The 139,553-nt window shown below is 42.0% G+C and overlaps 18 protein-coding genes and 1 long non-coding RNA gene across 30 annotated transcripts in view; 8 read left to right on the top strand and 11 right to left on the bottom strand.

Annotated features, from left to right (window-relative positions):
• The window catches only part of Cda4 (chitin deacetylase Cda4), a 48,559-nt gene extending 10,839 nt beyond the window's left edge, over positions 1-37,720 (top strand). Inside the window, exons 4-8 of the mRNA XM_064699682.1 lie at positions 7,264-7,391; positions 15,894-16,036; positions 31,363-31,582; positions 33,129-33,514; positions 37,276-37,720. Coding sequence (XP_064555752.1) covers positions 7,264-7,391; positions 15,894-16,036; positions 31,363-31,582; positions 33,129-33,514; positions 37,276-37,615 — 1,217 coding nt within the window. The 3' untranslated portion in view covers positions 37,616-37,720. The remainder of the gene's footprint in view (positions 1-7,263; positions 7,392-15,893; positions 16,037-31,362; positions 31,583-33,128; positions 33,515-37,275) is intronic.
• Positions 37,721-48,707: 10,987 nt separating this feature from the next.
• On the bottom strand, positions 48,708-49,510 carry LOC135440536 (uncharacterized). Its single transcript, XM_064699764.1, has 2 exons — positions 49,379-49,510; positions 48,708-49,314 (listed from the first exon to the last, which is right to left on the bottom strand). Exon 2 carries the CDS (start codon positions 49,306-49,308, stop codon positions 48,808-48,810), a length of 501 nt encoding a protein of 166 aa, XP_064555834.1. The 5' UTR covers positions 49,309-49,314; positions 49,379-49,510; the 3' UTR covers positions 48,708-48,807.
• Positions 49,511-52,449: 2,939 nt separating this feature from the next.
• LOC135440475 (probable isoaspartyl peptidase/L-asparaginase GA20639) lies at positions 52,450-53,657 on the top strand. Its single transcript, XM_064699665.1, has one exon. The coding sequence runs from the start codon at positions 52,556-52,558 to the stop codon at positions 53,540-53,542; it is 987 nt and encodes a 328-aa protein (XP_064555735.1). The 5' UTR covers positions 52,450-52,555; the 3' UTR covers positions 53,543-53,657.
• A 120-nt stretch (positions 53,658-53,777) lies between these two features.
• LOC135440477 (SREBP regulating gene protein) lies at positions 53,778-55,080 on the bottom strand. 2 transcript variants are annotated; one of them, XM_064699667.1, is made up of 2 exons: positions 54,710-55,080; positions 53,778-54,647 (listed from the first exon to the last, which is right to left on the bottom strand). In XM_064699667.1, the coding sequence occupies exons 1-2, from the start codon at positions 54,809-54,811 to the stop codon at positions 54,096-54,098; spliced, it is 654 nt and encodes a 217-aa protein (XP_064555737.1). In that variant the 5' UTR covers positions 54,812-55,080; the 3' UTR covers positions 53,778-54,095. The 2 variants fall into 2 exon arrangements, with proteins under 2 accessions (XP_064555737.1, XP_064555738.1); XM_064699668.1 differs by having other exon boundaries at positions 53,778-54,644.
• Positions 55,081-55,220: 140 nt separating this feature from the next.
• Positions 55,221-56,126, bottom strand: cerv (cervantes). Its single transcript, XM_064699666.1, has 2 exons — positions 55,969-56,126; positions 55,221-55,910 (listed from the first exon to the last, which is right to left on the bottom strand). Exons 1-2 carry the CDS (start codon positions 56,045-56,047, stop codon positions 55,312-55,314), a joined length of 678 nt encoding a protein of 225 aa, XP_064555736.1. The 5' UTR covers positions 56,048-56,126; the 3' UTR covers positions 55,221-55,311.
• A 421-nt stretch (positions 56,127-56,547) lies between these two features.
• On the top strand, positions 56,548-58,288 carry LOC135440721 (dnaJ homolog subfamily C member 25 homolog). The gene has a single exon (XM_064700052.1). The coding sequence runs from the start codon at positions 56,839-56,841 to the stop codon at positions 57,862-57,864; it is 1,026 nt and encodes a 341-aa protein (XP_064556122.1). The 5' UTR covers positions 56,548-56,838; the 3' UTR covers positions 57,865-58,288.
• Positions 58,289-58,990: 702 nt separating this feature from the next.
• Positions 58,991-61,380, bottom strand: LOC135440719 (zinc finger and BTB domain-containing protein 14). The gene has a single exon (XM_064700050.1). It carries the CDS (start codon positions 60,879-60,881, stop codon positions 59,118-59,120), a length of 1,764 nt encoding a protein of 587 aa, XP_064556120.1. The 5' UTR covers positions 60,882-61,380; the 3' UTR covers positions 58,991-59,117.
• A 341-nt stretch (positions 61,381-61,721) lies between these two features.
• LOC135440720 (DALR anticodon-binding domain-containing protein 3) lies at positions 61,722-63,454 on the top strand. Its single transcript, XM_064700051.1, has 3 exons — positions 61,722-62,509; positions 62,590-62,908; positions 62,969-63,454. Exons 1-3 carry the CDS (start codon positions 61,764-61,766, stop codon positions 63,254-63,256), a joined length of 1,353 nt encoding a protein of 450 aa, XP_064556121.1. The 5' UTR covers positions 61,722-61,763; the 3' UTR covers positions 63,257-63,454.
• A 527-nt stretch (positions 63,455-63,981) lies between these two features.
• On the bottom strand, positions 63,982-73,760 carry Chsy (Chondroitin sulfate synthase). Of its 5 annotated transcripts, XM_064700045.1 has the most exons (6): positions 73,644-73,658; positions 72,687-73,043; positions 68,591-69,426; positions 68,200-68,518; positions 65,785-66,198; positions 63,982-65,146 (listed from the first exon to the last, which is right to left on the bottom strand). In XM_064700045.1, the coding sequence occupies exons 3-6, from the start codon at positions 69,353-69,355 to the stop codon at positions 64,152-64,154; spliced, it is 2,493 nt and encodes an 830-aa protein (XP_064556115.1). In that variant the 5' UTR covers positions 69,356-69,426; positions 72,687-73,043; positions 73,644-73,658; the 3' UTR covers positions 63,982-64,151. The 5 variants fall into 5 exon arrangements, with proteins under 5 accessions (XP_064556115.1, XP_064556114.1, XP_064556118.1 ...); XM_064700044.1 differs by having other exon boundaries at positions 72,687-73,739; XM_064700048.1 differs by having other exon boundaries at positions 63,982-65,131; positions 72,687-73,737.
• On the top strand, positions 66,408-68,073 carry Alp11 (Alkaline phosphatase 11). The gene is made up of 2 exons (XM_064699901.1): positions 66,408-67,702; positions 67,758-68,073. Exons 1-2 carry the CDS (start codon positions 66,469-66,471, stop codon positions 67,940-67,942), a joined length of 1,419 nt encoding a protein of 472 aa, XP_064555971.1. The 5' UTR covers positions 66,408-66,468; the 3' UTR covers positions 67,943-68,073.
• Positions 73,761-74,970: 1,210 nt separating the features above from the next.
• Positions 74,971-82,419, top strand: fs(1)N (female sterile (1) Nasrat). The gene is made up of 7 exons (XM_064699035.1): positions 74,971-75,233; positions 75,287-77,392; positions 77,450-77,579; positions 77,641-77,771; positions 77,834-79,592; positions 79,665-79,882; positions 80,261-82,419. The coding sequence occupies exons 1-7, from the start codon at positions 75,075-75,077 to the stop codon at positions 82,295-82,297; spliced, it is 6,540 nt and encodes a 2,179-aa protein (XP_064555105.1). The 5' UTR covers positions 74,971-75,074; the 3' UTR covers positions 82,298-82,419.
• A 143-nt stretch (positions 82,420-82,562) lies between these two features.
• On the bottom strand, positions 82,563-83,440 carry LOC135440065 (uncharacterized). The gene is made up of 3 exons (XR_010438229.1): positions 83,170-83,440; positions 82,744-83,109; positions 82,563-82,690 (listed from the first exon to the last, which is right to left on the bottom strand). It is a non-coding gene; the product is annotated as an uncharacterized LOC135440065 (long non-coding RNA).
• Positions 83,441-86,428: 2,988 nt separating this feature from the next.
• LOC135440670 (mucin-2) lies at positions 86,429-100,347 on the bottom strand. Its single transcript, XM_064699961.1, has 3 exons — positions 99,951-100,347; positions 90,685-90,953; positions 86,429-90,608 (listed from the first exon to the last, which is right to left on the bottom strand). Exons 2-3 carry the CDS (start codon positions 90,942-90,944, stop codon positions 86,783-86,785), a joined length of 4,086 nt encoding a protein of 1,361 aa, XP_064556031.1. The 5' UTR covers positions 90,945-90,953; positions 99,951-100,347; the 3' UTR covers positions 86,429-86,782.
• Positions 91,579-115,201, bottom strand: MTPAP (mitochondrial poly(A) polymerase). 2 transcript variants are annotated; one of them, XM_064699967.1, is made up of 3 exons: positions 114,961-115,201; positions 114,013-114,904; positions 91,579-91,705 (listed from the first exon to the last, which is right to left on the bottom strand). In XM_064699967.1, the coding sequence occupies exons 1-3, from the start codon at positions 115,055-115,057 to the stop codon at positions 91,594-91,596; spliced, it is 1,101 nt and encodes a 366-aa protein (XP_064556037.1). In that variant the 5' UTR covers positions 115,058-115,201; the 3' UTR covers positions 91,579-91,593. The 2 variants fall into 2 exon arrangements, with proteins under 2 accessions (XP_064556037.1, XP_064556036.1); XM_064699966.1 differs by lacking the exon at positions 91,579-91,705 and adding an exon at positions 109,199-110,368 and having other exon boundaries at positions 114,961-115,182.
• On the top strand, positions 105,860-108,504 carry Naa30A (N(alpha)-acetyltransferase 30 A). 3 transcript variants are annotated; one of them, XM_064699971.1, is made up of 4 exons: positions 105,860-106,122; positions 106,214-106,989; positions 107,045-107,290; positions 107,348-108,504. In XM_064699971.1, exons 2-4 carry the CDS (start codon positions 106,234-106,236, stop codon positions 107,510-107,512), a joined length of 1,167 nt encoding a protein of 388 aa, XP_064556041.1. In that variant the 5' UTR covers positions 105,860-106,122; positions 106,214-106,233; the 3' UTR covers positions 107,513-108,504. The 3 variants fall into 3 exon arrangements, with proteins under 3 accessions (XP_064556041.1, XP_064556039.1, XP_064556038.1); XM_064699969.1 differs by having other exon boundaries at positions 105,861-106,122; positions 106,217-106,989; XM_064699968.1 differs by having other exon boundaries at positions 105,861-106,122; positions 106,190-106,989.
• Positions 111,330-113,305, top strand: Tsp2A (tetraspanin 2A). The gene is made up of 2 exons (XM_064699972.1): positions 111,330-111,490; positions 112,396-113,305. The coding sequence occupies exon 2, from the start codon at positions 112,405-112,407 to the stop codon at positions 113,137-113,139; it is 735 nt and encodes a 244-aa protein (XP_064556042.1). The 5' UTR covers positions 111,330-111,490; positions 112,396-112,404; the 3' UTR covers positions 113,140-113,305.
• Positions 115,202-116,054: 853 nt separating the features above from the next.
• LOC135440671 (solute carrier family 12 member 8) lies at positions 116,055-119,491 on the bottom strand. Of its 3 annotated transcripts, none has more exons than XM_064699964.1 (8): positions 119,358-119,491; positions 118,839-119,188; positions 118,231-118,778; positions 117,972-118,173; positions 117,669-117,903; positions 117,002-117,592; positions 116,765-116,943; positions 116,055-116,695 (listed from the first exon to the last, which is right to left on the bottom strand). In XM_064699964.1, the coding sequence occupies exons 2-8, from the start codon at positions 119,066-119,068 to the stop codon at positions 116,536-116,538; spliced, it is 2,145 nt and encodes a 714-aa protein (XP_064556034.1). In that variant the 5' UTR covers positions 119,069-119,188; positions 119,358-119,491; the 3' UTR covers positions 116,055-116,535. The 3 variants fall into 3 exon arrangements, with proteins under 3 accessions (XP_064556034.1, XP_064556033.1, XP_064556032.1); XM_064699963.1 differs by having other exon boundaries at positions 119,240-119,466; XM_064699962.1 differs by having other exon boundaries at positions 118,839-119,466.
• An 815-nt stretch (positions 119,492-120,306) lies between these two features.
• LOC135440573 (trigger factor-like) lies at positions 120,307-121,810 on the bottom strand (the record flags this gene model as incomplete). The annotated part of the gene is made up of 1 exon (XM_064699820.1): positions 120,307-121,810. A coding segment is annotated over one exon (531 nt), but the record flags the coding sequence as incomplete, so codon positions are not given.
• Positions 121,731-131,396, bottom strand: LOC135440729 (M-phase inducer phosphatase-like). Of its 2 annotated transcripts, XM_064700060.1 has the most exons (4): positions 131,267-131,396; positions 130,261-130,940; positions 123,850-124,276; positions 121,731-123,202 (listed from the first exon to the last, which is right to left on the bottom strand). In XM_064700060.1, exons 3-4 carry the CDS (start codon positions 124,246-124,248, stop codon positions 121,820-121,822), a joined length of 1,782 nt encoding a protein of 593 aa, XP_064556130.1. In that variant the 5' UTR covers positions 124,249-124,276; positions 130,261-130,940; positions 131,267-131,396; the 3' UTR covers positions 121,731-121,819. The 2 variants fall into 2 exon arrangements, with proteins under 2 accessions (XP_064556130.1, XP_064556131.1); XM_064700061.1 differs by lacking the exons at positions 130,261-130,940; positions 131,267-131,396 and adding an exon at positions 125,814-126,076.
• Positions 131,397-139,553: the final 8,157 nt, after the last annotated feature.

Raw genomic sequence — 139,553 nt, 5'->3', positions numbered from 1 at the left:
GTTTGCACAACCAAAGTGGTTAACTAAAATAAAAGGCGAATTTCGACTCACTGGCCGCCAGACACATAAGTCCGCCCAAGCAGGCAGCAACAACAGCCAAAAAAATTACATGGCTGAAACTGGGAAATTTATTAGAAGCTCAAAATAGAATCGGGCATTCTATTAGAGAGACGCAAGCCACACACGAAGCCAATGGGCTAAGCTACTGAATGTGACAGAGTTACGACGAGAATTGAATGGAGACACAAGGAGAGAGGGAGACAGAGAGATAGAGAGAGAGAGAGATAAAGGGAGAGGGTGTGTTGCAGTGGCAGTAGAATGCAAGACATTTGCCCACCGGATGTTGTGCATTAGGAAGCAATTTTGAGTAAATGTCGCATAATTCATTTATGGCCCAAAAGTAGAAAGCGGCGCACAATAACCGAATTGTTACCAAAAGATCGAAGCCCACTCGATGACAATGCATTGCAAGGCACGATGAGCACGAACCAATATCTTGGCCAAGTGCAAAGGTGGCCGCAGCAGTTGGCCAACAGACTGTCTGGCTCGCCGGCTTACTGCTTGCATGATAAATGCCAAGTGCCTGGGATGCGTCTCCAGCCATCGAGGGCACTTTAAATGGAGCACAAACGCGACCGCTTAAGAGTAACCAAGTGCCACAGCACTGTGTGTGTGTGTGTGTGTGTGAGCCAGAGGAGCTTACAATTCAGCTTTAGCTTACAGTTTTGCGGCACGAACACACTCACATATACACATATATACACGCGTAAGGATGTGAATGTGTGGCTTCTGCCTTTTGTCCACCTAGCCTACACACAAAAGACAATGCAAGTACATTTCGGCGTACACTGTAAAAAAAAACTGTAATCCATTTACATACTCAACAAAATTTAAGAATTTCGACCAAGCAACAGCGCTATGAAGTAACCAGATTTGGAAATTCTTGTATGAAAAAATGTAAATAGAATTATTTTCTCAATTATTTCCAAGTTGTTAGAAAGTTTTTAAGTGCTTTTAGCAACTTTTTAAAGCTTTTAAATATAAATTTTACTTTAATATATTTTCATATTGCTCGGAGAACAAGTTAAGTTTAAAAATACAAACATTTTAAACCTAATATATTTTGATTTAATCAGTGCCAAGTACAAAGCATAAAGGCTTTGCATTTACACCCAAAGTAAACTCTATGAATTTTTGTTGTGTCTCTAACAGCAAAAGAAGTTGAGATATTTCAAAAATATTCAATAATTTTGATATAGCTGCTTGTTTTGCAAAAAGCATTATCAATGTTATTAACGAGTATCTAATAGTCAAGCATTAAAATCTTTGAAAAGAAAGTTGTATAGGTTTTTGTGTAGTGTAAGAATAAAAATAACATTAAGTTCAAAATTCAGCCGAAAGTAGAAAAGAATTTAATGCAGAGACGCACACACACACACACACACTCAAGATGCGACTAGCACGAGCTCACACACACACACACACGCATACGCACATATACACACACACAATGACATATCGCTCAAATGCAAGCACGCACTTTTGCAATAGTCAGCAATGCAGTTGCCGTCAACGTCGCCGTTGCCGTTTCCATCGCCGTCGCAGTCAACGTTGGCGTCGTCGTCGCAGTTAGCCGTCGTTGTCGGAAGGAAACCGCTTGGAAGAAAGCTACGACAGCTAAAGCATTTGGGATTTGCGTAATACCAACTGGAATGTTGTCTCATATAAATAGCTCTTTGCTCCGACTGTGACGGCGACAGCGAGTCAGCGACAGTGTGTGTGTGTGTGTGTTGGAGTAGAAAAGTAATAACATAAATGACACACACGCACACACACACAGGCGCGCGAGCACAGAGTCACCTCCTGCCTCAAAAGCCGCAATGCTTAAGCCAAAGGCACGAGGAAAAATATTGCAGCAGAGATTAGGTCAAAGCTCTGTGCGTTTTTTGCTGACGCCACACACACGCACACACACGCACACAAACGCACACAAACGCACACAATCGCACACGCACGCATACTTATAGAAAGTGCGCAACAGAGCGTGGCATATACTAATATAACGTGTGTAGTTGGGGTTTTTTATTTTTTTTTATAGAATTTACCATACTAAACTATTATAAATGGCTACTCACAGTTTCTTTTTTGTATACCCTGTATAAGCGGAAGCAGGCTTGTCCGAGTATAAGGTCAACATATTCTTCATCAACAGCATTAACCGAGCCGAGTCGATCTCCTTTTTTTTTCAATTAGAGCTCAGATCTTCGATCGAGATCCCCGCCAGGTCTAAGAGCTGGTAACACAAAATTCGACATTTAGTTTTTCGGTTAATGTGAAAGAATCAAGAAGATTTTCTATTTCGAATAACTACACCCAAAATTAAATAAAACTTATATGTTCAAAGTTAGAGCTATGATATTAACAGACTGAGTCGCAGGGTATTTCTTAGCCGGACACTCCCGATCCGAGCACTTTTACTTGTACGCCTCACAGCTTACCCAATAACACAATAAAAAATTAGTTCGTTTGACATTAAGAGAATTTTCAATTGAGAAATTACAAATATTTAAACAAAAAATAAAAAATAATCTTTTAAAGAGGAACGCACAAGTATTTATTTGCATGCTAAGCAAATAGAGCTAGGCTGAGTTCACTTTCTGAACTGGTTTAGCTGTTTTAAGGTTGCCGAATGCCAAATACCCTTGCAAACAGATAGTATTTCAATATTAAATATATGATATATACTCTTTTTCAAGCCGAAATCTTATGATGGAAAGTTGCGATAGCTGCTATATGAAAAATGATCCGATTCTGGTTTATAAACAGCATAGAGAACTTATTGCGTCAAAGTTGTTGTATAGCAGTACATAACCCTATGATTAGCTAGCTCAAAAGTAAAAAATATATATACACTGCTTTAAGTAACTGTGGTGCGAATCAGCTGCGGAACGCGAGTATTTGAAGTCAGTCTTATAGAAGAACCCACTGATTGCCTCTAATCGTCCAGCACTTTAATTTGCCAACCAACTGGCAGCTACATAAGCCATGCCAGGGATTATGCGCTCAGTGCTGAGCTGCAGCAGCTCCATAACCCTAAAACCACCCACCCACCCAACCTACAGCACGCACCCACAGCCTATCCCACAGACAACACCGCACAGCCCGCTCTACCGCCTTGCCAAAAGTCTCAGCTGACGAATTGCTTACGACGCATTCAAGACCCAAAATGAATTTGAAATTGTGACAGCAAATGTCCCAAATAAATAAGCAAAAAGTGGCTGCTTTTCATTAAACGCATGTGTGTGCGTGCGTGTCCTTGTCCGTGTCCGTGAGTGTGTGTGTGTGTGTGTGTGTGTGTGCATAGATGGAGCCAGGCTGGGGCTGAAGTACTACACAATGTATGCAATACAATGTGCATATAAATGCGATTTTATTTCATTTTATTTGGATTTAATACACTGTTTTGTTATTGCCAGACAGAAATTAAAATAGCTAAGCCACTTTTCTGGGCTTAAATTCAATAAAATTTGCGTACCAAATTCCATTTTAGCCAAAGCAATTTCTGGCCAAAAAGTGTTTGACTAGAGTTGACTGCTTGACTCTCTGACTGGCTTGTTTAGCCGCCAACTTGGCCCAAAACTATTGACAGAGCGCGTCCAAGCAACTGACAGACTGCTGCTCGCACAAAATAAAAATAAAAAGACATGCAGCACACTGAGAATATTTATATATATATATACACATTTATTTATACACAAAAGTCTTGCATGTAGAAAACTCACACGAGCTGGTAAAATTCGAAGCAATTTTGCACTGAATAGTTTTCAATTTCATAATTCAGTGAGCACGCTCAATGACAGCATTTCAATATTGCTTACACAACAGCAGCAACAACGACAACGACAACGGCAATGACAACGACAACCAAGCAGCTACACAAATATGCCCCAAACTGTCCCGCATTACGTATACGCAGCGTATGCAGCTTGTGCCCAGCTCAGCTCAGCTCCGCTCGGCTCGGTTTTGCTTTGCTTTGCTTTGCTGCTGTGGAGACTGTTGCTGGCAGTGCGAAATGCATAAGACAAAGTTACCAAAAGTGTTTATTACATTTTATTCAATAACTGTGCACACACACACACACACGCACACATGCAAATTCACTTGCTCGAGTGCGCAAATTTGCCAAGTTACTTTCTGAAATAATAAAATTGTATGCTTTTATTTTTTGGAGAGGTGTTGGGCACAGGCTGTCTAGCCGTAAGCGTGTGTCTGTGTGTGTGTGTGTGTGTGTGAATTAATGTTGATTGCACAGTGTGCAATTGACTGCCCAGTTGCCGGTTCTGTCCCATTGTCCCACTGTGGCTGACTGGCTGGGCCGTGTCCTGGCCAATTAATTGCCAAGCATTTCATTTGGCAATGCTGTTATTTATGATATGGCCGCAAATACATATATTTTTTGCCAGCATTGATAGCTATGCATTTATATTAGTTTCCCATAGATTTTCCACTTTGTGGCTGTTCTGATTGGATCTGTTGTGGGCGTGGCAGTAGCAGCAGCAGCCAGGGCGACAATTTGTGCGCAAAAGGCACATTGCATACTTCAAGGCGCAGCCGGAAACGGATCCTCCAGCTGTGCGAGTACACTAAAATTAAACATATGCAGCTCGTTTCATACACACACACACGCACACACAGGCACGCACACATCAATATTTGAAGCCCTAAATTAAACTCATTCATATTTATGGCATATGCTAGTATTACAGTGTTTATCATTTTGTTGCATTGCTCGTTGCTGGTAGAGTTGTTGTTGTTGTTGTTCTTGTTGTTGTTGTTGCCGTTGTTGTTTGTTTTGTTTTGCAATAGTTATATCAATGGTTGTTATTGTTTTTCAATTGTTTTTGTTGTTGTTTACGCTGTTATCCCGTGCTTTGCATAAGCCATTAAAAAAAGAAACTAAGCCAAATCAAAAACATGTGTGCTGCAGCTCGATGTCCATTTCTCTGATTGGATATTCAACAATTTGTTGTTCTTGCTATTTTAGTTAGTTGTAGACTGAACTATTATGCAGCTAGTGATTATTCTGTGAGCTGTCGAGTTGAGCAAGGGGCGTGCGGGGGGTGCACGGATAAAGGATAAAGGGTAGTCAATTGTTTGCTACTCTCGTTCGCTCAGCAACTGAAGCTTGAATACTTAACGAATGCTCGTCGCTGAATCTAAATTGGCTAACAGAAACTCTTCACACACACACACACACACAGAGAGACACACAGCATTGAATTTATTTTAAGCTGCTGCTGCGCAACAATTTGGCCAAAAAGGTTGAGCAGCAAGAAACTTTTTGACATCATTAGTTTGTATCGCATTTGGCACTGTCAAGTGGCATAAGTCCACTTTAAATTGATTGATGATGCTGTCAATAGACCTACCGTGCGCGGCCAGCTCAACGGAAACGGAAGTTGACGACCAACTTAAATGACACCGACAACGTGCAGCTAAGTCCTGAAGCGTCCAAATTCACACGAACACATCACTAATTATTTTTAATATGCCAAACTTATGGCGAAATATTTAAGTTTAATGCAGGGCTTAAATCAGAATAAGAATCGTATACTATCTTAAATTTCGATTTGTTTTCAAAACGAACCGGTTCGAGCTCGGAATTCCAATTAACTTTTTACCATGGGCTAAAACCGAAACAAAAGCACAAAAAAAACCAATTTTAATTTGAAAAATGGTTGGCAGTAAAAGCTTTAGCAGAAGACTCAGCGGCAAAGCATAAATAGTCCAGGCTCCAACAATTGCATTTATTTGTATATTAGACAGATGCCAAGAGATGGAAAGAGGTGAAAATATGCGAAATAAAGTTGCTTGATAAAAATTATAAAATATATTATGACAAACCAAGGTTCGAAAGTGCAAAAGCAGTTTCACGAACGAAGGGCAGGAAGTTGATTCAAGCCAGCGACAATTTGCTTGTGCTTTGCTGAGCTCCTTTTCATATAGCCGTAATCGATACCGTGCCACAACTCTTGACTCTTCATTATATGCATTATGCCGCAGCCGCCCGGCAACCCGTCAGCCCGTCAGCCCGTCAGCCCGCCTGCGCTTATTGCAGCGATCTATCTTCCAGGTTAATCGAATCAATGGCTCAAGTGTTGGGTGGGCTGGATATGCAGCGTGGTCTGGCCACGGGGGCGTTTCGATGACTGGCGTTAATTTAGTTGTGGCCTCGATTGGCGCACAACAAAATTTCCGCTGGCTGGCGCTGGCTGCTGGCTGCTGGCTGATGGCCGTAAGGGTGTGGGGTGGCAGGTGGGTGGATGTGCATGGTGTGTGAATCAAACATATCCATTGATTGAACGCAGCGGGGCGCAGGAAATGCATTTAAAATTTGCTGCTAGCCCCCTGGTAACATGGATTCTGCCCCTGAGGCTGGGCCCGCATGACCCAGTGCATGACTAATGCCGGTTTTACCTGTTGGCTTCGTACCTGGCTTTGTTCTATAAACACATCTACATGGCCAACCTTTTGTTTTGTGGACTTTAAGCGAATTTGTTTACTCGTTCACAAACAACAACAGCAAAGAAAAAAAAGAAATGCCAATTGAATTCCATTGAGTTCGAGCCAAACACACACGCGCACACACGCGCGCACACACACACACACAAAGCTGGCACGCCCAACGCCCACATATGCAAATAAGTGTGCCAAAAGCTGCATCCAACGTTTCTTTCGTTCTTTTTTTGGTGTGGGGTCGGGTTCAGGTTCGGGTTTGGGTTTAGTTTTGTGTGAGATGAACCGGGTCTGCTGGGTGTGGTTGGGATTGGGGTAGCTAGGATTTGGCCTTTGGCTATTTGAACTTCTCTCTCTCTCTCTCTCTCTCTCTGTCTCTGTCTCTGTCTCTGTCTTATTCTCTTCATGTTAACTTTCTTTTAACTTGTTTCTTACACATTTTGTACGTTGTGTGGCTGGCAGCCTGCTGCCTTATTGATATTTGTATTGCATTGTGTTATTTTGTTGACTTTTAACTTTGGACATGCTGCTCTCGGTGATTGTCTTGCCAGGTAGCTGGCAGCAGGCAGCTGGGCATGGTCCTTCGATTGTCGGGCATAGAATTGTGCTCGCATAACCAAATAGATTTTAAATAATTTCTGAACTAATTTGTGCAACAGGCTTGACTCTAGCCTCAATTGCCCGAGTTAGTTTATAAGCTCGTTTTGTAATCAGTTTTTACCATTTTGTACATTTGCGTCCTTGCAGCACCTGCGCCGGCAACGGATGCGCCCGCCGACACCGCCCAGCGCTGCAATACGGACGAATGCCAGCTGCCCTACTGCTTCTGCTCCAAGGATGGCACCCAGATACCTGGGGAACTGGAGGCCGAAAAGGTAAGTGCTCCTTGCGCGACAACCGATTCATAAAGCTATGGACAGCACTTAACCCACTCTTCCATAATATATACTTTTTATCTTTTTTTTTTTGTTTTTTTTTTTGTGCTTTTAAGTGTTAATTTGCAAGGTGATAAATTTCGAGTGCATTGACAGCTTTTATTTTTACAACACAGCAGCACAGGACTATGGCAGCTGGGCCTTCGCAAAGGTATAGGGTAGGGGCGGGGTATATCTGTTTGGTGTTATGTTTGGGTTTGGGTTGGGGCTGGGGCTGGCTTCGGTCTGGCCATAAATCTGTGTATTTGCATTCGGCTGCTGTTATCGCTGCTTTGCATAAGGAAATTGTACTGCTGTCTTTGCCATTTGTTGTGCCATTCGTTGCTCATTGTTGTCACAGTCTCAGTTGTTGTTGTTGTTATTTGTCTTGTTGCTGTTGTTGTTGTTGTTGTTGTTGCCATTGCTATTGGGGTTGCAGTCATAGCTGCTGTTCCTGTTGATTCGAATATCCTGTTTAATAACTTTGGTTTGTTTACTTGGCCAAGAGTTATGTGCTTTTCAATGCATGCACATAAAAAAACACACATACACACAAGCCAAGCAGCTCATAAAACTATATGAAATTTAAGCTTCATGCAACGTGGCAACGCTGCAAGAAGCGCAAACAGGGCGTATGCGTAATGCGTGTATTTTCATAATAAGATAAATCCCTGAATATATTCACAGTGAATAGTGCATAGAAAGAGGGAGAGAGAGTGGGGAAGGAGGGGCTAGAGCCAGATTATTAATTAGAATTGCATATAATTATATTATATGCATATATATATATATATATATATATATATATATGCATATATATGTTAATATATATATATAATATATCAAAACCTTCGATAAGCTTGTCTGTAGCCGAATTCGTTTACATCAAATCAGAATTCGAAGCAATCATGTGTATATTGCCTAATGGTAAGATACACACAAGTGTATCAATAAACTGATTGATATGAGGATAAATAAAAAGATTGTTATGAGCATAAATAAAAGGATTATAAGAGACTGCCAAGCACATACGTACATATATACAAATACAAAGGAAAAGGAAATAAATAAAAATCAAAGAAAATTAGAGACAATAAAGGATTATTTGAATACCAAATGGAAATCGGTGATACTGGGATTATATCTAGACATGCATTTCAAGTATGCATAAGACACAAGATTAATGCAGTCATTTCACATTTTATTTCAATTCCGCACTTTAAAGCTCAACGCTCGGTAAGCCTTTCGCATAGTTTAACTCATATGCATAATCAGTTTTAGACAGGATGAATAAAAATACTGTCGGCTCTTTTGTGTGTGTGTGTGCGTTTGAGTGTATGTCTGTGTATTTGATTTAGTGTCCCCATGCGTGTGTGTAAATGTTTGTGTGCGGGCTACCAATTGACAGACAGTTTGAAGTGCACATTAGTTGTGGTTTCGCATGCACGATAATAGCAATGCCAGGCAACAACAAAACCACGCACAACAACTTTTTAATTTACCAAACATGTCAAATATTTGAATACTCTATCATTAATTTGCACTGTTAACAGTAAATTTTCAATAAACTTTTTATAATATTGAACACGCGAAGTTCACTCGAAATGTGCATCGAACCAGCGGCTTTTCATTTTGTGGTTCTACAGCCCCCCTTAAAATGATATTGTGATAAAGCTAGGCTTTTATGATATACAGAAAATAAATAAGTATATGACTTAATTGAAATAAAATAGTTAATTTAATTATTATCCAAACTAAGTATTACATTCCATTACAACTATAATAATATTATATGGTAATATATAACCAAAAAATATACCACCTAAATTGTAAGGTCTATTTGGACCTTGAATATTGCTTTGGGTTTCTCCTCTGTTTAACTTAGCGAATTTCCAGCTAGTAAAGTTGATTAACATAGGTAATGGCACTGCAAGCTGCATAGTGTATAATAAGTCAAATACGAGCCGAAAGCAACGGAAGTTTATGTGGCGACAGCGACGGCAACGTTGGCAGCGACGTCGACATAGTCGGCCGATTTTCAACATAAATGCAAAACGCAAAACGCAGAACGCACAACGCAAATACCCAACACAAACGCAAACACAAACGCAAACACAAACAAATCGCAAGTGAGCCACTTAATTTCTAAATTGAAACGTGTGTGTGCGTGTGTGTGTGCGTATGTGTGTGTGTGTGTGCGTGTGTCTGTTGCAGTGCCTTCTGTTGTACCACCCAGCCACCTGCCCCAATCCAATCCAGTTTTGTCCTTTGTTTAAGGGGTTGTGCGAGTGATCCGGATGCCTATTTAAGTGTTATTAGCGCTTACATGTGTTTCCACAGCCGCCCAACAAAACGATTTCAATTTCTGACAGCCTATTTGTACTACTCGTGTCTGTATCTGTGTGTGTGCGCGTGTGGGTGTGAGTGTATGCGTGTGCGTGTGCGTGTGTGTACATAATTATAATTAATGCCATCTCAATTAACCGCAAACAGGCGGTTAATTTGTGCGCACATTTAGGCAATATCTTTTGCACATCGTGTGAGCTATGCTCGACATTACGCATACGCCGCGTAGTCAACACTGTCAGCGGCATTTTCGATTATCGTCGAACGCCTTGCGCTCCATTTCATAGTGCGGCCAATTTCCGCCAGAAGAGCGCAAAAGACTGCACACAGTATAGAAAATGTAAATGCTTTTTTTGATGGCCGAGCATGCTTGACTATCAAAAAACTGTACAAGTGCCTATACACTATGTTAAGTTTATAATTTATTCAATTAACCATTTAGTTTCCGTATCAGTAGGATTCGTTAAATTTTAAAAAGATCTTCGAAATTTGTTTAAACGTGAGATAAATAATAATCAATGACCAAAATGGCTCTCCACATGTTTACAAGGAAGAAAAGCAAAGTAAAAAAAAAGTATTAGACAACAGCAAAATACATTTTGGAATAATCTTTTATACTGGGAAGGCAAACCATATTGAAAAGTTCTTCAGCTTTCAGAAATAATTGCGAGTGAGATCTCCTCCGTCGCTTGCATAGATACAATTTGACACATAGATACCCCTTATCAGTCCTTTGCTCTGTACAGGGCATACAAATGCCAAGAAGCTGCCAAGCCTATACCAGAAAATTTGAGGGGAGGGGCTGGGTAGGGCGTTAAATAAAGCGCTTTGCTCAATTTGAATGCGAATCCAATTTGATTTGAGCTCGCAAAAGTAAATGAAAAAGAAAACTGAAAAGATGGCACACAGTGTCAACAAAAACTTTGCAGAGAGCTGCTCTTGAGGGTGAGGTGCCGTCAGTATCGGGGGCTGCGCGGGCTGACGGTTGATGTTTAAGGGTGCTGCATTTATGCGCAGCTGCAATCACTCAATCAATGAGCCGCTCAATTGTCGCCGCGATTGAGCAACTAAGCTATGCAAATTTGCATCTCACACGCCCCCCTCCCAAAAGTATCTCATCCCCCCACTGTCCCTCTCTCAGTCACTCTGGTCGGCAGGCTCTCGAACAGCATGAAAAACCCATCTATCATCCATTTGCTCTAGTGCTCAACGAGCTTGGCTGGCAAACTTCTGTCTCTCAGGCAAAGGTGCTTGTCAACTGCTGTCTGTCTGCCATATTTGCTCAAAGACTGAAGTGCAAACTTGAGTCGCATTAAGCAGAAATTATCAACGCACACAAAGAGAGCAAGAGAAAGTGGACGGGGAAGGGGACGGGGACGGGACTGGGGAGCGGCAAGTGGGGGCGGTTCGACAGGAGGAGCATGCAAAAATAGACTCTTATGCAGTCATATACAATTTTGCAACTACTTTTAGTCCAGAATTCCACTTGCGCAAAATGCAACTTTTGTCAAAACTTACAAATGCACAAAAAAAAATCTCAAAGAGGCAAAAAAACCAAAAATGCGTCCCAATGCCGTAAGCCAAAACCTAAGAGCTGGAGGCTAACACAGATTAGATGCTGTTAAGACCACTCTGACATATTGCCAGCTAGTTGAGGGATTGTGCTTAAATGCGCTTTCAAAGCTTTTGCTGGCATGTGCTAGTCAGCGTGTGTGTTATTAAGAGTTATTAAAAGCTTAGTGAGTACAGGTAATAGGCAGATTGGGCTTAAGCCTTGATTCGATAATTCGGTTTAGGGCTGGAACCAATGCCTCGCCCTAATTCGCACACGGAATATCACACTTTTATAATCCTCAATAGATCAATTCAATTTGCTTTTCATAAAACAGGGTTTGGTTCAGGCTAAGAATCATTTGTTCTTTAATAAGCTTATCCGGCTTAGGGTAAGGTTCATGGTTAATAATAACTAAATCGGAATTCCTGACTAAAACCTTTTAGTCTCAGTCGTGGAATTATCAAGCATCTTTTCGGGAAATTTTATAAAATAATTGTATTATTTTATAGACAAATTTATAGTTTCCAATGGCTCGTCTGTAGTTTTATTTGATGTTCATCTTAACATACAATAACAAGTAAGAGGTTCTAGTCGGGAGCTCCCGACTAGGGGATACCCTGAACCCTCTTCTTCCAACCGGCGATAGGTATAAAATGAAAGATACTTGATATATATATACTATTCTAGAAGCTACATGTCAAGTTTGGTGACTCTAGCTCATATTATTTACCGAAATTGCCCAAAAAACAGGATTTCGATATCGATTTTTATCGATAACTTGGAAACGGGGCAAATCGGAATCGAATATCGGAAACAAACTCGATCTGCGCGGGGACTAGGAGGACCTACAGCTAGCTCTATTTCTTATAGGTTCTATGATCCTTGCGTTCATACATACGGGCAAACGGACAGACGGACAGACGGACGGACGGACGGACGGACGGACAGACAGACGGACATGGCTAAATTGACTCGGCTATTGATGCTGATTAAGAATATATATACTTTATTGGGTCGGAGATGCTTCCATCTGCCTGTTACATACATTTGCACAAGTACAAAATTCCCTTTTTACCCATTTTCATGGGTTCAGGGTATAAAAATAAATTTAAGCACTATGTAAATAAATTGCCGTACTACATTCAAAGCTTATAAAGAAGCCGCAACCCTTTTCATATATTTAGTATTTGCGAAGTGGATAAAAGCAAGTTTTTATTTGAGCTATTTTTATTAAAGGTTCAGCATGTGCCTGAGTATTAAATTCCAGATACAATTCTACTTTTCACAATCAACCACAAGCTATCGATGACAATGTTTTTTAGCCTTAGCTTAGACTATTTAGAGCAAACTTTAAATTTGTTTTATTTTTTATTTGTCTATGCACTATCGCCAGCATTCTTTTTTTCTTTGCCTTTCCGCACATTCATTATATTTGCAATAATATTTTTACTTTATAATTTAGTGAGAAGTTGGAAAAGAAGCAAAAAAAAAAAAAACTAAAAAAAACTGCAACTTCTGTTGATTTGCACTCATTTTGGCGGAAGCGGCTTTTGAAATATGCCTTTCAATAGCAGGGCAAAGGAAAAAGCTAGTGCAAAGGCAATAAAAGAACGCTCGAATACGCTGTCAAATCAAAGCGCAAATTTCAATTCCAACAGCTGCAGCAGCAGCGGCAGCAGCAGCAGGCGCCAACGTCATCATCGTTATCCTAATAATCATCTGTTATCCTTGCCACACTTAAGCTGACCGCCGTTCGATGCTTTCGAGTGTTTCACGCCTCTGCATAATTTTGCCAGCTCAGCTGCATGGGGCAAGGCAAATGCCAAGGGCAGAGTAACAAAGAGTGACAAAGAGGCAGAAAGAGAGACACAATCAAATAGAGGTAGCTAGCAGAGTTTCAAGGAGGCAGGGTCAATTGCCGACTCTTGCCCCAGGACTGAGGTTAAGGCTTGGTTAGGCGGCCCCCACATTAATATTGAATTTGTACAATAATCCTTTTTATGTGTTCCAACAATGAGCGTTAAGTGCCGCCGCCCGTGCCACACCTCGTTATGGGCAGCTCTGGCCAAGTGCATTTTGGCTGCCACCTCGTCAGCCAGTGCCATTCACATGCTGCTTTATGCTGATCGCATTCGATTTTTATTTTACTGCTTACTCGGGTACTTCGACTATTGCGTGCTGCTCAAGACAGCTAAATAAGAGGAACAATTCAAATATGGACATACCTCTTCAAGCTTTCAGACCAGTTTTGTCCATCTTAAGCCTTGTTTTTCACAAACTGGAAAATCACGCCCCCTTGTGAGCACTTGAACTTCTACAGGGCGGTGAAGTACCTAGAACTAATATAAGACTCTTATATGGCACGCTATAGAAATAACCTAAAGCTAATAAAGTAATCATTGTGAATTAATTCTGAAAATGTGCGTTAGACGAAATGAATTTGCTCTAGAGAAATCCTCCTTATGAGCACACGAATTCGCTAATTGGATTAAATAGGAATCTAACTAGAAATGTTCAAACTAAATTCCCATCAACTTAAGAAATTTTCTCACAAAATCTATAACGTATAGAACGAGCTCACAAAAAATGAATGCTTTGTGCTTGTGATAGCTGATGTCAAATAAATAAGTGTTATCGATAAAGTTATCGAAGCAACAGTGTGACCAAGTTCCCATTTAAAATTCCATCAACTTCAGCAATTTTTAAACCCACGGAGGGAATATTATAATTTTCTCACCAAATAAATAACGTATAGAACGAACCCATTAGGTACGGTGAGAACTCTCCCAACGACGGACACTCCTATTAGGCGGACACACCTCTTGACATTTTCTCCAAAACTATTATAAATCAGACCTTACTAATTTTCCATCTATTAAGCGCACACTCCTCTTGAGCGAACAACAAAAAGCTTTAGCTCAAAAGTACATCAACACTATACATCTAAAAGTATTTTAAAAACTTCTTATATACTTCTCTCTGGTGCTTTACTGATCTAGTTTACATAGAATAGTTAGAAAATATGCTAGCTGGCATTTATTGGAGTTCTTCGAAAGTGTATTCAAGATGCGTTGTTTTACTAACATTTATTTGTCAGCTGCTTGTTTTTATGGCGCATCATTTCTTTTGGGTGAGCACTTGCATTGGTCTTTGATTATGGAATTGCACTTAAAGTGTTGCAAGCTTCTTTCGGGCGACGACAAACCGAACGTCGCCCCATGCGATTTCAATGTGTCAACGGGGTGGCAATTTTTGTAATGGAATTGCTTTGCCTTAGTACTCGATAAACTTATTGCTGTAGCTTTTGTAGCTGTTGTTGTTGTTGTTGTTGTTGCTGTTGAGGTTGCTTTATTGATGGTAGTTGAGAATGATTTGAATTTAATTTAGGTTGGCTGTATCAATGCAGATCGTGCAGCTCGCAGCTTGGTTAACCGAATGCCCACTAATTATGTTAAATGCTCAAGTTTCAATTCGTAAACGTTGCGCATACGCCGAGTTGCCAACAAGCAGCAGACGCCCAAGTCTAAAACCCAGCCAGGCGCAACGCAGACAGGAAAAACAAATGCAAAATGCAAAAACCTTCAATTAGTGTTTGCTGCTGCTGCCGCTGCCTTTGCCGCTGCTATGGCTTCCAATGCCAATGCATGCCCGGCTGATTTTGAGGTCAGCGCTCCTCTAATTGGGTCGCACACCCACACCCACACCACACGCAACACGCACACACAACCACACACGCACAGACACACATATATAAAGTGATAGATTACAGGAGAGAGCAAATGTGCTTATCATACATATAATTGGCAACTTTTTGCTGTTACTTCTGCCGGTTAACATTTGGCTTGAACATATAAATATAGTAGCGAATGCAACTCGGCTTTGCCCGGCTTCAAGAAATTATTGCTTCTTAGCTTAAAACCCATTTTCACTAAGCAAAGTTCATGAATAACGTTTAAAAGCGGTCAAAAGTTGCTCGCATGAAAAAAAAATAAAAAATTAACAAATATCTGTCACATTTTATCAAAAAATCAAATAAGTTTAGATCCGATGGGAGCAAATTTTTAACAATATCTAGAAACTAATTAAACAAATAAATTGACTTTGAATCTGAACGGATAAAATATACTTAAGCAACAACTTTCCGCGCATTTTTCTCCCCTGAAACTGGATTATCTTAAAATCGCAGAAACTAGTTTTCAACATTTTTTATATATGTAATCTGAAGTTTCGCCGTAAAGTGCGAAACACTCCTCCAACAAAAATACTTTGAATATGAGTGTGAAGCCGATCGGTTGGTAAACAAAGAAGATTCATGCATCACTCGATTCTTCACACTCGCAGGTGGCACTTTCCATAACTTCGTCTAGGTCACTCAAATAAAAATGTCAGCTACCCAGCTTGTGTGTTGATTACCAATCAGTGAGTCAGTCAATCAATCAATCAGTCAGTCAGCTAGAACAAAACGTTTTATATATATACATACTAAATAAAATATATGAAACTCAGAGTTGTATCTCCCGCAATTGAACACAACCGTTTTTTCTTTCTAACCTATTTTCCAGATACCGCAAATTATAATGTTGACATTCGATGGTGCCGTCAACTTGAATAATTATGATCATTATCAGAAAATATTCAATGGCAAGCGCAAGAATCCCAATGGCTGCAACATCCGTGGCACATTCTTCCTATCCCACGAGTACAGGTAACTATTTATAAGTATATACATATAAATATATTTGCAAATATACTTAACAAGTGCCGCAGCTGGCAATATAATAAGCCAGTTGACGGTGTGCGAGCTTTGGTGACACTTGGCCCCAAAACTGCTGGCAAACAAAATTTGACAAAATCATATAAATTATTTTTGGCAATATTACGCATACGCCGTGGTGTTGTTGTTATGCCACGCTGATGTTGCAGCTACTGCTGCTGCTGCTGCTGCTGCTTATGTTGCAATGTCTTCATCAGCTTGGCAGGGCAACACATTGCAAGTCAAGTCGTCTATTTGCCACATACACGGGCAAAGTTTTGTGCATGGCTGTGGAAAATACTTGTCACATACTTGCCACGCCCCAAAAAGCGAGCACTTGCCATACGTCAGTCAGTTAGTCAGTCAGTCAGTCAGTCAGTCAGTCAGCCTGCCAGGCAGCCAGCCAGTCTTTGCTCTACTAATTGTTGTTGATAAATTGGAGCTGACAAAGTTATGTCAACTGCAAAACGAATTTTCGCCAAAATATATGAACTACATTTTGGCAGACTTATAAAAACGGCACATCGGCACACACACACACACGAACGCACAACAAAGTAAAGTCCCAACAAGAAGCAGATGCAGATGCAGTTGCCATAGAATATGAAGCGGCAGTTGAAGATAAAGACACAACAGTGCACATTGGCCAAAAATGACATACAACAGTGGGCGAATTAGCTCAATTATATGATAAATCATTTGACAAAACTACAAGATTGAAATTAAAACTGAATCCAAAAAATTAAAAAGCAAATGCTAACATAACATAACATTTTGAATAATGTCAGAAAAAACAACAGAGGCAAATTAGGCATAATGCACTTTGCTGTTAAAAGATAAACGATTTGCCATTAAGTATACGCCATGATTACAGACTGAGAGAATCTGAATCTAGAACCTGAAGAAAATTGGTATGTTTGAATTAAATTAAATAACAATAAAATGTTTGTTTTTAATAGTTAATAGATAATGAATAGTTAACGTAAATACGATTCATTGTTCCAAACTATCCCTTCCTAGTTGGCAACATTCATGAGCCAAGGTTCGTAGCTTATTCGTCACATTTCGCCTACATCTTTAAAAAAACAACGCTTTAAAACTTGCTTAAATTGAGAACTAAAACTTTTACCAATACTTATTAACTCAACAGTCTTTCCTGAGCCAGCTGCCCAGGTTCAAGGATCGGCTCATAGTAAAAATAAAAATTAATGAGGGTACCGAGCTCGAAACGATTGGGTACAAGCACGAATTGCAACCTTGAGCATAAGTGTTAACCAGGTTTAAAAAAACTCTTAGAACTAGGTTAAGATAAATAGAAATTTTCAATAATATTTATAATATATGCAAGAACTATGCAAGGGCTAGCAACAAAATTAACATAGTGTAAGGCATGCACAAATTTTAATCTAGTATATAGAAACTCTAAGAAATAAAGACAAATTTGCTTAAATATTTATAATATATTCAAAAACTTGAAGAGCTTTGGTATTTTTAGGATTTTAGGCTGGCAAAAAGCTCATAAATTGACCATTGTGCCAGGCACGATAGAGAGCTAAGTAAGCGGCAACAGTCAAAAAATTTGCGAACCGAGCGTGAAAGGCAAAAATCTTGAGTGAAGTTTAAAAGCTTTTTTCTACTTTGCCACAGCAAAAGTAGAATATATGAAGTTGAAGAAGCAGGGCCATATATACTATATTTATATATATATATACATATATATATATGTATATATATATATATATATATATATGGGTTGGCGGCAGTTTCGAAGTTGAATTGAAATGTGCTGAATGGCAGTAATTGCCTGAATATGTTACACATGCACACACATGAATGCGCTAATGTGTGTGTGCGTATGTGTGTATATGCGTGTGTGTGTGATAGCTTGTATATGTTTATGCATACATACACACAGTCACATGTACATTTTGGGCAAATCATTTTTATGCTTCTGCCTGAAAAATAAAAAGAGACACACTTATCATTCATTCCACTTTTAGCATTCGTTTCTTTTTGTCGACTTGCAACAAAAAGCAGCAGCAGCAACGGCACATAAATAGTGGTAAACTGCAACAGTCGCACTCACAACTTGCCACAAGAAGCAACCACCAACACCACCGTCGTTGCCGTCTCTGCTGCCGCTGCTGCTGCCGAGCTCTTTAGTGCGGAAATGATTTAATGCGCTTCGCAACTCTTCAGCTTATTTTGTTAAGATTTTTTGCCAGTGGCTGCGGGCATGATGATGATGATTTTGATTTGGCATGCAGAGTTTCCAGTTTCCAGTCAGTTGCCATTCGCAGCGCCGCAAAGTATGCAGCGTCTTTTTTGTTTACGGCTATTGAGGCAATTAGTTTCGTCTGAAACCGTCTCCCACTTTCTATCTATCTCTTAATATGTGTGTGTGTGTGTGCGAAATCCATAAAAAAAGTTGCACAAAAAGCGACAAGAATTTATGTTTAACTATTTATGAATGACAGCAACGATTTTCAACTATTTCCTGCTTTAATAAAATTATATACTTTGCGAAGAAGTACAAGGCCTGCAGAGACAAAAATAATTAAGATGAAATACAATTATTTGAGAATGCCTATAGCAGGTCTATTTATACATATGTCATCTAAAACTCTTATAGGCCAAATGTTTTGATATCATTTTAATACCCTTGTCTCTACATGGGTATTATAATTTTGTCACGCAATGTATAATGCATAGAAAGAGACTTCTTCGACTTAAAACAATCATCAAAGGACTTTCATGAGTTTTTCCTTTTTGCTGCAGTCCGAATTGGTACGGATCGGAGCACTATATCAAGTAGATAACATGGGATTGAGCGCGCGAAAATTAAGTTTTTAGGAGTTGGTGGTTTTTAATAATATCTCGACCAAATCTAGCATTTAGTAGTTTTACTATTATTCTTGCACATGGGCAAAATCTTAACAACACCGGACCAGTATTTCATATAGCTCCAAAGAAGGAATCGGTACAAAATTGAATTCTTCTATGTAATACATTTCTGTTTCTCAACTCTTCAATATTAACATATGTGCAAAACCATCTCCAATCGGACTACTATATCATGAGTCCTACGAGAACAATCAGTCGGAAATCGAATCAGCTTTTGCACAAATTACATATATCTAAAAGGGTATTGTTTTTGTTGTTTGTTTGAAAAATTATATAAGCTGTACTTTGTACAAATATGATTGATTATAACCAAAAAATGTATATTAAATTAAATAAAGCTGTTGATTTTAATATTACTTTTATTTTTATTATTGATAATACAAATTCTACAATTCAAATCTATACTTATCCGTTTTCAACCATAACCTCAACTATGACTTGCGCTTAGTTAGAATCTGTTTGGGCTTAAACGCTGGCCAACTGTTTAGAATATGCATTTGCAGTTGTCATGGCCGGCACGTTCGCAAAGAGAGACATGAGAACTGAGAACTGAGAACTGTGAACTGGGAGCTGAGAATTGAAAGCAGAAAACTGCGAGCTGTTTGCTATTTGTTCGCCAAAATGTCACTGATAACGAACTTTCTTGCCATTCGGCGCTGCGGCGGCTAAGGAAACAATCAGGCAATTGCCAGAGGACTTGTACACTTTTCGACTGCGACTCTGACTAACAGACAGTTAGAGCATACACACACACACTCACCCACAAACACACAACCACACACACACACACACCCTCGAACACGCACACGCACATATAAATGCAGCGCAGATGGAGACAATTCTGTTCATTTGTATTTAGCTTTAGCAAACTGCAAATAAAAAAAAAAATAAAAAAAAAACGAAAACCCCAAGAAAAAATTAAGAACAATGTTGAGGCAAACTTTTTGCGCAGCATTTTAATTGCACGCAAAAACTTTTAACTAACTAACAAGCCACAAACTAGGCAACACCTCAGTGCACACACAGCCACTAGCACACACACACACACGTATATATGTATATATATATATATATATATTGCTGGCCAGGCACCAAGGCACAAGTCTAAACAAAAGCGACTCGGGCAAAATCTAATTTTCAAACATTTACGTTTTCATTTTACTTGTTAACAATATACTAAAAACTCGCTCCAGCCGCAAATCTTGAAGCCTCTTTCATTCAACTGTCCTCCAGCGGGAGCTGTGACGGGGTGTGTGCATGTGTGTGCGGCTGTATGTGTGTGTGTGTGTGTGTGTACGGTAGGTGTGATGTACCCAAAGAGCGGATGCCAAGTGCTGGCAGACAGTTGCTGCATTTGCTGAATAAACATGAGCGACTTCTGTGGGCGCTTACACATAACCGCTTCCGTTTCCGTTTGAAATTGAGTCGCGTCCTTCAGCCTGGCGGCTAAGCGAATTTCCAGCATGCAAAACTTTTGTGGGCTGGGCCCCAGCCTGCTGCCTTGCGCGGCCGTTTTTCCGTGCAGTTTATTGCCTGCGAACAATGCAACTGATTGCAAAATGAGCAACAACAAAAAAACGTGAAAGTAAGGATATCTTTGGCGCGCCGAAAATTTAATACCCTTGTAGACATTTGCCTTACGGAGTTGCAGATATGTGTGAGAATATTAAAGCTCGTTCATGTTGGGTGAATGAAAATATCTTGCAAGACAGAATATTTTGCCATACAAAAACTCGTTTTTCGATCGATTGTTCCTATAGAGCTTTATAATAAAGTGTTGTTATATTGATCCGATTTTGCCGACTTAAATCAAGATAACTTGATCAACGATAATGGTTTTCCATACAGGAACCTACCTCTAACCGATCGTTCCTATGGCAGCTATATGTTATCCGTTGTTAATAAGATTTTGCATATATGTAAGCATAGTGAAACTTATAAATACCGATTTGGGTAAGATATCTTGAGTTTTCCATACAAGAATCTATTGCGCAACCAATCGTTCCTATGGCAGCTATATGATAAACTGGTCCGATCCTGCTGGTACCTACATATATGCAAATTTACAGACGGACATGACTATATCAACTCGGAGATGTATCCTTCTATGCGTTACACGTTATACACACTTGACAAAAGAATAATACCCCTCACAATAGTATAACAGAAAGTATCAATTAACTGAGCCCTAGTCAGGATTGATCGACTAAAATATACTTTACCTCCTTATTTTCGATTTTAATCGATATTGTGTAGTATACTACATGTTACAAGCAATTGCACAAAACGATTATACACTTTTATGCTTCAAAGGGTATAAAAAAATAAAACCGTTCCGTCAGGTAAGAAATTGCATTTCGTTTGGCCCGAATTAAATCAAGTTAATTGATTGAGCTTCAGCAAAGGGGCGGGCGATTAACCGCACATCCATTAGCATGGCGGAACGAGAGGCTTCAAATCATTTGTTTATTGCATATTTTATGCCTTAACGAACTCCATAAGACACGCTCAGCCCACAGCTTAACCTCATAGGCGTGGCCGTTTTGGCCACAGCTTGGGCCACTTTGTATGCAGTGTTAACCACAGGCCACAGGTCAGTCTGAGTGGCATTTGCTGTGTGTGTGTGTGTATGTGCGTGAGAGTGTGTCTCTGTTTGTGTCGCCTTTAAGATTACATTTCATTATCTGCCTAACACCGCTTGACCTCATAATCCACAAAATACGCAACCAGAGCCGCAAGCAATTACATAACGACCTAGATGAACCAAACTTCACGGAACTGAGAACTGAACTGAGCTGCAGTGAACTGAACTGAACTGAACTGAACTGAACTGAACTGAGCTGTGGCACGCGTATTCAACACGTTGACATTTAAAATTTCTATAACGCTTGCATCTGGCCGCAACCTACACAACATCTGAAAGCCGTAACCAAAATCTGTTTAATATCCAAGTCATTCTCAACATGGGCTTAGCAACTCTGCTGTGAGGCTCTGAGGCTGAGGCTGTGCGCCTCCGCCCAAGCGTCCGACTGGCCCCCGTCCTATTTTGCCCCGCCCACCTGTCTGCCCTCTCGCCTGGCCTGTCATAAGTAGCTGCGGGCACAACACACGCGCCTGCTGCCTGTTCAGAACTTTTTGTAGCTTTTGCCAACACACACATAAACACACACATACACATTTAGCTACTGGCTTCACGGCATCTTAACAAAAGTTAATTTTTATTTTCATCTACGCCCCTGACGCTTGATGTTAATATCGCTCAACAGCGGCTGGCCAGCATCAGCCTAACCAGCGCAGTGGCCGCACAGCCCGCGTTCTGGCTTCAAATCCGCAAGCCTACGGGAAAACTAGATGCTCCACTCAGTTATCATCAGCGCACAGTGTAGAAAATAGCTGTTGTATGATGCAAAAAACCAGCAAAGCGTTATCGCCTATTAATCGAAATGTCGATTATTATCGATATTAAAGATCTGTATATTATGTCTATAATTGTATATCTGTATATATATTTATACCTATATATGTTTCACCTAAATCTTATCAAGTCTACAAAAAGGGGTTCAAACTGAGCTCGTTTGAACCCGGCATTCAGATTTATTTCTTACCATGAACCGAACCTTAAACCAAACCAAAAATGTTTTCATATTAAAATAAAATCCTTTGACTTATGTAGACTGAACCCCAAAGCATAAATAGCTTAGGATTTATCTAACCAGGCTAGTTCTTAGCCTAATTAAATAAAATATTTATTAAAAATCTGTCGATAACCAACAACGATAACACTTTTTACCGATAAGCACTTAAGCAGCAATTCGCTGCCAACTGGCTTCGTATCCATTGAATATTTTGCAATTACACGTATCACTCATTCTTGCCCCACTGTGCTTAGCACAGCTCTGGTTTCGGTGGCCCGGCTCTACCTTGACTGCGTCGCGCTGGTAGGCAGATTTCCACTTCTAACAGCCGCCACGCAAAACGTCAGCGACAGACACGTTGCCGTTTTTAATGCTAATACTGCCCGCCAGTTTTAGCTTTAAACTTTTTAAATGACCCGAACAACTTTTGAGCAGCTGTCTGGCCAAAAACCCAAGCCGAGACCTCTCCAACGCCAGCCCCATGCCCACAAATGCTTTAGCGAAATTTTCATGCCGCCAACAACAAGAAGCAGTAAAAGAATAAGAAGAAGAACAACAAAAACAACAACTGAGACAGCGGCGAGCCACGCGCCACGCGTTGCAAGTTTTAAGTTTCCATCAAGAGGCAGCTGTAAAGAAGTTGCTCGTAACGCAGCCAAGCTGCATCTACAAGTAAATGCCGCTGCATAACTTTTCATTGTCATTTATGCATATTTTTGCTTTAATTTGCCTAAACTGTTTTCTTTTACAGTGCCTATCTTCCCTCGCTCTCTCTCTCTCTCTCTCTCTCTCTGCTCTCGCAAACAAAGTCTTTTTCCATTTCTCGAGTGGCGCACATTGCGTATACGCAATATAGCTAATTGCCACACGATAGTCGCTCTAGGGATAGACCCCGCAAGTTACTTGCAACTTGCCACAAATTGAAGCAACTCCCTTCACTCCAGATCTAAATTGGAATCATAAAACATATTCCTTGCCAAAATTGATCGTATTTGAAATGTAAGATTACATTTGGTCATTTTTATTTTTGTCACAAAGCACTTGGGGTCATTCTGACTTTGAAGAGTCTGGCGTGATATGCTTTAAGCTAACGACTAACTTGAAGCCCCCTTTTGCAACTCAATATCTCTTTATCAATCCAATTAAACGTACCATTTTAGTGTAATTGCTGAGTTTTCTACACAATTTGGTTTGGTATACAAAACGTACTAAAATTTTGTAGCAAAGTAGCCGTAACATTAATTTCCGAATTCTCAAATTTCAAGCACTATGTGTGTGCGAGTGTGTGTGTGTGTTTGTGTGTGTGTGTGTTTGTGTGTGTGTATCTGTGTGTATACAGCTCTGCGCGTGTGTCTGTTAAAGTGTTTTTGTGTGTTGCGTTTTCAACTCCTGCCTGTTTTGGCCGTTTTCCTTTTTTTTATACATTTTTTTGCTGCAAATTGTTGATGAAGGCATTGATGTTGCTGTTTCTGCCACAGCAATTGTTGTTGTTGTTGTTGTTGTCGTTGTTGCTGTTACTGCAATAGCTTTTGTCGACAATGATGATGAGGCTTGGGCCTGGCCTGATCTGGCTTTGGCCTGCAGCCGACGCCCTGATGAGGATGATGATGATGATGACAATGTCGTTGATGCGAAATAAAGATAACGACAACGTTGACAATGACTATGACAACAACCCAACGACACTTTAACAGCCCTTGCAGGTGCCCCATTTCTGCAATTTGTGCGCCTGTATGTATGTATTCGTTTGTGAGTGTCGTTGTGTATGTGTGTGTGTGTGTGGGCGTCTAGTATATTGCGCATGGCACAAAGTGTAAATTAGATTTATGCATATATTTGTAATTTGACATTTTTTACAACAGTAGACATTAAACTCGAGTTCCGAGGAATGCGGCAAACCGATTTGTTTTTTCTGTTTTTTCTGGAATCTTAAGCAATCGAATTCATCTATTGAACCAAGCCTCGATAAATACCCTGAGCTCATAGCTGTGAAAAGCCAGGTTTCAGTCACAAGCCGAACCACCAGACAATTTCATTGTATTGAAGATCAGTTTTTAAAGCTGAGCAAAGCGAAAATAACAACTATACATATATATTTTATATATATTCCTCATATAAAGTGCAAAGCCCAATCTTTGCCTAAAATTTGTAGACCATTTGTGAGTCGCAGCAACATTTTCATTCCTTTTATATGCTTGTATGTATATATATTTTGAGTTGCTGGCCAGGAGAGAAACTCTCGACAAACCTAACCACTCTGCACTAGACCTTGTTTTTTACCAAGTGTGTGGGTGTGCTTTTGTGTGTGTGTGCGCTGTGTGGCCGTGTGTACTTTCTGTTTTTAGTTGTCGACTTTTATTAGTCGTTCTTGTAATAACTACTGCACCCAGCTAAGCACGCAAAACAACAACAACAAGCCGACTCCTGTCCGCCCATCAGCTCACTCTCAACACTGTTGAGTTGTTGTTGTTGTTGTTGTTTTTATTGCCTCACTGGTGTTGATAACAACGATGATCAGGGCCAAGCAGTCGAGCGGAGCCAAGTCAAGCCCAGGCAAGGCAAGCCGAGGCCAGCAAGCTAGCCATAACTTTGCCATGTGAACACTTTTTCTTCTCATTTTCCTTTGTAATTTCACTTTTGACTTTGTTTTTTTTCGCTCTTCATTTTTTTCTTCTTTGCTTTCTTTCGCTTATTTCTCTAGCAATCTTCCTTATGCGTGTGCGGCTCTCTTGAAAAGCTTTATTGAAAACGAGACCTGAGCTGCAGCTGCCCGTTGTTTGGGGGCGTTTGTATTTTTTTTATATATATACATTTATATATATATATGCGATTTTATGCCTGCTGCAGGCTGAAGCAAGCTCGTTAGGCACACGGGCAGAGCAAGCATACACACATACACACAGACACAAGCATACCAACGCACTCACACACACACACACACACACACACACACACACTTCTGTACGCACAATATGCTGCATGCAAATTAAGTTAGTTTTTGGTGCAAGGCATAATAAAAACAAAAGCCCATTGCTACGAAAAATGTGTCCAGCGCGTTGAGTGGTCAGGGCTTGGGAAAGGGGGATGGAAAGGGTATTGGATAAACTGCAGCAGCAACAGTAACAGAAAAGACAACAACAAGCTGCGTTAGGGGCGGGACAGGAACCTGTAGATTTGGCTTTTAAAAGCACATTAAAAGAAATTGCTGCATGCGGTCATTGCACACATTTTGGGCCCAGGGCTGAGCCGCAGTAAGCTGGCAACTGCTAGGAACAAATTGAAGAAAAATATGCATATGTGTATGTGTGCACCAGAGTATGCGTGTGTGTGTGTGTGTGCGTTTGTATGTGTATGAAATAGAAACAAGCAAATAGAAAGCAGCGAGGGGCTGCAAAGTGGAAAGTGAAGTATGCGTGGGTCGTTAATAAAGTTGGCAAAAAAAGCGCAATAAAGTGATAATAATACATAATAATAATAAGAAAAAGTTATAATAGCTAAATTGTTGAGTTTTTAAGTTTTAATTAGATGCATTTATTTTGCTTTGCAATCGATTCACGTGATAAAAATGCGCACGAGTTAAAATATATTTGTCATGCTAATATTTTAAACAATTTTATATGTTTTTTCCATAAATAAACTTCAATTGCGTGCTTTAAACAACAAAAGCTTTGAAACGTAGTCGGAAACTTGAAATATTTTAAGCTTAACCATGGATTTTTTAGATTAATATTAAAAATATCGTAAAAAACGTAAAATATCTCTTAAGCTATTTCCATTATTTATTTGATTAATATTTTTGTTTGTTAAGCAGTAATTTTGTGCAATATTTTCAATATAATATTTGATTGCTAGTAAATTCCAAAAGACTTTTCGCTTGGCCCTCAAGCAGCTGGCGGCGCAGCATTTTGGGGCACAAACGTTATTCATTTATTCACTATATCTACGTGCATATTTGCTCAGACATGTGTGTGTGTGAAAGCCCCTACTACTGCTGTATGTGGGGTGTGTAAGTGTGGGTGTGTGCGTGCGTGTGCTGCTCAATGCTAACAATTTCTAATCGTTGAGATTACATGTGTTTCTCCCTTTTTAAATGCAAATTGAACTTGTTAGCAGCCGCACCAGAGCAGAGGCCAAACCACTCAACACACACACACACACACACACACACGCAACCACATAAGAAGAAGACAGCATGTAAATGTATGAGTGTGGGTATGCTGTTGTATGGGCTATTAAAGAAAAACGAGTTGAGTGCGGCTCCAAATTTAAGAAGAAAAAAAATGGTAAAAAAAACCAAAAAAAAAATTGAAAACTAAAAGCCGCTGTAAATGGGCATACATAGCCGAGTGGGCGTGGCTCGTTTGGCATTTTGTCCGGTGCAACGTTGCGTATGAGCATTGTCATAAAAAATGGGCACAGGAACGAGGGCCAGTGCCGAGGCCAGGCCTTGGCTGCCTGACGCAAACTGCATTTGTCTCTTGACACTCGCGACAAGGCCAAAAGGAAATTCATCAAATGTCACTGTGTATGTGTGTGTGTGTCTAGCATATCCATGTAGCCATGTTTTGTCAGTTATTTTGAGCACTTGCTTTGCATCTTCTGCTGTGTGCTTGCTGCGTTCACAGTGTTAATTGCTGCCAACATTTTGTGCCCCAGCTCAGGCGCTCACCTACGCTCCACGCCCACGGATAACTAAGAAAAAGGTTAGCATTGCCCCGCACCGCCCAGCCCAGCCCCGCCCCAACCACACCACAGTGTTGACTGCTGCACGTTCCTTTTGTTTTCTCAGCGTCTTTCGGCCTTGACTACAAGTACAGCTTTTGGTTGTAGTTATAGCCCAGCTCAGTTCTCGTCCAGCTGTTTGTCTAACAATTGAAATGTCATGCAATAAATCTACCTCACACACACACACACACACACGCACGCACACATGAGCAGCGCTTATTGTCGACACCAAGCTGCCCCTCTCAAGTGCGTGTGCGTGTGTGTGTGTGTGTATGTTTGTGTGTGTGTGTGCGCTCTCTGTCTCTGCCTCTGCCTGTGCATTTCAACAACTTTTCACATTTCCACATTTTTGCATGAACTTTTTGACGATGTCAGATAGTAGTTTGTGCCCGCCATTGTCGAGGCCTCCACTGCATGCAAGTGGATGCATGTGTGTGTGTGTGTGGGCGTGTCACCGCCTTGGGTACGTCATTCTATGGGCTAAAGTGCGTCAGCATAGCATTCATTATTTTTACTTTGCGTTTTTCCTGCTGTTGTTTTATTTTTTATTTTTTCGTGTTCGTTTTCGTTTTCGTTTTGAGCCACTGCAGAGCCCAAAACTTTGACTTAAGGGCGTAATTTCATTGCGAAATATTTGCGCAGTTTGTTTGCTCAGAACTGAAGCACGCACACACACGCACAGACCCACACACAAACACACACACACACTTACACAAACGCGCAGGGCGATGTTGGCAGTCAGATTCCAGCAGCCAGACCCCGTCCCCGCTCCCGTCTGAGTGAAATGTTTAATAAATATACATGCAATTTTGTTGTTATTTTACACATACATTCATAGTTAAATGCATATTCGTTATTCTCTTTTTGTTTTATTGCTGCATGCGAAACAAGCTAACAAAGAGCGACACACAAAAAACATTCATAATTTTATTTACATTTTTTCGTTGTTAAATTTTGTTTTAGTTTTATTTTATGTTTTGCCCAAAAACTATTTGTGCACAGTAAATTTCTTGCCTACCTACTGCCCCGCCCTGCCAAGAAATGTATTTCACAAACACACACACACACACACACATATGAGCAATTATGTTTGTTGCTTATACTTCGCATAACTGACGCATTTTAAACTGCTGCATACTTTCGGGCGCAACTTTTACCTCTCCATTTTGTTGTTTTTGCCGGAATGCCCTTTGAAAGCGGAGTGCATAGCACATTCTTGTATCGTAGGAAGTAAAGGTAGAAGTAGAAGTAGAAGTAGAAGTAGAAGTAGAAGTAGAAGTAGAAGTAGAAGTAGAAGTAGAAGTAGAAGTAGAAGTAGAAGTAGAAGTAGAAGTAGAAGTAGAAGTAGAAGTAGAAGTAGAAGTAGAAGTAGAAGTAGAAGTAGAAGTAGAAGTAGAAGTAGGAGTAGAAGTAGAAGTAGAAGTAGAAGTAGAAGTAGAAGTAGAAGTAGAAGTAGAAGTAGAAGTAGAAGTAGAAGTAGAAGTAGAAGTAGAAGTAGAAGTAGAAGTAGAAGTAGAAGTAGAAGTATAAGTAGAAGTAGAAGTAGAAGTAGAAGTAGAAGTAGAAGTAGAAGTAGAAGTAGAAGTAGAAGTAGAAGTAGAAGTAGAAGTAGAAGTAGAAGTAGAAGTAGAAGTAGAAGTAGAAGTAGAAGTAGAAGTAGAAGTAGATGTAGATGTAGAAGTAGATGTAGAAGTAGAAGTAGAAGTAGAAGTAGAAGTAGAAGTAGAAGTAGAAGTAGAAGTAGAAGTAGAAGTAGAAGTAGAAGTAGAAGTAGAAGTAGAAGTAGAAGTAGAAGTAGAAGTAGAAGTAGAAGTAGAAGTAGAAGTAGAAGTAGAAGTAGAAGTAGAAGTAGAAGTAGAAGTAGAAGTAGAAGTAGAAGTAGAAGTAGAAGTAGAAGTAGAAGTAGAAGTAGAAGTAGAAGTAGAAGTAGAAGTAGAAGTAGAAGTAGAAGTAGAAGTAGAAGTAGAAGTAGAAGTAGAAGTAGAAGTAGAAGTAGAAGTAGAAGTAGAAGTAGAAGTAGAAGTAGAAGTAGAAGTAGAAGTAGAAGTAGAAGTAGAAGTAGAAGTAGAAGTAGAAGTAGAAGTAGAAGTAGAAGTAGAAGTAGAAGTAGAAGTAGAAGTAGAAGTAGAAGTAGAAGTAGAAGTAGAAGTAGAAGTAGAAGTAGAAGTAGAAGTAGAAGTAGAAGTAGAAGTAGAAGTAGAAGTAGAAGTAGAAGTAGAAGTAGAAGTAGAAGTAGAAGTAGAAGTAGAAGTAGAAGTAGAAGTAGAAGTAGAAGTAGAAGTAGAAGTAGAAGTAGAAGTAGAAGTAGAAGTAGAAGTAGAAGTAGAAGTAGAAGTAGAAGTAGAAGTAGAAGTAGAAGTAGAAGTAAAAGTAAAAGTAAAAGTAAAAGTAAAAGTAAAAGTAAAAGTAAAAGTAAAAGTAAAAGTAAAAGTAAAAGTAAAAGTAAAAGTAAAAGTAAAAGTAAAAGTAAAAGTAAAAGTAAAAGTAAAAGTAAAAGTAAAAGTAAAAGTAAAAGTAAAAGTAAAAGTAAAAGTAAAAGTAAAAGTAAAAGTAAAAGTAAAAGTAAAAGTAAAAGTAAAAGTAAAAGTAAAAGTAAAAGTAAAAGTAAAAGTAAAAGTAAAAGTAAAAGTAAAAGTAAAAGTAAAAGTAAAAGTAAAAGTAAAAGTAAAAGTAAAAGTAAAAGTAAAAGTAGAAGTAGAAGTAGAAGTAGAAGTAGAAGTAGAAGTAGAAGTAGAAGTAAAAGTAAAAGTAGAAGTAGAAGTAGAAGTAGAAGTAAAAGTAGAAGTAGAAGTAGAAGTAAAAGTAGAAGTAGAAGTAGAAGTAGAAGTAAAAGTAAAAGTAGAAGTAGAAGTAGAAGTAGAAGTAGAAGTAGGAGTAGAAGTAGAAGTAGAAGTAGAACCGAATACAAAGTGTCCACTTGCACTGAGGGTATCAGCGTATTCGGTGTTGTTCTCCAAGTGAGTTCTAGAGAACACATTTTTCTAATTATTTTAATATTTTTTTTCCGTTGAAGTGTACTGCTTTCAACGCGTTGTGTTTTGTTTTGACGCTACAATTGTAAAATTTGTTCTAATTGGCAAAAGCTGAAGTGTGTGCCAGCCACATCCGTCAGTCGGCTTTGATATTAAAAAAAAAAAATTGCTTGCAGCAACTGCAGCTGGGCAACTTTCTCTTTCTATCTGTCTTGCCTTTAGGGGTCTTTGTGTTTGTTCATCAAGTGTGCGCATTTTTATTAACATTGTGGGCAAAATAAACAATAAGCTCGTTTAAATGCTCTACACATGCAGATACCCAGTACTCAGATCTAAGATAAATATAAAATATATTTTTGCTGGGTGTACAAAAAACCACATGCCAAATATACTGCGGGCAGATCCTATACCTTTTGAGATTAAACAAATTTAACAGCTTTTGAATGTTGAAAATGTCTTTTTGCTATGCACATACCCACCCACCTTTTTTGCATAGGGTATAAAAAGCCAAAAACTTCAATTAACTAAAAAAAAATCTACATACATATATGGAATAGTTTCGTTTTTCCCCAACTTACGCATAGCTTTATGACTGAGCTTTATAAATGCATTTGGCATTGTTAGAACTTCTGTTTTCAGGCTGCTTAGCTTTGTGTAGTTAAGCCACATTCAGGTGATTCCAGTTCCGACTTCTGCTGAATTTGAATAAACTGTCAGTTCCATAAAAAAAAGACAAGAAACTGGCATTGCAAATGTGTAGCAGCAAAAAAAAGTCCCCCTGCATTTTGACGAAATGGGAATGAGCAAAATCTTTTTGTATTTTACTGGAGAGAAAGGTGTGTGTGTGTGAGTGTTCAGTGTGTGTACAAAAGTTTATGATGACATGCTGATATACTGTTGACTCATTTATCCATTGACCCTTCATTAAGTGCTGCTTTTGATGGTCTCGTATTTGATTTAATTGTTTGCCCTCTTTTGCTATCAGCTCGTCACCTCATCACTTAATTGCCATTCACATTTCTCCCGTCTATTTGTTTTGCAGCAACTATCAACAGATCCAGCATCTGGGCTATGCCGGTCACGAAATCGCAACCGAGAGCATCTCACAGCAGCTGGGACTCCAGGACAAGGGCTACGAGGAGTGGGTCGGCGAAATGATTGGCATGCGTGAAATTCTGCGTCACTTTGCGAATGTGTCCGCGAACGATGTGGTTGGCATGCGTGCGCCATTCCTCAAGCCTGGCCGCAATACTCAATACAAGGTGAGTGCATCTGTGTGCAAGTGTCCATCACACATACACATACACATACAAATACAACAAATACAACCACCAACCACAACACAAATGCACATAATTGATTGGCAATTATCAGCTGTACCATTAGAAACTCACCGAAGTGAATCTGAAAAGTACTTTTCGATGAGAACTCTAATGGTTATAGACAGCGCACATTTCACTTAGTTTAGCTCGGAAATGCTCTGTTAATAGTAAGCTTTTGAATCTTTTCTAGTTGGGGCTTAAATCAAACAAAAAGAGTAAGAGGCTGTAGTCGGGAGTTCCTGACTAGGGGATACCCTGAACTCTCTTCTACCAACACCAAATGAATCTCGCACTAAGAGCTCGTTTGCTTTAGCAGCAATAAAAATAAAGAAAATAGATAACTATAATGTGAAAAATACTTAATCTGTATATACTATTTTAGAATCTCGAATTAGGGTACTGTAGCTCTTAAAATCTAAATGATTTGATCGAAAGGGATTTCGATATCGATTTTTGTCGATCGGGCGGGCACCGGGAGGGCCTACGTCCAAAATTGCTCTTATATGTCCTGCGAATTTCCGTGCGAATAGCTATTATTTATAAGAAAATAGCGTTTCGATAAAAAACGAACGATAGTCGAGTTGATAGTAACAGCAGCGCATCCTTAATATCGATTATAGATAGTTTTACAGCTTAACACATCTTACGCAACTCTATCGATTATCGATAGTTTTACATCCTTACACATCTCTAATGATTATCGCTTGTTTCCCACTCGCAGTCTGCTTGAGGCAAAACCCTTAGATATGCATGAACATTTAAACTTCCATAATTATTAGAAAGCCCAACAAACTTAGCAGGACAGGTTCACAGCAGCAGCTGCTCATACCAACACAGGCACAGAATGTCTGCTTGACACGACAAGACGACACATCAATGTCACACCACATACGACAATGATAATCATATAACGGTTCGCGTCCACCACCCACACCACCCACAGCATCCACCAACAGTGAAAGCAGCCAGCGTCATCATTATCATCTCGTTAGTGCTCGCAGGCCGCAAATCTAGTCGTATTTAAAATCATATCAATATCAGATCACTTTGCAAACATAATGGGCTAAAATTTCTGTAACAAGCGTCTCCTGATGGTCGCGCGATGGGCCATGGGCCATGGGCGATGGGCGATGGGAGGTGGGCGTGACCGTGTCAAAGCGAATTAAATTACATGTGATAATATGCGCGTGTACAAAGTTTATTATCCGTTGCATTGAGCTTGACAATAATGATGCTGATGAATGGGTAATGATATTGTCGCCGGAATGTGGGTTGGAATGTGGCCTGTTGACGCCCTCAATGTCTGAAATAATCAAGATAAGCGAACATAAAGAGCGCTTTATTACAATATCAACCAGGCATTTAAGATAAAAATCAGTTATTTTGCAATGCATTCTGTTGATACTGCGAATTGTGTGTGCATTGGTGTCAAATTTCAGCTTCTTTTTTAATATAATATATTCTTTTTTCATATATAATTTTGCAGGTTTTGGAAGACTTTGGCTACATTTACGACAGCTCCATAACTGTGCCACCAATTCCAGTGCCCGTCTGGCCGTACACGCTGGACTTTAAGATCTCGCACGAGTGCAAGAGCGGCACCTGCCCGTCGCGCACTTTTCCGGGTGTATGGGAGGTGCCATTGAATACCCATTATGTTGAGGGCTTCGAGGGCGGTCACTGCCCCTATATGGATCAGTGTGTGCTCCATAATTTGGATGTAAACGAGGTGTTCGAATGGCTGCAGGAGGACTTTTCTCGCTACTATGAACAGAATAAGGCACCCTACATGATGCCCTTCCATACCAACTGGTTCCAGACAAAGCCATTGGAAAATGGCCTGCACAAATTCTTAGACTGGGCGCTTGAATTGTAAGTTTAGCTTCAAATTTATATTTAAGGAGATTAACTAGGTTTGTATTTGTTGTTATTGGTACTAACTTTCACTTCACATACAATCTTTGAGTAGCTTGAAAATCAAACATAATCTCATCTTTGGCTGTGCATGTTCGCGAAAGATTCCAAATTATTTCCGACCAGTTTGAAAGTTTGTAAATTCTATTTGTATATTATTGACTTTATTAGCTTTAAAGTTCTGAAAAGAACAACAACACAAATGTTGACCTTTTATTGCTAGACACTTTCTTGAGAAATTTTTGTGTAGCGATGTGCCTAGGCAGTGATTATCTCCTTGGCAAAAATATGAGCTAAATTTCATTTTAAATGAAATCCAAAATCTTCTGTTATCCTGTGACAAGGAAACTTCCAAGAAAACAAAGAAAATCAAGTTACTTTCGACGGTGTTTGGCTGATCTGTGCCGTACCTTGGTAAACTCTTACCGTGCGTGTCTGGAAAATTTAGTTTCGTGCCCGTGTTGGGCCGTGTCGGCCCGCTTCCATCTCTACTCGTGTGCAATTTTGTTATCTACGCACGAGGCTTTCAATTTTTCATAAATGTATATCTCGACTCTGGCTTTTTGTTGTTGGTGTTTTCTTAATTGAAAGCCAACTTCGGCAGGCACATGCACATGCACACGCACACACAAACACAAACACATGGGCAGCTGGCGTTTCCTGCAGTGCGCTTCCGATTGCCGCTGGCAAGTTTTATATTCAATTAAAAGAAAGCAGCAAAAAAAAAATGAGAAAATCGAGAGATGTGAAACAAAACGAGTAGATGAAAAACGCAAAGGCAACAGCAGCAGCATCGCCACCAACAACAACAACAACAAGAGTAACAGCAACAACAATATTGGCAATTGCTATAAAAATTGCTTGAACAAGCGGCATATGCTGCTAGTCCATGGCGCCCAATGGAGGAGGGGACATGTTGGCGTCCACCGTGATGGGCCCCGACACGGACAGCGGTCGCGTGTATCTGGAACAGGTTGATGCGACGTCCGCGCACCGGCCAGAACACCAATAGCACTGGCAGTCACTCAACCATATGCACAACTCTCGACGGTATCCCGAATCTCAGCCAATGCCCAACAATGGCGACGCTGTGGTCAACAGAAAAAAAAAAAAAAATAAGGAAAAAAAAGAGCAGCCAGAGACCAGGAGAGCAAAAAAAAATCGCACGTTTTAATGAGAAAAGTTTAATTTTGTTAAACTTTCATTTTGAAAAATATCTGCGCAGGCACAGCAACGGCGACAGCGGCAGATCGAGCTCAGAGCTCTCAGGGCTCTGGGCACAGCGAGGAGCTGGCAAAGAAAACAATCAGCAGGACAGTGCAAAGCGAGGCAAGGCGAGGGAAAGCGGGCTAAGGCGGGCTAAAGCGCTGGGCCGTAGCTAACTAAAAACCATGTTAAAACGCACAAAAACAACATGAGAGCCAGCCAAGAGAGAGAGAGAGAGAGAGAGACACTGTAACACAGCGTGGCTGGGCGGGATGAGGATGAGATTCAGGTTCAGGGGGATTGTGGCATCAAAGTGCCAACATCGTGTACTATGGCGGGAGGAAGCACAAAACTTCCATAATGAAGTTATGTGCTGATAGCATCGCACTTTGTCAGCATTGCCCCACGCATATTCAGTCGGGTCTCCTCGCATCGGGTTGCCTTAAAATGAAAATGAAAATGGCGCATGAGCCACTCACTGAACCACTGGCCGGCCATCAAGCGTGGAACATCATAATTCTCATTTTATATCCGCATTATTTTTTATGTAATTTTTAATGAAATCAAAATACATGCTCCCATAATTTCAAACCTAATTGAGCTACGCAAGTACTTTCCACATACCGCAGGGAATATTCGAAATATTTACTTCACATACGCACTTAAACCGTCTGTCAGAGGATAGATATATATTGGAGCAGGGCAACGAAAAGGAAAACAACATTTCGCATTATACAACAATGTACTTCGAACTACGCGACACTTATTTAGTGTCAGCCACTAGAACTAATCAATCGATTGGGAGCCACGGTTTTCTAATGACCCATTTTAAATGAAAGCATATGCAAATCCATATTTTATATAAAGCAGATGTGTTTCGGTTCGATCCAAGAACTTTGAATGAACAGATTGCAAATCAATATGTTATATAAAGCAGATGACAAATTGTACAAATTGTACCAATCTGACACTCGAGCCGAACCATTAATTTTTCAAAAATGGTCCGATTCACAATAAAAAGAAAGAAAGAGAGGTTCGGACCAGTATTTGATATATGCCCATATTGGATAGAGTTCAAATATATAATTTATATATTTTTTTATATTATAATTTAATTGAAAAATGTTTGACATGTTAAGGTTTGAAGCAAAGCCTAGATTCAAGGATGTGGAAAACAAGCTTCGCGAATTGAACCCCAGGGCAGGAGGTTGGTTTGAACCTTGAATCGAACCATCAACAAACAGCTGCTTAATCTTAGCTTCAGGGCAACAATCAACCCAATTTACAAGAAATGATTAGCTATTGTACGCTAAAAAGACTTACTAGAATTTATATCTCGTTCCAGTTAAATCCCTTAACGGATGCAAGAATCAAGAAGAAACACGCATCTACTTATGATGCCTAGTTTAATATACAGCAGTTGCACTAACATTCTAGACTTTAACGGCTAGAAGAGTTATAAGGAACATATGAACAAGAACTCGCGAGTTTCTGAACTCAATCAGATAAATGTAGAAAAACATAAGGTTAAAGCAACTTGACTAATCGGTTTTTCCAGGTGCCAAAGAAAACAAAGCAACATACTATTTGAAGTGAATTAAAGTTGCAACTCGAATCATTTGGCTGTGGCATGCAGGGAACGAGACGATGAACCGACATTGCGCATTCAGTTCTGGCACATGAGTCGAACTCTTTCACACTCGCGTTCGCCAACTCTCTCAATATCTTATCTGCATGTTGTTCAACTAAGACAGAAGTTGGTCGTATGCAGTTGGCTGCCATTATGATCGGACTCGGACCATATGTAGGTGTGGTCCAGGTGTGTGTGCGCGCCAATTGCGCTAAAAGAGATTGAATGCTTAATCGGGTCCGGGGCGAAGCTGAGCGGGTTGAGCTGAAGCTAAACTGAATAGCAGCTGCTGCAAAACTATTTCTCGCACAATTGTACGAAGTTTTTAATTAGTGTGAATGACTTTCAACATTGAGCTGGTGTCGACGCTCACAGCTGTAGATGTGGCAGAAAGCCGGAGCAGGAATAGCCAGAGCAGCAGGAAGCCGGCAGCCAGTGGCAGGCGTTTTCTGTTTGCATGAGATGCTTGAAAATGCGTGCCAGAATGATGAAACGCCTCCTGGACTGCAAACAGCAAAAGAGAGGGACATAGACAGAGAGAGAGAGAGAGAGAGAGAGCGAAAGAATGCCGTAAAGTTTTCTTTTGCATTGACTCGCTTGTTGATGTTGGTACATCCGTTTGTCAGACACCTGTGAGCGACCATTTTGTGCTGAATGGAAGCTGTGTTTATGCAGCATGGCCGATTCCAAGCTGGATCAGCCTTAAGTTGGGTTTGTTTTAATTTCTAGAAATTGTTTAAGTAATATTCTGTTTTTACTTTCCCAATTAGTTAATAACTAAAATTACGATGAAATCTTATAAAAGTTCTCGATTATTTTATCAATATAGAAAAAGAGACTGTGATTAATTTATCGTTTGTTTTGCATTTACTCTCATTCACAGACCCGACGTCTACATACTGACCGTCACCCAGATGCTGCAGTATATGACTGATCCCAAGGAGTTGCGCGATGTTAGCCAGATCGAGTCCTGGAAGTGTGACAAAAATATTGCCGTCGCGCCCAAGCCCTGCAACATTTGGCAAACGTGTGCGCTGCCATTCAAGATACCCGAGCAAAATCTGACAGATACTCGCTACATGGAGACGTGCCGCGAGTGCCCCAATGTTTATCCATGGCTGGGCGATGCCGCCGGTACGGGCATCTCCGGGCGTGACAATTACATTTTCTCGGGTCCCAACAGCGAGGCGCCCGAGGGGGATGATGCTGCCAAGAGAAAGTAGAGCGTTTTGTGAACGCCTTTGTCTACATGTACCCTCCTCACCTCTTTCCCTTCTACTCTTTATTTGCACTTTTTCCATGTTTTCGTTTCTTTCCTTTTTTTTTTGTTCTTGTCATTTGTTCTATACTCTCTTTAATTTCTTGCACAAATGCACGTCATGATGATGCAATAATGAGCAATCCCTTTATTTGATTTTTTATTATTACATTTTTTTTTTTTTTTTGTGTGCTATACTTCTTTTCATTTCTTCTACTTTTGTAGCCGATAAGCAAAATTGTATCAAATTGTTCTTAGTTCTAATATATATATATATATATATTCTTTGTATTAATAAATACACACAAATTTTTTTAACCAGCAGTCTTTCTATATGGTAAAAATAGCTGATCGGGTGGAATATCAATAGATATATAATATTGTAGCTTTAAGCTTATAACTTTGATAAAAAAAAAGTCGTCTATTTTGAATATCGATATTCAAATTATGATTTTGAGGTTAAATTCAAAATTGTGCAATCGAAACTCTCGATAATGTCATCGATAGTTTAACAGCACCAACATTGTTCTACATAGCAAGTCGAATACAGCTGCAAAACAGCATTCATCATTTAACACAGCAAACCAGCTAAAAATTTCGCAATCTCCAACTTTTGCCGGTGAAATCAACTATGACCATGTATTTAAAACCGAAATTAGACGCGACGGCACCGAGAGCAGCGCCCAAAGGTCGGCGGGTAACAAACAAAAAATGAGAGAAAAAAGCAAATAAAAAATTTCCGGCAAAACTTTTACAATTCCAGCCAGGGGAAAAACACGTGCAAAGCCTCAAAGAGAAGATGCGATGAGGATGATGAGGGCGACATCGCAGGTGAGCATGTCACACCGCATTGGCACCACAATGCACCACCCACACACACACACACACACACAAAGACACAGGCGAAAAGCTTAAAGAGCGACAAACAACATTAACGCGCTGTATGTGTGGGTATGTACGAAATAGTGTTTGTTATACCCTGTACGCAAGGTACACGTGCACACCACTATTTTCTTCATTGTTGACAGGATAGGACTCTGGATGTAAGCAAACTTAAACATATTTCATAGCATAGGAGTACTTGTAAGGAACACAATTTAAAACAAGTAGTAAAAATTGCCTGCAATGCATTGGCTCCTTATACTCTATAAGTAAATCAGACTATGTAAAAAGCAGAAGTAAAAAATACTGTTGGCATATTAATAACATTCTTCAGGGACAATTTCTCTTCAACTGTCTTCCTTATTTTGCTGTCAAACATCTTTGTTGCTTGTATCACTATTAAAAGAATATATACATATATATTAAGTACCAATACACAGATTTGGTTCTTGGCCTTAGTAATATACCCTAGGACTACAGGGTAACATTGCGTTAGTAATAAAACGTCTACGCTGTGCGTTCACTTCGTTTTGCAAAAGTTTTTTTTTTGAAACGAAACTACAAACACAAGCAAACACGCGCATTCCACATACTCAAACACACCCCACGCATACACACATATAAAAATGGGACATGAAAGCTCATTCATTGCTGCTGTTAGCTTAGAGCAAGTGCATGTAAGTGTGCGTGTGTGTATCTGTGTATTTGTGTGTGTGTGTGTGTGTGTTAGTGCGTGTTTTTTCGCCAACTTCAGCTCAAAATGAATGAATAAAGTTAGTCGGACAAATTGCATTTTCCGAAAATATTATCCCAAACAAGTAATTGAAAATTTGTTGGTCGTATTTATGCCCGCTTCGGACCTTCAAGCTCTCTTATTCCAAAACAGCTCAAATAGCCAGTTTAAAAAGGAAGCAAGTCGATAATAAGCGAAGAAAGATAGATATATAGATATATAGATATATAGATATATAGATATATAGATATATAGATATATAGATATATAGATATATAGATATATAGATATATAGATATATAGATATATAGATATATAGATATATAGATATATAGATATATAGATATACAGATATATAGATATATAGATATATAGATATATAGATATATAGATATATAGATATATAGATATATAGATATATAGATGTATAGATATATAGATATATAGATATATAGATATATAGATATATAGATATATAGATATATAGATATATAGATATATAGATATATAGATATATAGATATATAGATATTTAGATATATAGATATATAGATATATAGATATATAGATATATAGATATTTAGATATATAGATATATAGATATAGATATAGATATAGATATAGATATAGATATAGATATAGATATAGATATAGATATAGATATAGATATAGATATAGATATAGATATACATATATATATGCATTAATCTCAAGGTTGACCGAAAGTGTTAATTTGCTGACCTGTTCATATCTCCTTTATTTTTGCAGCAGATTTTTTTTCGCTAAACGGATGAAAAGGGAAATTTAATTGCGTTCAAATGTGACTGGCTAAAGGATAGACCATAAACGCGTCTTCTTCTACGCCGCAATGTCACGTGCGAATGGGTGTGGCAAAGTGGGTTAATTGTTAAGCGGCGTGTGACTTTTTAAGCCACAACTCTCAAACCACTCGTCAAGACACACACACACACGCACGCATCTACCCGCACACACATACACACACTCACACACACGCATATTCGCACATGCGACAACAAAAGTAATACGAATATGATGTCAAGAGCGTAATTATTGAATTACTTTGTGTGTGCACGCACACACACACATCCACTCAGCTCTGACTCGTAAAAAAGTAAAGGTGGCGCATGTACGTGGTAATATTATGCAATATAAAGTGGCAACTTGTAAATGTGTAAAATGTCAGTTACAACTGAATGGGGGCGGAGCAGCGCGGTGTGGCGGCGGTTGGCCCGTGTCAGTTGGCAACAAAAACCAAAACAAAACTACAACAACAACAGCAACACAGCAGCAGCAACAACAGTTGCAATAAGAAGATACACAAAAAAAGGCACCTATGTGTGTCCAACATGCTGCGAGTGGCAGCCACCAACAAGGGGCAGCCACCTACAAGGGGCAGCAGCATCCGCAGCAGCGCCAACTGTAACGCTAACTGGCAACGCACGGCACGTTTACGGGCAGCAGAGACACACACACTTACACACACACCTGCACACACACACACATTCACATAGATACACTCCTCGCCTTCGCTTATGCGGTTAAAATAGTGGCAAAAGTAGTAGCCAACACGCATACAAAGCCCGACTATAAGTACCCTGTTAAACGGGTCTTAAGTGTGTGAATAGGCTAGAGAATACCCTTTTTATTCGCAATTTGTTTATTGGGGAAAAAAATTAAGTAAATATAGGAATACTGCGTTGTGAAATTAAATAGAGACACATTTATGATATTCAATTACTATTATTATAGTTATTATCATATTATTATTACTTTTATTGTTCTAAATTCTAGCCGAACTCTTATTTTGCTGGAAGCCAAATCATATAGTTTTAAAATGGTCTGCTTCAAAATAAAATAAGGTTCTCCTCAGACTCAAAGTTTTAATAACCTTGTATCTATCAAATTTAGCCCGCATTTTGTATGAGAAAAAATATATAAAGCTTAAAATATTTTTAGTACAACGGTCCATTGTCAATCAAAAATCGAATTATTTCTTTTTCATTTTGAAAATAAATGACATACCTGGGCTTAAACCAGAACCAAGGTTCATTAATGTGGAAAACCATGTTCAAGAAATGAGCCACAAGGCAGTCTTTAAAAAAAAACTCTATTTCTAGCCCATTTACAAAATTTGATAATTGAAGCTCAAGTCTTGTGGCAGATATAGATTTTCGCAGTTTACCCCTCGCCTTGTTGACGTGGTCAACAAATTTTAACACTATCTGAGTTGCTTATACGAGGTCATATTGAAAGATTTTAGGCTCTAGCTTTAATAGCTGCATTGCCCAAAACTAATACACTCTTTCCGCTTTGTGAGCAGCGTATTGAAAAATTAGAAAACTAATGCAGTATGAAAAAGTTTGGACATTTCAAATGATGCTATGCTTAAATCACAGAAACTATCTATATATTTATAATTTATGCTGATTCACAAAATACCCTGCCAAAGCTTGTCTTTTACAGGGTACAAAAACGCAGCAGTCGGGCATATGTGTTTTTTTTCTTTTACCATGAGTGTGTGTATCAGCGAGTATGTGAATTTGCAGCGCGTGCCTTTTGGTGTCCATGTGGTAACACACACTTACAAAAAGCAACCAGCACACACACGCACGCACGCACACACACACTCACACACACACAGCACGCTCACCTCTGCATAGAAAGAAATGTTTACCTTAAATTACCGCCATGCACACTTACCTCTCACTCCCTCTAGTCTCCATTGCGCTCGCACTCCTTGCATACATATATATATGTGTGTGTGCAGCCGTGAGTCGCAAAACTTTGTCATTTAGTTAGGTGTAAGTTCGTTTTTGGCTTAGCAACGCCAACACTAATACTAAAACACTTTAAACAGTTGCCATGGGGACGACGGATGGCGGCTGAAAGAGAAGTAGACTGAGTTACCGTTATTTAGTGCATTTGCAAAATGTGCGTACGTGTAACATAAGACCAGACACACTCTCACATACGTACACACACACTCAGATCATCGAGTTACTACTTTGGGGTTAGAGTTAACTTTCCATTAAATCAAACCAACAACTTGAAGACATCCCTAATATATAAGAAAATATAAAAAAAATGTGTTAAGGGGTACGATTGTATAAGGCAATGTGAACTTCCAGCAATTATAAACCGGCGTTTTCAATTTTACTTTAAACTTTTAAATTATTATCTGTTTTCAAATATTCCTTAAAATTGGTCTATAGAAATCATGAAAGTTAAAACAGTGTATTATATTCAGACATTTAATTATTTTATTATCTTTTGTTTTAATACATTATATATGATTTATATAAATATTTATACATATATACATAACCCGTACGTCTAAATTGATTCAACAAATATTCTTATTTATTTATCAATATATGAAAATAGAAGCGCATGCTAAAACACTCTTGATAATATACATTCATATATCACACATACATACAGACATAGATGCATACATGCATACATACATACATACATACATACATACATACATACATACATACATACATATATTAATACATACATACATACATACATAAATACATACATACATACATACATGCATACATAGATACATAAAACACTACAAATCAAAGCATTAAACCCTGAGGACTTACTTGAATTCTTGAGAATCGCAGAGTAGGGCAATTTAGGTTTTATTTAAATTGCAGCATAGCATGTAGTATCATCAATATGCAAAGTAATCTTGGTATTCGTTGTGTATAAGAGAACATACTTGTTTGCATATAAACATACATACATACACATACGCACGCATACATACATACGCACCTGCTAACAAAACTATGAATTCACGGAACGTTTTTGATATTAATAACACACTTTTTGGACACCACACTTTTAATCAAGTATGATAACCTTTTGGACTTACTTGAACTCTTGAGAATCGCAGGGTAGGGCACTTTACGTTTGCTTCAGTTGATCGAATCCTTCCTGTTTTGGATCGCTTATACAACTCGTCGTCACCGGTCCCCTACATAAACAAAGCAGTACAAGAATAGAAACTTAGAAATATTTTACTATATACTTGTATATACAAGTAAACAGTATATATGTATGTATTTTTGTACATAAGTATTTTATGTATATACTGGTATATAAGAAAAGCACAAGTTGAACTCCGGCATATTCCGCATCGATACGTCTTAATAGCTGCCAACACTCATTAATGAGTTTTAATCGAATGATTAATTTCTTAAGAGCTCTTTTCTCTATTACGGCCTCAGCCACAGCCGTTTGAATAGCTGTCCACGGATTTGCAATCGCCCCATGAGTAGTTACCTTATGTTTAATGCCCCACGCTCGCAGCTCGCAGCTCGCACCACACCAAATGCCATGGGAGGGCACAAGCGGCTGGGCTGCCGCCCACCTGAAAAACTCCCCGGGCCATGCTGATTATTTTCTACTTTGCGACGGCTTTGCCCCTGGCTTGTGCCCGTGCCAGCAACAGCTCAGCGAGGCTGCCAATGGTGGGTTGCAAGGCAGGGCTGGGCATGGCCTGGCTTGATTTGGTTTGGTTTGCTTTGGCGCATGTAAAGCAACAGAAAATCGATTAACATGGCTTTAATGGTTGCTCCAACGCTCCAGCGTGCGCCCTGCCCTGCCGTGTCCTGCCCTTCCACTTGGCAATTGCAACAGCATGCTGACAATAAGAGCGCGACAAACTTCTCACGCCTGTGAAAGGCCCCGCGTGCGTGTCTTCGCCCATCCAGACGCCTGTCCCAACTGCCAACGGTGTAAATGAGTGAGCAACTGGGGGGTTTCCGGTCGCCCACTTACACAATTACACTGCCTCAGCTCAAACCACCCCTCCCCCCCTCGGCGCCGTCAACCCCATCAGCAACTTCCTTTTGACTTTGCGCGTGCCGCGTGAGCACGATTAAAGGTATTAATTGTGACAGATTTACGCATTCATTGTTTAGGACGTGACCCCACCTACGCGCCTTTTAAAACATTCCAGTCCCGATGCTGTTAATGATGAGCCCATGTTTTCTCAGCTTAAGCAGCTTTAAATTGTTGCTGTAATCGATTTTGTTTCATATGGAAATTGCGTTAAGTCGGCTTACTACAAATCGCTGAAACTCACATGCGACTACGGGGTTAGATAGAGACATGGCCAGACGGCTGAGGAGTTCGATAGATAGAGAGAAAGATGCTGTTTCGCTTAAGATGCGGTTCGCTTAAGATTCCGGTATACCACAACTACTTAGCCAGATTTTCATTCGAGCTTTGGGCTAAAAGTTTCCTATATATATTTACAAAAACTAAAAATGTTCCCATAGTAAAAATAAATCAATTAAGAGTGCTTTAGTCGGGTGTGCCTGATTACGAAATCCCCTGAACCCCGCGCAAGCTATACATACATACACAAAAACACACCCAAATGCGTGTAAATACTAAATCGCTTAAAATGTTCTAATTTTGGGCCAAATGAGGAAGGTTTACAAAAACTGAAACATTAAAAATCTGATTATACTATAAGAGTATCTACATGCCAAATGTATCTTGCTTTTATAACTTTCGAGCTATGCCTAAAAACACAAGTTTCAAAATCGATTTTTATCGATATTTTCGTAATGAAAAGAGATAACGATAGAAAAAAATTATTAGCTCGTTTTGCGTACATGGTTTTACCCGCTTCAATGGTTTGAGGGTAAAAAAAATAGCTGTTGCTTTGGAATCATTCTTCCGGAATCAACACGTCCTGGTCATATGAAGCACACCTAACATAACATACAATAACATCTGAAAGGTGTCCCCTATCATATTCTGTTGCTGTTGCGATTTCAAAAGCGGGCTGCAACCGCAGATTGAGCCCGGCGCAGGGACTATCTAACCAAAAACTATTTGGATTCTTACGTAAGATCCCTGGGACTGTCTTGTTATGAACTGTGGTCATCTTTTATTAGATATTATCAGATGATGCGAGTTTGATGACTTATAAGCTAAAAAATCTCCACACTCGCAAATTATCTGCTGTATATTACGCATACGCAATGTGGCCACAAATTTGCTGTCAGTTTGCATTTAAGTGAATTTCAATTGGGATAAAAGCCACAGATAAATTTGCTATAACCGAATAATTTGGAAAATTATTTGATTATTGCGGGACGCAAACATGATTGATACCGGCTAGCAGCATAAATATTTCAATACTTATAATGAGGCACTCATGAAAATGCGTGTGCATACAAGTAGGTACTTATTTGGCTGACATAAGGACCTGGCTCATGCTTTCCCATGTACATAATAATCTCTGAAAAAATCGATTAGCACAAAAAATTTGTAAATCAAATGTGCGTCCCCAATAACAAACTATAATTGCACATGAATTTGTGTCTTTCACATTTCCACCCATTTCCCGCCCGTGGAAATGAATGGCATACCAGGTGCTGAAACTTAATCCACTTATGTCATTTGATTTCTCATTACACAAATATGCTTGTGGAATTAGAAAATATATGATATAGTGGTTCGACTGGTTCAAGTCATATTCAGGACTCAACGAACTGGCATTGTGTGTGGATAAAAAAGCACTGGGCTGTATTCGTTCACATTATTCATTACATGGGCACCACAATTGGCGTTGATCTGTGACACACGCTAAAACATTTGTTAGGCGCAGGACATTTTACAAAATCAAACTGAAAAATTCACATAAATTGTGAATCCTCTCAATACATACCCTTACAAAATAGAATTGAATGAAAATGTTATAAAGCGATATCGCACCGATTTCTAATTTAATACAAATTCTCAAAGTTCTCTAAAGTGTTATTCAAATGCAGTTAAGTAATTTAAATAAACTAAATGTCTTCAAACTAAAGAATGATATTTTTTATTGATCAACTGAAACTTAAATAAATTCTGTGGCCTTCAAACTGCAGTACTTGAAGAGCATTAGAAATTAGAAGCCAGAGTCTCGTCGACAAAAAACACTTTGCCAAATGTCAACGCGCTATATTTATGCAGAATTGATTTCGCAACAACAACAACAACAACAAGAGCAGCAACTGGCATGACAATGAATTACACATACATACAAACGTGTGTATAGAACATATAGAACATATATAAACGCATATGGGGGCAAGTGGCAGCCAGCTCGCTTGGTAATGACAGAAATTTGGAGAATAACCATTAGGGAGGCCCACAAAATGCCATTGAAATTGAATTACGCGCAACAATAAAATTTATGTTGTACAGTGAAATTGAGAAATAAGCACAAAAACAAACTGCAAGCAAGAGTTTAAGCAACAGAACAACTTTTTCACATTCCTATTCAACTTATTTTATAAAAGATTCACATACCTTTGGAAGATTATATGCTAAGTTGTTTCATTGAATGCATTTTTTATAATGGTTTTTAATCTTTTTTTACCATCAAACAAACTTCCTGTACTATAAATTAATACAGTCTTTTCAGTTACTACCGGGTATTACAAATTTCCGTTATATTTCAAACAACAAGAACCTAATTTTCTTCTAATAATTCGTGGAGAAAGCTTGCAGAGAAGCCGACATACTTGGCTATTCGACACGGCTGTACGCATGCTACCACAAGAATATATGTATGTACATATATACTTTATGTGTTTGGAGACATCTCCTTCTATGCATTACATACTTTGTGAGGTAGCTCAATGCCCAACACGCTAACTATTTGGAAATGTCACCCGAATTAATACGTCTCCGACTCAAAATACCTTTCCCTGATGTCACAAATAGGTTTGCAGCCTTTAATCATGAAATACAAATGTCCGAGTCGCCGTTGTTCATGTACTCAATACTATATACTGACTAGTGTCTACCGTGTCCCGGCTCCATTGCCGTCAAGTTGCGTGATTCTTGGCTTGTTTGTAGTTTGATGTAGATCGGCCTGGTCTTTGGCTCCGGCTACGGAAGTTTAGCGCATTGCAAGTGAAGCATCGCATCGCTGTTGGCGTTGAATGTGCCACATGTAGGTGCATATATGTGGGCGGATGAGTGTGTGTGTGTGTGTCGCTTGGTTGTGTTTATGCGGTTCATTGTTGTTGAAAAGCGCAGTCCGTGCCGACACCCCGGGCAATGCAAATATATGCACATGTGGACATAAGTACATGCCAACCAGCGTCGGCCGCCGTTGACGAGGCCATTGGAGTTGATATAACCGTATTGATATAACAGTATTGTGCACGGGGGCAGAGGTTGTGTAGGTGTTGAATGCAATTGGCTTGAGTCTGTGTGATGCTCTGAATAAACAGCAAGGCTGCGTCAAAAGGAAGCCAGGACGCAATGCAACGACCAAAAGTCTAGTCGGGCACAAACAACCAACTTGCCCACACGCACAATCACAGTCACAAGTACACGTACACGTACACGTACACGTACACACACACACACACGCAGCCACTAAAGAGCTGGAGACCATGGCAGGAAGCTTTGAGCCTTGAGGTCACTCCAATTGCGACGCGGGAAAATTCGTCAAATACAGGCAAGTGACAGCGTCCAGCCTTAAACCAACATCACGCCGCCACGCCCCCTTTAAATATGCAGAAACACATCCGAATCTGTGTATGCGTGGAAGTGCGTGTGTGCGCGTGTGTGTGTGGGTGTGTGTGCATGCATGTGCGCGCCTGGTTGCGTTTACCATGTCAGCTGGTTGAGCACAAACAAGCCCGCACCCAGGCAAAGACCAGGCTTTGAACCAGGTCATTTGTTCGTCATATCCCATGCAAAAAGGGTCATCCATATGGTAAAAAGTCAAGGCACTTGAATTTCAATTAAACCCTGAGGACACACACACAGACACTCGAAACTGAACTAATTTATTTGGTTGGACCTCCGACTTATAGTACATCTATCCGATATTTAGTTGATGGTATTATTCTTGTTATTATTAATATTTTTATTAGTTTTTATTATTTTTCCCCTTGCAGAGCGTGCAGAGATGCAGGGCATTCACAAAGAACGTTTTCTTATGTCTGCTGATCCCCTCCACAGAATCGTCCTGGATTTCGGTTGTGTATGTTCTACTTTCTCAGGTTCTGCACCTCGCATGGAGCATCTATTATTGAGATTGGAAAGCCTTTTCGCTTGAATTTACACTGTGTTCTGTGTTCCTTGGAGAGGCCAGAAATTGGCCATATTGGCTATATTCCTCAATAGGAACGTACTGCTATCATATTCAGCTGCTGATCAATCAGTAACCGACCAGCTTTGGCGTAATTGCAAAGGGTCTTAGCTCTTGGAGTGCCGCCTGGCTAGTAAAGAATAATTAAGAGATCCATTTCGCTCGGAGCCTCTGCTTGGAGACTTACTCGTGCTTAATGACTATTTGAATCTAGGTCCAATGAATGCGGCCTCCGTATCTCCCTTTTTCTTTTTGGATCCATATTCTATATCTGTAAGCTGTTAGGTGGTACATACTATTTATATATATTTAACTATTAAAGCTGTAAATTATTTATACAATCACAATATAGCTATGGACGGATTATGGTTCTTTCTTCGTGTTACTTGTTACGGAGCCTTGCCTTTGTCGAACTCCTCAATGCGATTCTCCAACTTGTCGACCTCCAGCCAGAGGAGTGAGGCCTCATGCCAGGGGGGCGGTGGATCGGCATTAATTGTCTCCATTATTTTCTCTAAATGGGCCCGATCCATGTCTATGGCCATTTTACGTCTCTGATACATAACGGCCCGTAGATTATCCATTTGGGAATCGGACGATAATCGCTTGACACCAGTTTTAATAGTCTGACACGCCTTGTTGCGAGTTGTGCACTTGTCTGTCTCATTGGTTACTTCCAAGTTCATATCTGGCCACTTCTGCTGCTGCTGATACGTTGTCTTGGGCCTAGCGAATTTTCGAGGTTGCGGTATGGTCTCCAAGCTACGAATTTTCAAATCTTCAGTTTGTGTGGCCACCGTAATGGTGCCCGGGTCTGGCCCATTCCATTGGTCAATGGCGTCAGTCTTCTTTAGGTCTTTAATCTCAGTATTTGATTTCATTGGATCCATGGCGATCTGTCGTTTTTAAGGTGTGTTAATTGCACTTCATTTTAAATTCGCGTTCAAATTTGATTTTTACCAGATTTGTCTGTCAAATTTTCTATTTGTTTTTCACTTCTTGCTCTGCAATCCAGACACAATTATATTTGCTTTTTGATTCGGCCCCTTTCAGCAAACAATCAACATTAAAAGCATGGCTACCCAAATTCTATAAAATTTTAAATTAAATCAAATGCCTACTTTATTCCATAATTCCTATTCGATTTCTACATATATCTAACAGTGTTTTAACTACTATATTTATTCCTTAGCCAGGTTCATGTAGGAAGTCGTTAGCCAAAAGCCATAGAAGCTACTTAAAAACAAAAACTAACATAAAATAAGGTGGATAATTTTTATTTTCTATCTAACTATGTTAAAATTAATAAGTATCATTTTAATGCAAATAATCTCTATATATAAAACTGTTTGTCCTGACTGACTGACTGACTGACTGATTGGTGATCAACGCACAGCCCAAACCGTAAGAGCTAGGAAGCTGAAATTTTCACTGTAGTTACCTTATGTGATGTGGGTGCACTTTAAGGCGGGGTTTCAGGAAATTCCACCCGCAAGTGTGGAAAAATCGCGAAAAACGTTTGTATGTAACTTTTATGTTTACCATCCGATCGGCCTCAAACTTATTTTCAAAGATCTTTGTTCAAATTCATTTGAGGGGTGTTTCACACTTTTAGGAAAATCCATTCCTCCTTGGTGGAAATGGAGGTCAAAGATTTGGTGGGTGACTTTTCGCGCTCAAATTCATTTCCAGAGATCTATAAGAAAAATCATTTGAGACGTGTTTCACACTTTTCGCAGAATTCAAACTTCTTCGGAGGGAATGCGATTTAAAGATTTTTTGGGCGAAGCTTTAAGTTGTGTCCGATTTGCTTCAAACTTATTTTCAAAGCTCTACATAAGAACTTAATAGATACGTATTTCAGCGATTTGGGAAATTCCACCCGCAACAGTGGTAAATTGGCGGAAAACGGTTGTATGAAAGTTTTTTGTTTACCATCCGATCGGCCCCAAACTTATTTTCAAAGATCTTTCCTCAAATTCATTTAAGTGGTGTTTCAAACTTTTCGAAAAATCCGTTCCTCCTTGGTGGAAATGGAGGTCAAAGATTTGGTGGATGACGTTTTGTGTTCAAATTCGTTTCCAAAGATCTATAAGAAAAATCATTTGAGACGTGTTTCACACTTTTCGCAGAATCCAAACTGTTTCGGGTGGAATGCGACCCAAAGATTTTTTGTGCGAAGTTTTAAGTTGTGTCCGATTTGCTTCAAACTTATTTTCAAAGCTCTACATAAGAATATAATGAATACGTGTTTCAGCGATTTGGGAAATTCCACTCGCAACATTGGTAAATTGGCGGAAAACGTTTCTATGAAAATTGTTTGTTTACCGTCCGATAAGTTTCAAAATCATTTCCACGGGCAAGGCCGGGTTATACCCGCTAGTAATCAATATATTAAGATTAACAATAAATATAGTAATAATAATTATAAGAACATATTTTTAAGGTAGGCTTTAAATTCATAACATATTTGGAAATGTTATAAGATATTATGAGGATATTTTAGTTGAGAGTACTGTGAGAAGCCCCCAACAACCGTGTCTTTAACCATATAAAAACAAAGGGCGGATTTTTCCCAAGTGTTCTTAGCAAAACTCGAGAATTGTCTAAAACCATCCTCCTGCCGGTCTCCTTATCATTCTATTATTACATTTTTAATTATATTTAGATAGAATGCTTTATATAACAAATTATATTACTTATTCGAATAGGATTAGCCAGATTGACCATCATAAAGAAACGTATTTCCTTATATATATGCATGCACACCAATATATAAAGTATGAAATCGAAGATGCTTTCATAAGTTGAACGCAATTTGTAATTGGGTACAGCACTTTTAAATAGGTTAATTATTATATAATTAATATAATATTTATATCCCTTATATAGGCCATAGAAGCCATAGAAATATATATAAACTAGCGGGTATTGTCCGGCCTTGCCCGTGGAACGTTTTGTGCTATAAAATTTAGATATTAGCTCTCCACTAATTACACGGAAAATTTAAATATACCCATCTTGTTCTCAAATTCTAAAAATATGTTTTAAGTGCATTGAATATAGAACCAAGTGTTGGAATCAACTGTTTCCGCCCATTTTAGTCGTGCGGTGAGAATCTTGAAGCTGAAGAATAAACTTTCATTTATTAAAACTTTGACCCGCATTTGCCACCCAAGAGCGTATCAAATATATTCTCAAAAAATTCTTTAAAAAATGATTTTTACACTGATCGGACGATAAGCAAACAACTTTCATACAAACGGTTTCCGCCAATTTACCACTGTTGTGGGTGGATTTGCCCAAATCGTCGAAACACGTATTCATTAACCTCTAATGTAGAGCTTTGAAAATAAGTTTGCTGCAAATCGGACAAAACTTTAAACTTCGCATTTCTACCGAGGAAGGTTGGTTCCAGCGAAAAGTGTGAAAAACGTCTCAAATGATATTTCGTATAGATCTTTGAAAATAAATTTGAACACGAAACGTCACCCACCAAATCGTTGAGCCCCATTTAAGCCAAGGAAGAATGCATTTTTTGAAAAGTGTGAAAAACCCCTCAAATGAATTTGAACAAGGATCTTTGAAAATAAGTTTGAGTCCGATCCGATAGTAAACGAAAAAATTTCATGTAAACGGTTTTCACGATTTTTTAACACATGCGGGTGGAATTTCCTAACTACAGTAAAAATGTAAGCTTTCTAGCTCTTACGGTTTGGGCTGTGCGTTGATCGCCAATCTGTCAGTCAGTCAGTCAGGACAAGCAGTTAAATATATAGATATGTATGTATATGTTGAATCAAACTAGCTTTTAATAGTTAACTTAAAAGTCGAATCCATCATCAAAACACAGCTATCGAAATCGCCATCATTTATCTAAATCGATTAATTCATCAACACAGCAATCGGATGCAGCGCAGATGCAATTGCGAATGACTTGAAACCGGTCCACCCTAAAACAAGCTAAGAACAGCAAACAAAAACAAAGCAATAAAGATAAGCAGAAAAGAGGTGTAAAGCGAACGATAGAGCAGCAAGAAGAGCACAAAGGCGAACTGAACGTAGCAATTCGAGGCGTCAGTCAGTGTCGTGTTCGGAAGCACAAGCACAAGCTGCAATTGAAAGCATCAAAAAAATATGCCACACCCAGTGATCCTGATACATGGTGGAGCGGGGGACATAACCGACTCCCGCGTTGCCGGCAAGTTCAAGGGCATCAAGGACGCGCTGCGTGCTGCCTGGAAGCATTTTGAGCCGACAACAGAAGCGTCTGGCAGCGCACTAGATGCCGTTGAGACGGCCGTGCGTTCCATGGAGCTGGATGAGTCTTTTAATGCGGGCTATGGTTCCTGCCTTAACACCGCCGGCGGCGTAGAAATGGAGGCCAGTTTTATGGAGGGGCGCGATTTGCGAGCCGGCTGTGTGACACTGCTGTGTGATGTCATGCATCCGATCACAGTGGCACGCCGGTTAATGGAAAGGCGACGTCACGTTTTTCTTGGCGGCCAGGCGGCATTGGACTTGGCGCTGAGCTCGGGCATCGAGAAGCTGCCGGCTGGCTCTCTTGTTACGGAAAGCGCTCAGCAGGCATTGCGAGAGTTTAAAGAGCAGGAGGCGCAGGGCTTGGACACCACTTTTGCTCGCACCGAGCTAGATAAGGCACGCACCGATCCGAATGGAGACACTGTGGGCGCCGTTGCCATGGACACGAGCGGACTAATTGTGGTGGGCACCTCAACGGGCGGCATCACGGGCAAATGGCCGGGACGAATTGGCGATACTCCTCTGCTCGGCTGTGGCACCTATGCTGAAAATACTATTGGCGGCATCTCTACTACCGGCCATGGTGAGACCATAATGCGCTACAATCTAGCTCAACGTATATTGGGCGCCATCCAGCATCAGGGACTCTCCGCCCAAGCTGCCGCCAAGCAGGAATGCCAGAAGATGACAGATCGCATCGGCGGCACCGGCGGCGCCATTGTTATTGACCACAAGGGCGAGGTGGGCATCAGTTGGACATCACGCCGCATGGCCTGGGGTTACGTGCGAGACGGCATCATTCATTATGGCATCAATCACAACGAAGTCTTCCAGGAGCCCTTGGTGTCGACACAAGAATAATACAATCACTTAAAAGCAATTTTACACATGTATTAAGCGTACCCTCAATGTTTTCTGTATTATTTGAATAAATTACTATTAATAAAGCACAAAATTATAAACTCTAAAATATAAATGATAAATGTGTATGTACATCATTATGAATACAAAAAAAAAAAAATCGTCTTATGTAGCTATAACTATATATATAGATTTCAGAAAATTGTTCATAACACCCAGACTGAATTGTGGATCCATTGTACTTGGCAACTTAAAAGATTATGTCAAAAACCTGAGATAAAACAAAAATCGAGCATTTATTGCTCTATAAACACCTCAACTGCTTAGGATTGCTGTCATCATGGCGAATTATACTAAAAACTCTATCGAATCGCGAATTGTACCAACAATAAGGAATCTGTTGAGAGATTGTAGCCCTTGATCTGTCCATTCATTTTAATTTGGACAATCAAAGCAATAGCCCATGACAATTAAAACTTAATAGAATATTAAGCATCTAAACAATCGAACAATGACATATAGAGATTGCACTTGCCTTTGGGCTGTGATCTGACTAACCCTGGCCACCCCTGGGCGCCACTTCGCGCTGCGACTCGTGCGCCTCGGTGGTGCCATAGCAATACTTGGCTGCTTCGTTGCGGTACTTGTTCTCGTGCTCGACAGAGTGTGAATTTGTGCGGCACTTGACGAGGCACAACTCAAAGTGATCCACCACGCTGGCATAGATGTATTTTTGTGTGTCTTGCGCCTGAAGCACCTGCTCCAGCAGCGACCGCTTGTTCGGATGCAGGCAACAGGACACACAATATTCATAGACGCCGCAGCAGTGAGATGTGGTATTGCAGCTGTGGCAGCTATAGTAGCTAATTCCGGGCAGCTCCACGTTGCAACAGCCATTGGCCAGCATCTGCTCACGTAAGCATACGAAACCACGCTCATCGGCCAGCAGTTGACTCCCCTGCACCGAGTTGCGACAACGTAGATCCGGATCCCGGGTTCGATTGAGATGTTCTTCGGGCAGCAGCAACTGTTGCTGCCAAAGCAGCGGACGAGTCCGTTGTGCTTTATACTCATCGTAATGTAGCGCGCTAAAGGCACCCTTCTGCTGAGCGTAAAACGGAATGATCAAATCACTTAATAGGAACGAATTGTTACTTCACAGCTTACCCGATCAAAGAGGCTTTCGAATATGTAGAGAAGGGCCAGCAGTACTAGAATTATATAAATAATGCGTCTTCTTAGCAAGCGTGTGAGTGCGGCTGGCCACATCGTATGCGTATGCGGACATGGGCATCGGCATCATTGCCAGCGGTTTTTCCAGGCAGTTGGCTGCGTCAAATCTGAAAACGATGCTTTCGTTGTTGCTGATGCTGCCGTGCTACAGCGTCCAAATTGTTAACACGCTGCATGCGCATTGGTTGTTAAACGCTTTTCGAGTCTATGCCAAATTATTTGGGAAATATTTGCAATTTGTTTTGGGCAAACAGCTGTGCTGAGCGTTGCCAGATAGTGGAAGGTTTATGGTATGACCGTGTATGTGATTGTCTCTCTAAGTTTATCGATTATTTTCTAAATACTATCGAAGATAATTTGTTTTGCCAACATTTAAAAACTCGAATTATTGACTAACTGAGTTAAATGCCTTCTAATTGTATATTTATTAATGCAAACGCATGTGTTTCGGTATTCTAATATCTTATATTTAACGGCCTTTTCATGCCAAAACTTGTATATTGGTTTGTTGATGGATTTCTAGACATGTTTGCTTTTTAATTTTCTCCTTCTGACAATGATTCCGCAAAGTCCTGTTCAGCTTTATAGGCTCTTATTTTCGCACGCATAGCCATATCGGGTTCCAGATGATGCGGCTGTATATAAGATTTGCTTGCGCATCCTACTACTGGACAGCGTATACTCATGTTGTCTTTTATAATAGCCTGCACAGAATCATGCTCATAGTGATGACCGCACTTAATGTTGCGCACTGCATTCAACATGAGGGCCTTGGACCACGGGTCATGCATTGAGACCACCATGACACCGGGTTGCATGACTTCGGCCACATCCTCATCATCTATGTTTGTGGCATCCGAGCCAGCATTAACGGCTTCCAGCTCCCGTTTAAACTGTTTGTACTCTGACGTTATTTTAACGTTAATGCGTTTTTTCTCTTCCTTTTCAAAAGATTGTGAGCACTTCTTGTTTAAGTCTTCCACTATATCTGTTTCATCTAATGCTTGCTGTAATACAGCATCGATGCGTTTCTGCTTGGCCTTCATGCCAATTAGACGTTCACCTAGCTCCAAGCGCTCCTTCAATGTTTCATTGAGCACTTTTTGTATTTGGCTGTGGAAACTGTCATCACAACCTTTAAAAAAGCCTTATTTTAAAAACACCAACTACCGGCATTGATGATGGCGACTTACAGTTTTCCAACGACTTTATAAATTCGGTGTTTTCAATAATGGTCCTCTTTACATCTTCAACATTACTTATAAACTCCATTGTATCCTTTTATACATTCTATAAACAAGAGTGTTCAAGCCACCCGTAAAACTTAGTGACGCCGATTGATAGCAATAGTTATCGGAACTTGGCAATTGCTTTTACGAAATGAACTAGGTTTGAACAAGAAGCGCGCTAAATTTAAAAAAAATACAAATAGCTTTCAACTTACAAGGATCTACAATGAAAGTAGATTACCATATATAATTTCAGAAAAATGAAATTAAACTAAAATCTTCTTAAAAAGCTGAAGGCTTTTGCTGCTAAAGCTTAAGTTATGTTTCGCGCAATTTGTATTTTCGCGACAGTTTCTGTATAATAATAATAATTGTAAGATCTTTATAATGAAATTGTAACATGTCGACTTTGCTATATTCGTCTTTAAGAATATCAGATAATTAAAATAAAGTTTTGATAGTGTTGAATAAACACAAAAAATGTTTATGTTTTAATACTAATACTAATCTTTTAATCGTAAACTCTTGCGAACCGATTCAAAAGAACTGGTTCAATTTAAAGCGCCACGGAATCAATGTGATTCCATTGGTACACCAATACAACTCTAGACAACTGCAAAGAACATTAAGAAGCCGTGGTGAAAGTGCCATAGGCCTCTAAGCGCCAGCATAGAAGCAACGTAGCGGAGAACGGAGAACTACAGTTGCCAAGCAAAGCACGCACACTCATTGGGGGATCAGTCAGTTAAACTGTCAAACAGTTCGACCCACAGCAAGGAGCAACAGCTGTTGCTTGCCGCCCATAAACATACACATACACAACATACCTTCAAAATGCCACACACACAGTCCCAAAGGTGGCTGTACACCTGCCTGTTTGTCAGCATCTTGCCCACGTTGTGTCTGGGTCTTCTGGATGGTCTTTACTGCGGCAAAGAGAACTGCTACGATGTTCTGGGCGTCACACGTGAATCTTCCAAGTCAGAGATTGGCAAAGCCTATCGCCTATTGGCACGCAAACATCACCCCGATCTGCATCGCGGTGAGGAGGCCAAGGCGCTGGCCGAGGAACAGTTTAAACTGTTGGCCACCGCCTACGAGATACTGCGCGATGAGGAATCCCGCACCGACTACGACTACATGTTAGACAATCCGGACGCATACTATGCGCATTATTATCGCTACTATCGTCGACGTGTTGCGCCTAAAGTAGATGTGCGTGTGGTGATTGTGGTTACGTTGACCATCATATCGGTTATTCAGTACTATTCAGGCTGGCAGCGCTATGACGCCGCCATCAAGTACTTTGCCACGGTGCCCAAGTATCGCAACAAGGCGCTGGATATAGCGCGCGATGAGATCCAGGAGCGTGTGCACACGCGAAAGGGCAAGAATCGCAAGAGTTTATCGAAAACGGAACAGAAGGAGGAACTGGAGCGCATAATACGTAAGGTGATCGAGGAGAAGATGGACGTTCAGGGCGGCTATGCGAAGCCCACGGTTTGGGATGTGCTTTGGGTGCAGTTGCTCATCTGCCCATATACGCTTTTCAATTTTATTGTATGGCATGCGCTATGGTTCTGGCGCTATACGGTGCTCAAGCAGCCGTACGGACGGGAACAGCAGCTTTATCTGATACGTCGCCACATGGGCATGGGCCAGCATCAGTTCAATGCACTGGAGGACAAACAAATCGAGGAGTATCTGCAGCTGGAGCTGTGGCAGCGCGACAATTTTGTTGCGTGGAAGGCCGATCAGGATGAGGACATGAAGAAAAAGCTGGCCGAGAATCCGCGTTACAAGGCCTACAGGCGCTATATGAAGAACCATGGTCCCGGCCGAATAACCTTTGAGGATTAGGACGGCGCCTGTTGATGTTCAAGTTTTATTGTTCCATCTTGTCGCCATTGGCACGACTGTAATTTATTATTTTATGTTCATTATCTAAAATTCATGTTTTTTTATACATATTTTTTCTGTGTGTAGGGCGAAGTTTTGCAATAGTTTAAAAATAAATTATGTTAATAATTCTGTTAGCCATTGGATACTGCCCGCCGGCACCGATGGCCAAAACGTTGACCTCGCCGCAAACCGGTTCAAAACGTGCTTACTCGCCATTTCATCTTTTCAGCAGCAGCCGCTGCTGAGCAGAAACGTGCGAAATGCCCAACAATACGAATCCGAAACCGAGAACTCTACCTTCTGTAAAAACGTTGTTAGCTCAATTGTCCGAATTTTTATAGCAAATATACAAATACTAAAATAAAAAATAAATATTTTTAAAGCTGATTGTTTTTCAAATGGAAAGTGGAAACCCCAAGACGTCTCGCCAAGACGTCTCTATATGCTGAGTATATCTCCACACGTAGACAATGGTCGCAAATTGCTAAGTTTTCCACCGTCTGTGTCCATTCAAAAACAAAAATATTAATATTTTTTTATTTTTATTGAGCGATATCTTGGGGTTTTCGCAAATACATATGCACATCTAATATGTAACTTCTGAAAGTTCTGATTCAACATCAATAGATATATATATATATATACCACTTAAGAAATTTCTTTACGACAAATTTAAGATATCTCTTTTCTACATACTTCCCACCCCTGGGAAATAGAAATTTACCCATACTATTCTGAATTTCACTTCTCAAGCTATATTTTACATAGATAATAATAATATTAAATAGATAATAATAATAATAGATAATAGTGGTGCGCTTAGTCAATACATGTTTTGATAAATTTGTATCCGATCCATTATAGGATAAGGATAATCAATGGCCAAGTCGATCCAGCCCTATCGATCTCGGAACTGTATGCAGGGTATTTCGTAGTCGGCACTCTCGACAAGGGCACCCTATTGGTGTGTATCATACTATTGTTTTTGGGCTGTCGAATATGGAGCACACAACCTGTTGCTCGTGTACACAATTGTTCTTTAGCTTTGAAGCTCGACATTTTTCATATAGACAACATTTTGACATTGTTTTCTTGAATATGTTGGAAACCGTTACCAACTCGGGTTTATTTACACAGCTGATGAGCACTATACTAATTTGCTTTGCATGCATGCTTAAGAACTAGAGGTGGGCGGGAGAGGGTTAAGGGAACTATTCCATCAAGTATTTGGTATCGCTGACCAGATCATCTTCGTCGAGTAGATCGCTGACGAGTCCGTACGGCACCTTGACATGCTGAACGCTCTGAAATTCGCTATCGTCCAGCTCAGCATCATGGTAATCGGCCAGGTCCTGGTCGGTCTCATCCGCATCCTCATTGTTGAACATAAAATCATTGTTAACAATGCACTCCTCAAAGACCTTGGCCTGCTCCCCTCCCACCTGGTTAAGGGTGCTCATGGCACCGATGCCCACATTTACAGGATCATCGTCATAGTCATCGTCCTCATCAGCATTGACTAAGTCGTCATGGCGATCATAGTGCATATGTTGCTTTCGCTGCTGCTGTTGTAGCTGTTGTTTTTCTTGTTGCTGTTGTTTTTCTTGTTGCTGCTGCTGTTTTTGCTGTTGCTGCAGTTGTTGCTGCTGCTGCTGCTGTCTCTGCTGTTGCTGTCGCGGCTGTTGCTTGCGCGTGGGCAGCCGCTGTAACGTTGCCGTAGCCATCTCCCCCACGTCCGGCTGGTTGCTGCGATGCTGTGCGAGATGCGTCGCCAGGTAACACTTTTTGGTGAATCCTTTGTCGCATTGAGTGCACTGGAATTGTTTTTTGCCCGTGTGCGTACGCCGATGCACGGAGAGCACATGGGCATAAGCGAATCCTTTGTTGCACACCTCACAGACATACGGACGTTCGCCGGTGTGGATCCGTTCGTGCTTTTTGCTGCTGCCAAAATCGGAGAAACGCCTTTCGCAGTAGTGACAGCCGTAGGGCTTCTGACCGGTATGCACTCGCATATGCCGGCGCAGCTCCACGTTCGATATGAACGCCTTCTGGCACACCTCGCAGGGATAGGGACGCTCGTTATTATGGCGCCGCATGTGGGCGTTCAACGCATGCTGATACTTGTACGTGTTGCCGCAGATGTCACAAATCTTGGGCTCTGTCGTGCGCCGACTTCGCGAGCTGACCCCGATATTGATGATGTTGCTGCTGTTGTTGTTGTTGATGATGGGAACACACGGCGTAGGCTGTGTGTGCACGTGCTCCTCAACCGGAAATTTGTAGTCCTCATCCTGCTCTTGCTCCAGCTCTTGCTCATGATCAAACTCCTGCTCCTGGTCTAGCTCCAGATCCGGCTCCGACTTGCAATGTCGCTGCTGCTCCGTTTGTTCTTCAGACCAGTCAACGTCCAGTGCAATCATTTTGTCATCTTCATTGTCGGAGACAACGGCTGTCATGTCCTGCAGCACCAGCGTTGTAGCTCCATCGTCTGGCCGAATCAGTGTCAGCGTATCCACGCCATCATCCTCAACATCTTCATCAATATCATCATCATCATTGTAATACTTAACTTTACTGGTGGCCGCTTCAGTGTCGAGTCGTTTGATTTTGAGGCTGGGTGGCAACTTTAGGTGCTGCGTCTGCTCGAGCTCCAACTTGTCCACGTCCAGGAGAACTGTGGCTGTAGCTGCCGATTGGAATACCTTTTGTGCCTCCAGGCACTTCTGCTGGAAACGGTATGTAATGCTCAGCTCGTTGCGGCATCCATGGCAGATCTTATCGGGCAATTGGGAGAGCAGCGGCCTGTCCAGTCGCAGCGCACTGCAACTGCGTATTTTATCCACAATTTGCATATGCGGCGTCTCCAGATCCTGGCCATAGATGGAACAATATCCGGGCTCCGCACGTAAGCATATCAGGCAGACAACGCCTAGATCCACCAGGTGTGATCCAGGGCCTAAATTACGCGGCATTTTTTACGGATTGTTTGTTATGAGTGCTAAAAACAAAACTCCCCCACACTCGCACGCACACAGAAGCACACGCATATGCACACATACAAGTATAGATGCTATATTTTGTGTGTCTATTATGTGCGTGTTGCGCTTTTTTGTTGTTGTTAGTTTCTGTCAAACGCTATCGATAGTTTGATAGTTTATTTGTTTATATGATGGACATTACATTAAACGCGACTGTATATAATATGCATCAATAAATTGTTATATGTGACGTCAGTATTTTATTATATCAAGGTGTATGGGGTTCAGTGGACAGTGGACACATCTAAGAATAAATACACATTTGATATCAGCTTGGAAAAGTTTCCAAAAAGTTCTCGTTAAATTTTCATCACTTTATGTTAGACTCAAGAAAACTATTAGATAGTTTGCAAACTTTTTATGTTGTGACATTCATGACGCAGAAGAGGCAAACAAAACAAATATTCAACAATTGCAATTCAATCTTGTGATTGCGACCTCACTTGCTAGAGATGAGAAGTAGCAATTGCCACTTCGTCTGAAGCTATTGTGAATTGCTATCGATAAACAAGGAAATATTACATTTTTTGAATGCGCACAGCTGGCGGCGAGAATTTTGACCGAAACAGAAAGCTTAATCTAGTTCACATTTAAATCAGTGAGCGTATCGTCTAAAACCGTAAATTCTTGAATATATTCTTAAAAAATCTTAACTCTACCAAAGCGTTTCACATATCATCAATTCACTTATTATTATATCGAGTCCACCGTTCGGGCACATTCACTCTTAGATTGTGTTTTGTGTTTTTGTTAGTTTTCGTTTTTTTTTTTTATATACTTCGTACACTTTCTAATATCTGGCCGTACGGCGTAAATATGTCGCAAAATCCACTAACCGAGCTGACGCACCAACTGATTGACTACTTCGCCATTTACCCAGAGAATGAGGATGCTCGACGCATGCAGCGCTACGGCGAGCTCATACGCTATCATAATGAGAACCTGATCGAATTCGGAGATCTGAGCATTGCGGCAAGTTATATAAATTGGCATTGCTTTAGTCAGAAGCAGGGATTGCAGCTGCGCATGCAGTCCGAACAGATGCTGCCGGATGATGAGTCGCGCGAGGATCTGCTAGAGCAGAGCAAAAAGTGGATATTTCCCCTGCAGAATGTCACGAAGTTGCGCAAAGAGCGCTACGCGTTGCGTTTTTATCGTCCTCCCATCATTGCCCATGTGCTCAACTCAATACTGAAGCATGGTGAAAACTATGGACAGCACAAGAAGCTGGAAAAGAGTGCGTCACTTATGCCCACTCTGTGCCTGACCCTACACGAACAATTTCTGGATCCAGAGGTTGGAAACACCAAAGAGCTACACAAGTTCCGTGCCAGGCAACTGTACCTGATTGTGTGCCGATTGCTGGCCTACGCCAACTGGCGCCTGGTGGAGCCACAGGACCAGACGCCTGGGACACTGCTGGTCAGCGTCGAGTGCAACAATCTACCACGTCGCTTCGCCACCGATCAGATGGACAAGAAGAATGTGCGCATGGTGTGTGGCCCGGTTCTCGAACCGACCAAGAAGACTGCCACAATGCTGACCAGCGGCAGCTATATGGCGTAAGCATGCCCAAGCGCAACATAAGCTGCCCCTCTGCTCAATTAAACATTATTTCTTTTATATGTTCTGGCGGTATCAGCCTGCGCTCCAACGATATGCTGCTCATAGCCATGCATCGACATGGCGTGCGCGACTGCGCCAAGGGCACTGACTTTGAGAGTCTGATGCAGCGTCTGGGTCATGCAGCCGTCATAGTGGATCTGTTTGAGGTGCGCCATGGCAGTGGCGCCACCGTGGTGCGAAATGGCTTGGGTAGCTCCAAGGGCGCCAACTATATATTGTACAATTCGGCACGTCTAGAAACACTCTTACGCACCTTTGCCGCACAAGTGGACGCAGGTGTCTATGAGCCGTTGCCACCGTTAGAGAAAATCGATCTTAGTGTGCTTGAAGATGAGGTGCGTTCGGCATTGCTGACACATATATATTATCTATAAAGTGCTTGTTTTTGGTTGCAGCTCGACTGGCAGCTAATCTATGGCTATTTGCTTACCTTCCCAGAGCTAGTTGAATCGACGCTAGTCCAACTAGATCAGGGCTTGTGCGCCGTGCATCTACTCGTCCGTTATATTGTTGATTTGGCTAGCCTATTTAGCCGCTACTACCGCAACAAGCAGATTCTCGTGCAACAGCGCTCGAATCTGATGCCCGTGCTCTATGCCCGCATCTACCTGGTCAAGGCGGTGCGGGAGGTGCTGAATGCAGCATTGGCCCTGTTAGGAATACAGCCCGTAGACTATATGTAAGGGCCATCAAACGAGCTTAACACCAAACAAAAAACCCCAAAAAGACGTATCTTCTGTTTTATGTATATTTAATGTACAAATATTTTTAAATTTAACAACAATATAAGCTATGTATGGATAAGGCTTACGACTAAAAGGGTGCTGCACTATGCAAACCTCCATAAAATGTCGTTTACAAATAAATATTATCATTGGAAATGCCCTTGCAAGAAGCTAATTATTAGTATACAATGCAAATACGCATAATTATGTATAATTTATATGGATATGAAATGTGTACTACGTTCGGGAATAATAGCAGTGTCGTAGATATAAGAAATACGTGTTTAAAAAAATGTCGTTGCATTTTGTCTGAGTTTGTCATGGTGTTGAGTGGAAAATGTCATGAGCTTAAGTTTAAATTTAGATAAGTCTATTTTTACGTGTTGGACTTAGATTAATGTATAACATACATAGGAACATTTGGCCAAAAATGCGTTACAAACTGTAATTCCTATTTAAGAGCTTTTCGTGCTTATTTTAAATCAAATAAACCAAATAAACAGTTATAGAACAGACATATCATTTCATAGTGGGCTCAAAGTTTTTGAGTAGATGTCAACTTTGACGGAGAAGCTAGGCATTATGCTCTATTGCAAGGGCTTTCAACTTTCGGCATGCCGAATGTGTATCTTTCCTCTCACTCTGTCTCTCTCCCTCTCTCTCTTTCTGTGAGTATAGCTCTATTTCAGCATTTATAACGTATTCATTTGGCATTTTCGCTGGCAACAACAAGTCTATTCACATACACACACATGCATACACATACACGCAGAACACATACACACATTATTAGGAAACTTTAGGCATAATACTATGGTGGAACATGTCCACTAGAGGTGGCGTCGCCAGCTCATCATCTGGTCTGTTGCTTCTGCCGATTGAACTCGGCGATGAACTCAACGTTCTGGCGATTGTTGAAGAACAGCTGCTCCATAAGACGGGTGCTGCCCAATGAGTTTGCCTTGGTGCCCAGGCACATGTTATACTGTGGCGCATCCAGCTGCACATCGCAGCTAATGTCATGGTAGATGTGCACCAGAGTGGGATCTGGGGCACGAAATACGGTGAGACGCCGCCACTGTTCAGCGGCCTCGTTATAGTCGAGCGGCACTTCGGCCGTGTTGGACAGAAAGCCATGTTGGCGGGTGCCGACGCGCACAATCTTCTCCAGGAACTTGACATCCTCCAGTCCCCAGCCAGTTATGTCCTTGTCAAAGCCATTGATATCGTCGTCCAGTATGTCCGACTTGTAAATGGCACAAATTCCAAAACCAAACTGCCTAAAGTAGCCGTTCTCATCGTCAATTGGCAGCGATTCGGAGGCACTGGCTTCTCCCCGACGCTTCGGATCATATTGGCTAAACACAATGGGCAGATATACCTGCCGACCACGCTGCGTATGCATGCGCACCCGCTGAAGCGTCTCCACGCCAAACACCATGTCGACATCGATGAACAGAATAATGTCCTCCTGCCTTATGTACGAGGAGCGTGCGGCAATGTCCAGTGCAACGCCGCGCGAGAATTGTCCACTGCGTTGTATATAGTTGATCTGCTTGTAGATGTGGCGGGCACGCAGCTCATTCAGCTGCTGCAGATGATCGGTCAGCTCGTCCGGCGGCCCAAAAATAACCACCAGCAGATCGCAGTGTTGCGAAGCATCAATGCAAACACGCTCATAGGTGGCCAGAAAGCGTTGAAAGGTCGCCAGGCGACCGGCTATGGGCAGGACAAACACGATATTGTCCGGCGGAGGTGCCAGCAGGTTGCTGGCCATGGTAAAGTGACTGCTCAGGCGAGCCATACCATTGTGTAGGAGGCTACCCAACAGACCTGCAGATGACAAGGCTTGAATCAAATGAAGTTGAATTACTCAGCGGAATTAATTACTTCATTACTTAAGTAATGGCGACGAAAGGAGGCAATTACTTCAGATTTCTTTGAGTTATTTTTTTTATCCCTAACTCACTGAAAAAGGTTGAAAATTAACGAGGAGCCAAATCGATCCTAGCCTAATTAATAGCCTCCACAACATACGCAGCACGAGCTTATTATTTCTTGTTTCGATATATGTATATGTACTTCCATTTTGAAAATATTAAAAATCTATTTTGAAACTTGGTTTTATGCACAACTCGGAAATTATATGAGCTTAAAACACCAAACTGGGTGTGTAGGTTCTCGTATTATATATACATATTTAACATATTTAACTGTTTGGATAAATTCCCTCTTTTTCCATCAAATCGGAAAGGAATACTCATTTTAAATGCCTTGCGATTTGGTATATGAAAACACACACTTTTGTTAGCCATATTTATGGCCATATAAATCGGACAATAAGCTCTGACTGCTATCTCGACAGCATTTCCCATCGTCCGTCTGTGTGTAGAAGCTAGAACGGCAGCTCGGTGCTGGACTTGGGATTAGAACACTCTTAGCTTGTTAATTCCCGAAATATGTGCACGGATATTAGCCATACTCACTTTGCTGCAGCGTTACATTGTAGAAATCCTCGTCCAACTCCTTGACAAAGATGCCGGTGAATGCGCGTTGCACATAGAGATGACGACGCACGGGCACCGTCATCTTCTTGCCACGATACTTTTTGTAGATGAGCAACAGATCCAGTATAAGATCCTGTCCATGTATTGCGTCCAGCCGATGGTAACCATAGAGCAGCTCACGAAACTCAATAACGCGTCCGCGTTGTCGCGAATAATAATTGATATTTTCCATCACCTCGGTTATGACATCCTCGAGACCCTCGCGCATGGCTGAGTCAATTTTCTGCTTGGGATTCGCCGAGCCTGCCGAGTACAGGCTGCGCGATATGAAGGACCAGTCCAGTAGATCCGCTGTGCTAGCGGGCACAAATTTATTCAGCTCCGGGCTAATGCCTGTGAACAATCGATAACATGAATTTAAATTCGATAACGTATACAAGAATTTCGATACTAAAAATTATCGATATTTTATATATTGCCGTTACAATGCAATTTAAATTTAATTTAATATTTGTCGTTTACTTTTTTGTTTTCCTTGATGCGGACACTGTTGGAGCCAATATGGAACACAGAAGCACAGCATAGACGATAAGTCAAGCAAAGCTTTCGACATTTCCATTTAGATTTCTATTCTAAAAACTCAGCTCGATATTTATGTGAAGCATGTGGCTCCCAAACTTGCCCCGCCTGGCGTTTCTCCTGTCGCTGTTCTTAAGCATCGCATTGGTTTATGCCAGCGAGAAGGAAATGGAACCCATTGAGAATGAGCGCAATGCCAGCTATTGGATGGAGCAGGCACAGCGGCAGCTGGCTGAGCGTCTGGAGCGTAGCCGCGAGGCGGGTGGGGGCGATACGCGTGTGGCCAAGAACGTAATAATGCTATTGGGAGATGGGCTGTCCATAACTACACTCACCGCGGCACGCATCCTAAAGGGCCAGCATGCCGGTCGCAGCGGCGAGGAGTGCCAACTGGCCGTGGAACAATTTCCCTATTCGGGTCTGAGCAAAACCTACTGTACGGACAGCCAGACAGCGGATTCGGCATGTGCGGCGACCGCATGCTTAACTGGGGTGAAAACCAACTATGGCAGCATTGGACAAAGTGCGCAGGGTGCCAAGGTGGAGTCCATCGTGCATTGGGCTCAAGAAGCGGGCAAAGCCACAGGGATTGTGACCACCACGCGGCTGACAGATGCGAGTCCGGCAGCTGCGTATGCGCACGTGAAGAGGCGCTCCCAGGAGTTGGACATAGGACGCCAACTGATTGAGGATGCACCGGGACGCTATCTAGATGTAATACTGGGCGGCGGTCTGGGTAAATTTGCCAGCGAGCGCACCGATGGACGAGATTTACTTAAACAATGGCACGCTGCGAATCCGGACGGCTGTTTTGCCCGCACCCTGGGTGGGCTGCGCGACTGCGGCGCCACGAATGGCAGCCTGTTGGGCTTGTTCAGTGACAGTCATATGGCCTACCATTTGGCGGCGTCCAAGGATCAGCCACGTCTCTGTGATATGACAGAAGCGGCCATTAAACGGCTGGAGCAGCAGCCGAACGGCTACTTTGTGTTTATCGAGGGCGGACGAATCGATCATGGACATCATGAAACGCGGGCAGGCTATGCACTGGACGAGATGCTCGAGCTAGATGCGGCCATCGAGACGGCTGTACGTCTGACCAATGCACGTGATACGCTCATTGTCGTCACGGCGGATCACTCGCATACGCTGAGCATGGCGGGGTACGCCAATCGCGGCACAGCAATACTGGGCTTGGATCCAAGCCAACGCGACTTGGATGGTATACCCTATAGTACGCTTAACTATGCCATTGGCAAGTGGCAGAGCCTCAATAAGGCCGGCAAACGCGAGAATCCCGCACCGCATCTAAGCCGAAGTGAGTTATGCTGCCTCCTTTGAGCGGACACAAATATATTTTTATTTCGCCTTAGCTTCCTTTACGCCCAGCTATATACACGCCAAGGGGGTGCATTCGGGCGAAGATGTGGCCGTCTTTGCCCTCGGTCCACAGGCTCATCTCTTTAGCGGCGTCATGGAGCAGAATCTGTTGCCGCATCTGATGGCTTATGCAGCCTGTCTGGGCCAGGGCACCACTATCTGCCAACAAAATTCCTAGGAACGCGCGCACACACATACACATACACATACACACACACACACACACACACACACGTAAGCATGTTAGTTTAACTTTTACAATGTAAATTTTTGTTTCGTGTTAATTCAAATAAAACGTTTTGAAAGCAATCTTTACATTTTATCGATAACTCCGATCATTTTGATCGCATCTCGATAACAAACAACGGATTTGAAAATATAAATACCGATCTTTCCGGTTCGAAAACCTGAAGGTAATCATTAAACTGGACTCACCTAGAATATTATGATCTTCGAAATGGCGTTTGCCATTGTCTTTGTCTGGAACGGCGCCAGGTGAGACGCTTGGCACCATATATGTGCTGTCATCAGGCACTTCCAAGTATTTGGCCATACGCTTAATGTCGCGATGCAGCAGTAGAGATTCCTGGCGCAGTTCCTCGGCCTTGAGACCCTGTATGTAGGAGTGCAGGCGATACATCAGCGGCGCCTGCTTGATTGGATGCAGCGTGATGGCGTTATGTATCTCCTTTCGCTTCAGTTTGCCCGTGTAGGCATTGCGTCCGCTCGAGTTGTGCCGCAATATATACTGCATCTGGAAGAGAGTAAAAAGTTGCATGTAAAAAAGGAGGGATGGTGGGTGCATCGCGAAGTCTTGACCACTCACCTCGTAGTTCCAAGTGCAGGGTATTCCGGCGAATTTCTGAACGCAACGCCCCACCTCAACATCCTCGTGGGTGCTGTATAGATTTTTCAGGCAGGTGGGTATGTGCGGAGCGACGCGACGTAGCGTCTCGCTGCTGAGTATAACACCGGGACCGCCCATGCAAAAGTTCTCATCGAATTCTAGGGACAACAGTCCAAACTCCTCGCTATTGCCCTTGCCCGCCTGGCCAATGAACTGCGGCTTCGAGCTGTCGATGGAGCGCAGAAAACGCTCCAGCTTGTCCGGCTCCATATAGACATCGTCGTCGGCGCGAATAAACCACTCGAACCGATCAATATAATGCTCGTACATATAGTAAAGCATCATGAATGACTTCTTTTGCGGCGGATAGCGATCATCGACATTCTTGAGGCCCACCACGGGCAGCTCCTCCGAGTAGCTGCCCTCAGAGCTGAAGAACGCAATGCGTCCGGGCACCTCCTTGCCCCAGGTATCGTATACGGCACGTGCGCGACCCTCAATGAAATTCTTGGCAGTCATGACGCCCACAAAGACCAAATTACGCTGCGAATTCTGTATGGTGTCCTCATCGTTCAGCCCAATAATTTCATTGGGCGATTTAAGATTCGTGGGCCGCAAGCTGCAGCGCTTTACAATCTCCAGTGCACGATAGTTCTTCAGAACGGTGCCGATGCAGAGGCCCAGCGCAATGCCGAAGCAGGCAATGATTAGCGTTTTACGCTTCGTCATCGTGTGCTGCAGCATCGTGTGTTGGACGCTTGTTGTGCGAGGGAGGAGTCCACAGTTCACCTAACGTACATGGGCGTGCTGCTCGGCTAGGGGCGAGAAGTAAAAGAAAAGAAACGTAAAGTGATTGCAATTTAAATTTAATCTGATTTGATCGCTTTTACTGGCGCGTGTCAAATCTAAAATTGTAATAAGCCCCCATTAGCATTAGTAGGTCTATGTTGAACTTTAAATACCCTTTCAAATATGTGCGACCTTATAAATTAGGTACAATAGAAAATAACTTTCGGTGTATAGTTCGGAAATATGATATATTGATACAAAAGGATCCGCGCACAAAATAATAGGTAAACTGTCTGTCTATGTATTAAAATAATTGTTCATTTTTATCAACTATTAAAAAACACAAATGCACTGAAATACCCGAAACTCGTCTATGCATTCGCCATATGCCACACTACTGCTGGGTTTGAACCAACGAACTGCCACTTGTTAGTCCGACGCTCAGTCATTTAAGCCACACAGGCTCTCAAGGGCACATTCATAAGGTTGCATTTTTGGAAATGCTTCTCTAACGAACTATGATTAACCTTTTGCCCCTACATGGAGTTCGAATGTTCTTATACCCAGTCCTTGTGCTCACCTTAGACCCAAAGGGAAGCTTCATTAAAAATTTAAACTTCGTTGCTCTTACGGTTTGGTTGATCACCAGTCAGTTAGGCCAAAATATTGTATATATATATATATATATATATATATATATATACATATATAGATTAATAAACTTTGCTGAACCTTCAAGGCATATGAGTTACAATCTATATCTGCCCATAAAAGTATCTCTTATGCTGTTGCCTATAGTTGAATCTGATTTTACTTCTTAGGGAGTCAAGCTCCGATCTCAATGTTGGATATAGGAAAATATCTATAATTGACTATTATAAGTTATGTACATTTGCAAACTAAATCACAGTGCTTGAGAAACTGCTTAATTGTAGAGCATAAAAATTGTAATTTCTTAAATGATCTTTAAATTTGAGTATTGCTCACGCAAGGTTTTCTTGGAATTGTTTGCCATACTGGCACAGAAAAAAAACCACACACACGCATTTGAAATGTCTGTTTGGATTAGCTAAACAGTTTCGTGGTTTTAGTGCACTTGGATCGGATAATGTGTCCGGCCACATTAAATGACGGCGGGGAGTAAACAGAGAACAACAGATACTCAGATACAAAAACAGATACTTAGATACTCAGATACTCAGTTACTTGAGCCCAAGATTGAGGAGCTCAGATTGAAAATAAACGACAGCTGGCTGGCTGGCATCTAATTTTAGATGCCCAGCTTGGTGCAACAGATAAATTGGACATTGTACGAACATCAATTGGATTGTGCCCGTAAAGATGAGTATATGGTGACACGTGTATGTGTATGGGGCGGTGAGAGAGAGGGCGGGTGGGAGGCGGGGTACACCTTAAAAAGCATCTATGATTTTTTTCGTAGCTGTGTTCGCCTAATGTTTGCCCGACCTCACTCTGGGTACACCTCCTGCCGCGTTGCTTTGGCCGCACATAAATGCTAATTAAATAAACAAACAGCTCAGAAAACTATTTGGTCTACAAAAAGCTGACGAGCTGCGTTGCGTTCCATTCGTTTCGACTTTGATCGTTTCGAGTTGGGTGTGCGTTGGGTTGTTGCCTTGCTTTGGACTGGATTGGATTGTGTTGAGTTTGTTTAGCTAGCAATTTGAATTTTTTTTAAATACACGCATACGTATTTTGCACGCTTTCTGGCCTAATGGCCTTCACTCACCTAGTACACGCTCTTTCTCTCTTTCTCTCTCTCTCCCTCCTTCTCTCAAAAACTCTCCTACATTGTCTGTGTTTCTGACTCACCTTCGCAGGTGTTGACATTCAAGCGGTCAGTTTCTGTTTTAGTACTCTTAACTCCTAACGATGTATCTCAATTATGCAACCGGCATTTGCTGGATATCTCGGACATTGGGCTTGTGGCAGATAATAGCTCAATTTCATTATTTGTTTTTTTTTTGTCGAAAGCGCAGATGTGTGTGTGTTTTTTTTTTATTTATTTTTTTGATCTATTGATTTTCGAACAATATTTGACACCGTAAAATCATTGAATATATATATTTGCTCACAAATTAAAGATACTCGTAGAACAGACATGTAAGAATAAGTATAATAAATTATTGTTAAGCACTATTTATTCCGTAGATCTACTTTCGAAACAATTGACAACAAAAAAAAAAACAATCGGAAACATACCTTAAAGATATAGCTCGAAATATTTTTTAAATGTATTTTGAGTTCTATAAGGTTTTAGGTACTTTGAATTTTGAAAATATTGACGAATTAAAATATGTGAATAAAATAAACTGTGTTATTTCATTAGAATGCAGAGACGAATCTAGATTGAAACGAAAATCGAAAATTCTTGGACCGAACGTAAGGACGAGGCATTAGTTCGAGTCCTGCACTAAACCTTTATATATAAATATACATACATATATATTTATATGTAATTTTTTGTGGAGCAGAACTTGTTATGTATTTGATTATTCTTGCGTACAACTAAAGCTCCATGTATTATTCATATTCGATCAAATCTAGAGTATTTAAATATGGAACTTACAAATGCCCCATGAAAACGGCCTTAGGACAATTTTTAATGGAAAATATAATATATTGTATTGAATTACTTGCAACCAAGGCTGCAAAACCGATTTTGAACCGAGCCGCTTTGTAGCCGGAATTCCAATTTATTTTCTACTACAAACCCAAATTTACACCAAACGAGAAAAATAGCTGAGCTTTAACCTGAACCAAATCATATTTTGCTTAAAAATGGCTTGGCTCGAAATTGAAAAACTTTTGAGGGATACGAAACGGAAAAGAATACAAACATAATTGGGCCCCAACCAGTGAATTTTTTTAACCACAGCCCGCATCTTATATATGAAAACACATACAGTTTGCAATATTTTCAGAACAAAGGGCGATTTTATGATTAAAATTAAATTGCTTGTGTCAAATTTGGAAAATAAATGACATCACGAAGCAGATCTCAAGTCAGGGAGTTGGTGCGAACTGTGAAGAAAAGCAGTGGCCTTTTTCTTTTTTAGTTAGCAGCCCTGTTTTTAATATTTACTATGGAAAACTAGAGCTTTAGTAAATTAGAAAAAAAGAATCGCAAAATCACAACTGAATCCGAGCCCAATGTGCGAGCGACCACTGTATCTTATCTGGTCTGCGCAATAGCTTTAATCTATTTAATGCCCAGAGGTTTCTTTAAAGCCCATTGCAAGCAAACTCCTTTAACAGCACTTACCTGTTGCTCCAGTCAGTGGTCTTTAGGTGTGTGTTAAGGTGTTGTTGGTTGGCTTTGTGTTGTTGTCTTCAACTTTGCCTATGCGAGATGCTTTATGCAGTGCCAGCAGATTTCGGTGTGGTGCGTTGTTGTCGGTTGTCGTTTGTCGGTTGAAGGTTGATAATTTTGCACAATTCGCACGCGAAAGTCGAGACAGAGACGGACGGCACCAGAAAAGGAGCGACGACCGGACGGATAAGCAAGTGTCTCTGTCAACGTTTCTGACTCTGTGGCAGTGTCAGTGTCGCGTTGCGTCGCGACACGTCTCAAGCGCGACTGTGTCTGTCTGTCTGCCTGGAGGAGGAGGCGGTGCCGGCGCTGGGCAGGAAATGCGAGACTTTGAGACACACACGCACACACACACACACGGAGAGAGGCGCGCGCGAAACGCGAGCAAAATTGTGAACCCGAACCGATTCGAAAATGCTTTTGCAGGCCAAACAGTTTGATATGTCGAATAATTTGCAACTGGCAAGCACATCAACAATAGCAAACACAACAGTAACAACAACAACAACAACAGCAGCAACAGTTGTTCAACTGTTGACAATTAGACGGCGTTGGGGCAATTAATGTGCTGGCTGGGCTTTCAACTTGAACCGATGCAAAGACAACACACACATTCGCACACTCGCACACTCACATTTGCACAGTTAGTGAAACATGCGCTGTTTAATTATTTTTAGCTGTTGTTGTTGTTGTTTTTCTTGCCTTTATTGCCGCTGTTACGACGTTAAGTTCGCAAAGGTCGATCCAAAATACTTGCATACATATAGCAACGGCTTGTTATGTGCACATTTCATTATTTTGCCATTTACTTAAATTCATATACATATATGTTGTATATTTGAAATTTGTTAAATTTTTTCATTTCTTTGAATTTCACTTTTATTTTTTTTGCAGAATTTTAACAATTACCAAAAAGAAAACGTAATTTTTGTGGCTCGCTGGTACGTTTTGGTGCTTGGTGGTTGCTCAGTGCGCTCTACGTGTGTGGACGTGTGTGCGTGTATGCAACAAGAACAAACGTCAAAAAACGCTGAATTCCGTTGAAGAACTAACCGAACGAGCGGGCTGAGTCGGCGCCCGGTGTTCCGATGGCCCAACTTGGCCACAGAGCGATCCACTGAGAGAGCTGCAGAGAGAAATCGACAGCGCGAGAGAGATAGAGGGAGAGACATGACAGACCGGCGCTGCTACCTTTGCTGCATAGTAACTCTCAGACGCGCCACACTCACTTGCTGTATGTGCGTGTGTGTATGTGCGTGTGTGTGTGTGAGTGTTTGTCTGCGTGTGGCTGTGAGAGATCTGCGTAGCTGATAGCAACAGTCGGTCGAGGGAGCGCGCACTACTAACACCACTTCACTCTTTTTCAACGTCCCTGCTGCTACTACCCGCTGCGCGACCGAATGTCTTGTGGTGCTTACGTCGATGCGAAATGGTCATACGCAACATGTGGCTCAATCTGAATCAGAAGCAGGTCCGAATCATTCGTTTGTCTCTGTTTATAGTTCGCAGAATCAGCCACAAATCATTAAAAGTGGCATCAAGTTGAACAAAAAAAAATGTTCAAAGCTTGATAAGGGGATACAAATATAGGCGCTATTCGCCCATAAATTTGAATTTTCAATTGCTGATAAGCTGCTAGTAATTAGAGCATCGATTGATGCCCCATATGCTGCAGGTGGCGAATTAATTGCCTAACTACTATTGGCTAGGGAATTCGAAAAATATTCCAAACCTTACGGATTTTAGAAACAATCGGACTTACAAAGATCTAATAATGGAAAGCTTCCCTAAGCGAACATGATTTGTCGCTCAATTTTTTTCAACCGAAGGTGTTAGCTCAATGAAGTTTTCACATTCCATTATAGTTGTCCTATTCATCTGTTCAATAAGAAAATTACTGATCTCTTCATATTGCAATACATTGTATAATGTAATATACTTCCAGTGCATGTCCTACAGGGTGTAAATTAGTTTTAAACAGTCATTTTTTAAAGGTTTGTGTCTGGGCTACTCGGGAGAAATATAAGAAAAAGTCAGCAGCCTTTTGGGCTTAGCCCTGGCAGGGTCAGTAAAAAATTGAAAAATGTTCGTGACAATTAAAAACTTAACTTTCTAATAGTTAAGCTATTTAAAATAAAAACATAAAAATTGCAAGCAATATTGATGAGAAATATATTTTTTCTGGTGCTGCCAGACTTTTCAGAGTGCAGATGTTCAATGGCAGCTCTGAAAAGCAACGGTTAATTTCGTAAATATGGAAAAAATGTGTTCACGTGTTACTTGTTAATTTTGTAATATGTACTTTGTGTAAAAAATTGAAGCGAAATTAAGAAAAAAAAAATGAAATTGCTGCTGTGCCTGCTGTTGTACGCGACATGCAGCCGCAATGCCGAAGCCAACAATACCGCCAAGCCCCTCTCCGCCACGGCGGTTCAACGTGCTGAGGTGGAAAAGCTGCGCAGTGAACTCAACGCCGCATTTGACGCGGGCGAAGAGACTGTAAGTAGCAGATCCAAACAATGAGCATTATTGACCATTTGAATACCTTACAGGAGGGCGTCATAGTGCAGCCGGAGTGGACGAAGCACGGCAGCAAGCAAAGTGTCAGTGGCAAGCCCAGCAAGGTTATAGTCAACGAAGCGTCACTAAGAGCAGCGGAGGCGCTCCGCTCAGAGATTAATGGGGCAGTCGCCACGCAGGGGCACACAGAGGAAGTGCGTCAGCTGGAGGCGGCCATTAAAGCCAAAACAGACGGACCACAGAATCAAGCAATTGTGGGCAGTGCGCGCGATGAGATGCTAGGCAGCAGTCAGTCCGATCAGGCTGATCAGGCGAATGTGGTGGATGCCACACCGATGGACATTGATCTGGCGCAGTTACATCAACTGCAACTGTCCAAGCGGCGGACGCGCGAAATGCTTGTGCTAAGTCGCATCGAGGAAAACCTACAGTTTATGTTAGGAGCAGATGTGTCGCATTGGCTGCAGCTGCAGCAGAATGGTAGCGTCTATTTCCTAGGACGACGTAGCCATGATTTGTTGCTATTGGAGCAACAAGCTCTTATTGCTGGCGCGAATTTCCGCAGCTATGCAGCGCTACAACCATTGTCCGTGCCGGCGGGCATTGATGCGATACTTAGCTACGAGCGCTGGAATGGGCAGGCACAGCTGCAGGAGAGTGTGGTGCTGCTGGCCACGCAACAGCAGTTGCTGTGGTATCGCTTGGTGGCGGATAGCGGCCTAAAACAGTTCTGGCACTGGCCGCTGGGCAGCGACATTGATAAGCTGTTGGCGTTTGTTGTGGAGAACCGTGAATATTTGGTCCTGATGCACAATCGTACGCTCAGCATTTATGCCTATGATGTGGATGGCTTGGAGTTTTGGATTGTGCAGCGTCTGCAGTTGGAACAGACGATTACGGCTCTGGCCGTGCAGGACACGGGCCGCGATCTACTACTAGCCGTAGGTCAGTCTGATGAGGCGCTCATCTATGCACATAATATGCGTGAGCTGGCGCCGGATGCGGGCCTGCAGCTGCAACTGCGGCAACGGCTGGAAGCACCAAAGATCGCCGACATAGCCGCTTTCCAAATGGGCGGTCGCAGCTACCTGGCTTTGGGCGGTGTGCAACCACAGATACTCGCCTATGTGCAGGGCCAGCTGGTGCCTAGAACTCTCCTGGGACAGAACTTTGGTTTGGTCGAGCTATTTTTGCCTGTACCCGTGCGCAGCTATCGGGATGATTTGTTGTTGCTTGTGCAGCACCGCGTCTACTTCGACACGCACACAGTGCTCCAGCTGGAGGTGCTCGTCTGGAATGGCGAGGCTTTCGAGGCCAGCTTGCCGCCGCCGTGTGAGCTCGGCAGCCAGACACGTTATGGCGCCGGATGCATGCTGGACGAGCAGCGTGAGGCGGGCTTGGCAGGAGCCGCGCTGCTGCGTCAGGTGCAGCCACCGCTGTTGCTTGTGCCTCGCCAAGCGGCGCCTTCAGGCCTGTTTCGAATACACACACAGCTGCTTCCGCGCAACTCGGAGCTGCACGATCTTCAGGAAATACACGACTTTATGCGCAATTGGGTAGGTGAGCAGGACAAGCTTGTTAAACGGGCCGAGCAGCTACTCCAAGCACCAGAGTCGGAGTTTATGCACTATGAGGAGCTAGACACACCGTTGCTTATCAATGATGGGGCCATCTTGGAGGGATTGCACGTAAATGATGCACCTTGGACGGCGCATGATGCTGCCATTGATCTGCACGAGTTGCTGCAGCAAATCCGTCTGCTGAAGCAAGAACTCCTAGGTCTGGATGGCGGACGCACCAAGCGCCAACCGCAACTCTTTCGTTATGACTATGAGCAGCTGGAATTTGATGTTGTTGAGGTGCAGGAGCTGCACATCGACCAGCTGAACCATGCGCCATTCTACGTACAGAATGCCACATTGGAGTTCAACGGTTTGATCAATGCGCAGCGCCTGGAGGTGATGCGGCCGCAGCCAATTGAGCAAGCCGAATCCTTACCCTCAAGAACACAACAGCGCCTGGAATTAGACGCCGATCTAAGCTGCGAATTTATCAATGGATTGGCGTGGACACAATTCTTGCAGCAGTTGGTCTGGCGTCAGGAGCCGCTGCAACTCTCGCAGCTGCGTGTGGCAGGCGTAAGTTGAGCCTGGTTTGCCAATCGTAGCTGCAATATTTAATCTTGCCCATTACAGGCTGTTGTCTTTGAGGATTCGCTGCATTTGAGCGCGCTTAATGAGCTGAGTTTTCCTGACGACTATCTCTGGTCCCAGGAGAGCTCCACAAGCATCGTTTTCTCACCCAAAGAGTTTACCCAGACGCTGTGTAAGTTATGCAACTAGCTGTTATTTGGCCAGACTCATGCAAATCTCTCTCCCTTTTTTAGCTGCGAATATGGTGGACACTTTTGGCGCTATCAATGGTTGCGATCCCGCGGATGCTGTTACACTAAGCGATGAACAGGACTGGCCGGGTTGGGTCACCTTCACACAGTTGGAAGTGTCCGAGGAGCTAGAGGTGCTTACATTGGCAATCACACTATAAGCCAAATTACTAATCATTGTTGTTTCACTTGGCAGCTCAATGGTAGCGCCCAAGGACGTCAGTTTGAGGAGGCGCCTTTAAATCCCACGCTAACCGATTCGCATCACATTCATGCCGCCTGTCACTTTTCCCAACTGATTGTCAACGGGCCGCTGCAGCTGCGCGGATTACTGGATAACAGCAGCTTCGATGCGCTGCTGGGTGACCTGGTACAACGACCGGTTGATGCTAATGAGGAGCTGATCATACCAGCAGCCAAGCATGTGCAGCACCTGGCGTTGCCAGTAGATGCCCATGTGCTGAATGGCACACTAAGCGGCATTCCCATTGAGCAGTTTGTGACCAAGCATACGGAACAAACGCTGCACAATCTGAGCAGTCTAGCGGGTTATTTGTACTTCCATAAACTACAGCTCAGCGGGGTCTTCGATGGCGTCCAGCTGGATCAGCTGCTGGCTCAGGCGTTGCGTGTGGATGCACCTCTCGTGGCGCCAACTACGCGACTTCGTTTCGTCAACGAGCCGCAACTGGCAGAGCTTCAGGTGTCCCACATGCTGAATGATGTGCCGCTCTCCAGCGGATATCAGACGCTATACGAGCCACTGCATCTCAGCCAGGCGCGTTTTACGCGCCTTCAGGCAGAGCAACTGGATGTAACGCACAACGTGACGGGTCCAGGACGCCTAAATGGATATCAACTCAGCGAGCTTCTTTCGAGTGCGCCGCGCAGGGACACGGTGCAGGTGCAGGATTTGATTTTGCCTATGGGTGTGCAGGCGTCCAAGCTGCAGGGCATCAATGCCGAACTGCTTCTGGGGTTTCTGCGCCAGTTGGACGAGCTGCCGTTGCTTATTCTCCATGGACAGCTGCAAGTAGAGCATATTTCGGTCAGTGGCGGGGTGCTGGTTGATGACACTCTTAACGGACAGAATATGGACCAGCTTCAGCGCGACGTTGTCTGGCTTGATCGGCCCAATGAGCTACGTACACGCTGGCGTTTCCAGCAAGCGCCCATATTTGCCAGCGATCTGTTGCTGCAGGGCAGTTACAACGAGCGCTTGCTACCCGAACTGCTAGACGATATTGTCTTTCGCCCTGACCAAGATCAGGAGCTGATCATTGTTGGCACCAAGAACTTTGCGGGCCATGTGCACATCCTCGACACTCTGCAGCTACAGGCACTAAACGGTGTGCCCTTCGATCGGCTGGCCAATAAGCTGCAACCGCTGGACTTTGCCGGTGAGCTACGTCTGGAGGGTCGGCTGCATGTCACTCATTTGCAGTTGGAGGGCGCACTCAACGGTCAAGCAGTTGAACAGCTGGAAAAGCAGCTGCGTTGGGATACAAAGCTGGGTGCCTTTGTGCAGCGTGGTTTAGTACATTTACCGCACCAAACGCAGCTGCAAGAGCTTACGGTTTTGGGTCATCTGGGCAATCGCAGTCTGGAGCCGCTGCAGGAGTTCTATGATGATATGCTCGACAAGCGACATCCACAATTGCATCTTAAGGGTCACAAGGTATTCACGGGTCGCGTGAGCATCCGTGGTGGAGTTCACATTGTCGAGCTTAATGACATTAATCTGGATCAGCTGCTGCAGCAGCTCATCTTCATAGATGGCAGCATGGAACATAACGAGGTAACTCTGCACACACCGGTGCACTTTGAAGCACCTGTGCAAATGCAGCAGTTAGATGTGGATCAACTGGTGCTGCAAGGTGAACGCCTCAATGACTGCAATATTACCGAATGGATGCATGACACGCTGCGCGTGGATCGCGACTGGCAAACGGAAAGTAGGTTTCTTATAGTACGATATCTATAAAAACCAATCTTATACAATCTAAATCTAATCTTAAATCTGACAGTGCCCGTTAGCTTTGCTCAGGGCTCACTGGACAACAACGCCCTGCAGGTGGGCCAGCTGAACGAGTTAAACCTGACACGTGTCGTTACGCTGCATACGGAGCAAAATCTCAGCTTTCCATTGGTCACCAACGAGCTGCATTTGGCTGATGGGCAAGTGCAGCTGCATGGGCTGGTGAATGGACGTAATCTGTCGGAGGAATATGCCAATACCTTGCTGGTGGGTGTTATCTGATATCTCTATCGAGAAATTCATGTTTGTCGGACTGTGGCTATGCCATTTTAATGCCAGGCACTACACACATATGAGTTCGAGTCCTGCGTTAAAATCGGATGCTCTGTTGATTCGAGCTTTCGGGTATCGAACTAAGCAAAATCAAGTTCGATCCAGCTAACCAGTTGTCATTTTTTCGGTCGATTGAATTAACAAAATCGCGTTCCGGCTGACGTGATACAGAGCTCTTAATTGAGTCAAAAGGATGGGATGGGAATCCCAGATTTCTTTGATATAGCTGAAATTAAATTTAACTGCTCTTGTATTTATGCTCCATCTTTAGATTTCATATTTTTAATGGCTTTGTGTCCACTCATTCTTCAGATTAACGCGCCACAGGAACAACGCGTGTTCACGCCGCTGTTGATGCAGTCAGTGGATGTGAGTGGGACGCTGTTCGCCACTGCACCCATTAACGGTGATCCCAATCTCAACTTAAGCGATGTGGCCACGCTGCACGAGGAACAGCTGCGTCTGCAGACGCCGCTTAACTTTGTCAGGTTGCATACGCCGGAGCTGCGCACGCGCCTGCACATCAATGGCTTCAACTTCAGTGCCTGGCACGAGAAAAGTCTCTGGGCGCAAGGTCGAGCGACTCAAATCATAAGCGGCAACTGGAACGTGCGCCGGCTGCGTGTAAAGCAGCCCCAGCTCCCAGAGCATCGTGCCCATGAGGTATACCGGCGCCAGAGCAACGCGCTAGCGGTGCGCTATCGAGAGCTGTGCACGCGGCTGGCTAGGCTCTTTGGTCTGCTGCGTCTGCCCTACCAGGTGACGCAGCTGCGCCGCAGCTTTGCTCTGCAGCAGGCTCCAGGTCAATCGGATGTGCGTCGCGTTTTTGCGCTGCAGTCGCCGGCGCCGGCTGCTAGCTATCTGTTGATCAACGAACTGGGCTGCTGGACGCGCATCTATCGCTGGAACGGCACGCACTATACCAGCGCTGGCAGAATCGAGAGCGGACCCATTAATGATGCCACTGTGCTGCAGCAGCGCAACGCCAGCGCCAACAACAATGACCAGTTCAGTTTCATGACCAGCTACGAGCTGAGCGATGAGCAGGAGGAAGGAAGCTGGAACTGTAGCAGCCTGGCCCATCTGCAAAGCTGGCGCACGAGCGCCAAGACTGAAATTGAGCCAATGGACGTGCCAGCTAGCAAGCTGCAGCAACTGCAGCAAAAGCATGAGGCGCAACAGCTGCAGCGGAATAAACCAAGCTATCAGGAGGCCATCAAGTACTTGAGCCGGCCGAGCACTGAGTCACAGTTGCGTCCACATCTCGATGCGGGCCACACCCTGAGCCAGGAGCAGTACGAGACATTGCGACAGCGCCTGCTGCAGCATCTCAGCTTTCGTCTACAGACCGAGGTGAACATCACGCAGCTAAGCATTCCCGAGAGCGATCTCTATGACGACGAGCATCTTGTGGAGGATTTCTTACGTCTGATGCGGCAACTGCGCCGGGCTTCGACATCTGGCACTGGGGTGTTTGCATCTTTGCCCACGGACACGCTGCCGTTACCGAATAATCCGTCGCGCGTGTTGGCTGCGCGCAGTGCCCAACTAATTTGGCCAGTGCTGGAGGAGCTAAAGGCGCTGCATGGACGGCTTTCCTTGAACGATAGCCAAGCAGATGAGCAGCAGCGCGTGCTGGTGCTTCAACTGGAGCGCACTTTGCGTGATGTGTTGCTCCTGGCCAACAACAATGACAGCCATGAAGAAATTGTCGATACAGATGATGATACGCAGCGCCTACACGCTGTGATTGAGCGATTGCGTGAGTTGCAACAGGAGCTAGAGGAAGCGCAGCAGTCGGAACTAAACTCAGCCGAGGCGAGCAGCATCCTATCCATGGAATTGCCCCATCCGAAGCAACAATGGTTGCCCGTAGAAACAATACGTCTGTATGTGGGTCGTGTGCAGCACGCCCAGCTGCTCTATGCCCGTCTAACCATTGTCGCTTCAAATGTGCCGCCCATTGCCCCATCGACAGCGCCGGCCGCTCACATCCAGCTGCATCATGCCAATGGCACCCTCTTCCAGTCACTGGCTGCCGATCATTTGGCGCGCCAGCTAACAGCCTTGCGCGTGCGGGATGAAACGCTGCTGGCTTTTGTCGAGGGTTGTTGCCGTGTGCGCGTCTTCATTTATCGCGGCATTCAGGGCTTTGTGCCATTCACGCAGTTCCATGTCGAAGCGGATGGCGAGACGGAGCAGCCATATGTACTTCAATTGCTGGCGCTACGCCTGCCATTACAGCGTTCGCCGGGCGCGCTCCATATGCTGGCCGTGGTTCAGTCACGCCGTGTAACCTTTTATGAGCTGGTAATGCCCGGATTCTTTGAGCCTTGGCTACATTGTTAATAGGCTTTAAAACCAATGTGTAATTTGATTTGTTGTATATATATATATGTATTTTTAAGTGTATTGGAATTATTAATAAATATATTAATATATGTTCCGAAATCCAATTCGGGCGAAGCCGACTTAATAAGGTCCATTCATAAAGGCGCACCCAACTTAACAAGCTGCCATTCAGTCAAGCGCAGCCAACTTTACAAGCAAAAGTTTGCAAATTGATATGCATATCTATTAAGCACTCACTTTTAAATAAGAAATCGAAAACAAACACGTTTTAAGAAGCTTATATGTATTTAAATAAATACAAATTTAGATATTTAACCCAAAGATTTAGCATATGCAAGTCAGTTATAGGTACATAAAACTGACGTCACTTATCGAACCTTTCTTGGTAATCTACAATAGTAAAATTAAGAAATTGTTTATATGACACCAAAATGCCTACATACAAGTTTTTTCAACATTTCTCTCTCCTCCTGGTAGAGTAGACACCAAGCTTTAGCGCCCAGCTTGACGGCTGTTTGCAAATCAAGATCACTGTTGCGTTTCCGGAACTCCCGAATAAAATGACGAAACGCATTGTTTGTGCAATATGATAAATTCATGTTCTTTCCCTTTGATTTTGAATTGATTGCCTTCTGCGATTTGCGTGAAGTCATAATTTTTGTTTTAGCCGCAATCGGTTTTTTTTTCGGTTTCGGTTTTACTTTTTGCTTTGGCTTTGGTTTTGGTTTCTCAGTTGGTATCGTCCTGGTGCTGGCTTTCTTAGGGATATACTCGTGTTTGATGTAAGCACGAGCCTTCTCCTCATTATTCTGGCAAGGTAATATATTCCTCGACTAGCCAAAATTATGAATAGCTCATTCGATACTCACGAGAAATTGGCTCTTCTGCTCGGGAGTCATAGTATCCCATGTCATTACAGCATTTTGCTCAACCTCATTTTCACTTAAGTAGGAGTGGGTATCTTTGAATTTTTCCAAGAATTTTGAGTAGGCACGAACGTCCTCTTCAATGATAGGTTGTGAACGCGCAGCACCCATTTATAAAAGAAAACTTTGAAATTTGTCAAGACTTAAAATATAAAAAATAAATATTTAAAAACGAGAATTTTTCCTTGTTGCTCAATGCACGACAAAACAAAAACGTATAATGAGCTACAAACAAATTCCGCAAAGTCACGACAGATTGACATCAATTTCTTGGCTCACTTTGATCCAATTTTCCTTAAAAATTTTTATTTTGTTAAATATATAAAATTACCTTAGTGGGCGAAATATATATAATGGATAGAAGCGACTAGATACCCAGCAGGTTGAACAAAATCGACGCAAAAGACACTACCATGATAATAAAAAAAATATTACAAGAGACGGTCGATTGTGCCTCAGCTCGACTTCCCCGATGAATGAGATTAGTTCCTTAAATCCTTCGGGTATCAAATAATCTACGACATTTGTGAGGTTGGAAATCAATATTTATGAAAATCGTAAACTTGACCTACGCTTCGGTACAGTAGGTCGTATAGTCACATCTTCATTGTGTAATATAAGGCAAGGTATGGACGTTAACCCTCGGAATAAATCTGGACTACATTCGCAGAAATATGTATAGAAACTAGGAGGTTGTAAATGGCATAGTATTAAGTTACAGAGAATACAAATATAAAAGCACAGCCCAAGTGAGGCACCATAAAACTGGTAAGAGAAAAGGACTAAAAAGTCACCTTACTCCAAATCGGAAGCATTTGGTTATATCCTAAAAACATCCACCATTAAGATGCGCATAATCGCGTAAGGAAGGAATTATTGTATATAATAGTGTGGCTCCTAAGGAATGTAACTTTTAGTAAATTTATTATAAATAATTGACACTAGCAGCTGTGCTTCAATTTGGTACAGATTAAGACTTGTAATTTTGCCTGGTGATTTCCAGCCATTCGACCATAGAAAGCAGCTCCCCTCCCCGTATCGTATGGTTGGCTGGTTCATCAAAGTTGTCATAAGAATATAAACATGCGGCCGAACGGGCTTAATTGATTGGCGATGGGTTGCCGTCTTATTTCGTCGCCGACAGTGAAGAGGTATGCGATGGGAATTGGAAAAGCTCCGGATTCGATTGGGTGTTCAAGTTCGATGTTGACTTCAACGAGCGGTCTTCGTCACCCTCGCCCTCGCCATCCGCATCAGCCTCACTGGCATCGTTTGTATCGCTCGCCTCGCCAAATACTTCAGACTTTTTTGCTTCCTCAGTCGAAAGGATGCTTTCGCAACTAGAGAATGAGATGGAGCTAAGGTTCGGGGATATATCCTCGATCTGAGTTAAATCAATGACTCCCTCCATATCCTCCGCATGGGTTCCAGCGAAAAAGTGGTTATTGCAATGCATTATGGCGCCCGAGTTAATGGACGTGACCAATACCTTATTGAGGCGTGTCTTAGCCTCGTCTTGCTTCGGCGCCGTGTCCAACGTTTCACAAAAGTGGGCGATCAGCATCTTGTATGGCACTGGTTCCAGGTTCTTGCGCAGATATTGCAGCACGTTATCAGCATTTATATCGGTGGGCGCTGTGTCAGTCATTGTTTAAATATTTGACGCGAATAGACTTTGAATAAAAACAAATTTTTTAATTGAAATGGATTACGATTTTCAATCTTCGAAAAAGTATTCGACTATTTAAGTTTTTGAAAATTCGTTCCGATTTGTACGAGATGCTCGAATTAAATGAGGAGCATTTTCAGCTCTGCTGGTAGCTCCAATCTGGGTGCGACAGCTTTGACGTGGGTCACTTTGATGCCCAGAAATATCTTCAACACAAACTTGAAGTCGAATATGGTCACATATCAGCTTTGATGGTTTACTTTTATAATTTAAGCATCACTTTTGTAAAATTCCACGTCCGAAAGCACTTTAAATTCCCCCATTCTACCTAGAACTCCAATTCCACTCATCGAAGTGGATTATACGCAATCACGATTGAAAATCCCCTCCTTTCCAAAATCATTGTTTAAGATGTTAAACTTTGAAAACAGGTTTGCACCCGATCGGACTCAACTTGAACCTTTGTTCATAAAACCTTTGACCCGCGTGAAATACTTTGAAATATAGTTTAAATTCACACAACCGTTTTCCGCCAATTTTCCACAGTTGTCATTTGCATCACATACATGCATCATTACATAACAAGTTACTACAGTATAAATTGCAGGATCTTAATTTGCAACGCATCATGTAGAGTTATCAAAAAAGTTAGGACAACTTAGTCTACGTTTGGTATAAGACATATAAATACAAACATATGTACATACTCGTACACATGCAAAAATACAAGCATACACAGAAATAAGCATATATACATACATACATTCATACATACATACAAATATTATACAAACACATACCTTTGTATTTACACAACACTTACAAATAAAAAAACTTAAAGTCAAAGCAAGGAAACCTGCCAGGCTTACTTGAATTCATGAGAATCGAGGAGTAGAGCACCACTTTAAAGTAAGTTTAATACATACATACATACATACACACAAACATACATGCATACACACCTACATACATACCAATATACTGACATACATACATACTTATATACTGACATACATACATACATACATACATACATACATACATACACACATACATACATACACACATACATACATACATACACACATACTTAGACGCATACACACATACATACACACATATGTACACATACATACATGCACATACGCATACATATGCATGTGCTTGCATCCATTCCAAAAAGTGAAATAAACTTAGTTTTAACATTGTAAATATCACTTTTCCACGCATTTTCCGCCCGTCGCTAAATGTTACTCTTCCTCTTATACTTTGAACTTCACCATTTCCAGTCTTCGTAGTGAGCAATCGGAAAATATTAATAAGATGTTTCAAAAAGACATAAAAGCCAATCAGCCAAAAAATAAAAATTTGCAGCGGAAAAGTGTTTCCGCCCACTTTTCGCTGTCGGGTAGACTTTTCCAAATCGGTGGCACACGAATCGTCAATACTTCATAAGGTTGAAGAATGAGCTTGAAGACGATCAGGACGACCAGGGCTATGTGTATACATACATAGATTTCCATTATTAAGCAATTGTTTTTCGTTCGGCTTTATTATACATCTTTATTAAACTAGAATATATAATATTTGTTCTTATTTGTAAACTCAGATGCCTAGATGCCTTTAAAATCGCATAAGTGCATTTCTTTCAAGCACATTTGTTCATATTCATTTTTTATTTATTTATTTTTTGTTATTGACTCTTAGAACTTAGGCTTAGGCCCCAACTTATGACTACGACCCGGACAGTCCGGGCCCCTAGGCGGCGGAGGAAAAAAAACCAGTGACTAAAATAAATACAACACACACACACGCAATAACGATAGGGATTTTGTTATGGTAAATGATACTATTTACATTGGCCAATCAGGGGGGACCAGGGGCTAGTTAGACGGCCAGGAAGTCGCGGGGATCACCAATTTTGGGACTGAGACGCACCACCACCTGATCATCGCCATCGCCCACCTCGAGAAACGAGTTCCAATCGGCTAGAAAATAGAAGCCGTTCTTCTTTTTGGCCGGCGGGGGCTCCAGGGAAACAGGATCGGGCCCGAACGAGTCGGCCAAATCATCCAGCGAGCCATTGCGCGACTCCTCCGTTGTCGAGGAGCTGCTGCTGGCCTCAGTTGTGGTGCTCGTAAAGATGTCTGCATCGCTACCCGCCACTGCATCGGTCTCTCCATCGCTGAGGCCCAGATCCAGGCTAATGCGCGTGGGCGCCTGCGTTGTAATTGGCTCCTCCGGCTGCAGTGTAGTTGTGCTGGTGCTGGTGCTGGTGATGGTGCTGCTGCTGTTGTCCAAGCTCTGTCTGCGCGGCTTTGTGGTATCAATGCCCGGTGGTAGCGATTGTAAATAGATAGCATCCATTTGCGATTGCGAGGCTGGCTTCATCTGGGCCAGGCTCACGTTGAGCAGCTGGAGCTCCTGCAAATTGCTGATGAGACGCTGCAGCTCACCCAGATCAGCTCCCAGCTCTGGTTGCTCTCGGGCCTCCGCTTGTGGCTCCGGTTTGGCCAGCTGATAGTTGAGCTCACTGAACTCGGCCATCAGATCGCCATCCAGCACGCCATCCTGTTCGTCCTGCGCCCCCAGCTCCATATCGTCATCGCTACGCCGGCGGAAGCCACTGCCCGCACCCAGGCTCAAGGGCTGCTCCGTGGAGACACCAATGCGATTGGCCGCCCGCTTGATGGCCGCTTCAATGATCTTCGTGGCACTGAACACGGGCAGCTCCACGCTGCTCTCTGTAGTGGGACTGGGACGTGGCGGTCGTGGTGATGCTGGCTTGCTGGTGGTGAGCGAGAAAACCGCCGGCGAAGATGAATCATGGGTTGGTGATGGCGACGCCAATGGTGCGGGTGTTGTTGTTGTGCTGGTAGTGCTGCTCGTGCTGCTCGTGGTACTGGTGGTGCTGCTCGTGGTGCTGGTGGTGCCGGGCTGTGACTGGAACTGGCTTTCCAGCTGCTGGGATAGCTCATTGGGCAGCGCCACGCCCAGTTTCTGCAACTGTTGCGTATTGTAGAGCAGTTTTTGTAGCTCAGCCAAATCGGATTGCTTGGGCGTTGGCCTCGGCGTGGCTGGTGGTGCTGGCGGTGCTGCTGATACCACCGGCTGCTTTTGGCTAATCGATGCTGGTGCTGATGGCGTCGGTGTCACGGTCTTATAGATGGGCTGCATATGCTGATAGCTTTGACGCTCGCCATTGTCCTCCAGGCTGCTGAAGAACTGTTGATAGTGCTTGAAATCCTGATCCTGAGCCGGGTCTCGGCTCTGTTGTGGATTGGCCGGCTGTGACATGGCAAATTCGCGCAGCTCCTCGCTAGAGGTCAGGTCATGCCTTGCTGGCATGGGAGTTGTATACGCTGCTACCGGCTGCCTATAGACGGGCAGTTCCAGCTTTAGATTCAGTTCCGGGTCAGCCAATGCGGCTGGCTGTGCGTAGACAATCTGTGCGTCGTTCAAGCTCTTCACGTTTTGGGTACGCACGGAGGCGGCGGTTACCAGCTGATGGCTGGTTGTCGGGCGTGCCTCCTGCAGCTGGACACGCTCCAGCTCCTGCACCTTGCTGAGCAGCTTCTGCAGTTGCACATAGTCCTGGGGCTGCACATCCTGCAGCAGGCCATTGCTGCGCTCGAAGCTATTCAGCGGTCGCCGGCGCTGTTTGGATGTCGAGGCGGCCGTCGAGATTTCCACATGACCAAAGTCCTGGCTCAGTATTAGCGGTGAGCCGGCCAGCTGCTGCAGCTGCGCATAATCATTGCTGGGAAGGCCCAGACTGGGTCCCAGACTAAGTGCGGCGACATTGCGCGTGCTAAAGCCCGGCGTGGTCGGTTTGGGCTGCTGCAGCTGCTCCAGCTGCTGCACGCGTGTTATCAATGCCTCGAACTGTGCGTGATCCACGGCAGCTGCCGCTTTGGTGGGACGCGGCGTCGTCGTCGTCGTCGTCGTCGACGTCGTCGTGGAGGTGGTGCTGGTTGCGCTAGCGGTCGTTCTGCTCTTGGCCGCCTTCTTGCTATTGCGGGCCTGCTCATAGAGTCGTTCCAGCTCGCTGTCGTCGCTAAGCAGACGTTGCAGCTGGAGCAGATCCGCGGCGCCCAGCCCACTGGTCTGCGCCGAATCAAGACCAAAGCCCAGACCTATTGGCGGCCTCGGTCTCGCCGTGGTGCTGGTGGTGGTGGGCTTGCTGGTGGCCTTGCGCACGGCATTCGCCTGTTCCAGCTGCTGCAGCTGACGCAGTATAAGCTGCAGTTCACGTGCATCGCTGTTGGCCGGCTTGGCGGTGCTGGTTGTGGTGGTGCTTGTTGTTGGCGGCGCTGTGGTGCTGGTGTCGCTCACGCTGAAACGATTGCTGAGCGCATGGGTGTTGGGATTAGTTGCCTTCAGCACATTCTCGGGATTGATCTTTAGCTTCTCCAGCTCCTGCAGATTCTGCAACAGCTTGGACAGCTCATCCGTTGAGCTGGCCGGCTTCTGGTGATTGCCTGCGTTCGCAAAGTTGATGTCAATGTTGGGATCGATGCGGCGTCGCGGCTTTTTCGGCTCAATGAGCAAAGGAGCACCATGGGTGATAAGCTGTGCCGTCGGCAGCGATGTGGGCGGCGCTGCTGTTGTTGTTGTGGTCGTCGTGCTGGTGGTGCTGGTGGTGCTGCTGGTGCTGGTGGTGCTTGGTGTTGTGCGGGCACTTTTCGTTTGCAGACGCTCCAGCTCCTGCAGATTTTCGAGCAGCTTGGCCAGCTCCGCATTGCTCTGTGGCGGCAGCCTGGCGGTTGCTGTCGATAGTTCCGTATGGGCGCCCGTTGGCTCCGCCGTGGGCTGAGCTTTCTTTAAGGCCTTCGGCGACTTCTTAACAATGCCAAAGCGTGTGAGATAACCTTCGACCTCGGGCTTCACACGCAGCTCCTCGCCAATGTTGAGCGGCTTGAAATTGGAATAGGCATCTGGTCGGATGCGTGCGCCCTGCAGTCCACGTAGATCCGCCACAGCCACGACCGGCTGTGGTGCACTCTCCGCCGGATAGTAATCGTCAATGGCATAGCGCTTGTGCGTGGTCTGACCATTGCCGCCACCAACTCCGCCCACAATGCCTAGACTCTCTAGAATGTCCGCCACGGGCTTAACTGTGCTGCTGGAGGCGGCCAGGGCCGGCTTCGGCTTGCGCAGGAACTGTGTATTCTTGGCGCTGTAATGCGAGCTGAAGCGCTGGGCGGTCTGCTGGGCAGGGCGAAGCGCCGCTTGTGTTAACTGTGACTTGGGGTAGTCGTAAGCCTGCGGCACATTGGTTACCGGCTGGAAGTCCATGCTAGGCTTGGCCAGCGATGGAGCCAACTGGTACATAACAGGCGCCGGCGCTGGCGGATGATATGTAGTAGCTGTGGGCGCCGGTAAAAGCTGCTTCTTCAGATTGGCATAGGCTGGCTTGTAGGTGGTGGCAGCCACAGCGGGATTGCCGCCGGGCACTGTGCTGCGGGGCATGGCACTGGGATCGGGCGTCAGAAATTTGATAGGATTGGGTGGCGTATAGGCATCAATTACCCGCGTCACTGGCGGACGCGTATACAGCTCCTGCAGATTCTCCTCGGTGTTATTGTCCGTATTGTAGGGCAGCACCAGCATCAGAGCACGCATGCTGTCCGCTCGGCTCATGTCGCCCGCCTCGATGCTCTTCTCGTACTCCTCGCGCGTGACCTTCTCGTACAGCTCCTCGATCTCGCCGCTGTCGAAACAACCAAAAAAAGAAGAAGAAACATGCCCACTTAGTTGAATTGTTGCCTTCCATGGCCAGCACTTACCGTGTCAGCCTGGGCAGCGCCGGATCATTGGCCAGTATTTTCTGCACCTCGTCAATTGTCTGCTCAACCTCCGGTGGCTGGAAGAAGCTCTTGTCCAGCTGCTGCACATAGTTGGCACCACTATGCTGTCCCTGCTGCTGTATCGTGGGCAACGCCCCAATTCCGCCCATCAGCATTGTCAACTGCAGCAGCAGCAGCAGCCGCAGCAGCAGCGGCGGCAGCGGTAGCCGTGCAATCCCCATCCGGATTGAACTGCTCATTTTGGAGCGCTGCAAATAAATGACGCGATGTAAGGGATCTTCAATGTTGCAGTGAGATAATAAATGCACGTTAATTTTGGAGATTTCTTGGAATAACCGCTTCCGATATTTGTATTGGGCACCATCGATGGCTGACTTTTGGCATTTGACTTTTTTTGTCTGAGATACAACGATCAGAAAGTCCAATGTAGTCCGTGCATGCATCTTGTCGGAGCTGAGATTCCTGCCTGTTCAGAGGCGAGGCTCATCTAAAAGTTCTGCCTGTCTGTGGGTACAGCATCCGGCTGAATTCTCCCCGTCGCCAAGCTACTTCCACTCACTCAAGATACTCCCGCCCAAGCTCAATTGAGCCAAACTTGGTCGCTAGATCTGTATGTGTTACCAAATTAAGAGCTTTGGTCGGCTATTTGCCACAGAGAAGGGGCACGAGTCACCTCATTGAAGCTCCGCACGATCCGAGCAAGAGATGAATTAGTAAGGCATGGCCCGACCCATCCCGCCACGAACTTACTAAATGTTTAAAATAAACATAAATACATTTTCATTTTGTTTTCTTGCACAACAACTGTTGCTCTTTTCCTGTTCCTGTTCCTGTGCTTGTTGTGGCACGCCAACCCAGTTTAGCTATCCATGCAGCAGACAAGATCAATCACAGAGTTTTAATTAATTCATTTAAACACTTTCCAAATATTACTTTTACCGTCCTTTTTTCGCATGAATTTAATTTGGGTTTTTGCAGCGAACAGCTTCTTGTGTATTTGCTTTGCACATTTCATTTTGTTGTTGTGTGAAATAAAACAAAAATAAAAACATAATAATAATATGAAATAATAAAAAGTGTGTTTTCGAGCGATTTCATGCCTATTGTGCCTTTTCGCGCTCGCCCGAATATGATTTTTAGACATAAGCCCGTAGACCGCCACGGCACGGCCCGCGCCTACCTCTAGTTCGCCGCTAAAGCGCCTCGCCAGCGACTTGCTCGATTTGGGACTCGTCTACTAGTTCAAGTGCTCTGCTCAGACCTTGTGGCACAACAACCATTTGAGGCTTGGCGAGCTCAAGTGGCTCTTTTAGTCGCCTCGCACGACAAGCAATGGCTGACTGTGGTGCTATTCTCCTGCCCGGTAAGGAAGAGACAGACGAACGGAAATGGCTAGGTCAGCTCGGCTGATTCAGAATAGCTGTATATAACTAATGCTGACGAGGAAGTCTTCCTCTGGCCGAAGGGGTACTCTACAAGTCAATATTTTTCAAAAGATTTGATGGAATTATAGACCAGCTAAGAATCTGTTTAGAAATATGAATAATAAAATCATTGTAAAGTAGAGAATTGAAAGGAACGTTACACGTTATAAGAAACAATTTGTAGGAAAACTAAACACGTTGACGAGGAATGCGGAAATCTGTTTGGCTTTGGAGGAAGTTATGGTGCATGTGAAGAATGCACTGAGCATTTATTTAGAAACGTCACGAATCGAGACAATTTAGTCAGCATTGCGGCAAGCTGGACTTAAAAACTGGCTGCTGGATCATTCCAAGACTATTTCGAATGACAAGCAGCGCCTAAGTAGCAGTCAGAGCCGTAGTTAGAGTTCCATTTCCAGTTGTAGTTTGAGCTGTACGCAGTACGAATTCCAGTTGCACAGCAGCAGACAAGTTGCTGGGGCCATTTAGAATGCGCGGCACGTAGTCGGGTTAGTTCAGTCAGTCAGTTGTCAGGAGGCATCGAGCCAGAGCCAAATACTTTGGCCATAAGCGCTGCCTCGTTGTGAGTGTATTTATAACATAAGTGCTTATGAGTGCTTTTTTGCCCTCTCTTTCTTGCATTCATTTTGACAAGATTATCTAACAGTTCATTTTGCTAACGGCTTCGCTGCTGGACACTAACCATGTCAACGACGTCCACGTAGACGACCGACAATATTTTTCGCCGTTGTCGTCGTCGCTTTCTACGGCACTCTGTTAATTTATGATTTAACTACGGTAATTAAGTGAAAATTAAACGCTTCGATAGGCTGCAGCCGGAGTACCCGCACTTGCCCAGACAGGCTGCAATGGACCGTAAAAAGCAGTTCCGCACAATCAGCCAAGAGCTGGCCAAGATCGACATCGGCGGCGGCATCGTCAATGCTCTTGCGTCACATTTGGCCAGGAGGATCTCTGCCACTTGTCCTCACTCCCTCTCCCTCCTCTCTCTCCCACTCTTAATCACTTTGTTGTTAGCCACAATGATTTTGCAAAATAAATCATAATAAATTAATCGATTTCAATTTTTACTTTAAGCGCAAGTAACGCCTCCCCCACCCACCACCCCTCATTCGTAATTGCAACTATTTTTCTTTTAGGCATTTTATATTCATTTTCCATTTTCAACAAAATCTATTTGGTAACTTTCCAGATTATTCAATGGTAATAAAAAATTTTTATATTTGTCGTCTTGTTGGTTTCTGGCTGTCAGTTTTGACAAAAATGTTGTATATTTTTTTCCGCCTTGCGCTCGGCGGAAATCGACTTGGCAGTTAACCAAATTGTATATCATTTCACAGTCTTTTATTGTGCAGATGGTAAAACTCGACTGCATATGATATGCTCTAATGTCGCTCGCTTCGATATTCAATTGGTCGGTCAGTATGCCTCAATTAAGACATAGATCAAAGCTGACTACCGCTTGCATTGTAGTTAATGAAAAGCGGTAATGCCAGTGATAATGATATAATGGCAGCAGCATCGATAAGTATGCGGGAAACCACAAAAACAAACGTCAGTTAAGTCAAAAAGTTAACAACAATTTGAAGCGAGTTTCTATTTGTGGCACTGCATTTAATTTTTTTCTTACAACGGCTCTAAACGTTCTTCAAATATTTAAATAATATATAATAATAATATAATATAATTTCGGTTATATAAATATGAATACCATTTAACTCCTCTGTCGTCTGCTTATCTACACAAAATTTGTATGCCATTTTTGCCTTTGAACTGAATTTGTTTTATTTAATATTTTATTTTAGGAATTTTCTTAATTGTTAACGTGCTTTAAAGCCCATTGTTAGCACATTTTATTTAAACTGATGAGAAAAATGAGAATGCTATTCAGCTATGGGGAACAGCAATTCCAACATAGAAATCCTGCAAAGGTATCAATCTATGACCCTAAGAACTATTACAGTTGCTTCTTGCTATATAAGCAACTATGATATACATTAAGACCCAAACATGCCCTCTAAATAGGTTACACAATCATTAAAATAACTTGGCTCTGGATCCCTTAGATAATAGTAGGGACACACGACGCTTAAATCGATTACACCTGCTGGATCTTCCGCATAAAGTCATAATTTAAACTAAAATAAATAAACTATAATTTATAATATGTTGTTTGAATACATTGGAGCTCCAGGAATCCTGGCAAATTTTATTTTAGTTTACTTTATTTTCTAACACATTTTTTAGTTGGCAGAATTATTAGATTTGTAGACAAGACATAGCACAAGGAATATAAAACGAACTGACGAATCCTTCGGATTATCCATTCTTTTACAGACTGTGCAAGTGCCTGCCCAAGCTCAAAATTGTAAAAGATAAAACTTGCAGACGCGCCCATAAAAAAGAGAAAAACTCCAGGGCACATTCTAAAGGATTATCCAGCCGTATGCTGGCTGAAACTTTCTCAGCTGGCGGAGTCAAATGCTTGAAACTAGAGAAATGAGAGCTTTCAAACCAGGAAAAATATGATGGGACTGGACCAAGACTTAAAAGATCAATTATAGGTGAAGACAAAATGCTTATATTTGGCAATAATCGAGTTGGAGCTGTCTTTAAACTACAATTTAATATTGTTTTGAATTGGTTTTGTCAGAGACTTTTCATGCACTCAGGTTTCACAATGTGTATAAATGCCACGACTAGTTGAGTTTTGCATAGTTTCCAAGAGTTTCCCAAAGTTTTCCACATATTGTTTCTATCGGGGTTTTTCTTCATTTTTTTTTTATGGCATTGCATGGTTTTTGCAATTTCCTTCGACAATTAACTTTTTCTACGTACAACACGTCGCATACGTAATTTTAGTTTTGCATATTTATTTGTTGCAGTAGCCAAAGCAAAATTCGATTAAACTTCAAATGTGAAAAAATGTATTTTAATTAAATAATTGCTGTCGCTATGCGTGTCTTTCTGCATGTGTGTGTGTGTTACATTGGCCGCAATCAAAACGCAAATAATTTGTTTCAATTGCGGCAACAGACATAACAACAATTACAACAATAACAACAATAACAATAACATTAAATGTGAGCCAATCTTTGGTGAGTGCATTTCCAATCCGCCGGCGACGGCGGCGTCACTGAAGCGCATTAGACGTCAACGTCGACTGCGCTGCCGCCACTTGGCATGTGTGCCTGTGTGTGTGTGTGTGTGTGGCAACAATTAAGTTGCTGTTAAGTAATTTTTTGCCGTTTGTTATTGTTATTAACTTTATAAACGAAATGCATCACATTGTCTTCCCATATGTATTTATATATACATATGGATATGCACAATGGCCTACTCCCTGCGTGGAACACCTCGAAGCAATTAAAGTGATTCGTTTTATGATTGTTTGACATTTTAATTTCATTTTCATTTTACTTAACATTCCGTTTGTTATTCAACTTGACACATTGTTAAACCATATTCGACGGAAGTGAAACTGTCGCAGTGCTTGGGTCTAACAACTTTGACATATGCTGTGCGCCTCGAATGGGTAATAGGCCAAGTAGAAAACGTTTCAAATATTCGCTTTATGGCTCTGTTAATGTCTTAAAAAGATTAACTTTAAGTCAAAAAGATTGTTAGGTACTAAAGAGTAGTATACTGCTCAACAAATGTTAAACAACACACTCAGAAAATGAGATAATTGTTAAACCCAACAAAGCTTTAATGTGCTTTAAAAGGTTTCTGATATAGCTTAAATTGAAGCTTAACTCAACTTTTCATTTTAAGACATTAAAAATCTGATATTTGGCTTTATTCGAAAGCTTTTAGCTGTAAAGCTTTAATGTGCTCTCAAAGCTTATTCTGTACAACTTGAGAAAGGACAGCAAACATGTGTGCTAAAAAGTTATTGACAGTGAAGCGGATTATCCTGATATTCAAATTGCAAGCTTACAATAGTAAGCTTTTACGTATTATTAAACCTTTCAACTAACATATCCAGCTCAGGCAGAGAATACATATGCTTTTTCTTATGTAAAACATTGGATGATTATTAAGGAACTGTGCCAAATTATCACGGTTAATGATTAGCAGTTGCTTTCAAGTAACATGGTAATGCCTACAAGATCAATTAGAGCTGGCATTGCGATCAGCTAGCCCTAGGATTGGAATTAGTCTAGCCCTGAACTTTCGCGTGCAACTTTCTTGGCGCCAAAACACACTTGACCTCTGTCATTACCAACAATAACAACAACTCTTGAGCACAACAACATCAACAACGTAATGTAAGTAATCACCAAATTACGAGCTAAGGCGAGCACCAATTGACTTGCAGCTTTTCTGCCATTGTCCATTGTTTCTAGTCGCGCATAGACAGAGACAGAGGCAGTCAATCAGGGAGGAGAATAGAGAGAGACAGATAGACCACTTCATTAGCTTAGTTAATCAAGAGCACCAGAGTACTCTGGTAATTTGGTTTGTAATTAAAGTGACCTTCAAGAGACCGAGTTAGTTATTTCTAATGGTTTTTTTTCTCCGAAAAAATACTACATGGCAATCAATTCAGCTCGTGTGAAATTCAACTGGGTTAGAAATAAAACATCAAATGCATGTACCGCACCCTTTTATCGACTTTTATCACATTGACTATTTAAAGAAAGTTTTTCTTAGAGAATCGTTAAGTCAACATAATTTATGACAACAGCTTTTCGGTTTGTCACGCTTAAACGTTTTAAACCTTTCAAGATCAGCTTGATCTAAATTTGATCTCAGTTTGATCAATGATCATTTGGTGATCTAGTGAAGTCGATTGTTAAGGCTCATCATAGCAAAGCTATTTAGGACAGGAAACATATATATAATCAACATTTTTCTCCTATCGTAGTCTCTCTGCATGAAGCTTGAAGCCGAATAACAAACCATCGTTCATATAACCATTGACCCGCATTTCACCCGAGTCACATCTCAAATGAATTGACATATTAGTTAAGTATCCTCAATTGTATGAGAGTCCTGGCGAATCGACATGAGTGGGACCAGCTCATCCTGCTAGGAAGACGAACCACGACCGGACTACGACCGGATCACGATCCTATTCCAGGACACCAGACTTAGTATAAGACGCCCAGGCTAAAAAACGAACTGACGAATCATTTCGCACTATTAGAAGGTTATATTCTAATAAAGACTTTGCAAGCACCTGAACAAGCTCGAAATTGTGAATGGTAAAACGTGCATTCTAAAAGATTATCCAGCCTTATGTTGGCTAAGACTTTCACAGCTGGCGGAGTCAAGCGCTTGATACTAGAGAAGTGAGAGCTTTTAAGCCAAGAAAAATATGACAGGACTGAGCAAAGATCTGTTAAGATCATTTATTAGTGAGAGACACTATATAGGCCAGGCAACCAGAGTGAATTTTTGTGTTATGTGTAAAGTGCTTATTTTTTGCTATATGGTAAAGATTGCTGTAAAGAAATTTTAAATTTTCTGATCTAAAATTTACAAAAGTTTTGGAGAATATAATCCCTCGAATGCCAAAAATGGCAAAACAAAAATTTCAAAATTTTGAAAATTTGCCCAGAATAATCTATTTCAGTTTAAGCGAACCAAACTCTCTAAAAAAAAATGTCGGTTTCATCAGACGCAATCTAATCGAAAGACTTAAGGCGCAAACTTGCTGCAATTACGCACAAGTTATTAAGCTGCTTCTGCTGGTTATCTAGATTAATTAAGTTTAATGAAACATAATGCTTCAAGATGGGCTAGTTGTTTATGCAGAATATCTCTTGCCAAGTAATATACTTCACCATAAACAAAAGACTTAAGGCACAAACTCGCCGCTATTGTGATAATGTTTTTTAAGGTGTTTTTAACTGATAAGGTCGTCAGCTACCATTTCCGGTACAAAAACATGAGAAAGCGCCGCTGGGCTTCCAACTGCTAACTGCTGACTGCTGACTGCCGACTGCTGCTTGCTGCCTGCTAACTGCTGACTGCTGCCTGCTCTCACTTTAGTCAATTAGTCAGTGGCGACAAGTCGCGTAAAATTCATCAACTTCAAACCGCGCTGCGCTTCATTAGTCAGCTAGCAGTAATAGAGCAAGAGAGAGAGAGAGAGAGAGAGAGGGAGGGAGGGAGGGAGAGAGCGGGAGGGCGAGAAATTTAGATGGGCAGCCAGTTAGAAAGAGACAGGGCAACTTATACGCACCACTTTTACTGCAACTTGCTACAAAGGCTTGTTGTTTTCAGCTTTTGGGTTGATTTATTTTATTTTTATTTTTTGCAGCGGTTTTTACACGGGTTTTCTTGCTTTTCAGCCTACTAGCCGGACTGGCTTTTAGTTTATGGCAAATTTGCAAGTATTAGTTGCGGTTGCAGTAGCAGCTCTGGCAGTTGCTGCCGCTGCCGCTGCTGCGGCTGGCTTTGCTAAATTCTAGTTAAGCCAAGTGGCAAGCGTTGCCTACATATGACAAGTGAATGTTGTTTTGGGTGGCCGGAAAAAAGAAACGCAGACTCTTAACCAAGCCAAAAGCAAAACGAAAATCAAAAGAAAACCAAACCAGGCAGCCGGCTACAACTGCGGCAGTAGTTGCAATTGCATTTTATGCCTGTGCCATATACATAACATATATATAAATGCTTATATATTCAGGTATTTTTTCTATTTGATATGTTTCTTTGGTGGTTTTACTATTTATTTACATATTTCCAGTCACAAATATATGCATATATATATATATATATATATATATATATATTTCTTTTGATTTGATTTGCACAACTTTTACCCAGTCAATTGATTTGGCACCTTAAGCAAATGTAACACTTAGTTTTATTTTATTATTAGTTTTTTATTTCATTTGCCTTGTTTTTTATTTTTGGCAGTTTATTGCTGTTTCCCTTTTTATTAACACTTTCACCTGTGCCACAAGAAAAAAAATAACAGAAACAAATAAAAAACACTTTAAGCTTTTAATGCTTTCTTTTGCTTATTAAAATTGTTGTTGCTGCCAGTTCTTTTTTATTATTATTATTACTTTTATAATGTTGTTAAAAATGACGAAAAAGGCGTCGTTTAAAATGTTGCGTTGACATTTTGTTGTCTTGCTATGAATTATAACACTGTCAGCAATTGTAATTGTTTGTTGTCTTTGGTTTGTTTAATTTTGTTGCCAAACATAAGGCGAAATCAGGCTTTATAAACAATTGTTTTATTTTTGTAATAAATCACATTTGTTATGTTAATAGTGTGCAATTTTGTTTTAACACTTTTGTCCGATCAAATGTTTTCGTTAGTTGCTTATTTTTATCATTTTTATCTGTAAGTCGGAGCCATTCGGCTGATTTGTTTGCCCATATAGTTTTATACTTTATCTTTTATCTTTCATCTAATAGATACGCAATTAAAATTATGTAGATGAGCAACAATCAACTTCAAAGTAGACAACATAATAAACAGATTCAAATGCTTCTGGTTAACAATTTTTAAAGGTCTTCAGCTCAGTTTTGATGCAGCTTTTTTGGCTTGATTAATTCCAAATTCACGGCCAAATGGCAATTTTGCCAACACATGTAGTTTTGCTAAACATGTAGTTCTTATCAAACAAGCCAGGTTGTGTATTCAGACTGCCTGAGGGCACAGAATACAAATGAGTTAATTGCAACGACCGCAACACCTGTTCCCCGTCATGAGGCCCACACCTTTAGCCTGTTAGCCAGCACAGACGCGGGTCAAGGTCATTTGGTCATTTTCCCAATCATATACAATTGCCAACATGTCGATTTGCTGTTAACACAAAATCAATTTTCAATTACATTTTCAAAAATTTGGCGCTATGCTGCAGCCACGCCTTGCCTGGTCACGTCTCCGAACAAATTTTCACAATTTTGTTTTTGTGTTTGGTTTTTGGTTTGTTTTTTATGTATATTTTTTTTTCAGCCGTTAAACTTTCGTTGCACAAGCACAAGAAAACTAAAAATAACAACAACAAAAATACAAATTCAAACGTGAAACTATCAAAATGTGGCTTATATGAGCACGCGACTCCAGCTCCGAAACCGAATTCCGAATCCGACTCTGACTTGACTACGACTTGGAGGTGAACGTGGTGTTGTAGGCTTGGCGCATGCGCGGCCTGCAGACCATTTTCAATGAGCGTTCGAATTATACTGAACGGGTTGGACCGACGCTGACAACGCTGCCGTCGACAACGACGACGACGTCGTCACCGTCGCTGCTGTCGACGCCGACGCCGCTTAACTGTCTCAGTCTGTTGGGACTCAGGTGTACTGCTGCGTGCCCAACAGAGAGCGCTGCGGCTTCTCGAGAAGCTTCAATTGCTGCTGTTGAATGGAATCTTGGATTTGAAATTCCAATTTTGATTCTGTGCCAAATTGATCGGACTCTGCTCGCTGGCTACACGCCAGTGTTAGCTGCTGAATGCCAGACGATTGTTGCTGCTGTGCTGTGCCTGGCTCGCTTGCCTTGACCAGGTACACCTGCGCGACATAAGCGTTGTGTGCACTCCGAGTGGGGGTCAGATGGCAGGGACATTCTAACAGACAGGTTTCGACAGCATCTGCACACGCATTTGCCAAACCACATACCACATTCCACTTGCCACATTTCTCTTTAGCAGACACATCTGCATACAAATACGCATGCGACTCATCATCGTGGCTCAGACTCGTCTTGGCTGGTCTTTCTGCTCCACTTGGGGTATGTATGACCACTTGATGCCGATGCCGATGCCAGTCGCTTGTTGAAATTGATTTGGATGTTGATTACGATAACATTATGTTATGGCTTTGGTTTGGTTTGCTTTGGTTTTGTTTTGGATTTGTCTTTGGCCGTGCCATTATTGCATAATGAATATATGTATATTGAATGGAAACCTATATACATGTATGCTTAAGCATATACAGACACAAATACATACGCATATTATATACCGATCACATTGCACGCGTTGCCTCTCGATGCACTCACCCAATGACTACTTATTATTATTGAAACTGGATCATTTCGTGCATTGTGATTCGATTTGATGCCCGGCGACTGACCAGTTGGGTTCAGTTTACGTGCAGCTCGATTATTGTTTGATGCGGCTGATCACAGATCTGAGAGACTGCATTTTTATTTACTATTATAAAATGAAAAACATATTGTCTATCCGGAAGAAGCGTTTACCTTTGAAAATTTGTATAATAATGAAATTTATTTCACAACCAGAACGAAACAGAAATGTATAACAATTCTCATAAAATAAATATATATTTACAAAATAGTAAACCTCACTTAGAATCTACAATTGCAATTAAAATCTTCTCAGGCTTGTTAAAATTGCAATGCTTTTGACTTCAGGCACTTCTAACTTGTTGCTTTGTCTTGAGTGGGCGAGCTAAGGTTATAAGAACATTCAAGACTCGTGAGTACACACATAATAAACTGTTGTAATTTGTTTACTAAGTGTCAATATTTGTTTAGCATACGTCTGACTATTTGTTTTATATTTCGCTCAATGTTCCACTTTTGCGCTCTTCTAGTTTTGCATAATGCTACGCTGCCTGCCCTTGCTCAATACACAGCGACATATCTATGTATATGTATGTGTAAATATATGTACAAATGCCTTGCACGATTTTGCTCGAAATAATTAAAAACGATTTTAGCAACAAATTTGTAACATTACCATTTTGGCCTGGCATTTACTTGTGTACACAAAAATAAAAAGATGTTTACCACTCGGTTCGTTTCAGCACGGACCGTGTCTGCCCTTTGTTACCTTTTTGGTGACAACATTTGACACAATTTGTCGCTGACGCGGCAATTTCGTCTAATAGCTTCTTCTATGTACGTGTGTAGCTGGAAATTGTTCAGCTATAAGATTCCCAGTAAGCAGTTCAGATTTGCTAATATATACAATTGCATTTGAAAACCCACAAGAGGATTAGTTCTTGTGTGAAAGCAACAGTTAACTATGTTATTAAGAATAAAAAAATATTCTAAAAATCGCAGAGAAGGGCGGTTGCTGGAGGTGAGTGGGTAAAAATAGGCTCTTCTTATCTGAGCGAGAGGTTGCTTTCCCTCCATCTCTCACGCACTCATTCTTCCTCTCTATCACCCTTTCTCTCTCTCTCTTTCTACCCTTCTATGCGATTCTCATGAATTTAAGTTATCTTTCAAGATATGATGTGGGAGGATGAGTCAGTGGGAGAAAGAGAAAGAAGATAAACGGAGGAGAGCGATTTAGTGTAAGAGAAAAGGCAATTGAGAAAAATTCAAAGGCACAAACGATTTTTATATCTGTTAAGGAAAGTCAGTTCTCTCAAAAATATAAGAGACTTGTGCTGTGTAGGGTATACCGAAATTCTTAATTCAAAATCTCAGCTCTCTACTTCTTAATGTCTCGACGCACGAATATGTTTAAAGGAATCGACTTTGGAAGCGAATCAAAACATATATATGTATGCTTTATATAATCGGAGATCTGTCTATTGCATACTTGATTATACCCATTACATATGGCTACAGGGTATAAAAATAATCGCTTGAGTGGTGCCCAAGTTTAGTTTTGTTGTTTGCTGGATGCGTGTGGTGGCTGTGGCTGTAGCTTGGATTTTCCGAGTCTTTGGCTTGACTTTGCCCCATGCACATGAGTTGCAACAGGGGCCGGCTAAATGACACCACACAAAATGGCGACATGACTGCCCCAACCAAAGTTGCTGCTGCCGCTGCTGGCTCAAAAACAAAAAACGTAAATTGCTTTACGGCCTGGCTAAGTGCATGTGCAAAAAATAAACCTGGCCGAGGCCCAGTTGGAGTGTGACGTGCGGAGTCTGCGTAATCGTTGCACAGCATTTTGCATCTTTGATAAGAGACGGGCGTTGGTTTGTCACTCATCTTCAGTTGTTGTTTGTTGTTTCTTGCTGCTGCTGTTGTTGTTGTTGTTTTTGTTGTTTGCTTTTACTTTATGGCGGCCATTCACTTTCTCCGCATGCCTTTTATTTGACTTTGCTGTTTGCTTTGCTAATTTTTGGTCTTTTTAAAAGTGAAACAACAAACGGAGAGAGCAAGAGAGAGACGCTTTTACGATTATGCATTGGCGTATGCAAATTTCAGCGAATATTATTCAATCGACTGGCCATGTTACAGCCGCACGCACAGCTTCTAATCGCTCAACTTTAAAGCGATTCTCAGCCTCAAGCGCTTTGAGCTGGTGGCACAATTTGGCACGATTTTGAGCGGGATTGCATCACATGTTGTTGGTGTAAGCGCATTGCGTGCATTGTGCTCCAATTCCTGCGATAAGTACGCATAACAAAAATAACTGCCAACAACGGTAGAAAACAGAAGAAGAAGCAGCAGCAGTAACAACAGCAAGCGACAAGCAATGCCAAGTTCGTTGCCTAAGTCTTTTGTTAGCGGGCGTCGAATTGATGTCAACGCAGCGCCAAGTGGCGCACTTTACGATGCGATCTTTTAACTCATTCACATGGCCATAAAGCACCCAATCAATCAGTGGCCCGAGGGGTGCCACAACTCATGCCTTAAATGCCAAAGTCACAGACGGTGCTAATTAACATCGCTCGTTCCAAATCGTATGCTTAATATGTGTGCAGTCGAGTGCAGTTAAGGCCGTGGACGCAGCCTCTGCCCGACTCGTTCGTGTCATCTTCATCTTCTTTCTTGGCCAGCCCGTTTACTTGTTTGCTTTGGTTTGCTTGGGTTTGTCTTGCTTTCGAGCTGTCCAAGTGAAAGGCCTCCGGTGTGTGTCGAGCAGTTTTGTTACCATTTACTATAAGGGGTATTATGATTTTACCGATAGATAATATATGAAAAAAATCGCAGAGCATTTTATTAAATTTTACAAACAACTTTATCGTTGGCTTCGATTGCTTGCAAAAAGGTAGTTTGAATATTTTCCTTTTTTAATTTCTTGAAATAGTTTTTTTTCAGGTCAAAGCTTTTTTAATAAAAGAAATCTTTATGTAAGTAAGATGAACTCCTTATATAATAATTATAATTTCCATATGCATATACAATATATAGATATCAGCGAGACGTTAGTCAACATATGATAAGTTGGAGAAGTGCTCCTCAAAAACTTTTCAAATTTTACTTTAGAAATAGCAATTGTTCACTCCCTACATATTGTGTGCATTTCCCTAGGGTATCCAATTTTCAGCAAGCATTGTACAACGTGTTCATCTCGTTTTCATATCTGCTGTTTTTGCACAGCTTTGGCTTAGCGCCGCTCAGCTAAAAATCGAATTGAAATTAAAATCTCTCAAGACGCAGCAGCTTATGCGTCGCTTACATAAGGCAAGACCACTCCGGATCCGATCGGCAACAGACAAGCACACTTGGAAACACTTCGAAACGCTGGCTGCAGTTGACTCATGCAGCTGGCCGATGTCCAGTGCCCACCCCACCGAAATCAAGCAGGAAGGAAGCATACCCAAGCGTTCACTTTGCATGGCCAGCTTTTCAGAGTCGCGGCGACAGAAATCAAATTAAAGTTTAGTCACAGTTTTATTTGTATCAAGTGTGGACGTTAATCTTGGTATATTCAATCAGTTATATTTTATTTACGTGCTTTTTTAGTTTTGACTGCCGACTGAAAAGTAGGCGAAGGTTACATTTGTTGCCTTTCATGTTGGTTTCGATTTCAATTTTATTTATGAGGGAACCAAAATTTATTGCAGTTTAGTATGCTAAAAATATTTAAATTCGATTCAAACAGTTCCAGCACAAAGCTAAGAAGACATGTATGAGATATGTGATATGATATGGTGCATATACGAATACACCTTACTATATTAACTAATTTATTGTGCAGTGCCAATAAGTTATTATTTGTTTTTATGTTGCTTCGCCACAGCATGAACGATTTTTTAATTATAGAACCTATTTATGTCAAGAAGAAATAAAAACTAAAAAAAATTGTATCTCTCGGATACCGCTGCGCTATACTCTATTTACTGTAATTACCGATAAAAATAACTTCAAGGCGCAAGCTTTAACAATAAGCTTTAACACTTCTATTTACTTTTATACTTATTCTTCCTAGACTAGTTACAGACAGACGGATGATGCAAAAAAGACACTTTCGAAAATGTGAACAGAAAGGCGCCACAGCTCTACTTATCTATCATATCGATTTATCTAAAAAAAGACAATCGAAATTAATGTCAATCGGCAGCAATCGATAGGTAGCACAACTGAAATGCGTGTGCACAGCTGTTCGCTGTGTTACATGTGGTCGTGTGTATGTGAGTGTATTTATTCATAACCAAGAGAACAAATCGAGTAAAAAAAAAAAAACGAAAACGGAAGAGGTGATCAACAATAAATATATGGTAAGCGCTGATTGTGTCACAATTTGAAAATCCTCTAACACGCGTAGTAACAATGAACCTGAATAAAATTGAGCACTCTAAACGGAACATGAACAAAGTGCGACAAGCAGTAAAGAGTGTGCGTACGTGTGTGTGCGTTAGAGATGGTAAACGTTGCGATATTTAAATCTAAGTGATATGTGATGATGAGTAGAAAGTAACTTTTGAAAATGCAATCCCTTTAACAAGGGGGCAGTTACTCAGAAACTAATGCTCTATATAGAATTTAACAAATATTTTACTCAAGCCTTAATGAAATTAAATATAAATAAGTTATAATTAAGTTTAAATTTATACACTTTAATGGGACAAAGCTCTTGTTGCTTTTATCCCGCCACTTTATTTTCCAGGAACTGTGACTTATTATCAAAAACTGCTCTTGGTCACAGGCACGTTAACATCGCCCATCGCTTGTGGAGCTGTATGAGTGTGTGTGTGTGCGTGTGTGCGGGTGTGTGAATGAAAAACTTGCAACTGTGAAAATATAACCAAAAATAAAGACGATTTTGTCTTGAGTGCGTTGACTCCCCGCCAGCGACAGTGACGTAGCCCATCAACAGCTGGGAAGTTGCAGCAGTTGGAGCAGGTAAGCATACAACATACCCCGTTAACCGCTCACCAACCAGTGCACTCAGCTGTGTCCTCCTGTTTAGAATTAAAATACTGCTTTCGTTCAGCAGCAGCGACTCGGGCGGCCATGGCGGACACGGCGACAGCAGCGACAACTGCGGCGGCCTCCAAGAAAAAGTACAGAAATAAAAAGAAAATACAGCAGCAGCCACAAAAGTCAGAGGCAAAGCCAGCACAAGCAGTCAAGGCTATTGTGCACCAAGCCAATGGGCACGTCGTCCAGTCTGAGACTGATGAAGCAAATGTGTCCTTAATCAATGGCATCATGGAGCAGGTGCAACTGTGCAATGGCCATGCCAAGGAGGGGGCAAAGGCAACAGCTGAGCCAATGGCTGGCACGGCCCCAGTTGCGGCCACTGTTAATGGCCATGTCAATAAAAGCACTGCCATCAACAACAACAATCACATAAACAATAACAACATCAGCAGCAACAACAACAACGATGTCAACAACATCAACACCGGTAGCCGCAACAGAAGCAATAATAACAATAGTAGCAGCCGCAGTAAGGCGAAAAACAACAACAAGTCCCAAGCGTCGTACGAGGAATCGGAAAGCGGGATGCAGGATCAGCAAACGACAAGCGTATCAGCAGCAAATACTGAAATAGTGACAAGAAAAATCACTGCCAACACACACACAACAACAGCAAAGATTACGGAGGCCAGCGCCCAGGATGAGGCGCCTTCGACATCAGCAGCTGCTGCGGCAGCCGTTGCTGAGTCAGAGCCCCAACAAGAACAAAAACAGCTCCAGCTTGAACCTGCCATTTCAGCCGATGAGATAGTCTATAAGGAATACGAAGCCGAGCATCAAATGCATGTAAGCTAACCGAGTAGATCCACAAACGAAACATTCTAACTCCCTATATTTGCAGGATATAATGCGTCTGATACAAGCCGAGCTGTCTGAGCCATATTCGATATACACGTACCGCTATTTCATCTACAACTGGCCAAAACTATGCTTCCTCGCCGCGCACGATAATCAATATGTGGGCGCCATTGTATGCAAGCTGGACATGCATATGAACGTGCGACGCGGCTACATAGCGATGTTAGCGGTGCGTAAGGAGTATCGCAAGCTTAAAATTGGCACCACGCTTGTAACCAAAGCCATTGAGGTAAGGCTTTAATTTATCAAGAATTATCTGTGCATTTATCCAAATCTTCAATTCCAGGCCATGCTTGCTGACAATGCTGACGAAGTGGTGCTGGAAACGGAGATGCGCAACGAGCCGGCGCTCCGCCTGTATGAAAACCTGGGCTTTGTGCGTGATAAACGACTTTTTCGTTATTATTTAAACGGTGTGGATGCGCTTCGCTTGAAGCTCTGGTTTAGATGAGCCGACGCATCGTTAAATGATGTTGAAATTATTGTCTAGTGGCCGCCAGGCGAGAGCTCTAAATAGGATGCCTTGTTTCAACTATATAGTTAAAAACCAATGTTTTCGTTGGGCTGGCTTCCATACTGTCCACAAGAACGGGACTCTTGTTTGTTTTTTTTTTTTTTAAATATATATATATATATAAATACATATATATGAATATTAATTTTATTAGGCATTTGTTTGTCATTTAATTTCTTCTCACGTGGCGCATGACAAACAATCTTTTGTACCTATTAACTAGGATTTACAATTTTTATTTTCTTTAATTAATGTATGTAAATTATTTTAATAATTTAAGCGTATGGCAACAAAAGAAACAACTATAACAGTAGCAGCCGTAACAGTAACAACAAATAAATACATGCAAATAAAAACCTTACGTACACATGCAATACGTGATTTACATACTTACATAATTGCCTAATTGCGAGTGCATAAAAACGAAGAAAATCAGAAGCAATAATTGCATTATATTGTACATTAAACACAAACGATATTACAATCTAAAGCGCATAAACAAACACACATAAACTAATAAACAAAATATTCATATTTATTTAGGACTATGTTATAAAAACAACAACAAACGCAATACATATGTATGCATATGAAACATTGAAACCGAACACACACATAATATCGCAAGCAATTACATAATTAAATAATTACAATTTATATATATATACACATAAACATATACATATAAGCATTGTGTTTTGTTATACACACATACTTACACTCGTACTTGTATACACACAAAGAAACAAACATAGGAATATGTTGAGTCAGATTGTGCATGCTAATTTATAGCATTTTAAACATTTACACACATAGTTGAAAAATTAAGAAAGCCTAAACTTAAATGAAAAGAAAAAAAACAAAACTAACTAAATAGAGAAGAAATAAAAATATTGGAATGCAGCATGAGGCGCGTTGTTAACGATCAAGACTTTGCCCTAATTATAGAAAAATACAAAAAAAAGAACAAAACCTATTAAAACAAAATGAATAAAATGAGCAATTACAAAAATATGATCACAGCTCTTGCCTAAATCCTTGAAGCTTTGCTAAATGCAGCAACAAGTTCATATTTAAACATATTAATATCGAATTTGTTTCAGCTAAAAACAGGTGAACGCTTCCACTAGAGTCACCGTTTTAATTGAATAATATCGAGTTGCATATAATCAACCCAACTATTGAAGAGCACCAAGCTAATTACTACCATATTAACTAGCTTAGATCCCAGAGCAGCAGTTGGTGGATCGGCTTTGAAGGTTAACATTTTACCACGTTGGAAAACTTGAGATGTTTTAATGATGGTTTATCATAATATATAATGTAGACCTCTGCTGACTGAATATATAAATCACTTGTCGACAGATAAAATACCCTTACCAAGCATATGTATTTACTTATAACGATTTTTGGATTTTGTAGGCGCTAGTCCACTATACTTATGGCTCGATCTTCAAAGATGACCTGATCTGATCTGAGAAGATCTACCTATCACACTTTAAGACTCCAGCTACAAATCTGTGAAAGATAAAGATATAGATATCTTTCAAGTTCCAAGTCTCTTTCAAGTTCCAAGTCTCTTTTAACAATACTCTTGTTCACTTTGTGCAGCGAGTATTAAAATGGAAAAAACTTGATTTTAATTTTATTAATTTAAAAAAAAACAGCTAAAATACTTAACGCTGGTAAGTGGCGACCCAAAGGGCTAGCTCTAGAGCTGCCACATTGAGCTGCACCACAGACAGTTGCATATACCTAGAAACAGCTGCAACATGCTCGTACCTTGTACGCTGCATTTGGGGCGTAACGCTTAACAATATGAACAACATTTAGTTAGCTAAGTTTGTAGTCAGAGTAGAGTTACTTTCTAATTATTAAGATATATACACTAATCCGGGATTTGTCTAGTGAAATGCCGCCGGTTATCACCTGCTGCGTTTGGTTTTGGCTGCAGTCGTCGTCGTCGTCGTCGTTGTGCTGGACCCCCGCAGCTGCTTCAGTTCGCTGCGTGCGGCTGCCTTGATGCTCTGCACCTGCTGGCGCACGGTGGTGTTTTTGTAGTTTACGGCCGGAGGTGTCATCGCTGCCGTCTGGGATTTGTCAAACAGATCGCTGACCTCGACCATGCGCGGCTTGAAGAACATGTTGGGACGTATGACAGACTTCTCGGGATTTTTGAAGAGATTGAGTAGACCCCAGGATTGCTCATGTCGCTCGCTCTCTGTCAGCGTTGTGTTCTCCACCTCGGACTCAAGCATCCAGGCAGCATTGCGCACCTCGATGCGCAGACGCTCGCATTCCTCAAGGCTAACATTCTTGCTCACATTCAGCAGCTGTTCCAGCGGATTCACAATGTACATGGCCGAGTGATCTGGCTTGGCCAGCGCGCGGCCCTCATTCAGCGATATGGCACGATTGTGAAAGTCGAACTGCGAATAGAACTCAAAGAATTGTAACAGCAGTTCGCTCAGGCTACTCGTATTCCGGCTCTGAAAGCCCACACGCTCCATGTCCCGTGCAAAGGTGCAATTGATGCCATCCTCAGTGACCCGTATGTCTGTTGCGGTCGCCGCCTTCGCCATTGCCCCGATAGCTGGCAGTATGGGTTGCCGCAGCTGCTGCATAAAAAACATGACCAGGCAGGTCAGCGAGAAGTTGGTGATCCAGCGTCCTGGCGAAGGATTTGTCAAGCCGCACGACTGCGCCCAGCGACGTACGCTAAAGGTCAATGGGCGCACGCGCGGATCCAGCTCGCCAAACATGTACAACAGCTCGGACATGTAGAAGCCAGTGCTAAAACACGTGAATAAAGCACATCAAGTAGGTTAAAGCATCTATAACATCCTTAATGAGATGGACACTACTTAAAAAATCACGCTCAATGACAGAAAACACGGTTAGAAAATGGATTTCAGTTAGGATCGAATGAAAGCAAAAGGAACACGACAGATTGGCTACGAACATCAAATGAGCTTGCAAAATAGAGGACAGCCTAGAACCCTTAATTCGGCTTTGCTTGGGCCTAGTTTTTCCTTAAACTTGAGATACATTTTTCAACTATTTTCTGGTTATTAGCCAAATTCTAACTGAAACGTTTCAGAGAGATCCAGCTCTGATGCATTTTTCTAATCATAATTGGTAGATGCGAATTTTGGATAGAGATCAAATTTAACTCGCATCCTGTTTATGAAAATATTTACGGAAATACAAACGCGTAACTGGAAAGCTTTTCAGATCTGTGATTCACATAGCCAACATTGGCGACAGGGCGTGGCAGGTGGCACAAAGGCCATCTCACCCATAGTGTGGCGGCGTTTCATTCAGAAAACTGACCACCTCCACAGACCGGATATGGTTTTTCGAATGCATTGTGGGCTTAGTTTTATCAGTAACTCTGGCCGATTCGTGTCCGTGATTAAAAGCCGGCGTCAGCGACATTTGTGAATCATAACAAACGGAATGTGGTGGGAGGAATAATATAGTGTAACTGATTCACCTGCTCCATGGGCAAAAGAGATGGCACTATTACCGTTATATATGCATTATATGGCATTTGGCAATACGGCACCTGTTTCTATCTAATCTTATCAGCAAAAGCTTTGGCATGCCTCACATCTAATCTTATCTTATCTGAGGGCCTCTCGGCCTATAACAATTGCTGTCCGCCAAACTGTACTCTGGATGTTGTCATCATATTGAAAGTTTTAACTGTGACAGAGATAGATATATTCTTTTTTCATCTTTTACCATATTTTGGTCAGGTTGCTGGCTTTGCGAGCGCTTTCGGAGAAGGCAAACCGATTTCAACGAACGAACCCAGCGGAGCTGTCTTCCCAGAAAGTGTGACAACGCTCTTACGGTGTATTAAATAAAATAACTTCTTTTTTTATCTGTGTGTAACAAACAATTTCAAAGGTGAAGCTAAGTAAATAATAAGGAATACTTTTTTTTTAAGTGAGAAAGTGGCGTAAACAAAACTATTTATTGTAGTATAAAATTATACAACTTTATCTCTCTCATGTGAAGGAGCAAAAGTATGAATAGTTGTGACCCTCAACGAAATGTTGGTTGAAACATGTAGAAATGTGATCAATAATAGAGCAGAAAACAAATTCAATTTTTGGTTTGAAATTCAATGAGTGTTGCAATAGCAAGTTGTGTATTAATCATGTTGTGCCTGCGAGACTTCGGGCTCGAACAAAGCCAACCAACTAATGATAACGCTATTTGTTAAACACAACGCTGATAAGGCCAAGTTGCTTCAGGCCTGAGCACATAAAAAAAAGAATAGTAGCCAGTGCATTGAGGTTTCGTATGATTAATGTAAGGCGTGCTAGGGGAAGCTTTTTATACTGGCTGTGACTCAGCGGGGTTTATTGAAGCCAAGGCAAGTGCAACCCAAGTAGAATAAAGGAGCTGTTGGTCAAGGAGCTATATACTTATAAATCAAGCTAGTCCTTACCTAATCTTCTTTTTGGGTTGAAAGTGAGCGCTAAGAGAACTCCAACTGCAGGTGGGGGAAAAGTATGAACAATACAGTCATTTAAGTATGCCTTGCGAACGGGCCTTCACGAGCCTGTCTGGCTTAGTGTCTGAGCATCGAACTAACTAGCGTATGGCCGCCGGTTCAAATTGAAAAGGAATAGTGCGAATGCGGCTTTCCAATCGCCTGAAGTAAACGGGAATTAAAAAAGCAAGTTTGTTAGCACCTGCATTTTCAGCATTATTTAATTGGTACATAAAACTTCATGCCTCATCCATGTCTACACCATCTATTTAAATATGTTGCTTAATGATTTTTGTCCTTTCTGTTCGCACAGCTTTTCAGCATGGGCATTGGCTATGGCGCCGCTGATGAGCAGCTGGAGAAACAAATCGGCTGCGTGAAATACACGCTCTTCTGCTTCAATATTATCGCCTGGATGATATCTACGGCCCTGTTCGCCCTCACCGTCTGGCTGCGGGCCGAGCCGGGATTCAATGACTGGCTGCGCATACTGGAGGCTCAGTCCTTTTACATTGGCGTCTATGTGCTAATCGCCATTAGCATTATCATGATGGCGGTCAGCTTTTTGGGCTGCCTTAGTGCCCTCATGGAGAACACCCTGGCGCTGTTTGTATTTATTGGCACACAGATATTTGGTTTTGTGTCCACGGTGGCCGGTGCGGCCATATTGCTGCAGTACAGCACAATTAACTCGAGCTTGCAGCCGCTGTTGAATGTGTCGCTGAGAAGATTTGTGGCGACATCGGAATACACGTACTCCAACTATGTGCTGACCATGATTCAGGAAAATATTGGCTGCTGCGGCGCCAGCGGACCATGGGACTATCTGGATTTGCACCAACCATTGCCCAGCTCCTGCCGCGACACCGTCAGTGGCAATGCCTTCTTCAGTGGCTGCGTGGACGAGCTGACCTGGTTCTTTGAGGGCAAGACCGCCTGGATTGTGGGATTGGCCATGGTAATGTCCATGCTGACGGTCATCTGTGGCGTTATGAGCTTTATCCTGGTCCAGGCCGTCAAAAAGGAGGAGGAGCAGGCCACCAACTACAGACGCTAAAGGCCAGCACCAACCCGAAGCAACAACCATTTAGTTAGCTAAGTTAACAGCCTAGACGAGCGCAGAGTGCAGAGTTATGTCCATGGTTAATAGATCATAAGTTTTCAATTCGAACAATAAGTACGTTAATAAACCAAGAGAATAAAGCCACCTTTGGCCCACTAAAGCCCCAAAAATATTCCATTCAATAAGAAAATGATATGATAGAGAGGGATTAAGAACACCTAAGGTCAAAATAAAACGAATTCAAAGAAAATAATAAAACTAACTAATTTCTAGCTCTAATACAGACGAACCAGATAAAGCAATAATCGGTTTTTGATGGTGATCAAGAATATATATATACGTTAGGGGGTCGGAGAAGATTACTTATGCTTATTACATCCTGTCCTCAGTTACAAAAAATAAAGGTAGCTGGAAATTTATAAGCATCCATTTCAAGTTAACCTGATCTGCGTATGGTATTCGAGAATTTAAAGGTCAAATTTGGTGTATCTACCTCTTTCATACGGATATGACTGGATCAAATGTATTCGACAAAAAGATCTTATGATAGCTGTATGATAGATTTAAGGGAATCCGTTTCAAATTCTGCCTGCAGCAAGATAGTTTTAAGACTCAGATGCAAGTTAGCATAAAAACAGACGCACGGACATAAACAAAGACAGACGCGTCTATATCAACTCGGCTATGGACACTGACAACGAATATTTATACCTAATACATATATACATATATGTATATATATAATACATATATTCATATATGTATATGTTTACTTATATGTCTGCTACTATTCGTTGCACATTGCGTGAGAAAATTATAATGCCACTTGTAAAAGCATAGATTGTATCAGTATCGTTTGTTACTCACAGGTTGCTCATCGACAAATCCACCTCCAAGTCTAGATGCTCGTGATGATATTTGATAATGGGGACACGCGCCTGCAGAATGCGCCGAACATGGCAGACTCCGGGCAGAAACAGATGCAGCACATCGCCAATGCATTCCATTTGTCGTTGCTTCTGCGAGCGTCCATTGCTCAGGTTCTCCTTGGTGTGATATATAAGACGCGACGCTTCGCGTTGGCTATCCAGGCCATCTGCCGTTGTTTTGCCATCGAAGCGCAAAATCAAATCCAAATCACAACCCATTTTGCCAAAACCATTTACCGAGGAGCCAAATGGCTGGGCCAGCGCATCCGGAAACATGCCCGAGATGGACTCTTGTACTTGCAGCGCGGCCAAAAAGCGCATCCGTACGCCCAAATCATTTAAGCGCGTCTGATCGTACAACAGTTGCAGTTGTTGCTCAATGCTATCGGCGCCGCGCAGCACCTCCAGCAAGGAATCATGTGTTGGCGGCCGCGTGCCGTCGATTGTACTCAGCGGCAGCGCCTTCTGATTCGCCGCTAGCTTGGCTTGGCCACGCCGGCCCGCGCCAGCGGCTGCTGCTCTAAACCAAAGGAAGGGTGAACGCACCGGCACCCCACAGCCACTGCCACTGCTGCTGCCGCTCAGCTCTGCATTGTAGGCACTTGAGCTGATGGCTGCTGTTGCCTCGCCGGCACTGGCATATTCCAACAGCATATAGTGCAGCACGTCCTCATGCTGCACGCAGTAGTGTTGTACTGTGACAATGCGTCCGAATCTGCTGCAGTAGTTATACAATTCTGGGTATGACTTTTCTGAGCTGACCTGCACAACAATGCTGCGCTGCGCCTGCTGGTGCCGGCTGTCAATAAACTCCTCATAGTTGAGTTTGCCTGTAGAAATACATGAAAGTAACACTCCAGCAGCTAACTAAACACTGTTTACCCACCTTTTGCAGCCGCTTCAGTGCCGGCGACGGCGTATTGTTTTATGCAATATGTGCGCGAGTGCATGAGCAGCAGTGCTCGGCGCATTAGGGTGTTCATGGCGACAGGCTGGTGCTATCGGGGCAACCTCATATACTTGCAGTGGTCAGTTTTAATAGGAATATGAATAAAACTGCACCGTGTATTGCTTATATTCTTAATAATTTTGAGGTTATAGGGCTGCAATACTCGCATTCCAGGGCTGCCGGAATCGATTGTTTTGCACGACTCATTTTCAACAGCAATCGATATATATTTGCGCACATTTACATTCGATCTTTGGCGCCTCTAATTACATTTTAAAATTTGAAGTGAAATGCATTATTAAATAAAAGCTTTCTTTGCGTGCGACTAACTCTACACGAAGCCTTGCAAGTTTTGAAAATATATTCTGAACATTGTTGATGAAACCGCAGTAGATTGCCTGTGCTAACATGCTCTGGAACTTAATTTTATTGTAATAAAAATTTAATTTTTGTTTATTAAACTTTTTTAATACACATTTCAGTTAATATTGTTGTTACATATACATTGATTTTGTTTTTTTCATGGATGTGCTATCTGCCTTTTGTATATCTAGATTAAATTTATGCTATATAAGTATGTACGTCCAAAAGTAAAACGCTTTGTATATTTTTGAAATATAACGCGCTGCAATGTTTTATACGGTTTTCGTTATAGTTTTACTTAAACATTTGATTATATACCTATCAATATATATATATATATATATGTAATATGGTATATATAATGCAGTTATTGCAGATATTTGTGGTAATAGATTATGACTTATAGTGTTTACATTGATTTTGCTTATTTACTTGCATATGAAGAGTTGGGCTTGAATCTGTTTTGATTTTGTGGCTTTTGCAGTTGATGGCTAATCAATTTTTGGAGTATGTGTGTGGTGTGTGAGTTTACATACATATATTTTAAGCAAAGGTATTTCAATTGAATAAGTTTCATTTGTAATTTATTATTTATGGTTTCGTAGAATGCAAACGCGCCAAATTTTCAAAACTTTTTTAGTATTTGTTTTGTTTTGGGATGTGGTAGGTTTTCTTCTTGGTTTTTTGATTGTTTTACTTATTATCTCAGTATCACATATGTTTCCTCAAATAAACTATGTATGTGCTTTGAGACGGTACAAAATGTACGGAAACATATCTATTAAGCAACAATTTTACAGGCTTTCCATAGAACTAAACAATGGCAAAATAGCAAAAAGACTTTACACAAGAAAGGAACATATTAAAAGCAGGTTAAATTCTTCAACTTAGATTATTATATAATTAGTACACAAGTAATTTTAATTTAGCTAAAGCTGCAATGTGCGCTGGGTTAGGTTTTTGAGTGTGTGTGGGAAGATCGCTTCTAAATGCACGTGCTGGATTAAACATAATTATCCTTAGCGTTGCACTTTATAAATGTACGTTATAATTTATATGGTTTAGTATTAGCAAAATGCACTCAAAATATTGCTCGCCGCGGCTCCCCATAACCCATGTTCCCACTGTTTACGGCCCATGGCCAAAAGTCTAGATATCATCTATCAGCCGACCCTCTATTACCGAAGAATGATGGTAATTGGGACGCGGTCTAAAGTCCTCGTTCTGCTCATTCAGTTGTGTGGGCGACAGATCGACGCCCGGGCAAGAGGGCGTCACCACAATTTGTTCGTACTCGTGCATGCGTTTTCTGTATTGCCGAAGAAAGCAAAAGCTAGTTGCAGTTAAAAGAATGTTAAATTGATCAAATATTTCTTACCCAAAGCAACGGAAGATGACGCTCTTGAGCCAGCCAAAAAAGTTGAACTCTGCCGTCAGGCCAGGCTTGACGGCGGGATTAGCTGTGCCCACATAGAACCAAACAACGAATACGACCAAAAAACAAGTTAAGGCATAATACCAGTTCACCAACAGCATGACTAGCAGTTTGGTGAGCGCCTGCACGTAAAACAGAAGTTTGGGATAAAGCTCTAAAATTATATCTACTAATACTTACGCCCAGCAACGAGGCCCAACGATTGCAGAAGCCAGAGTACCAGTTTTTCGTCTTAGAATGTATAGGCGGGCGAATCGGAGCAATGGGCTCATTCTCATCCTCCACTTCGCTGCTAGCCTGTGCTGTGGACTGTTCGACGATCACGCCAGTGCTGTCCGTCATTGTTGCCGTTTCTTGCCCAGATGAAGTACTGGGCGCTGGCGCATCGAAACTTACAATGTTCTCAACAGGCACTGATGGCATTGCTTGCGCCTGATGCATTGGTGAGTTTTGTGGACTTTGCAGGTTCTTGTGGCGCACCCGATCTGGAAATAGCAAATCCAGATCATTGCCACCATCCGATACACTGCCATAGCGACGCGTCTCGTAGCTTGGACTGGAAGCTTGTATACGAAAACGTTCCTCACGCTGCTCCTGTATGTCAAAGGTTTGAGCCAGTGCGAAGTACGCGTAGTCTATACAAGCGTACGTCATCAGGAATGGCATTGTTACAATGGGCGCCAGAAAGTTAATGTCGCCTACGATAATAAAGGTGACCGTAACCAAAGCCACAACAGCCATTGCGTACAGTGGCACTTTATTGGGGCCGCGCTGTGTGAATTAGAATAGAAAGAGAGAGGGCGACATAGAAAAGGAGAAAGAAAGAGCGGCGTGTCTATGTACTTACACCCTTGCCCAGTGCATCAATACCAGGTATGACGTTCTCCTTGGCAATGCTCTGCAGGACGCGCGGCGTGCCGTACATGGCACCCAGACAGGAGGACATGCTGGACACATAGATGCCCGCCAGCAGCAGAAAGTGAACGGCCGAAACCTTCACAGAGATCATGAAGTCAGTGTATAATGTGGCACGCTTGCATGTGGCACCCAAAAATAGCACAAACACTAAATACAGAAATGTGCTGCAAAAAAGATAAATAGCAAAGATGGAATCAAGCAGCTATGGAATCGGTCGTTGAATATGACTAACGAAGTGCCAAATGCTGCCAGCGTGCCATTAGGAATGTCTGTGGATGGAGCGCGCAAATCGCCGCTCATATTGATGCCGGATAAGACGCCCGTGACGGTTGGAAAGAAGACGCCAAAAACTCGAAACCATGAATATCCATCTTCATATTTTGGCCAAAGGTTTTCCACAAAATTTCCGCTCATCCAGCCATCGAAGTCATTATCTGTAATGGATGCGATTGTCATTCAAGAAGCTTAAGGAGCGGCTATTAAACATCTACCTGGATCCTCGCCCACAAAGCTGCCTACCATGAAATCTAACGCCGATATAAGCAATACCATCAGCAGTATAAACTGCAGCTTAATGACCCACTTTACGCCAGCCACATTGATACAGCCGAGCAGTAGAACGGCGGCAGTCGCGAAGCCACGTATGGCCCACTTGTTGCCCTCGAGTCCCACCAGACCTGCCATTGATTCACCAAAACCCATCACGTTGAGGGCACAGCCAACGGCCTGACCAAAACAGTAGAGTAAGCCGAGAGCACCGCCAAATCGGGAGCCTAGCGTGTGTGCTATAAGAAAATAAACACCGCCGCTCTCCACGCGACATCTCTCACAAATGCCAATTGCCGAGAGCACGCTGACCAAGGCAATGACCACAGTGCAGAAAATGATGAGAACAGCATTGATGATGCCTGCCTGGGCCACAATCCAGCCGGAGCGCAGGAACACGATAACGCCAAAAACATTAATCAGGCAAGAGGTAAACACGCCATCCCATGTGCCAAATAGCACCGGCTGCGAGATGAAGAAATTCGAGCGCCACCTGTTGAGCGATGGCAACAGTCACGAATTATTATGAGGCGATCTCTATGGATTTACCTACCAGGGTTTATCACCTTGCTCTCCGGCAAAGATTTCGTTGGCGCCAGACGCATGATGTCCGCCGGCTGCGTACGTATACTCATTGCCCAGATCCACGAAGCCACCAGTGTTGTTGTTGCTTCGTTGGCGAAAGCTGGCTACCGTTATCTCGCCTTCATCGTCGCCACCAAGACCAAAGCGTTGCCAATCAACGGTGCGTCTATTGCCGTTACTTTCTACGGTATTACTCATACTTTTGATTGTTGTCGGCCGTCCGTCCGCCACCCCCGCGCCAACACCTTTGACAGTATCGTATTGTTGTTGTCGTTTTTGCTTTTATTGACACTTTAATAGCTTCGTTTAGATTCTTTTCTGTGAGACGTATTAATTGTTAAATGTTTTAAGCCAAACGTAGCTACAAACTGATTGTTATCCAATGCCGGAGTGTTTGTTGCTGTTGCTGTTTCTGTTTATGGTATCCGAAACGCATCCACGCACGCAGTTTGGCCAAAATAAAATGTTTAGCCTCCCTTCGACTTACTTTTAACTCGCATGTGCTACAACGTATATCATTTTCAGTTGACGGTTTCACTAAACAATGCAACTGTGATTTTTAAACGCGTAAAAAGTTAAATAAAAACACTGCTCATACATATACACAAATATATATATATATATAGAACTCGCGCAGCTCGTCATCGATAACTAGTTGTTGCAATTGTTTTTGTTGGGATGCGATAGCGAATTGTTTGCCTGACAGCGCGCCAATTTAAATTGTGCACATATACAGGTTAGTTTACACTCCCCCAGATAAAAAAAAAACAAAAGGGAAAAGGTGGTATTTGTTGGACTTGGATTTCATTAACGTTGGCGGAGCTTAATTTTATTTTAAAGTTTATTAAATATAAAGACTTAAGAGGTGCGATAACGCAGTGGCAGATCGATTGTCACTATCACTTGACGATGAATATCCAATAGTGTGGAACTATCGTCAATGGTTCGCTGCTATCGATGTCTAGCCATTATAAATCGAATTTTCGATATTTTATTTAAAATGTATAGAAATGTGCTTGTAAAATGCAACTAGTTAGTTTCTTTATACATGTAAATGGTAAATATTTTGTGCAATACGTTTGTGGTTCTTGTGTAGCGGTAACTGCTATCGCTGGCAACGCTGAATTCTTACAAGGGCTGCCAGCGATCTGGCAGCACTAGCCTATAGTTGCCACAGATTGATAGTTGCGCCCGCCCAAGTTGAACTTGAATTTTCCCGCCTTAGTCTTTAAACATATTTATTTTAACACATATTTTTAACGTTTAACTAGGCCACCAAATAAATTCACTGGGGTTTTTATTAATTCGTTTTGTTTACAAAAATTGTATAAATGTTTTTTTTTCTATTTATGTAAATTGTGGTTACAGTTAGGCATAATTTTTACACATAATTTTTTTGTATATATATTACTACAGTATGCAAATACATAACTTAATCGCATTTAAAATTTTATTTATTTTAAACTTTTCTTGTGTATGCTAGACTAAAGAATACAGTTACGCAGCGGCGACTAGCAAATTGCTATCCAAAACCATATATTTCTGTATCTGGATTTGGGTGCCTCAGTTTTTTTTTAAGTACATTAAAATTAGCTACAGTTCTTTGGATGGTTTAGGGACTGGGGGCTTTGCGTTTAGATATATATATATTTTTTAGAAAAAAAAAAAAAATATACACAAGTTGCGCTATATGCATAACAATAAAATTGTTTTCTTTGTTTTCTTTTTTAAACAGTTTCTTAGATTTTTTGTTTGTTTGTTTTAAGGACTAGATTAGGAACCACATTTGTACAGTTTTTGTAATTTGTTTGTATGTTTTTTTTTACATGACAACTAATTATGTTATGTAATTTAAGGTAAAATTTACAGTGACAAATGAACAGTTTTTTGGGCCTTTCGTTGCATTTTCTTTTGGTTTGCAGCTAAAAAAAACTTAAACAATAAATTTATATTTTTGCTTTTGTATAAACTAAAAAAAAATGGATGTTTAACAAAACACATAAATAATAAATAATAGCAGGCGGGGGTAGGCTTGGCTTTAAGCAATAAGTTAATGCTTAAAATTAAATTTTGGCAAGCATTTCGTTAAATGGCAAATAAGATTTGGTTTGCAAAACTAATATTATAAAAAAAAATAAAATAATAATAAAATGAATGCACATGCACTTCAGTCACTTGCATGTTGGCTTCTTTGTTTGGCACACAAAACTAGACATAAATAAATAGTAGCATTACGTTAATGATAGGTAATCATAATAATAACTAATTGTATATTAGTTGGTAATTTGGTTAACATAAAAATGGCAAATCGAAAGTAATAAAAAAAAAAGGCGACGATCATAAACATGGCCTGAACTAAAAGTGTTAAGAACAACAAGTATCTAGGACTAGCTAATTGCTTTGACAGCCTCACGCGGGCGGCAACTGTTGCTGCTGCTGCTGCTGCTGTGCCAATTGCAGCAGCAGGGCTGAGGCAGCTGCTGGCGGCAGCACCGCAATGTGGCGCTTGATGCGCTTCGCTGGCGGCTGCGACGATGGCGGTGGCGACGGCGCTGATTGTGAGGGTGTTGGCGATAGGCCGCCCACAACGCCCACATCCTTGACCAAGGCATCCTGTGAGTCATACTCTTCATGCAGCGTTAAGTCCGCTATGCTGGTCTTGCTCTGCTCGAGCTCCACTTGCAATTCCATCACATCATCCTCCTCCTGATCCTCGTCCTCGTCCTCCTCATCGTCAATGTCTACGATGGAAATGATGTCGCTGTCGCCGCTGCTGCTGCTGTCGCTGGCGATACGGCTTCTGCTGTTGTCGTTGACACGCCCAGGCTCATCATCGATATCGATTTGCAGCAGGCCAGCGACGTGTTGATCGTCGTCGTCGTCGTCATCATCATCATCATCATCGTCGTCGTCGTCGTCGTCGTCGCCACCGCCATCGTTCGCTTCGGACTAGCTGCTGCTTGACTGCGTTTGCAACACACTCGCTGCGGCTGTGCTGGCCGCACCGCTGACGCCCACGCTGGCGCCCACGCCCATAACACTGTTGCCTGGAAAATGGCAGAGGCACGCCGGATTGGGATAGTGGCCGGACTGTGAGTCCAGCTTTTTGGTTAACGTTTGCCAATACTCGATCTGTACATTGAGCAGCTCAATCTTGCGCTTGCGCTCCTCCAGCGCCAGCGACATCATGTACTCATTGTGCTGGCCGCGGGAGCCGTTGCTGCTGTTGCTGCTGTTCAGGTTGTTGTTGTTGTTGTTGCTACTGTTGTTCAGGTTGTGGTTGTGGTTGTTGTTAAGATTAAGGTTAAGGTTGTTGTTGCTATTGCTGTTGGCAGCAGCGGAGGCACAATTTATGGTGCTTATGTTGCTAACTCCGAGTCCATTGTAGCCATTAAAGCTGCCGGCGGCAACGCTGAGGCCGCTGCTCTGCTGTAGATGCTGGTGCGCCTGCGCCTGCGCCTTGTCCCGGCTCTGGTGTCCATTGAGCAGCAACTGAACGCCGCCCGCTTGGTTCGAGCCATTTGTGGCAGCAGCGGCGGCGGCAGCGGCTGCAGCGGCGACTGCGGTTGCCGCTGCCGATGCACCTCTTTCCACTGTGTGACCGCGCGCCAAACGCGGCAGCTGCAACGTTTGTGTTGCATGCCGCGAGCTGCCAACGCCGCTCGTTGCCGCATTGATGGCCGCCTGCAGCGTGTGCGCCGGTGGATGCTGCACCGCCGACAGACCTAAGCCGTTAAGCAGCAAGTGCTGCTCCATTTGCTCCGCCGTAAGCTGCAGACCATTGCTGTTGTTGTTGTTGTTGCTGATGCTGGGATTGTTGTTGTTATTGTTGCAGCTGCTGCTGTTGTTGTTATTGTTGTTGTTGCTGCTGCCGCTGTTCATGTTGCCATTCTGCAGGGTCTTGTTAATGCTGGCAAAGGCGCCAACGCGTATGTTGCCCACACTGGAGAGCATTATTTCCGCCTTTGGCACTCCCCCGGACATATAACTGCCTGCGGATGAGATGGAGGTCTTGGTGGAGCCCACGGGTGAGCTAGACGCACGCGGTAATGGATCGCTGTTGTTGTTGTTGCACATACTGCTGCCGCCATTGGCCAAGTCTCTGCTGGGCATGGAGCCGCCGGCGCTATGCTGCTGCAGCTGGCGCAGATCTGTGGCGAATAGCACCTCGTCCTCCTCCTCCAGACACACTTCGGGCGCCTTTGGACTGGGGCAATCGTCATCGTCATCATCATCCATGCAGTCAATGCCGTTCTCTGTCTGCTCATTATCGCTAATTGTCTCCGATTTGATCAGTATGACATCCGTGTCCATTCCTTCGTACATGGGCAACTATTTCCACAAATAAAAAAAAAAACAGACAACGAGAAAAAGTTTAAAAAGATGTTTCCGATTTTCGGCATTTACAAGTTTTGCAACACTAAAAAATCATTGACAATTTTTGCAAGTGTTGGCCAACAACAGAAAAATGTGAAAGAATTAGCTTCATGAAAAAGGAAAATAACAGTTTTATAAATAATTAAGAGGCAGTTATTCAAGCTCTAAGTTCTTGAGTGAAATATTTATTTTAAGTGCTTTGTACATGCAAATTTTTTGAGTATTAAGTCGTTTTGACAAAAACTAGGCAATGCAAGATCTGAATGAGTTTGGAATTTCTAAGAAAGCAATGTAAAGAAGCCTGAAGAAATTATTTAGCCATTGCTAATTCCGAATTGCTCTTGCGGCTTTAAAGTGACTTAAGATACTGCAGTGTTGGGTAACACGGAAACCAATATGCTCTATAAGAAAGCCATTTTTTGATTTAAGGCATCTCAGCGATGTTGGGCAGATTAGAAATATTGTCTAATTTGATATAAAAACAACTAGACTCATCCAAACTCTAGTAAGCTAAGGAATTTTTTTTTTTAAAAAGAAAGGTGCTTAGCTTAGTTTGGACTACGCTTTCATTAAGTATTCCATATAAACTTTAAAGTACATACCTTTGAATCTTCGTAGTCATCGGCCAAATGGCGACCATTTCCGGTCGCTTGACTTCCGGCGCCATCCGGTGACATTTGCTCGGCTATGTACTGCGCCACGGAATCCTGTTGCGAGAGCGTGTTGAGCAGATCCATAAATGAGCGATTGCCCTTGTCCTCGCCACATAGATCCTTTTTTAGCAGCAGCTTCATGTTCTTGTAGAGCTGTCGCAGCTGCTTGGCGCTGCGCTGATGATAGACCTTCGAGTTGAACTCTTTGGCTATCTGCAGCCAGACCTCATCCTTTTTCCGATTGGACTCGGCGTCTGTGCGCTTATTCTCAATCACATCCTTGTACTGGGCCGCATACCCGAGCACCATATTGCGCTCCCGCTGTGTATACCGGGGAGTCTTTTCCATTTTCAGCCGTTTGCAAGACGTCTTGAAGCTGATCAAAAGAATATGAAAGGAAAACTATTACTAAAAGGCTAAGCATTCTGAAAAATGGAGCAAATACATCCACGAGAGAGTGAGACAGAAAGATAGAGATAGAGAGGAAGAGAAAAGGAAATGGAATGAATATATCAAATCAATGTTAGATTAAAAGATACCACTAATAATTGCAAATTTCAAGGCCTTACTGGAATTCATGAAAATCGCAGAGGAAGGCGATAGTTTGAAGAGCAAAGAGTCAGAGTGTAAGGAAAACAGCGGGAAAAAAGGAAAGAGAGATTCGAAATGTGAGTTAGAGAGGGATCGAGAGGTAGCGTGAGAACAAGAGTAACAAAGAGAGGGTTGAGAGAGAGAGAGAACTAGAGCAAGTATAAGAGAGTACAGAGAGGGAGAGAGATAGAGAGAGAGAGAGAAAGAGAGAGAGAGAGAGAGCGAGAGCAGAAGACAGAGCGAAGATTGGAGGGCAATTAAAATAGAGCGATTTCTCACTTATCTCTATAGTTTTGCTTTTGCTTTTCTTAAGGCTTAAATTTAATGTCATTATAATTATATGTTCACCGTTTAAGTATTTCCAAATATTGCACCTACTCTCAATGGCATATCCGACCAGCCCATCCCCCTTGGCGCGCCACATACGCAACCCAATCAATTCACCTAGCTTTTAGACGCGCCATTCTTTAATTATTTAAACAAAACAAAAGAAAAGGCAAAAAACAATTGACAAAAAATTTAACGCTTAACTCTTTCACACACATACGACGGACCGATTATTGATAACGCATATATGTACATATGTATATGTATACTCATGCGCTTCTGGGAGACACACACGCAAACACACAGCATGCATATGGCCTGGCCCAATGTGTGTGTGTGTGTGTGTGTGATAAGCTGGCGACGCAGCTAACGACCAGGCCCGGCAGCAGCTAGCTCCGAGCTTTACGCTTTCGCGTCGCCCTCCACCCTGATAGCTCACAACGTGAACTTCTACGAAATCCTCGACGAATATGGTTTTGCGTGCCAATTTAGTGAGCGGTGGGAATTTGGTCAGTTACTGGCTAAGTTGTTCTTCTTCTTGTTTTTTTTTAATTTATATTTTTGCTTTTGTTTTTCATTGATAAGCGCCAAAGCTATTTATCGATTTGAGCAACTTTGCATAGTATTATGATAAGTACGCCACTCAGGGGTTAAAATCGCCAGAAACTTTGAGCTTAACTCAAAGCTTTAAGCTGCGCAAACGCTGCACTCGAGTGGCGTGCTTGAGCGCAGCTTTCATTGCTCGGCTGAATAACTAAATGCAGGCATGGCAAAATAGAGGTATATCATATGCATGCGCGTGTGTGTGTATATAGTATATACATATATGTATATAAAACAGAATGCAGGCCCAGACTAAAACAATAATGTAAGGCAACTTAATATCTAATCTCAAATTGGAGATTAGGTCGCCATCACACACACACACATACACATTGTAGGTAATCAAAGAGAAAGAGGGAGCGCGTGAGAGACCGCGTATTAAATGTACTCACGTTTTGAGGCCGCGCCAAAGCCGGCAAAAAGCACACGCACACCCACACACCCACAGAAAAAAAACCGAGCGAGGAATATAGCGCAAAGAGCACAAAAAACGGCAGCGACCGACTGTGGTTGGGTGGTTGGCTCGACTGGATGGTTTCTATTTAATTATTATTGTTTTTTTTTTTTGGGTGCAACAACGGGACGATGACGACGACGGCGACGACGACAGCGCGACAACTTCGCGAGCGGCAGCAACGAAGCACAAAGCTTGACTGAATTCGAGCAAATAATGGCTGGCGCTCAGAAGTACCGTTGGACAACAACACCAACAACAACAAGAACTAAAACAACAACAAGAGCGACGTCAACCGACGGGCAAACAAAAATAGGAATACCGCGCAGGCCAACAAGCAACAACAATTTAACAACTGCGTCGCAGCGCCCCCTGAAGGCCCCGCATAGAACGTACACACACACACACACAACACACAGCTGGGGCTGAGGCTGAATGAGTCCGTCTGTTTGCCCTCACAGCTGTGTGTGTGTGTGTATGAGACGTAATTAAAGCTTGAAACCGAGTTTACAACAACAACCCCGCAACGAAACGCAGCGACGACGACGACGACACGCGCATGTGTGAGCGGGAGAGCACAGCATTGTAGGCTGTGTGCGAGCGAGAGAGAGAGAAAGAGAGAGGGAGAGCGCGCGCGGCGTGATACAACTGTTAAAGAGGCCGCGCTTGCCAGCAGTGCGGCACAGGAGACTCAGACTGAGACACACTCATACACACACATACACAGAGGCGTGCTCGCAAAGAGCGAGTCAAAGCCGCGTGTGGGGCAAACAATGAGCTCAGTTTATAAATAAATGCATGCACACACACACATACACCTAAACGAGTGCAACTCCAGCGTCAAGTTGGTGTTATGACATCCGCCCAAACGCCCCCCTACGCCTACAACAGCAAAAAATCGTTTTAAGCGGAGCAGCAACAAAGTAAGGGTTGACGGCGGCAGCGACGTCAGCAGAGCAATGGCAACCGAAGACCGTACGAAGCTCAAAACGAAGAGCAACTGAAGACTGACGTGGGTCGCGCTCGCTGCAGCACCAGCAACAGAAAAAATAGCAACAACAGAAGCGTGGATGTAAACAGAGATGAAACAAATGGAAATCAACTGAAGTAAAAAATACCCTATTCACAGCCCCAAACTAGTAATATGCACTTTTATATACATACATACGTATGCACAGGCATATTTACAAACATACCGTATGGAATTTCTACATCCAGTATTTCATATACATATGTAAACATGTGTGTCTATACTTCATAGTATCTCAGGAAGAAAGCTGCCTGTTACGTACATTTGCTCAAATTCATTATGCCCCGTTTTACGTATTTTATGCAAAGAGGGTATCAAGCTATATGTACATATGTATATATACATAAATTACATATATGTATGCATATAGTACAGTTCCTACATGCATGTCCCATGGGAATGCTTAATAATAGCTGAATATGTGATCGCAGACAAGCAATTTAAAGCTTTACACAGACCATGTTTATGGCTGTTTTATTTTTGTATGTTACCAGATTTCTTTGAAGTTCCCAAAATGTTTAGTTTTGCGTAATACAATTTAGTTTACGAGCTTGAAATGTATTATAAAAACTAAAAAAGCGCATTTCGATCATTTGATTTTAGGCAAAACCCAAAAATGGGCATGTGAAGTTTAATAAACGTTTATACTCGAGGATTAAAGACTACAATTTCTTTTATATTAACAATTCTTCGATATTTTCGATAGAAAATATTGTGGGATTTAAATTCCCATTATTATCTATATTTCATCCTGCCTTGAGGATGTTGTGGGTTTGTATTCTAATTTTTGCCTAAATTAAAAAACGTTATACTGAATCCAAGGATTAAAAAGGCGTTGCTCCTTTTCCCATGCCTAGATACCGAACCACGGCAAATTATCGAGTACGATATTGGAGCATGTGTGTGTGAGTGTGTGAGTGCTTGTGTGTGTATGTGAGTGAGTTACAAAGCGTCAGCGTTGGTATGGCAAACGATGTCGACTCAAGTTTTAAGATAAGATTAAAAAAGAAACCGAACTGAATCGGAGTCAATGTGTCCGTGTGTAAATGTGTGCTTGTGTGTGTGTTTGTGTGTGTGTGTGTGTGTTAGTGCCTGTTATCTATAAAATCCATTGACAATGGGCCACTGCTCGCGGCCAGGCAACGGCTTTCTGCTGAGCAATGCAAACACAGCAGCAAAAATTTTTACTTCAAGCAGCACTACAAGATACTTAAGTCTATGTACATATGTAAAAAGCTGCAGGCACCGCCGGTGGCTCACAAAAGATAAAAAAGTATCTACAGATGTGTGTGACAGCGTGTGTGTGTGTAAGTCTACATAAGCGGTGCTTTGCTTGCTCGAACTAGTAGGCACAAGTCTCAAAGCGACACCTGACTGAATTTATCTGCACTTTTACACACACACATACACAGAGACACACTTGGGCGTTGCTCCACAGCGACCCCTTTTTCCCAGAAACTCGCTCCATTATTGCCCCCAACCCCTCAATCCGTACCTCATTGGACGCCTCAACTGCACACAACAGGTGGAATTATTTACTGATAAGCCGCTGATAAAAGTGAGCCCAAGTGCTGGGGCGGGTTTTGGGGGCATATTTCTGCTGCTGTGACTGTTGCCCAAACAGTCGCTTGATTCTATTTGTAGAGCTCTGATATTGGAAATGGCCGCGTGACTATATATTAGAACATGATATCATATATGGACACGAAATGTATTTTCTTTTTTACTAGTTTTTGCTATCAGCTTATATCAATGCTTGGGATATTATTACTCAATTTGTTCGGATATAATAGATAGGTTTACTTGTTTATTAGATATAACAAAGTAGTTATTACATCTAAATATATTTCACATTATCCATACCAGTAACATATTATAGAAATGCAACAAGTACAGATTTGTATATATGTATGCCGAGAAACATTAGAAACATTGCATATAAAACCACTTAGGTATCCAATTTCGTGCCCTATCCTCACAACCTTGATCGAGCCCATTCTAAGCTTTCCAGAAGAACATAACATAATATCTTTAGTATCTTTATTAATTATAGATTTTTGTTTTTACCCAAAGCAAACTTTACAAAACTATACCTTTTAGGAAATCCTGCTTAAAAGCGATCTGTCGCATATGCGCACACGCACATCTCGTGTCACGACTTGCCCATCTCTAACACACACACAGACGCACGCATTATGCACAAGTCACAATATTAATTTGTACCCGGGCTGTGGGTTGAGCAAGTTTTAAGTTCTAACTGTTTGTTGGCTCTTTGATAAGACTGGCCGAAACTAGCAACTGACAGGGCCTTGGTCACGAGTGTTGCCCCTATATCTGTGTATATCTGTGTGTCGCTGTGTGTGTGTGTGCGTGTGTGCGTGCGCCTGATGAGCTGTTGAAGTACCGAGCAGTTAAGCAGCTGATAATAATGAGGTTCGAACCAATTGTACGCAAAATTAGCAACATTTCATTGACTATTTGCAGCCCCGAATCTCCTTACCAAACTCTCTCTCCCTCGCTCTATCTCTCTCTGATTTCTGTTATTGTTGTTGGAGTATGATGATAATTTGTTTGCAATATTTCCCAACACTTTTTTCTGTAAACTTATCTTACGCATACGATTTTAGTTTTTAGAGACGAAAATCAGTAGCGTTTAAACGTTATTAAAATATTTAAGAATTTTGTGAAAAATTAACTTTAGGCCCCAATTCTCGCAAAAGAAAATTTAGCTCAAAGCTGCATAAGCTCTTTAAAGGGGCTCATGGATGTGAAAAACCAGGTTCATGAATCGACGTTAAGGGCCATGTGTTGGTTCCAGCCGTGAACCGAACCAACAACAATTTAATATTAGCTTTGCAGTCCTCTCTCTAAAACTCAATTCAAAGAACCCGCTAAAAACTCCAAACTCTCCAAAATTCGTTTGCTCTTAAAACTGAAAGTGTAAGCTCAAAAGAGTTCAATCAAAAGTAAGCTAAATAGATCACAACAATAAACTTCAGTAGTTCTCCAAAGTGACCAAGGTCTCCATAACACTAATCCATCAAATTCAACCAACAAACTCTCCAAGCTTTTGATCTTTACAAAATAAATATTATCTAGTCTACACCGATCTGCATTATGCTCACGATAGAAATGTCTAAAAAATGATATTACAAATTTCCCAACAACTCTCCTAGGTCTCCAAAATATAAATGTTTACTCTACAAACTCTGCAATTTGTTTGTAGTTCTACAATATAGTCTGCACTGCTCTCTCTCTCTCTCTCTCTCTCTTAGGCTCAAAATAAAAAACGTCCATGGAATGAATTAGATTAGCCATCGGAAATTCTACATGCTTTAAAGTAATTGCAGCTCACCTGAGTTTCTAGCCGGCTACAGTTTGAAAATTGCACCACCAATGCTGCTTGCACGGTGGCTCTGAGGCTGCGGTTGCCTGTTGCTGTTGTTGTTGTTGTTGTTGGTGCTGTTGTCGTTGTCGTTGTTGCTGAGATGTTCCAATTGTTTGGACACTGGGCACACGGTTAAAGAATTGCCGAAACTATCTTCGATTGTTTTTTGCGATATTGATAGCCAACACCATTGATGAGAGTGGGCGCGGGCGGTGCGGGGAAGTGCGGTTCGATGCGGCGGCTGGCGTGATGGGGTTGAGTCAGTGCTGAGCGGTTTATATTATAATTAATCTTTTTTTTGTTTTTGTTTTAATGTTTGATTTGTGTTTTTCCTTCTTGGCTACGATTGCGCTTCACGCGGCGTATGCGTAATTTTTTATATTGGCCAAGCTACAGCAGCTGCCTGCGTCTGCTGTCGCTCTCCTGTGTCTCTATATGTAGCTCTGTGTGCGTTGATCTGACTCTCCCACGCTCTGTCTCTTGCCTTTCACTCGCACTCTCTGTTTAGTATTCTCGCTCTCTCTCCGTCCCTCTCTCTGTCGCTCTGAGTTGAAGACTTTGTTTTTGCGTTGTGCGCTTCTTTGTTGCTTTGATTACGTTTATAGTTGTCGGCAGTTGTTGTTGTTGTTGTTGTTTCAAACCTTGGACTAAAATTAAAAATACATAGAATCGAATTTGTTAGAATGAAATCACGCCCATTCGTAAACATCAGAACAGATACACACACACACACACACACACACACACACACACACACACACACACACACACACACACACTCACAGCTGAAGATGAAAATATGAAAAACGTGACGTCGCAACTTCTGAATGCAAATTACAAAACAAAAATTAAAATCATAATAATAATAATAATAAATAAATCACTTCGCGTCGCATTTAACTGTTAAATATCTATATATATATATATATACACACACATATGTGCATGTGTTCTATGGAAACGTGTCTCAAACCTCGACGCTTTGCTCTATTTGACTGGTTGCCAGTCTTGGAGATAATGTCACTGGCTTCGGCGACTCGGCCAACTCATGCTTGGTCTGGGAACTCATAGGCGGCTAATATCTAATCTGTGCCAGGCGGCAGCTTTATCTTATCGCCTTAAAGGTGAGCTTGCGGCTCCATGGTTACTGTCGCATTATAATACACGCGTAACACAACAACAACAACAGGAACAGCCGCTACACTGCAATTCAATTCGAAGCACCCCAAACACACACACATACGCACGCTCACAGCCAACCACTACCCCTTCCCTTGGCGCCTTTGCTGATTTTTCAACGCATTGTGAGTCACATGAGAAAGTGTGTGTGTGTGGGTGTTGTTGTTGGGGCGCAGGTGTTGAACCTATGCATGTTGTTTGAAGAGCTCACTGCAAGGGTCGCATTAAAGCTTTAAAAACCAAACCTCACGCCAAAGAGAGAGTTAAAGCTCAAGCCGAGCTTGCGCAAAGCTTTCGAGCTGCTTGCACAAGGAACAACTCCGAGACATTGGCTGTATTTTTGTCTGAATGCACATATATATAAATATGCATATGTATATACATATCGATATACATACATCTTTGGTTGTGTAGGACTGAAGCATACGTTGGCTACAAGTCGACTGGCGCGAGCCAATTGCGAACAAAAGCCAAAGACAAAAACAAGTGAAGAGTGCTCTAGTCGGGAGTGCTCGACTAGGCGATGCCCTGCCACTTTTACCAATATTCCAGCTTACTTCTAAACACACACAGCTATGCTTCTTCTTCCCTTAGTCCCTAAATATTGGAAATGCTTATTTCAATATATTCGCTATTTATCATCCGAACTTTGTGAAATTTTCCGGGCCTATATAAAGCATGACCAAGACTATATGCCTCCAAAAATGTTTTTTTTGTTTAATTTTGGCTGAAAAAAGTGGGATTATCCAAGACACTTCTTGTATTCTGGATCTGTGTACAATAGGCGAGATTCTGCTTGCCCGATTCGCGGTCTACGATAAATCTGTAAAATATGCTTTATTTTTGACGACTATGAATCTCAAACTGTAATTTAAAAGTTTTAGTTATTTAATATTTGCGATATGCGCACACACAGTCAAAAGACTCCTTAAATGATCCTTAAGTAATCCAAGACTCTTAAACTGTGCCTGAGAATCTGTGACTTTATTTTTGGCTTGTCGTTTTTATGAGTTATAAATAAAAATCAATCAGTCTCACCAACTTTAAAACTGTATATACATATATGCAAACTATTAAACTGTAGATCAGACGTCGAAAAATTAAAACTGTCGAAGTCTAAAAAGCCGTGAAATAAATTTTAATCTGACAGTTTAACGAGCTATAAATTCAATTAAACCTGTGATTCGCTGCATGTGACTTTAAAACTGTACACAGGCTCTTCAACTGTGGATTCAAGCCTGTGAATTTGAAACTGTAGAAGTCTAAAATGAGTTATCAATCAAAATCGTGGTGTGACTGGAGACCTGTGACTTTAAAAGTGTAAATAGCTTTTGCATGACCAAAATATATTTTGCTTAATCTTTGTCAAAGATTCGCCCTAGTCCAAGACATTGCTTTGGTAACTGTAGGGTATATGGACTTGAGTGGCAGGCGCGACCAAAATAGTTTTGGCTTGATTCCCAAAGCAGATCCAACATCAATGCAGCTCAGACTCTAAGACTGTGCCTCTGAAACTGTAAGAAATACGGATTTTTGCTTTGCTTTCTGGGCATGCCGAAAAACTTGTTACCTTTGATCTGAAATAGACCTTAGAGCATGTCAAGTTGTCGAACCAACGGACTTAGCAGATGTCCAACGATATACTCTTTCCTTTTTTTTTTTTTTGCTTTCGAGGCATTTGTGAGTCTGCAAAGCCATCAAAAGCTATTTAAACCACACAACCGGCGCATCCATCACCGCCAGCGGTCGTTCATACGCTTAACGCGAAGCGAACAAATGATATTGCGGTATGCGAGTTGATTTTCAAAATAGACGCACACACACATACACACAGAGACACACGGAAAGCAGGAAAAGCGCAAAGCGCGAACACAAGCGTTTTACCGTCTCTCTCCCTTGTTTATGTGCTCTCTCTCTCTCTCTCTCTCTCTCTCTCTCTCTCTCTCTCACCCTCGCTCTCTCCCTGTCTCTCTCCCACACTCTCCGTCTCGCTCGGTCCGTCTCTGTTTTGCTTTTAATTTTGGATCCGTTTGTCGGGATTTCGGTTCTCGGCGCGATTGAAATAGTCGCAGTCGCAGTCCAATTGAATACTGAAAACTGAATTCAGGCAACCAACTCGAATTGGCCGCGGCCCGAGCGCCACGAGCGGCCGAGCAGCCATCGCAGCCTGTTGGCCGCGCGAGCTGAGCAACAGCAGCAGCCGGCAGCGCATTCTCTGCCGCTGCGGCGGCTGTGACTGAGGCTGATTTAGTTAGCTGCCACTGTTGCAGCACCCGCTTGCCACTCAGTCTGCCTCTCTCTCTCTCTCTCTTGCCCTTCTCAAGCAGCAAACAGATCCATCTTCAATCTGCCCCCAACCCAACCCAACCCAACCACCCTTCCCCCCCTGTCACCCATCTACCTGCCTTTCACCCACCCCCAGCCTCCCTCCTCCCTCTTCTCCCAGCCCCCATTGCGACTGTAGCCCAGAGCAGCCGTCGTGGCACGTCCACCCGCCCACTGGGCAAAGCTGATCGCAACGAAAGCGCCGCGAGGGGTTGGCGATTTTCCAAATAAAAGTTCAAAGTGTATACGCTCGTATGTGTGTGTGTGTGCGTGCGTGTGTGTGGCACGCAGAGAGAGAGAAAGACCGAGAGAGCGCAGCTTCATGGTCTAGAACAAAAACAAAGCGGAAAAACGTTTTCGTATTTATGCACAATAGAAGGAAAAATTAACCTAAACATTTTTGCCAAGTTTCACATTTTGAGCACATTCCATTGGCATTACACAAAATTCAAGCTAATCGTTTTGAAAATAAGAATCATGCATTATATCTTGAACTGGAATTATGCTGTTAGATCTTATCGAAATCCCCCTTACACATTAAGTGCTTACAAAACTTCACTTGCTCAAAAGTACACTGTTCAAAATATTCCACTTAATCTTGAGCTGAAATTTTGACTGCATTTTCCAGAGGATCGAGGTCTTGGAAAATTTGATCTTTTATTGGGAAAACAGGATTCAAAGGCCCTAAATAATCGCTTAAAATGCGCATTGGGCTAAGCATTGGTGCAGTGAGCACTAAGTTTAGGGTTCGAGCCTCTGTGTAGATAAATTATTTTATTTTTTCATTAATTAGGAATATATATGTACATATGTGTAATTCAAATAATTCTGCTGTGCAATTGAATGCATGAGTGGAATTTGAGCGGCTTCATACCGGGCAACGCTGGGTAATTTCTTTTATCGACAATTAGGTGATCTGGAAATTTGGTAAAAGATTTCGAAGCGGGTTCACAGCTTATTGTTTGGAGAGTTAAGAAAAAGTTTACATATAACTCGAATAGTATGTTTCACTAAGGATCTGTTTAAACTAAGGTTATGACATCTGCAACAATATAGCTAAGAATTTGGCTGTTTTAGACTATGAGACTTTGTAATTGCATAGAATTTACATTCAAGTTAAGTCCCAATACTAAAGTTTATCCAAAAAGAAAACCGACTCAGTTTCAAACAGCTTCCTACTTCTGTTTTTAGACGAGAATTTCGCTGAATTCATATATAGGACTCTACAAATCTGGCTCATTCACAGTTGAGTTGAATTTGTGGTTTCTATAAATTATATTTTTTTTTCAGTCTAGGACTAAGATGCATAGTTTGTATGGTATGTATAGTATGTATAGTATGTATAGTATGTATAGTATGTATAGTATGTATAGTATGTATAGTATGTATAGTATGAATAGTATGTATAGTATGTATAGTATGTATAGTATGTATAGTATGTATAGTATGTATAGTATGTATAGTATGTATAGTATGTATAGTATGTATAGAATGTATAGTACGTATTGTATGTATGTTTGATATATGTATAGATCAAAATACTATATCTGCTTTATCCAACGATCATTGGATCAGTGATTCCATTAAATCTAAATTCTATTCAATATGTATCTTATTCCTAATTCAATATTCTTAGTTAACATATATTTAATTCTTAACCAGAATTCAAACAAATAGATCAATATATATACAGATATATATATATATATATAAATATATATATATATATATATATGTATATTTATGGGCTTAATTCATCGAAAATCAACTCTTGACACTTTGCAATGCATCATTTCTAGTCCTGGATTCATAGACTATATATATAAATATATATAAATCTATATGAATCAATATATATGTATGTATATCTGCATTACGCACCGATCGGTGGTTCACTTCGATCAATTAAAACGTAAGCACACAACTGTACTTTATACTTGGTCCAACTTGGGTGCTCTCTCTCTCGATGCCTCTCTCTCGCTCTCTGAAATACTTGCATAATGCTCAATTTTCGACTTTATAAATAGACGTGGATGAGACAAGAGACGGAGACCAGACATGAGGCGCAAGATGAGAGATGTGAGATGAGATCGGGGCCAAACGAGGAAGATCGCTCGATGGTTATTTGTAAATGTGAATGTTTCTATATACGTACATATATATTAGCTAGAGTTGAAGCTTTCTGGTCCCTGAGCACACGCACACAACATTTTATGGCAGCCGTGCAAGTTTTTCATTTTTGAAAAAATTCAAAAACAAAAACAAAGAAATTTTCCTGCTTAACATTGTTTGTTGTTTTGTTTTTGTTTTTGGGAAACTCGAAACTAATGAGGTCGGCACGTCCGCTTATGGGCACGTAGGGCGTTGCGTCATGGGGGCCCACGGACTTAGGGCTGGCTTCGTAGCGAACCACCCTGCCGCCGAACCCCACCCCCACACGCCCCGCACCCCCGCATACACCCCCCTAGCTTAAGCCCCTTGCACTAAGTGGCAAGAGCGCCTGCAAAGCGTTTGCATTATTTCTCTTGCGCACTTGAGCGCGCCTCAGGCACAGGAGCAGCCAGCGGCTGCGGTCTGTGGCAGGGGCATGTTGCCAGCATAGATACACACGCTATTGTCTACATATATACATACATATATGTAACATATACATGTTTACATCGGTGCGGTGCGGTTCGATTGTGCTTTTGCCTGGCTCTTGAGTAGGAGATGAAAAAAATTCATTGCGTTGGTTTTTCTTGGCACTCGAATTGGTTTTTCCTCGCCTAGTTGCCCGCCTGTGCCGCGATTTGAGTTCAAATTTATTTTTGGCAGCATCTTGTGTTGTTGTTGTTGTTGTTGTTGCTGTTATTGTTGTTGTTGTTACACTTTACCCGTCGCCGTTGCGCCCCTCCCCGCGGTCTCAGGCAACAGCAAACGGGAGCACGGAGCTAACTGCAAACTGGCTACTGACAACCGGCAACTGAGAACTGGGATCAGACGCACGTCTGCCTAATCTGCGCGCCTGCGTGTGTGTGTGTGTGTGTGTGTGTGTGTGTGTGTGTGTGTGTGTGTGTTGGGTGCATGCGCCGTTTGATATCAGTTGCCCATCTTGTGCCCGTGTGTCTGTTTATATAATCCATTTAAAGGTAATTGAACCTAACTCTGATATACGCACTCTAGGAAAACTCCATTAGAGCCGAGCCCAAAAGTGCGAGCAGTGCAGCCATAGATCGAGAGAGAGCGAGAGAGCGGGAACGGGAGCATTAAAATGAGCGCTATAAATATGGCCAAGCCAAAAATAAACGGAAAGAAGCTTCGACTACACGGCATGGGGCTGCCCATAAAATGATATAGGGCCAAGAGCGACAGATAGAGAGAGAGAGAGAGAGAGAGAGAGCAAAAGAGTGAGAGAGAGAGAGAGAGAGGGTAATACAGACGTTTGTTTTAGTTGGGAAAAATGTTCTAAACTTAAAGATGACGAGAGTTGCGCAGCGTTTTAATTATAGAATCAAGTAGTTTGGTTGGATTAGACATAGCTTCAGTGCAAGAGTTCGTGTTGGACTTATAAATAAAACGCACGATTTACAAATCTCAACTAAAGATCGCTACTCGAATAGCGCAGCATTGATGGAAGATACAAACTATCAGCTATTTATACAGTTATATCTGCAGAGTTTTGGCTATGCGTACATATCAATATATAGATTGGTATTCATGTCTGACTTTGAGAAAGCAAAACATTTGATGGAGTAAACGTGGCATAAGATTGCCCAATCGATTTTTTTTTTAAATAGATAGAGAGCTATGCGCTTATATAGACCAACAACAATATGGGTATACTAACGGATGGTACAGTGAAAACTCTCTTGAGCGAACAGGTTGTGCTGTCCGCCTAATAGAGGAGGAATGCTGTGGCCTGATTGAATATGGCTTGAGCGAATATATCCACCCAAGTGGACTGCCCGCCTAATAGAAGTGTCCGTCAGGAACGTTTTTACTGTTATCAGCAGGCACATGCCAAGTTTTTTAAGAATTTTCTCATACTACATTGATCCACCTTCTGAAAATGTCAATAATGTGTGGAAAACGTCTTTAACACATTTTTACATAAACCCTTAAAAATTAATGCCCAGCATATTGGATGAAAAATAATATAAATTCATGCAAATAAAATATTTCATAAATGGGAAGTTCCACCTGAAAATGTGAAAAAAACGCGGAATACGTTTGCATTTTTATTACTATCCAATCGGTCTCAGACTCGTTTTCAAAGATCTTTATACAAATTCATTTGAGTGGTGTTTCACACTTTTCGGAAAATTTATCGCTCAATGGTGGAAATGGGAGTGAAAGATTTGGGTGAGGTTTTCGGTTTAACTCATGTTCAAGAATCTTATGACATTAAATTTGAAACGCGTTTCATACTTCTTGAAAATTGCACCTCTTCTGGATGGAAAATAAAGGTCAATGTTTAAAGTTTCTTCCGATTGGCATCAAGCTTATTGTCAGAGATCCTTGTGAAAATTGAACTGATACGTGTTTCACACTTTTCGCAAAATCCACCCCGCTTAAATGGAAAATGCGAACAAAGGTTTGAATGGGCGAAGTTTCAGGCGTAAGCTCATTTGCAATTTGTTTTTAGACACACTTTAAATATATATATAGATTCATTTACACGAAATCAATACACCCATTTTGGCCCATTTTCAACTATTGCACAACATTTTTCGAATGCATTCATATACAGCCATAGAAAATTGTTTATAAATTTCTAAGCTAATGCGTTTATAAATAGAATACCAAGTATTTGTCCATAAAACCCAAATTTAGTTTGCAAAATAGATACATACATATGTATGTACATATATGAAGAACTTTTGGAAGCTTCCATTTGGAGTTACATTCATACAAAATTGCTGATCATGATCAGTTAAAGCGACTTGTTCTTTGTAAGATTTCGCAGAGCTCTTTAAAAGCACAGAAATGGGAAAACATGTGAAAAGAATGATCTCTTGTGGAACACTCGGATAAGTGTCATATTTCCAATAAAATCCAAAAACAGCTGCGAGTCCAACTCAAAATCTTCGGTACTCGCGGTATTTTTAGGCCAAAGCGTCGTAAAAAGTTTTCCCTTCGAATGTGCGCTGCATTTTTTTTTTCTCTTTTGGAAAATGATCGATTCTAAAGTTGCGCCATAAGGTGGCAAGGTGTGTGTATGAGAGGGAGAGGGGGAGAAAGAGAGAAGGGGAAAAGTAAGAGAGTAAATATGAGTGCTGTAGGGGGATCGATGCACATAAGCCAAAGTTGAAAGCACGATGCAAATGGGCCGCGTGCAGCGTACAAAATTAGAATCAAGTGAGAAATATATAGAAGCATGTATAAACCATATACATACATATGTGCAAGCCGATAGCAGCGCTGCGACAATAAAAAAAATCGATAACAATTAATGTTGAGCGTCAACTGCAAGATGATTGCAGAGCAAGCCACGACAAAAACAACAAATACAGTTATAATGCCACGCTCACAGGCATAAAACCGAACTACACAACACACAATTACAACAACAGCAAAGCAAAAACAAAAACAAAAAGGCAAAACAATGGCAACGCTGTTCGGCACGGCGGCTGTAAGCACGAATCAAGCGCCGAAGCTGGAGGGCAGGCAAGCGCGAGCTTTGGGCAAAGGACAAAGCTCGCACCGCAACTTGCATGTATGTATGGGTATGGTGCGTGTGTGTGTATGTGTGAAAGTGTGGCCCAGCGCCAAAGCGT

This window comes from Drosophila montana, unplaced genomic scaffold, assembly GCF_035044405.1.
Source record: "Drosophila montana isolate Dmon_TW-CO22-7 unplaced genomic scaffold, ASM3504440v1 contig_1624_1, whole genome shotgun sequence".
Lineage (NCBI taxonomy): Eukaryota > Metazoa > Arthropoda > Insecta > Diptera > Drosophilidae > Drosophila > Drosophila montana.
This window is presented reverse-complemented; position numbering and strand designations above follow the sequence as displayed.

Coding starts and splice junctions, on each gene's coding strand:
- LOC135440536 (XM_064699764.1), bottom strand. CDS start 49,308: ATGGATCCAATGAAATCAAATACTGAGATTAAAGACCTAAAGAAGACT.
- LOC135440475 (XM_064699665.1), top strand. CDS start 52,556: ATGCCACACCCAGTGATCCTGATACATGGTGGAGCGGGGGACATAACC.
- LOC135440477 (XM_064699667.1), bottom strand. CDS start 54,811: ATGTGGCCAGCCGCACTCACACGCTTGCTAAGAAGACGCATTATTTAT. Junction 54,648..54,709: donor TCGAAAGCCTCTTTGATCGG/GTAAGCTGTGAA, acceptor TTTTACGCTCAG/CAGAAGGGTGCCTTTAGCGC.
- cerv (XM_064699666.1), bottom strand. CDS start 56,047: ATGGAGTTTATAAGTAATGTTGAAGATGTAAAGAGGACCATTATTGAA. Junction 55,911..55,968: donor TATAAAGTCGTTGGAAAACT/GTAAGTCGCCAT, acceptor GCTTTTTTAAAG/GTTGTGATGACAGTTTCCAC.
- LOC135440721 (XM_064700052.1), top strand. CDS start 56,839: ATGCCACACACACAGTCCCAAAGGTGGCTGTACACCTGCCTGTTTGTC.
- LOC135440719 (XM_064700050.1), bottom strand. CDS start 60,881: ATGCCGCGTAATTTAGGCCCTGGATCACACCTGGTGGATCTAGGCGTT.
- LOC135440720 (XM_064700051.1), top strand. CDS start 61,764: ATGTCGCAAAATCCACTAACCGAGCTGACGCACCAACTGATTGACTAC. Junction 62,510..62,589: donor ACCAGCGGCAGCTATATGGC/GTAAGCATGCCC, acceptor TGGCGGTATCAG/CCTGCGCTCCAACGATATGC. Junction 62,909..62,968: donor TTAGTGTGCTTGAAGATGAG/GTGCGTTCGGCA, acceptor TTTTGGTTGCAG/CTCGACTGGCAGCTAATCTA.
- Alp11 (XM_064699901.1), top strand. CDS start 66,469: ATGTGGCTCCCAAACTTGCCCCGCCTGGCGTTTCTCCTGTCGCTGTTC. Junction 67,703..67,757: donor CGCACCGCATCTAAGCCGAA/GTGAGTTATGCT, acceptor ATTTCGCCTTAG/CTTCCTTTACGCCCAGCTAT.
- Chsy (XM_064700044.1), bottom strand. CDS start 69,355: ATGCTGCAGCACACGATGACGAAGCGTAAAACGCTAATCATTGCCTGC. Junction 66,199..68,199: donor CGAAGATCATAATATTCTAG/GTGAGTCCAGTT, acceptor GATTGTTCACAG/GCATTAGCCCGGAGCTGAAT. Junction 65,147..65,784: donor CAATGTAACGCTGCAGCAAA/GTGAGTATGGCT, acceptor ATTTGATTCAAG/CCTTGTCATCTGCAGGTCTG.
- LOC135440670 (XM_064699961.1), bottom strand. CDS start 90,944: ATGAGCAGTTCAATCCGGATGGGGATTGCACGGCTACCGCTGCCGCCG. Junction 90,609..90,684: donor GCGCTGCCCAGGCTGACACG/GTAAGTGCTGGC, acceptor TTGTTTCGACAG/CGGCGAGATCGAGGAGCTGT.
- Naa30A (XM_064699971.1), top strand. CDS start 106,234: ATGGCGGACACGGCGACAGCAGCGACAACTGCGGCGGCCTCCAAGAAA. Junction 106,990..107,044: donor AAGCCGAGCATCAAATGCAT/GTAAGCTAACCG, acceptor CTATATTTGCAG/GATATAATGCGTCTGATACA. Junction 107,291..107,347: donor TTGTAACCAAAGCCATTGAG/GTAAGGCTTTAA, acceptor CTTCAATTCCAG/GCCATGCTTGCTGACAATGC.
- Tsp2A (XM_064699972.1), top strand. CDS start 112,405: ATGGGCATTGGCTATGGCGCCGCTGATGAGCAGCTGGAGAAACAAATC.
- MTPAP (XM_064699966.1), bottom strand. CDS start 115,057: ATGAACACCCTAATGCGCCGAGCACTGCTGCTCATGCACTCGCGCACA. Junction 114,905..114,960: donor CACTGAAGCGGCTGCAAAAG/GTGGGTAAACAG, acceptor GTATTTCTACAG/GCAAACTCAACTATGAGGAG. Junction 110,369..114,012: donor GATTTGTCGATGAGCAACCT/GTGAGTAACAAA, acceptor CACGTGTTTTAG/CACTGGCTTCTACATGTCCG.
- LOC135440671 (XM_064699964.1), bottom strand. CDS start 119,068: ATGAGTAATACCGTAGAAAGTAACGGCAATAGACGCACCGTTGATTGG. Junction 118,174..118,230: donor CTTTGTGGGCGAGGATCCAG/GTAGATGTTTAA, acceptor CATCCATTACAG/ATAATGACTTCGATGGCTGG. Junction 116,944..117,001: donor GTTGGGCCTCGTTGCTGGGC/GTAAGTATTAGT, acceptor TTTTACGTGCAG/GCGCTCACCAAACTGCTAGT.
- LOC135440729 (XM_064700060.1), bottom strand. CDS start 124,248: ATGGAAAAGACTCCCCGGTATACACAGCGGGAGCGCAATATGGTGCTC. Junction 123,203..123,849: donor ATGACTACGAAGATTCAAAG/GTATGTACTTTA, acceptor TTGTGGAAATAG/TTGCCCATGTACGAAGGAAT.